The sequence below is a fragment of the Rhinolophus hipposideros genome, assembly GCF_964194185.1.
Source record: "Rhinolophus hipposideros genome assembly, chromosome: 24".
In the NCBI taxonomy this organism is placed as follows: domain Eukaryota; kingdom Metazoa; phylum Chordata; class Mammalia; order Chiroptera; family Rhinolophidae; genus Rhinolophus; species Rhinolophus hipposideros.
This window is the reverse complement of record NC_138070.1, coordinates 5,947,082-6,071,761: the sequence shown is the minus strand read 5'-3', so window position 1 is coordinate 6,071,761 and position 124,680 is coordinate 5,947,082. Positions and strand designations below refer to the sequence as shown.

At 38.8% G+C, this 124,680-nt stretch overlaps 6 protein-coding genes across 13 annotated transcripts; 4 read left to right on the top strand and 2 right to left on the bottom strand.

Moving 5' to 3' along the window:
* Positions 1 to 16,952: 16,952 nt before the first annotated feature.
* Positions 16,953 to 52,120, top strand: PPTC7 (protein phosphatase targeting COQ7). The gene is made up of 6 exons (XM_081036806.1): positions 16,953 to 17,652; positions 36,861 to 37,040; positions 41,797 to 41,995; positions 45,437 to 45,560; positions 47,124 to 47,253; positions 48,323 to 52,120. The coding sequence occupies exons 1-6, from the start codon at positions 17,424 to 17,426 to the stop codon at positions 48,379 to 48,381; spliced, it is 921 nt and encodes a 306-aa protein (XP_080892932.1). The 5' UTR covers positions 16,953 to 17,423; the 3' UTR covers positions 48,382 to 52,120.
* A 1,307-nt stretch (positions 52,121 to 53,427) lies between these two features.
* RAD9B (RAD9 checkpoint clamp component B) lies at positions 53,428 to 76,576 on the bottom strand. 2 transcript variants are annotated; one of them, XM_081036805.1, is made up of 10 exons: positions 74,058 to 74,122; positions 73,088 to 73,237; positions 72,775 to 72,889; positions 69,311 to 69,410; positions 65,468 to 65,574; positions 58,980 to 59,086; positions 58,832 to 58,896; positions 58,174 to 58,296; positions 56,911 to 57,148; positions 53,428 to 54,140 (listed from the first exon to the last, which is right to left on the bottom strand). In XM_081036805.1, the coding sequence occupies exons 2-10, from the start codon at positions 73,142 to 73,144 to the stop codon at positions 54,012 to 54,014; spliced, it is 1,041 nt and encodes a 346-aa protein (XP_080892931.1). In that variant the 5' UTR covers positions 73,145 to 73,237; positions 74,058 to 74,122; the 3' UTR covers positions 53,428 to 54,011. The 2 variants fall into 2 exon arrangements, with proteins under 2 accessions (XP_080892931.1, XP_080892930.1); XM_081036804.1 differs by lacking the exon at positions 53,428 to 54,140 and adding an exon at positions 76,113 to 76,576 and having other exon boundaries at positions 56,498 to 57,148; positions 74,058 to 74,128.
* A 1,686-nt stretch (positions 76,577 to 78,262) lies between these two features.
* VPS29 (VPS29 retromer complex component) lies at positions 78,263 to 83,467 on the top strand (the record flags this gene model as incomplete). The annotated part of the gene is given in 6 exon segments (XM_081036815.1): positions 78,263 to 78,273; positions 78,275 to 78,315; positions 78,318 to 78,334; positions 80,551 to 80,742; positions 82,495 to 82,730; positions 82,973 to 83,467. Coding segments are annotated over 6 exon segments (615 nt in total). The 3' UTR covers positions 83,091 to 83,467.
* Positions 83,468 to 83,615: 148 nt separating this feature from the next.
* Positions 83,616 to 91,780, bottom strand: FAM216A (family with sequence similarity 216 member A). 4 transcript variants are annotated; one of them, XM_081036812.1, is made up of 7 exons: positions 91,532 to 91,780; positions 90,130 to 90,164; positions 87,611 to 87,732; positions 86,456 to 86,585; positions 86,137 to 86,374; positions 85,540 to 85,622; positions 83,616 to 84,372 (listed from the first exon to the last, which is right to left on the bottom strand). In XM_081036812.1, the coding sequence occupies exons 1-7, from the start codon at positions 91,621 to 91,623 to the stop codon at positions 84,251 to 84,253; spliced, it is 822 nt and encodes a 273-aa protein (XP_080892938.1). In that variant the 5' UTR covers positions 91,624 to 91,780; the 3' UTR covers positions 83,616 to 84,250. The 4 variants fall into 4 exon arrangements, with proteins under 4 accessions (XP_080892938.1, XP_080892939.1, XP_080892937.1 ...); XM_081036813.1 differs by having other exon boundaries at positions 86,191 to 86,374; positions 90,124 to 90,164; positions 91,532 to 91,691; XM_081036811.1 differs by having other exon boundaries at positions 90,124 to 90,164; positions 91,532 to 91,675.
* Positions 91,255 to 102,917, top strand: GPN3 (GPN-loop GTPase 3). Of its 4 annotated transcripts, none has more exons than XM_081036810.1 (9): positions 91,283 to 91,356; positions 94,737 to 94,845; positions 97,461 to 97,516; positions 98,965 to 99,132; positions 100,081 to 100,205; positions 100,756 to 100,871; positions 101,020 to 101,116; positions 101,622 to 101,750; positions 102,330 to 102,917. In XM_081036810.1, the coding sequence occupies exons 3-9, from the start codon at positions 97,486 to 97,488 to the stop codon at positions 102,387 to 102,389; spliced, it is 726 nt and encodes a 241-aa protein (XP_080892936.1). In that variant the 5' UTR covers positions 91,283 to 91,356; positions 94,737 to 94,845; positions 97,461 to 97,485; the 3' UTR covers positions 102,390 to 102,917. The 4 variants fall into 4 exon arrangements, with proteins under 4 accessions (XP_080892934.1, XP_080892936.1, XP_080892933.1 ...); XM_081036809.1 differs by lacking the exon at positions 91,283 to 91,356 and adding an exon at positions 92,276 to 92,407; XM_081036808.1 differs by lacking the exon at positions 97,461 to 97,516 and having other exon boundaries at positions 91,255 to 91,356.
* A 1,307-nt stretch (positions 102,918 to 104,224) lies between these two features.
* ARPC3 (actin related protein 2/3 complex subunit 3) lies at positions 104,225 to 114,097 on the top strand. The gene is made up of 7 exons (XM_081036803.1): positions 104,225 to 104,331; positions 106,627 to 106,726; positions 108,997 to 109,073; positions 110,543 to 110,611; positions 111,414 to 111,540; positions 111,895 to 111,989; positions 112,463 to 114,097. Exons 1-7 carry the CDS (start codon positions 104,326 to 104,328, stop codon positions 112,523 to 112,525), a joined length of 537 nt encoding a protein of 178 aa, XP_080892929.1. The 5' UTR covers positions 104,225 to 104,325; the 3' UTR covers positions 112,526 to 114,097.
* The last annotated feature ends 10,583 nt before the right edge of the window (positions 114,098 to 124,680 follow it).

Genomic DNA, 124,680 nt, shown 5'->3' with positions numbered 1-124,680 from the left:
AAATAAGGTCTTTTGAAGGAGCACAGAGATGACATCACCATCCTTGAATTTTCTCTGTCCCACACTGTCAACACTTGCTTTGCCTTTTTTGCTTTATCTCGCAGCAGGTCGCCAGATAACTTCTGCTCATTGTGTTGTGATAAAGGGGACAAATGAACACTTAACTTTTTTACAGTCAAAAAACCTGGACAAAAATTAAGTGGAATGACTTATAAGTATTAAAAGGAAAAAAATCAAAGCAAATCTGTAACTCTACAAAATGACTTGAAGACTCCAAGACTTAGGGGAGCCCCTCCATTCCAAACTGACTTATGTACAGAGGTACTCCAGCCCAGGATGTTTGCAATACCTTTGATGCTTAATATCCTTATAATTCAGAAGTAAATGTCAGAATACTTAAACATCGCATGGTATTTATTTAAGAAACGCATTTATCAGTTTAGAGGAATGCCCAAACGGTATATATATCTAGTTTATTGAATTTATATAGCAAAGCTAAATCATCGAAGGGACATCTTTAGTACTTTTCTGTGGCATCCCAAAGTGTATAAAAATATAATTGAATCAAATGTGTAATACTGATATTTCCATTTTTTCTACAAAGGATTGCTTTAACGTGTGACTGAAATTCTGGACTACTTTTAATAACTGATGTAATGTTTACCTTTAAAAAAACAACAACTATATTTTCCAGACTTTCATCCCATAACTCTAAATCCAGCACTATTGTTTTTTAAAAACTTGTTTACTTCTAGATACTTTCTTTTCTATTCCTTAATATCTGTAATATCTGTGATATTAAGGAATATCTGTCCTATTTTCTGTTTTGAAATCTTAGGCTGTTAGATTAAATTTTGATAAAGTGCCCCTCGGCTCTAACATTTTCATCTTTATGCTTTATGGTTTAGGAAATAATCTCACCACCCCGTTTGTCCACTCTCAGATACTTGGTAGATGGCCCAAACGTAATTTTATGACAGCTTAGAAAATCGAAATGAGGGTTGTATCACCTCAGATCCATTTTGCATACCTTGGGAACGCTGAAAACTTTTCATTTCACAGGTGACCCATTTCTGCCAGACTTTTTCCATCTTTCAACCCAGATGATCCTTTCTCCCTTCCTTCTCCCCTTGGTAGATTCCTTTATTAGGATGGAAGGACACAAGGAAAGGCTAAGATTTCCATATTTTGTCCAAATCTGCAACATTTAGGTTGTGGGTAAATGTTTGTGATTAAAAATGTCCATCTGTTTCCCCTAGATTATTGGCATTCTCAATTCCTCATAGTCTGTGCCAACATTGGGAGGAATCAGGACAATTCAGCTTTTTGGAATTTTGTACTTGGAAGCTGCCGCATATGAGGAGGCTGAAAACAAACCAAAGACAGAAGTACTAGCGAAGCAGAAAAATAGCTAAAGCTGACTTTACAAGGCAGGGTTAACCAATCGGTCTTGGTCTTTCCTGTGGTTTGGGATGAATTGGTTATTATTATTATTATTATTATTATTAGCACTAGAGTCATGGTTTCTAAGCTGTCTAAAATTAGGTATCCGGGGGGAGGGGAGTTCACAGTATGAGGGATATAAATGATGAACGTCTAAGTATTACCTTGTTTTGTACACCTGATACTAATAAATAAATAAATTAATTTAAAAATAAATAAATAAAATAAAATAAAATTAGGTATCCAGTTTTTCCTATGATTAAATGTATCTATCCATCTTTATTCATCTGAGCCAAATATTTTATGAATAAGGAGGCAGGATCATCAAGCTTTATAAAGGGGTTGCTTAGAGCTACAGGGAAGTCCAGCCTGTGTAAGGACAAAGGATTGACTCTACTGTTTTGATTGAAGTGAGCAGTCTAGTAATTGATTTCTAGATCAGCACCCAGAAGAAAACAATCCTCAACTTCTCTCCTCCTCCCATTCCCCATGTGCTTAGTCAACCACCAGTGCTATTCTTGCTCTTCAGATGTTGTCTGAAACATGAGGGCAAGAAGGTCTATTGAGCAGACTTCAGTATCTTGAAAGGTTTCATATGTACAAGTTTGACCTTTTCTGAAAATGAAGTTATAGACATACACTGATAGGAATGAAATAAGAATTCCTTGTTTATCAGACAACTTTAAACTTGTGTCCTATTAGACCATACTGCAGTTTGAATAAACTAGTTAGCTTTTTAAGAATCATTATTGTTTTTATTATTTTCAAATTGAAACATTTCAATCACAATGAAAGGTACAAAAAAGAACACTGTACACTGGACCAAGACCATGCAGATTAGAATTTTTGTCATATTTACCCCACTTTTCTTTTTAGTTTTATTGAGGGATAACATATACAGTATAAATTTTTGTGTACAGTTTCTGATATCCAGGTTTTTCTCATGCATCAATGTACAGTTTTTTTTGGTGTACAGTTTTATGAGTTTTAACAAACACATACAGTCATGTGATCCCAACCACAATTAAGGCATAGAGCAATATTACCACTCCCAAAAGTTCCCTCATGCCCCTTAATAGTCCCTCCAGGCATCCCAGCCCTTGAGGACACTGATCTATTTTCTCTCCCTATGGTTTTCCCTTTTCCAGAGTGTCACATCAATGGAAGCATAGAGTATGCAGCCTTTTGAGCCTGACTTCTTTCACTTAGCCTAATGCCTTTGAGATTCATCCATCTTGCATGTATGAGTATCAACAATCCATTCCTTTGATGATGATGATGATTGTAAAAAAAACATAATATTAAATTTGCCGTCTTAATCGTTTTTCAAGTGTACAATTCAGTACTGCTAAGTGTTTTCACATTGTTGTGCAACAGATGTCTAAAACTTTTTCATCTTACAACACTGAAACTCTGTAGCCACTAAACACTAATTCCACCTTCACCTTCCCCCCAGCCCTTGGTAACCACCTTTCTACTTTCTATTTCTTTAATTTTGACTACTTTAGCTACTTTATATGAGTGGAATCATACAATACTTGTCCTTTTGTGACTGGCTAGTTACACTTAGCATAATGTCCTCAAGAGTCATCCAGGTGGTAGCAGGTGACAGGATTTTCTTATTTAAGGCCACATGATACTCCATTGTATGTATATATCACATTTTCTTTATCCTTTCATCCGTGGATAGACATTTGGGTGGCTTCCACCTCTTAGCTATTGTGAATAATGCTGCTATGTACATGGGTGTGCAAATATCTCTTTGAAACCCTGCTTTGAATTCCTTTGGACATATACCAGAAGTGGGATTGCTGGATCAAATGTAATTTATTTAAAATTTTTTTAGGAATCTCCATACTGTTTTCCATAATGGCTGCGCTATTTTACATTCCCACCAACAATGTACAAGAGTTCCAACTTTTCCACATCCAACATTTGCGATTTTCTCTTCTTTCGATAGTAGCACCCTGACAGGTGTGAGGTAATATCTCACTGTAGTTTTGATTTGCGTTTCCCTAATGATTAGTGATGTAGAGCATCTTTTCTTGTGCTTATTGGCCATTTGTATGTCGTCTTTGGAGAACTGTCTATTCAAGTCCTTTGCCAATTTTTTAATCAGCATTTTGTTGTTGCTGAGTTGTAGGAGCTCCTTATAGATTCTGGATATTAATCCCTTATCAGATATATGATTTGCAGTCATTTTCTCCTATTCCACAGGTTGCCTTTTCACTGTTGAATGTTTCTTTTGATACACAGAAGTTTTTTAGTTTGATATAGTCCCATTTGTCTATTTTTCCTTTTGTTTCCTTGCTTTTGGTGTCATAGTCAAGAAATCATTACTAAATCCAATGTTCAAGCTTTTCTCTGATGTTTTCTTCTAGGAATGTAATAGTTTTAGGCCTTGCATTTAGGTATTTAATCCATTTTCTTCTAGGAATGTAACAGTTTTAGGCCTTGCATTTAGGTATTTAATCCATTTGAGTTAATTTTTGTATATAGTGTCAAGTAAAGGTCTAACTTCATTCTTTTGCTTGTGGATATCCAGTTTTCAACCATTTGTTCAAGAGATTGTCCTTTCCTCATTGTGTATTCTTGGCACCCGTGTTAAAAATCAGTTGGCCGTATATGCAAGAGTTTATTTCAATCCACTCCTTTTTATTGCTGACAAGTTTTCCATAATGGATATGTGACAATTTCTTCTTTCCCAGTTGAAGTAATTTGAGATTTTCCAGTTTTTGGCAATTACATATAAGACAATTTTTAAACATTCACATAAAGGTTTTGTGTGAACATGCATTTTCATTTCTCTTGGGTACATACCTAGGAGTGAGATTTCTGAGTTGTGTGGTGGGTGGATGTTTAATTTTACAAGAAACTGCCCAACTTTTTCCAAGGTGACTGTACATTTTGCATTCCCACCAAGAATGTATGATTTCCAGTTGTTCCTCATGCTTATGAAAACTGAACTATGTTCAGTTTTGTTTTCATTTTCATTTTTAGCTATTCTAATAAGTGTGTTGGTATCTCATTGTGGGTTTATTAGTTGGCTTTTAATAAATTTAATCATCTTGTAATAGCATATTTACCTTGCATTTTAACTTTGGGATGCCTAAAGCATTTGTTAAATGAAGAAATGAATTCTTCATTTTTCTGTAGACAAAGAGCCTCAAAAAAAAATGGAAGTGAGCTCACCTCTTGGTACCACCAAGAGCCCCTGCTCTGCCCCCCCCCACTTCTATTTCTGTTTCTGTGTCGTAAACATGTTTTCATCATTGTCCTCAGGACCTGAAGGTCGTTCCGCTTTCATTCACCCCTTCCTGGCAGCCTGTTAGTAAATTCTTCTTGTGGCCTGAACCTGCTTCATTTGCCCTGTCATGAGGTCAGGCATTTCTGCTACAGCTTGTTTCAAAGCATATACCTTTGGTTAAACCCAAATATGTTAGAAAGAGTGTGGAGACCAGAGAAAAGCAAATACAAGATTAAGGATAAGCCTATGTCAAAAGTATACAACCTCACATTGCTGAAGCATGTTTTCCGTGCCCAAAATAAGAACCGTCTGACAAGAACGCTAGTAGTTATGAAGACAATGAAAAATTGGAATGTCTTGAAAACTTCAGTTATTGTGGTCATAGTCATGAAAACTTTGGGTGGAACAAACCCTAATTCCAAGACCCCAGAATCTCTGATTTATATTACTGTCAATGTATTATGGGAGAGGGGGGAAAGATGGCCTAATGAGAAAAGATGAAGTTTATCTAGGTCTGTTTGGACAAAGACTCAAATTGATACCTGTTTTTTTATGGAGGTCATTTGTGAATTCCTTAAAACAAATAATGAAAGTCCCTCCAATCTGAATTCAGCCACAGGTTCTCCCTCAGAGGGTAGCTGCTTACTATAATGGGATAATAAAACATCAGTCATATTTTAACTTTTGTTCCCTCCCCATGTGAATCAGCCTAAAAGTTTCTTCTTCAAATGTTCTCTGCAAAACATAAGAAGCTGGTAATTGTAACAGTTTTGGCAAAGAGGAAGTAAGGAAGGAGAGTGACTCTTCACTCTATTGTGTATACATTGCTTTTCAAATAAAAACTACTTTTTAAATTTAATAACCACAACAATAAAACACATTTAAAAAACATATGTTCCCTCTTTTAATCATATCATTCCTAAGGTCCATTAGGGGAAGCACTTGGAAAATAGAGCAAAATTCCTTCCCTCTTGCCAGCCTTGCCTAACATCTACTGCTTAAACTAGACTTGAAAGCAAATTATAAAATTTATGAACATTTTTCAAGTCTAAAAAAAAATTAGACTCCAGCAAATACTAAAAAAAATTGGACTCCAGCAGTCTTCTATGGTTGTACTATAAGAAGTGTTTACTTTGAGGAATTAGTGAAAATACATCTCACTGTTCTTAAAAATTTTTTTTAAGGGATGGCACAGAGTGGGAGACCAGTTGGCTGCCAAGATAACTTCTGTTTGGTCACTTGTCACCATGATTTGGAGGCTGGCCCTCAGTTTTAACATTTCAGAAACAATCTTTCCAGATCAGCCCAAGATTACTGGGTCACCAAGGAGGCAGACTTGCATAAATTTTGGAGCAAGATCAATGTGGGTAATCCAGTTCCATCTCTTAGTAGCAAGTTACCTAATCTCTCTGATAAAATCCATCATGCTGATATTTCCAATTAAACTAAAAACTACAGGGGTTTTACTTAACTACATTGATCTTACATATGTATTTCTTTTCTCCCGCACCATAAAGCTTGCTTCTCAACAACTCCAACATAAATTTATTTTGTGCTTTGTGCTAAAATGCACACTTAGCATAGTGCTGAGTCTCCGAATAACATTACTAATACTGTCACCAAACACATGATTATTAAAAAAAACAGGTCCAGATATTTTCTAGCTGCATACTTTCATTTAATCCCTCAGTTTTTAGCATGTTACCTCACCTCCATCCTTTTCTCTAACTGCTATCTCTGAACCTAGAGCTTCTCTGTTTCAAGGCCTCCAAGAAATAAACATCTGATCTTCTGAGGGGGTTGCAGCAAGGAGTACAGGAGGGGAAACTGGGTTTCACAGTTCCTAGTACATACATTAAATTAACCTGTTTTCAGGCCCACCTCTCACCCCAGGTACGTGGGACCTTTGATTCCTGAGCCTTTCTGGGCTTCAGCAGCTCCAACTGGCTTGCTCCTCACTGGCATCTCCTTCTGCAAGATCAAATGTTTCTCCACTCAAAAAATAAAAAGAAAAAGAAAACAAAAAAGAATAAAAAGCAAAAAAGAAAAAAAATGTTTCTCTACTCAGTTAAATCATCCATCCGTCCACTTTCTATCTTCCAAAACAGATTTGACATCTCTCTTGAGCAGTCATCTTCTCTCCCGTTCTCTGTGGACTTAGACCTTTTGGATTCCTTTTCTATCATTTTAGCAGTGTTTCAGGAGACAACAGTGATAACTGCATGTGTTCCATCTACCATGATTCTGTATGTGTCATGTAAACATCTTCTGTATCAAGCATAGATAGGGTAGTATAGTGACATGATTAAAAGCACACATTCTGGAGCCACGGTGGTGAGAATCAAACCCCTAGTTCTGGCATTTGCTAGCTGTGTAAGTTCAGGCATGATTTCTGTGCTCAGAGTCTTGATTTATAAAATGGGGATAATAGGGGTATCTATCACAAAATTTGTGTGTGTGTGTGTGTGTGTGTGTGTGTGTGGCATAGTGCTGGGCACTTATTAAGCATCCCAAAAGCTAAAAAGTGTTATCAAAGAACGGGTTCAGGGTTCCTTAATTGCAAAGGACAAAATGATGTTGATTAATTATGCTTAAAACTAAAGGAGAACATTCTCCTGTCATCGTGCCCTGATGTTAACTGTATTTCTGAATCTTGCAGTTTCACTTTTTCCCTGGAGGTGGCACCCTTCATCACCAAAAACTTCCTCGAGCGGCTGACCCTAAGGGGGAAAACCTTCTATCTTTATTTATTCTCTCATTAGCTCTAGCCTCACTCAACAAATATTTACTGAGCACCTACTGTCTGCCAAGGGTCAGGGTAACACATGCCGTCATTGCTTTCTCAGAACTGACTAGTTTGCAACAGCTCTGGAACTGAGTTCAGAGCTGAGAGAACCCCTCCTCACCTCCAAATAAGACCTTCCATGTGCAGGTACTTGAATGAGGCACAAGCCCTACCTAACTGGAATCCTTACTCAGAAACAGAGTATGCCCTCTTGAGCAAAAATGATGCTGTAAAGGACATTAGTTAATACCAATAATTTTTCAGGCCTGCTTGCACTTAAAGGCTTTGGTAAGCGCCACCCTCAGAGAAAAGTGTTGGGAGTCTAAGGGACATTGAGATAGTCACCAACACAGAAAGGAGGTGTTGGAGTCAGTGGACAGAAGGATTTAGGAATTATAGGCCAGAGATAACTCTCAAAATGTCCCCCCAATTTTTAAGCCAAACATCTCCTTTAGAAAAAATATTACTTAAACTTTGGAAATAGGACCAAAAGAGGGCAGCAGAGTTCTTTCTATGTCATCTAGGGCATACTTTAACAAGCCCACCCAAGGATTAATTTTATAGCAGGAGTAGACAAACTTTTTCTGTAAAGGTCCGGTTAGTAAATATTTTAGGCTTTCAGGTTATATGTTCTCTGTCAACTACTCAACTCTGTCATCTTAGTCCTCTCATTGTAGAGCAAAAGCAGCCTTACACAATATGTAAACATACGGGTGTGGCTGTGTGTAATAAAATTATTACAAACAAACGCAAGCAGCAGGGCCAGATTTGGCCCACTGGCTATATGTGTAGGCCACGGGATGTATTAGGTTGGTGTAAAAGTAATTGCAGTTTTTGCAATTATTTTTAACCTTTAAACCGCAATTACTTTTGCACCAACCTAATATCTTTGTTTGCCTAGCTGTTTACTGTTGATTAAAGGCTTAGGTTTCTGCCTGGTAGAGTTTCAAATTATTTCTCTTGTACAAAAAAAGAACCCAGAAGCTTACAGCTTTTAATACTCTTTGAAGATTAACTAGTTTTATATCTAGGTTTCCTACGTCCTCAAATATCTACTTCCTCAAAATGCTCTCTGAATCAGCTTTACCGTCTTACTGTTTCCTCTTTGACAAGTTGAATAAATTTTTGACATGTGTTTATTCTCTATTTGAATGAGTCATGTTTTAACTTTTGACATTGCTTGTTATACTTTTGTTGTTCCCTAGTAATTAGCAGTAAAATCAGTTAACTAAGAGCCTTGTATTGTCATGGAGGGTAGCAAAGAAAGAAGGAACTTAGGAACAGCATTTCACTGTGTTGTCTAACTCAGAGTAGAGAAGCCCCTGTGTGGGGGACAGAGCTTTTGTGCCTTTGGCAAGGAATAAAAAAAGCCCATATAATTTCCCCCCAAATTCCCTTCCCCTCAGCGCAAATAAAGCATAATTCTTATATTTCCAAAAATGGACTATGTGAGGAATCATTCTATTCCAATTTCTCCATATCCTTAGTAATATTTGTTACTTTATTTTTTTTATTATTTTGTAGTGACCATAATAATGTGTGTGAGGTGATATCTTTTGTGATTTTGATTTGCGTTTCCCTAATGATTAGTGATGTCGAGCATCTTTTTTGTGCTTATTGGCCATTTGTATCTCTTTTTTGGAGAAATGTCTATTCAAGTTCTTTACCCCTTTTTTTTAATCCTTTTGTTGTTGTTATTGTTGTTAAGTTGTAGGAGTTCTTTATATATTCTGGATATTAAACCCTTATGAAATATATCATTTGCATATATTTTCTCCTAGTCCCTGGGTTGGTTGCCTTTTCACTCTGTTGATTGTGTTCTTTGAAGTTTTAAATTTTGATGTAGTCCAATTTATCTATTTTTTTTTGTTGCCTGTACTTTTAGTCAGATCCAAGAAATCACTGCCAAATCCAATGTCATGAAGCTTTCCCCCCATTTTGTTTCCTAAGAATTTTAAAATTTTAGCTCTCATGTGTAGGTTTTTGATCCATTTTGAGGAACTTTTAACTTTTTATGTAATCAAACTGATCAAAATTTTCCTTACCAATTAATGCATTTCATATATTATTGAAGCCATCATTTCTTATCCCAATTCTTTGTTTTCTTTTGAAAGTTTTAAAGATTTGCTTTCAACCCCTGAAGCTTACTCTTTTTTTTTTTTTTTTTTAATTTAAGCTTACTCTTTTATGTGGGGTGAGTTAGGGATTTAATTAAATTTTTTCCAGAGGGATAACCTGTGTCCTCACACCATTTAAAAATATCTTCTTCCCCCTAATCTGAAATATCACCTCCACTTCTTCTCAAGTTTTCATATATACATGAGTCTCTTCTCCCTGTTAATATCTGCCTACATATATGCCTACAAATGAGCCTTCCAAAACTCATTTCCCTTTCATATCTGTCTGGTCTGTTTACTAAGATCACAGTTCTAGCTCTTAAAAATCTGTCTTCATCCAGTTTAGTCAGTCAGCCAGTCTTTTTGAATTTGTCTTTTACTTTTCCACTGGTTCTGTTCTGGTCGCGTGACAGAAGCATATTTTGAAAAACAACCTCATTTCCCCTTCATTTCCTGAGCAAACCTGTTTCCCAGAAACAAAGTCTTCTTGGCATATCTTCATTAACTGCCTTCTTTTGTGTTTTCATTAGCTTTCTCTACCTCAACCCACAAACAGACATATCTCCTATATAATAAAAGCCCTGCCTTTTCCAATTGGTTTCATTAATAAAATATACCCCTATTCTACGGGCAAGATCAGAGTCTGGATTCCGCAAATCCAAAGCCATGATCAAGGCTTATACAATTAATGAATCAGAGCCCATCTGGGATCTCAGTAGTCAGGTGAGCCTGACCAGCATGTGACAAGCCAAAAGGAGTAGAGAGATCAGCCCCCCCATAAGTCTTGTGCATGGTCCTGAGTGAAGCTCAGAACCACCTGCAGAAGAACAGATTTGGGGCTCCTAACTTTGTGGCATCCGCCCACAACCTGTGTTCGCACTATAAAAAAGCTACAATCTCACAAACAAGAGCTCTGCCAAATATGTATGATTTAGTTGCCTTTCTTGTGTCAAGTCCAGCCTAAAGCTTTGCTGAAAGACGTGTTGTGAGGAGCGAAAACCTTCTGTCCACCAGAGCTGAAATGTTGGTAAGCTTAAAGCTCTACAGTCTTTAAGGTAAGCGTCCCCGGGACAGAAAGATTTTTTCCCCAATCACCTAACTCCTGCTCCAGCTGTCTGCTGAGGTCAAAACTGCTCACACGGGTTAGGTCGAGGCCTGCCCCAGAGGCCCTTGTACTCAGGCCTCTGCCAGTTAAAATCCTGCTGCATAACTGGAGGTGTCCCAAGCTGCCCAGGTCAAGAATCCACTTGACTCCCAATTACCTTTAAGCCCAGAGCCCTGACTGCCTCAGAAACTTGATCTCCATGGGTTATTTTAGCCCCAAATGTCAGCCCTCATGCCCGCCTCTCAAAGTTTTCCGAAGACAAAATGAACGTGTTGGGGGTTTGTGGGGTGATAATTAATTACACCCTTCTTGGCTTTTCTAAGTTCTAAATCCACTGAGAAGTAGATGCATGAATCAGGCAGCCAGAGGTCAAAAGTATCAACTATTGATGAGGCCGATAGGAGAACATGGCTTCATCGTGCAGTCCTCTGTGGATCACGTTGATTCACCCCCGTCACAGGCTGGGGCACTGCGAGCCTGCTCCAGAGGAACAGGCTCCTCATCGTGGAGGAGGAAACAGGTGTAGCCAAAGGTCAGGCCACAGCAAGAAAGAAAGAAGAGAAAGGGGCTGGGCAACGTGCTCAGCATCTTTTCCCAAACCCACCGAATTACTCCTCATCTCATAAAAGAGGTCAGAAGTTTTCCTTCAGTAGTTTTTCTACTAAAGAGTGAAAGTTCCTGCTCTTCTATGTAAATAAGCAGAAGATAAGTTCCCTGCTAACAGCTGCCTTTGGTTTGGGGTCTTCTTCTTGACTCAATAATTGTAGCCAAGGTACCTAGATCACAAGATGTGTTTGTCAGGATTCACTGCATGGCAAGCCAAACTCAAAGCAACTCAAGCAAAACAGGGAATTAATATGAGTTCGGGGACTGATCCTTCTTCAGGTAAAGCTGGATTCAGGGCTTTGATCAATGTCACGAGGCCTGTTTCTTACCATCTCTAGGCTCTGCTTCTCTCTGCTTTCTCTGCCTTCATTCTCAGCCTGGCGCTTCCCAAGAGGTGGCATAGATGGCTGCCATAAGCTGCTCCAAGCTTGCATTCTACCGAATTAAAAACTCGAATGAGAATTTCTCCTTAATATTATCAGAAAAATCCCATAATGGAGTTTCACATGCCTAGCTTGGGTCATGTGCCTTCTCTCTGGACTAATTACTGTCGCCAAGAGAATGCAATGCTCTGATTAATCAGACCTGGGTTATGTGTTCACCTCTGGTCCAGTTCCACTCAATCTGCATGAGCCAACGGGGTGTTGGCTTATTTATTCCTCCAAAGAAAAATCAAAATACTATTATCAGAGAATGGGGGAGGTGGATTCTAGGTGGGAAAACATGACCATCACACATGATGCAAAGCAAGATGAGTTCAATGGAAAGAATAGCTTATCCAACACAAGACATAGTCATACCAGACACCAAAATAAATAATATTACAAAGAAAAAAAAAGAATAGCTTATGGCCAGTTCCTTCAAAGGGGCTTTGCAGGACAGGCACCTAGTTTCTGAATACCTCTCCAGTTCAGCCCAGCTCCACCCACTAACTTCCTATGGAATGAATATTTTACTTGCCCCCTTTCCTGAGCTGTGAAAATAAGTTACTTGTTCTATGTGATCTCTACGTTTCTTTTATTTGATAGCATTCACTTATTGGGTATTTATTTAGCACCTAATATTTACCAGGCATTGTCTAGACACTTGAGATAAAGTAGTGAATCAAATAGACAAAAATCCCCTACTCTTGTGGAACTCACATTTTAGTTAGGGAGGAACCAAACAATAAACAAAGTAAGTCCTATGTGCTATGAAGAAAAACGCAGACGAGACTCTTGGGTGGTTGTGTGTTTAAATAGGTGGTCAGAGCAGATGATACAGGTAAAGCACATGGTAAGTGTTCAATTTATGGTATCTGTTGTTCTCACTCTCATTAGTATTATTATTATTGCTATTATTTTATTTGTTATTATTATTATTACTGGCATATTAAAAGCACTTGGTGGCCTTTCCCTTGGTGTCTCCAGCATTAAGTATCCTCTGCAATAGGTCCTAAACTATTTTTTTAATTAACATTTTTGCTGCGACATTTGTCTATAGTTGAATGATATTTCCATGGCTCTGATTGAAGCATTCGACTTTACCCCATGAGCCTAGTGTTGTTCTATTAATAGAAAGGAAGTTTAGGAAAGCAGATGTGCATTTTTCTATATTTTTGTGTTTTTCTTTTCTTTTTTTAAATTAAAGTTTATTGGGTGACAATTGTTAGTAAAGTTACATAGATTTCAGGTGTACAATTCTGTAATACATCATCTATATCTCACATTATGTGTTCACCACCCAGAATCAGTTCTCCTTCCATCACCATACATTTGACCCCGTTTACCCTCTTCTAGAACCGCCCTCCCGTGTTTTCCAAGACTGAATAACAATAGGAAATTTTTATACTTTAAAGTAATCATTTATTTTAATAAAATGTATCACCTTAACTGTATTTATTTAAAAATATAAATACTGTAATTATTTTCTCTGGATTTTTGACAGTTGGGGAACAAAGTTGAAATCAACGCAGTGAAAAGGTTAACACGTAATTCACATACCACAACATTCTCCTTTCTAAAGTTTATAGTTCAGTGTTTTTTAGTATATTTATAAGGTTGTATAACATCATCACTAATTCCAGAACATTTTCAGCATCCCAAAAAGAAACCTCACACCCATTAGAAACCACTTCCCATTCCCTCTTTCCCCGCAGCCTCTGGAAATCTTACTAATCTGCTCTCTGTCTCTATGAGTTTGCCTATTCTGGACATTTTATATAAATAGCATCATACACTATGTAGTCTTCTGGGACTGGTTTCTTTAATGTAGCATCATGTTTTCAAGGTTCATCCATGTTGAGGCATGTATCTATCAATATTTCATTCCTTTTTATGACCTAATAATTCCTAAACTATTTTCCTAGCCCCGTTTCTCATGAGTCCCCATTCAAACCATAAGGTTGAGTGGCACTACTTGTTCTTTTCCAATCACACTCTGCATTCATTGAGTTTCCATTTCTTCCTCTTGGAGTGGCTATACCCCCTCCTCAGACCTCTGTCTGTCCATTCAGGCTTCTCACAAATGCCACATCTTCGTGAGACGCCTTGTGTTCTCTGGCCCTAGTGGGTCCCACTCTCCTCCCCACACTTCTCCTTTATTTCAACCTATGGTGCTTATTTTCTCTATACAATTACTTAATTTTAACCCTCCTACTACACTGCGATGGTCACCAACTGTTTTTTTGGTGGGTCTTTTTTTTTTTTTATCATTAGCCAAAAGCCTCGGACATAACAAATGCTCACCAAATATTTATTCACTTTCATGACATTGGCTCTAAAATGGGAGTGCTTTTGTCCCTTAGGGTAACTACGTTTGGCAATATCTGGAGACATTATTGGTGGTTCCATCTAAGAGATGAGGCGTGCTGTTGGAATCTAGTGGGTAAGCCCAGGGATGCTGCCAAACCCTTTCCAATGCACAGGACAGCCCCCACAACAAGGAATTATCCAGCCCCGACAAGGAATTAATAGTGCCAAAGTTGAGAAAACTTGCCATAAACGCATTAGTGCTCTGTTTGAATAAGTTAGCAAAAAGAAATCAGTTGAGATCAGTGAATCAGTCTGGCAGAAAACCTCACTAGGGAATTCTTGCCTTTCTTTTCTTTTTTTGGAGCTGGGGTGACTGCAGTGCAAAGCTCTTTCCTAATGCCACAGAGGTGCCCTTGGAGCACAGATGGTATTTTCACCACTTGTTCGCCTCTGAGAGTGACAACTGACCTCTCAGGAATCCTTGAAGTGCTAAGAATGTAACTCTGTTAAGGAAGAAAACTAGTAGGGCTATTCAAGTCTAGTAAAATGTCAAGAGTGAATTGTGCTCCTGGAGGAGGGCAGGGAAAGGTTTTTGTTTTGTTTTGTTTTTTCAAACTACCATCTCCTGGCTTCCCCGCAATGGTGAAACTTTTCAGAGCTGGCTCTGGAATAAATGATTCAAGGGAACCTGAGGCCCTATCTCCTCTCCTTTCCAAAAAGTGCAAAGGAGCTTTGAGAAAGGATTCTGTTCACATTGTGCTTCAGTGAGCAACCCATTTGCAGGAAACTCAAGGCACCCATATCATTTAACTGTGAAAACAGCAGACCCATCAGAGCAGATGTTACCCACTTCTGAGTTACATCTTATGTTCCTGCTCATCTCATCCAACCAGTTCTCGTGAGTGACACAGACATTTGTAATACATACCCTGAAAATGAAAGGCAGGGGCAGTCTGAAGGAGTTTGACGAGACAAGGAATAGGGGCTGACATGCTATTTTAAAAAGTTTGTCCTTGGGGTAGAATTACCTGACAGCCTGGCTGGGATTTGGTAGTGGTGTGTGTGCTTGAAAGAACAACCTTTAGCACAGCTGGCTTAGACATAAATGCCAAGTAGAGGATCTGTGAGGCTCCACCCCTTCTTCTGGGTGCTCTCCAATCTTTGTGGGCCATAAAAAATAGCAAGGTGTGACTGCATGCTTGGGATCGCTATATCTTTTATCCAGTAAATGAACTTTTTTTGGTCTACATATTTGACAAATTGCCACTCACTATGTTTATTCAGTCCAATTTTGATGAAAACCCATAAAGACAGAAACATACAGAGTGCTTAGCACACTGTGAACCACAAAAATGTTTAATGATACAGTAATTAGGATAATGGAATAATGTGCTTTGAGTGGATGGATGGCAGGACTTTAGATGTATTAAGAAAGGTATAAAAAAAGAATCATTTATTTAAAGCATGAGATGGGAATTCCCAGAGAAACTACAGTTCTGTCAAAAGTGAACTGGAAAAGGACCAGTGCTTTTGGGTGATACATATTTATGTTTCAATAAAACTAAAAATTATTCCAAATTTTATCACTTGCCTCAAATCTCAGTTTTCTCTTATTTGTGAACCCCATTGAATTATTCCTTTATTCAGCAAACATTTTAATATTATTTATAGCTCCAATTCAATTTTTCCTTCTTTTCTTCAACAAATATTTACAAACTCCTCTACTGTGTGCCAGGCATTGCATTAGATTCTAATAATACAATGGCAAATGATCCTTGCTCTTGGGGAATTTAGGAGCTAGTGAAATATTCATGCATTCTTTCATTCATTCACTATTTATTTACTGTGTGCCCATATGTTCTGGAGCAAACAAAGAGCACAGGACCTGCAGATAACGGAATTACATTCTAGTGGGTAAAAGGAAGAGCAAGAGCAAAGGCCCAGAGGCATCTGTGAGCATGGCTAGAGCCCAGTTAGTGACGGGGACATGATACCAAATGGTGTCAAGACATATGTAAACTCTAGGTTATATACAGCACCACCAGGCATGGCATGTAATCTGAATGTACATTAATACACACCTATAAACATATCACACACATTTGGTGAGCTAATTTTCCCATTAGATTACAAGCTCCCCATTAAATTTAGTTATTATTCAACCTAAATAATTTCAGAAGAAGGAGGCTTATAATAATCAAAATCTGGATGTCTTTGTAATATCTTTTTAGGGGTGGGCTGAGAGCTTTAAAAAATAGTGGGGGAGCTCTTTTTCTTGCCAAGAGCTGTCCTTTTGACCAGAAGAGGTGGCAGCTGTTGGAAGGAGAGAGGAAAAGGTGTAATCTTTGTGAATCTTTGGTACTGCATGACTCTCTGGGCACCCAAGCCAGCAGCTGGGAGACCTGCTTAGTCAGGTGGATTCTCAAGAAAATTAAGATTTGGAGCAAAGAAATTTGGGGCCTGGAATTTTTTATTCTCAGTTTTGCAGAATCATCTACGAAGTCTGAAATACTTCTGTATGACATATCTGCAGTGATCTGTGCCAGTATCTCCATTACTACCCTTTCTTCACCTCCCAGTCTAATAGGGACATATAAGTTTTTCGAATTTTCCTAAATATTGTGCAAAAAAGTTCTTCTTTCCTGATTGCTGCCCCTAAACCCTTCCAATACATAAATTCTGGAGGTGTCACTAGATTTGTGTACTTCAGTTTCTTAATATATACATTACAGAATAATATTACATGACCTGACCCTAGTTGCTTTCAGGTTTTACTTAAAGGATGGTAGCATTATTTAAAACAACAGCCTTTAAAAGGTATGGTTAAAACGGGAGAAAACTTTCAAACAGCTAACCTTAATTTTCAGTAACTTAAGTCCCGCGTCTGGGGAATCCTCTGACGTCCAGGATGCTAGGTAGTGAAGAAGAAACTACAACTCCCAGGAAACATCGCGCTCACTCTCTCTCCGCAAGCTCGACCTCGGAGACTGACTGCAAGGGGCACCGAGCCCGAGGGGCGGGGCTTTGAGATTAGGCGCGAGCAGTGGGCGTGACCGAAGGCGTGGCCACGAAGGGGGCGGTGCTGCCGGCGCCGCCCGGAACACGCTAGTGGAGCGGAAGATGGCGGCGGCAGCGGTAGCTGCAGCCGGGACCCTAACCGGGCTGAAGCGGAGGAGCCGTCGGCTTTGACCTCGCTCTGGCTCCGGTGCGCGCAGCGGAGCGTGTGCGAGGCCCCGCGCGTCGGGCAGGGGCGGCGGCGGCGAGTGCACGCCGCCCTGAGGAGCGCCCCGGCGGCGGCGCTGCTGCGGCTGAGGAGAGAGCCGGCTCCGGGCCTCCGCGTCCTCCTGCTCTCCGGGCCCCCCGCCTCCTCGGGGGGGCGGCGGCGGCGATGTTCTCGGTCCTCTCGTACGGGCGGCTGGTGGCCCGCGCCGTGCTCGGCGGCCTTTCGCAGACCGACCCCAGGGCCGGCGGCGGCGGCGGCGGCGGCGGCGACTACGGGCTGGTGACGGCCGGCTGCGGCTTCGGCAAGGACTTCCGTAAGGGCCTCCTCAAGAAGGGTGCGTGTTATGGGGACGACGCGTGTTTCGTGGCCCGGCACCGCTCCGCGGATGTCCTCGGTGAGTCCCGGCCTGGTCCCCCCACCCCAGCCCTGCATCCGCTTCCCGGGGACTCCCCGGCTCCGGGCTTCCCCCTTTCTCCGGGCAGGGAGTGGAGTCCGAGAGCCCGTAGTAGCTCGCAAGTAGGGAGCGCTTACTATGTCCCAGGCGTCGTGCCAAGCGCTCCGAGGTGTGTTTTCCGCTTGACCAACCCCCGTTTTAGAGAAGAGGAAACTGAGGCGCAGAGAGGTTGAACCACGTGCTCAAGGTCACACCACCTGAGAATGTGACCAGTTTGTTTGAGTTCAGAGCCGCACTCTTAGTCACTGGGTTGTACCAGCCCCGGACAACCTCGTCCCTTCCCCCAGGCGACACCTGCAGGCTCCTGACCCCCTCTTGCGCCCTCCCTCCCCCTTCCCCTGCGTGTCCCGGGAATCCCTGCTTTTTTGCGTGCTCCGGTCGCCACAACCCGGCCACGGACTGCGGGATCCGGAGCAGACAGACCAGACGCATTCTTTCGCCGCCTCGATTGTGACCATCCTTTTCCCGAGTCTCAGTCTCGCAGTGGGGGCTGGTGACCTGCTGAAAAAACACTCGCAGTGCATTATCCCAAACTGATCTTGCCCACTGGAGGTCACCTGGGATGGAAGAGTCTCCTTGACCCAAAACAGAATGGTCAAACCCTCTTCTAGACTGCAGCCTAGAAAGCCTTGAGAATTGGTTAAAGCCATTCAGGCCACAGGTGCTTCTGAAGGCCTGTTCCGGTGAACACCTTTGGGGGTGGGAGACTACAGATGAGAGCTTGTAGAAAGGGGTCAATATAGTTCAGAAACTTGACCATAATGTACGTCTCTGGAGACAATGTATAGGCCATAGAATCGTATGCCATTAAATCTCTCTTAATAAATAAAGCGCTTTGAAATTGAAGGACATGCTGTCATTGAACTTGGGTTCAAATATTACTTTGGTTTCACTCCTCAGATGAGATTGAGTTTTTGATTACTTTAAATTTCATGTGCTGAAGCAAAGTTTGGCATCGGAACAAATGGTCTTGTAACTTTTTATGACAATGATCGGTTTTTAATTTGACCTCAGAATAACTGCATATTATTTTTGCTTCTACTACATGTAGTGTTTATGAACATGGAACTAAAAAGATTGTTCTCTGTATAATTTATGAATGATCCCATTACCTGAGTTGAAAAAGTCATTTAATGTTTAGGCAACACTCTTGATGTTAACTTTAAAAGAGAGAGAAAGCGACACAGACTCCTGAGAAGGTTGGGGAGCTTGCAGATTGAAATCCTACAAAACCACTCTGAAGTCAGTTTGACCCTGACTCAGAATCTTTTTTAAAAGGCTGTCAGTGGCTGTCTTTTCCCATTACATTTAGAAGCACTTCACTCAATGAGCTTGTGACCTGTGCTGCTTTTTCAAATACCAGTCATAGTGCAACAGGATAGAAGATAATGAGCCACTAAGGTTCCCCCCTTATAAATCTCCTGTGTGCTGGCTTTTATGAAAGATTTGTGAAATTTTAGTCAAACCCATTCTGAAAACAGTATAAATATACCATCCTGGGAGAAACCTGGCCTAGTTTGGTGCTCAGCTTTGTCACTAGCTCTGTGATCTGTGGTTTTAGGCAGGAGCCTCTCGGCTCCTTTTCCTTATCTAGACTAGAGAATTAAGGGATTGGACTCTCCGACCCTCGAGGACTTCTTCTGACTATCAGCTCATGTTTTTTGTTTTGTTTTGAAATGACAACACCTTTGTTATTTTGTACCTGAAATAACAGGCATTGCTTCCTGTCTGATTCATATGGGCACCTCCAGTAGATTTCTTTTGTTTTATATGACTCTAAACCAGTGGTTCTTAACTTTTCCTGGTTCACAGTCAGAATTTTTGACTGCCCAAGGGCTCATTCCAGGACTTCACTGACCTCATGAAGCCCATCCACGTACGATCTAGAGGTCCATGCATGGGTACCAGATTAAGAACCACAGCTCTGTGCCCCTGCTGAAAGGAATGCTGCCAGGCATAACCAGACAGATGGTTGCTTATGTGACCTAGGGATAGTCATATTTGGCAAAGAGCTGTTGAGAGAGAGAGAGAGAGAGAGAGAGAGAGAGAGAGAGAGAGAGAGAGAGAGAGAGAGAGAGAGAGAGAAGAGGTACATCAGGGGAAGACAGGTTCTCTCTAGGACTGTCCTATTTTGTAGGAGCTCTTCCGGAAATGTACCCTGGGAGCCACCTGAAACAACTTCTGAGTTGGCCTCATTTGATCTTTGGCTTCCACAAACCAGTACCTATGATGGTGACTTGTGCTTGATTGACACCATCCCATCATAGGTCTGGTTATCTCTTGCTGTGAAAGAGTTGGAGTCTCAGCGAATCTTTAATATTGCTTTTTACTCTGGAAGTTGGAGTTGTAAACTGATGTATTAAAAGTTACGTTGAATTTAATAATGTTACATTGACCCTCAGTGCTTTGCACCTTCTAATTCTGTGGATAATTTGTTTTCTTTGGATTGATACTTGATTGCTTCTAGTATCAGTGGAACTCACTGTAGTCATCTAGGACTACTTGACTGGCATGAAAGCTGCTTATTTATTTTTTCTATTAGAGAGAGAAAGCTGTTTTATTTCTTTAATTAAGAATTGATCTGTCCTATTAGTCATGCAGTGACTAAAAGTACTCGATGCTTTACAGCACTTTCGTAGCGTCCCATTGGATTTCTTGTAGGAAAAACCAACTATGATGGGTGTGGTGAGACATAGAAACCACTCCTATCCCCTGGAAAACTGGCCAAGGTGCTTTCTCTTTATTAGGTCCAACCCGAGTAAACCAGTAACAGTAGAAGCTTTGTGCACTTATCTTTGTCCTTCTTCCCTGTGGCTAGTAGTTCTCCTTATTACTGTATATGGTATGTATGCCTAAGTACACAAAAAATATGAGAGCTGCTTAGTGTGTAATTGCTTGGCCTCCCACAGCCCTAAGCTGCTTAACAATAGACTCAAAGCCTGTTGAGAGTTGTAAGACTTAGTAACCTTGGAGTCCATGCTTTCATTTTGCTGAGAAAACAGTGGCCTACAGAGGGGCAAATGCCTTTACTCAGGTTATTCTGCTGGTCGTTAATGGCAGAACCAGGACTCGCACGATGACGACTCCCGTTCCAGCCCTCCTTCCGTTACAAGACTGGTTTTCTTGACAAGATAGGTGAATTCAAAACCAGTCTGTCTTCTGGAACTGTTTGACCTTCTAATGCTTTTCCTGCTTAAGGGTGTATGTGTGTGTATGTATATTTACAACTTCTTATTCATCCTGTGACTCATAATTAAAATGCAACAAAAGTTCCTGCATACTAAACCACAGTTCAGTGAAACCACTTCTTTAAAGAATGGCAGCATGGTCTATGCCATGTAAATTCTGACCTCTGGATGGTGAGTTATAAAGCAATTCTTACAAAACTGTGGGTGTTTATTTAAGCTTGATTTAACTTGAAACCTTAAACAATTTCATATTCTGGCCTTTGGATCTGATTTTGATAGTGGCCAAGTGTTTTTATGAGTAATGCCAGTCTTAAAAGTAGTAATTTTAGGTATAAAGATTATGCAAACAATGTAAAGATCAAAATGTTATTTAGGAAGTAAACAGATGAGGTAGAATTTGATGTTTTTCTGATAGCCATGATAATTTTTATGTGTTTGGTAGAACCTCTATATCTGACGGTGAGTTGTCCTTTTAACAAAGTAGTCACCTTGGGAGAGTGTGTATGGGCACTAATTTCAGCTCTTCCAGAAGTCCTCTTTGGAATTTCCCTCAGCTGGATTTCAAGCTGTGTCAGGAAATCAGCCTTACTATTATGTAGTCATAGTTTTTGGAAAGTCAAAATTCAACCTGATCTACCTGTTGATAGCAGACTGACCCTGATTGAATTTTTAAAAATTAAGATACATAATTCACCTGCTATACATTCACCTTTCAAAGTAAAAAATTCAGTGGCATTTAATGCGTTCACAGGGTTGTGCAGTCACCATCACTAGCTAGTTCCAGAACATATTCATTGCCCCAAACGAAGCCCCCTACCCATTAGCAGTCACTCCCCCTGTCTCCCTTTCCTCAACCCCTGGCAACAGAAAGTAGATTCTGACTCCATAGATTTGCCTCTTTTGGACATTTCATATAAATGGTATCATGTAATATGTAATCTTTTGTGTTTGGCTTTTTTCACTTAGCGTATTTTCAAAATTCACCCACATTATAGTATGTATCAGTTCTTCGTTCCTTTTCATGGCTGAATAATGTTCCATTGTATGGATAGACCACATTTTGTTTGTTCATCTGTTAGTGGACACTGGGTTGTTTCCACTTTGTGGCTGTTGTGGATAGTATTGCTGTGACATATTCATGTACAGGCTTTTGTATGAACATACATTTTCCATTCTTTGGGGTATGTACCTACAAATGGAATTGTTGGATCATATTGTAACTGTAAGTTTATGAGGAATATAGTTGTTTTTTTTAACATATTTCATATAGTTCTAATAGAATTATTTTATCCAAGAGAAAATATTTTTAAAGTGGAAGTAGTCATATAAGTTCTAAGATCAACAGTGCCTTAAATATGCCTAATTTCATAATAATCTGTGTGCTTTCAAGAGAAAATGAATGTTGAAGTGTGAGAGCTAAGGGTTTAGTTAAAAGAGCCTTCTAGAATTCATAGATTCAGCAAGGTTTAAGAAGCCACTAACCAAAAAAAAAACAAAACAGGTCACTGATTAGTTGCTGTCTGTCTTTTCTGAGTGTTCTTTCAGTCTGTAATAAATAAGATTAAGGGGTTGATTGATAGAGGAATTTCTCTTGTGTTTTAAACTCCCTGATGTTTTTCACATTTTGCTATATAGATATATTGTACTTTTCATAGGTTTTTATAAGGCACATGATTTTCACAATCATTTCCTCATTTGTTAAACTGTCAGAACTACTTTTCCTTTGTCCACAGTCTTTAACCTAGAGATTCTGTAGTTTAAATTTTCCTAAATTCTAGCTTCTCTCTCAATTTTGTTAATATCCTTCAGGAATTCTAGGTGAATCTTTTTTGTAGAGCAAGTAATTGAATTTTTAAATTTTTTTTAAAGTAATTGAATTTTAAAAACATGACTTTTTATACTTTTTAGAAAATGCATTTTTCTAAAACGTTGATAAATTATAGCAGAGGGTAGGAAGCAGATGTTAGCTGGTTGTGGTGGAGGTTTTGGGTGGGGGTGCAGGGGCCTGGATGGGAGGAGACTGTTCCCTGAACTTTAGCACTGGCTCCTTGAAACTGGGCACAATATAACCTGAATGGTTGCATCAGTATCCAAGCGGAGTTTGTACCCCTGTGTGACTCAGAAAGCGCTGTGCCAGGTCAGAGTATCTGACCTACAACCGTGCCCTTTGAATAGACGCTCATGTCAAATTCAAGCTAAATGTCAAATTCATCTTATGAAAGTTCCCCGTGCTTTTCAGGGAGGCCTCACCTCTAGGGCCTTGGGTTCAGAATTTTCAGGAAAATGATTTGGAAAAGTACGTTAAGAATATTTTCTTTCCACAGAAATTTGACGTTTTAAACCAGAAGTTGTAGCCAGTTAAAAAACGGTGTGCCTTTAAAAGTTAGTGTCAGCTTTTTGTCTCAATTTAAGAAGTGGTGCCCTGGATCCTTTTTTATGTCTTTAATAATAAAATTTAGTGATCTGTCTTGTTTGGGAGTTGTTAAATATTTTAAAAATCTGATCATTTTCTATTTCTCTGAGATCTAAAACCGTTTATTTCCTATTATTAAACAATTCACAGAATTGCGTCGTAAATCAAGATTTCTTGCAAAAGCTGACCCACTGCAGAGGGCTTTGGGCTCATAACACACACTTTTTCATTTAAACTTGAATTGGCAAGTGGCACAGCTCTTCCAATTTAGTTTAAATTTTTAAAAAAGAGAAGATGCTAAATGCTTTGGAATAAGATCCCAAACAGGATTTTGTGTCGATTGGCGTTTGGGGGACAAATGCTTTTCCTTAAAAGAGTGAAAGTACTTCACTCTTGTTTCTCCTAAGCATTTATTCAATATCTGACGCAAAATACGGTTCACCTTACCAGTGCATTATATAGTACTTTAGATTATATGACACGTTTTTATGTTTTACCTTATTTAATCTTTTAACTACGAGATTACTGCTCTTATTTCCACTTACTCTGCATTATTTTCTCATCTATAAAAGTGGACTTGTCAATAAGGTCGATATAGCTATTACCATAGCTGGGACTTGAACCTAAGTGTCCTGCTTGCATGTCTCCTATTTGTAAATAAATGGTTTTGTGCATATAAAAGTAACACACATTCAAAAAAGCACTGTACAAAATACCTATAACTCATAAGTCAGCTCTAGTCAGTGTAGTTTCCTCCATCCTTTGTATATGTACAATTGTTCTATACATTTTAGTAAATAGAATTGGGTTAATATGTGTATTGGTGTATAATGTTATTTTTATGTAATGTAAGTTGAGTTTATTTCCTTACTGATAAGTGTATCTGCTTCATATTCCACTGCATGTGTAGTCCATAATTATCTCATTAGTCCTCTATTTTCAGTTATTTAGATTATTTCCAATTTTTGTTACAAGTAACAATAGGGTGAATGTCTTTGCATCTGAATATTTCCTTAGGATAAATTCCTTGAAGGCCCCTGATACGAACATTAGCTGTAGGTCCCTCCAGAAAGATACTAATTTATACTTTTGCAGTTGCTATGCAGTTCCTCTCATTAATAAGCTCATTGTTGATTTTGAGTCTGTCACATTTAATAATTTATAAATTTACCAGGTTCTTAAATAGTCGTTTTGAGATGAATAAATTTGTAGCTGGTGAATAGTTCTAGAATTGATTGAATTGTTGGTATGAACCCCAAGGACTACAAAATGACTGCAAAAACTTTGCCAGAGACTACAAAAGTGACTTACTACAAAGAGTGCTTTCTGTGGAAGGACCCAGTACTGTTTTGACTCAGGCCAATTCCAACACATTTTTGCACTGATTCTTCTTTTACTCATTAATAGACTATTTTGAAAAGAAAGGGAATTTCTTTCTTTTTGTAGTGCTCTGACTACATTTTGATCTTTTAAGGAGGCCATCATCCAGCTTTTTCCCTTTTTAACTTAATCAGTATTAGTTTGTGCTATCATTTGAGGTAGATGCAAAAGATTAGTTGTGCTGAGTGAAACAAACAAAAAGTGCTTCTGTTTTCACATCGTTTGGATAAGAAAATAGAATTGAGCTATTTGTATAAGAGCTAGAAAACTGTTCACGGCCTCTAGGTTGACCACTAATTGTTACAAATGGTCATCAGTGTTTCTCTGACATGAGAAAGTCTAAACAAGGATGTCTTATGTGTGCGTTGTTTGAAAAAATCCACTTCTCTTGGTTCTTTAGCGGCAACTTTGATCTTACTGTTTTTCTTGTTCATGTACTCTGAATTCACTGAACAATCAATGGTCTTTGGATAACAAGGTTAGTCTGTTTTTTTGGACTACATTCTACGCGTACATATTAATTTATTTACAGATCATTTGAATTCATTGCAGTCAATTAATACTAATCTTTAACTTTTATCAGAATTTCAAATTGAAAAATGGTTGACCTGATTTTGTTACAGGCTTGAAGTAGAAAAACTTTTACATTTTAGTCAGTTGGTTAAAACAGGCTCCATTTTCTTGCAGTGTCTTAGAATCCCAGAATCTTAGAAAAAGGAACTCTTGAGAGAATCTGTCCTCCTGCCTCTTATTTCACAGATGAGAAAGCTAAAGTTTAGAGAAGTGTTTCTGCCAGTGTCCTACAGCCAGTTAGTGGCAGAGAAAGCTGGGAGTGGTGTCATCCCCAGACCGCCTTTCAGGGCTCTTTCCTTTAAGTCTTCTTTTAACATCTGTGAGGGGAGCACCTTGTAGCCAGCTCCTACCCGGGGCACAGTACCTTGTGCAACTGTAATGATGAGATAATGAATGAGCCATTCTCTTTTTGAAGTTCTCAGATGACAGTTGATATATCAGAGTGTCGGTATTATAACTTTTCAGTACCGTCAACTGAATTCATTGTTTATTGGTTGTTTCCTGTTAGTTCCTCACAGGTGCTGTGGAGAAAACCATGAACAAAACAGATTTCCGTTCTGCAGTTCCAGCCCTGAAGGCTGGTGGGGAAGGCACATATACACAGGAACGGAATGAAAGAATACATACACATTAGGTGTTGTGGACGCATGGAGTCAGGCCTCGGGAGATGAGTAAACTGAGGCAAGTGAGGAGAAGAATGGTAAGGTTCTCTAGATTGAGGGATCAGCAAACATACAGAAGAAGATTCTCCAACCTACAGCTGTTTATGGCTAGAGAGTAGTTTGGGCTGGTGAGGTGGGGGTGGGAGGTCAGTTGAGAATTGATATTAAAAGATAGGTTGGGACCAGATTGTTCAAGGTTACAGTTGCCATGTTAAGGAGTTGGATGTTGTTTTGTTTTTGTGTTTTGGTAGGAAGCTATAGATGCTTTTGCTTTTGTTGTTTTGGATTTGGTTTGATTGTTTTGAAGAGGCAGCACCTTCAGATGTACACAATTCAAAAGGTATTCTAAAGGGTGCACGGGGAAGTCTCCCTCTCACCCTAGTCTCCTAGCTGCAAATTTCTTCTCCGAAGAGGAACCAGTGTTATCAGTTTCTTATTTATCTTTCTAGAGAATGTTTTCGTGTGTGTGTGTGTGTGTGTGTGTGTGTGTGTGTGTGTGTGAGGAAGTGTACATAGATGGAAGGTATTTTACTAGAAGAGCAACACGGACATAGCAATCTTATTAAAAAAAATGATTGGTGGTGTAATGGGAGAAGAGGAGGCAGAAGACCAGCTAGGAAGCTACTGAAATAGTCTGAGCTAGAAAGGGCTTTAACTAGGGTAGTGCAAAGTACCGTGTTTCCCCGAAAATAAGACCTAGCCGGCCCATGAGCTCTAATGCGTCTTTTGGAGCAAAAATTAATATAAGACCCGGTCTTATTTTACTATAATAGTAAAATACTACTTATAGTAAAATAAGACCGGGTATGATATATAATACCCAATCTTATCTAACATAATGTAATACAAGATCAGGTCTTATTTTACTATAAGACCCGGTCTTATCTAACATAATATAAGACCTGCTCTTACATTAATTTTTGCTCCAAAAGACGCATTAGAGCTGACTGTCCGGCTAAGTCTTATTTTCGGGGAGATGGGATAGTTGGGCGGCTGACATTGCAGACTTAGAATCAGCAGGACCAAGACGGTGAAAGAGAAAGGAATTCAAGTTGATTTTGAGGTTTTTGCATCGGAAAGCTTCTTTAAAGTTTCTGGCCTTGAAGTGTGGGTGGGTTTGACTACCATTCATCAGATTAGGAAATGCAAGAGAAGGATCAAGTTTGGGAAGGAAAAAGGGAATTGCTTGGTGCAAGAGGCATTTCAGAGGCAGTCACCTGGCCGATGGAATTCTTGCATCCAGCTGGCCTTTACTAAGTCCTGAGTGCTCCGGCAGGGGTTCTCCTAAGAATTACCAGTGCAGTTTGGCTTTTATACTTTGCTAGAAGGCCCAGGCCCACTCTGGGCATACTGACTCAGCAGATGGGGTTTGGGGTCCCCAGGTAAGGCCAGCGCTCGAGGATGGAAGGAAAAGTGTGAAAGAGACTCAGCCCTGAAGGAGGGCAATACAGGAAGGGAGAAAGACAGCCAAGTCATGATAGAGGTGTTGCAATTACAGTGACCGAAGGAAATGGCTGGGCCCATTTACGTATCACTAGTTATAAGAAAGATTTCCCTGTTAAATTAAGAAATTTCTGAGTCAGAACCATGGCACATAGTAGTAGGCAGCAGGCACTTAAGAGATATTTGTTAAATAAGGTTACTTCATAGTCACTTCTGAAAAAAGAAAACTAATTCATTCCTCAAAGTGCAGGTGAATTGTTTTATCCTTGTGTGTTTTTTGGAGATAAGTATGTTCCTTAGTGCTTGAAAATGTTACTGTTAAATTTTTAATGGAATATTAAATGGTGGTGGATGTGTGACGGGGAAAGGTGAATGGACCACTCATCTTTTATACATTATCTGTGAGTGGGAATTGTCTTTTGGTTGTGACCACAGACCAGTGTTTGTAGAGCTTGCCACCTACAAACACTGATCAGAGACTTTTCTGATTGCTACAGGCTAGACTGGTCTATATGCTGTTATTTGGTCTTTTGCAGAGACGCATAACTCATTTATTACATACTGGCTGTGAGCTGAGCACTGGGGCCAGGCACTGTTAACACACTATTCCAGTTCTCACACCAACCCTGTGATGTCCATGATATTATTCCCATGTGTGGGTGAAAATACTAAGGCTTAGAGAGCTCCCCAAGGACACTTAGTCGTGGAGCTAGAATTTGAACCCAGATCTGACGGCATAACCTGTCCCTACCCTTGCCCAGTGTGAATACACTGTCTTTCAAGTCAGAAGTGATCATTTAAAACTTTGTTTTATTGAGGTGATCTTTGCTGAGTCTGAATACTACTTCGTTTGTAGCTATTCTTAGGCTAATAGTTGAACAAAGCCCCTTAATTAAAGCAAATGAAGGCCTCCTCCAGCCTTGTTGAACTAGTTAGTCAGTGGGCCCCACGGACTTTGGTGGCCTGAGGCCAACCCTGTCCTTCTGGGCACCTCCTAAAAGCCTTAACTCCTGCAGTGTGTTGTTTGGGCGGATTGTTAGTGAGAAGTTCTGGCGGAGGTGTAATAGGCATATACCTGGAGGTCAAGTTTCTCTGCTCTTAGGGCTCTAACCTCATCTTTATTACTTGTACTTTATCCATATTAGTCAGAGTTGTAGGGAACTGCCCCACATGCCTGTCTCTGCAACCTCCTCCCCCACAACTCATGTTTCTATCCTTCAACACTCCCATCAGACTCTTCTCTTTTCCATGAATAATTTTCTGATTCTTTCAGCTAGATGTAATCTGATCTTTCTTGCTTTTGTTTTTATTGGTGCATACTTATTCTGTTTTATTATAACCATTTATGTTGAACTTCTCCAAACCTCTCTCCCCCACCACAATCACTACCTCTTGATTTTTAAGTTCCTGTGGGCAGGCAATCTTTTATTATATGTAAATCTCTTTAGTTGCCTTTCACCACAGTGTCTTACACATAGGAAATGTTCAATGAAATGTGTTGAATAACTTTAGCATTGAATGTAAGTATAAAATTTAGTTCTAACTGGATTCATATAAGTAACTTTTGTCATCCATCCCATACAGGTAATATAGTTATTACCAAAAAAATGGGAAAGTGTGGAAAATAAAAAGAGGACAAAAATTACTTGTCCTGTCATTCAAAGATCATTACTTAATTAAACAACATGTAGGGAAAACTATAATTAGTGTTCAGAAATTGAGTGACAGTTCTCCACTTGGCAGGCTTAGTCAAAGGAATTATGTTCTCATAAAAATAAAAAAAAAAGAAAGAAAGAAAAGAGTGTTTGAGCCAGGGCTACCTGTGACTGTTAACCTCTCCCAGAGGGTGGTATTTTAGTAAAGGTCAGCTCTTATTTTTATTAGAGGGGTGAAGAAAGCAGGGGGTAAATAGTATCCCCTTTGAGGTTAGGTCAAGGATATACAGCTTAATTGTCATAAATATTAAGTTAGCCTTTAAGACCAGAATTCTAGATCTAATCTTATAAACAGAAGGAAAAATTTTCTCTTAGCCTAAAGGGCCTATACAAATAGGCACATCAGATTAAGATAGCTGGACTTTTACTTTCTGTTACTTTCTGATTTAAATGTTAAATTATTTGGTGTTATGTAACATTTCCTAATATCTAGAAACCCACGGAAGCCTCAGCTCTACTAGAAGCCCTTAATAATGTAACACGCTAAGGGCTCTGCCTCTACTGTTCCTAACATACATGTGATCCCCAGATGGTTTGTCTGTTGCTTCCTCCTGTCCAAAAAGCATAGCTAAGAGCATTTAGCATTTGAGGAAGATACTGTTGCAGCTCTGAAAGGAGTGAAGTGACCTTTTCTGTGACTTCACCTTCAACTCTGTGTGGCAAGAAGGCAGTAATTCATACCCAACTCTGTGTACCCAAGGTCCTCAAGCCACACTTGAGCCAAAACATCATTCCATGTTAAGTATTTGGTGTTTAAACAGAAGAGCTAAGTAAGAGGAAGAACATTTTTATTTTTAAAAGGTTGACTTTGAGTTTCTTTGCCTTCACACTGTCGTTTCGTAATCCTCTTTTCAGGACTTTTCACTGCTTTTTAAGACAAAGCAACTGCCCAGAATAATCTGGAAATTACCATCTCTAGTTAATGAAGTATTCTGGACAATAGGTATGAGTGTGTATATGTATGCATGTGCATTTTAACTTGATTAATTATTAAATACATATTTACTAAGCTAGAAAGGAATAGCTGTTTTGTTTGGAATTCTAAAACAAAATGGACTGTTTAGCAGAATTTGAGTTTTGCTTGTAGGTTGTTTTTTCACATACTTTATCACAGGTTTGAATCTCTTCCTTTCCATCCTTTCAGTTTCATTGTCTCAGCTTTTAAGTTAGCTGTTCTGCTTAGAGATCTTGAGTTCTTGACGTTCGTAGACTTGGTCTCTGGAGAATGAGAAGATGCAGGTTTCATTGTGATTAATGCAGAGTGGTTGCTTTGGGGAAACTTCTTGCAAAGAGAATATGTCACTTGCTTGTTACAGCAGGAGGAACATCATAATTTATATAATTTCATCTCTAGAGAACTGAAAGGACTGTTAGTCAAAGCAAATTGTACTTTTCTGAATAACTCAACTATTGAATATATTTTTTCAGTAATCCTGCTTTTTGTTCCCTTTGGGATAATTATATGAAGATACATTTCATAGTCCTGAATCACAGGGGAGTGTTCTTAATGCCCAAATGTGATCTGTTCCGTTTGATAGAAATTGAATTTATACTCTGATCTTATTCTCTAGTTATAATGCTTCATGTTGTGATAACTCTAGACAAATAAGGTTGGCTTTGGGAACACTAGATTGTAATAGTATTTGAAGAAGAGTCTCGGCATCTGAAAAGAAGCCGGCTGTAGCACTGCAATAAATACTGCCTAACCAGCTGCTTCATTAGATGAACACTGCCTGCAGAAAATGTAAAACCACATACCCTTATCCCTCTGAGTCCAGAGGGTCTCCTGCTACTTTTATTATTCAACTCTTATGATCCAGCCAGTTTCTTACTCAATTTCTCCTCTGGAGTTTCAGTTCACTATCAAGTACCCATCCTACTAGATAGGAGATGTTTCAGTGATGGAAAAACAATCCCTGTAGAACTGTCTTGCTTCATGAGAGAGTGAGACTCGATGCGAGATCATTAAAGATGCAAGGAATTCAAATACACTGATGGAAAGAGAACTGACTCTGGGTGGTGAACACACAATGTGGTATATACATGATGTATTACAGAATTGTACACCTGAAATCTATGTAACTTTACTAACAGTTGTCACCCCAATAAACTTTAATTGAAAAGGAAAAAAATAGATGCAAGGAACAAAACTGGTATTTTTGGGTAGAACTTAATATTTTAAATTATGCCTAAGCCTATTTTTGGATAAAATAAAATTGCCAATTTTTCTTCACTGGTGCTTAAAGTTGAAATTCTTTGGGCATCACTTTCTTCTGGAAAATGTCTGCTTTATAACTAATTGCATGTCACTCTGAAGAGGGTTTAAGAAGAATGGGAACCTCATGCTGATGGCTGACAATGGGTGACAGTGTTGGGGAGATTCAGGTTGACGTTGGTGGCTTATAAGGTTCAAAGTCTTTAAGGAGAGCCTTTTGCAACTACACAGTTAGGTGGCCAGACGCAATTGGAAAGATAGGGTTTTGAACCTTCCACAATTTTAGCTTAGTTGCCAAACATTTTTTCCTTGAACTTTTGGCTTAGAACAAAGCTATTAAGTAAAATTCTGAGTTTAATAAAAAATTGAGTAATTTTTTAAAGTACAGCAAAATATTATTTTTATGTGGTTGTAACTTAAGGCAAAAACAAAAATGTGTTAATTAGAAAAATAAAAATTGGCTGTTACTGTAAGAATTTTCTTGTCAACTATAAAAATAAATTTTAAAACAATAAATACATTTTTTTAATGTTCTTCATGTAAAAAGGTGTTTAAATGATGGGAAACACTGAAATTCTTTCTCTTAACTCTTCACTTTAGAAAAGCAATCTGTGGAAAATTTAAAATATTATGTAAAAATCTTAAGTGTTTTCTAGTTACTTCCCTCTTCATAAAACTGACCTTTCTACATAAATGGTACAACTAAAGGAATCTTTTGTGCCCTATATTCTCCTCTCAGCCTTCAGATATGTAACCATTATCTTAATCTAATAATAGTTTTAATTAGATTTTGGGTCAAAGGAAACACTTAAGCTGGACTGTGCTAACAGAATGTTATTAATGGAGATATAAGATGATTACAGTGAATTAAAGGAAATAGCTTCTATGTTCAGGGCACTCTTTAATCTTGGCATTCAAAGCCTTTCCAGTTACTAGCCCACCTTTTCAGCTGCACCTCTTTTCACCTCTACAGAAATTATATCATTCTGACAAACTGGATTACTTGTCCATTAAAAAATCTTAATCAGTTATCATATCTGTGATTGTAATTTGATGCCTAGAGTAAGATGCAGCTCTCAAATGAGCTATTTGGCCAGAAATTCTCATTCCTAAGATAAGATCTCCTCTTAACTCCTTGAATTTACTACTCTATACTCTCCCTGAACATCTCATCCAATTCTGATCTTTATCAGAGATCTGGCTCTGATTGCCTTCCCAGCTGCAGACGCACAATTCCTGGCTTCATACAGAACATTTCCTCAAAAATGCCCTGCTGGCACCTGAAACTTAGCACACTGGAGACGGAATTAAGTCTCTTCTGAAGGCATTTCCACCCCCTTCCCAAAGGGGGCGTCATCTAATCTATACTCATTCCTGAACTTTAGAAAACTATTTGCTATACAATCTATTGATAACAGAGCCCAGGTGTCTTTGTATTTCCAGTGATTTTCTATTCTACTTTTCTCAGTACGTCTAACCAAAAATCTTGCAGCTGACTCCTGACCTATTACCTCTCCCAACTCATTCTCTCCGCTGCTGTCAGGATTATTTTTCTAAAATATAGACTGGAAGTAATATATTACTTCTACCCAGAAACCTTGACCTTTTATTGTCCATAACAGTGCTGCCCAGTAGAAATATACTGTAAGCTACATGTGTAATCTTAAATTTTCTAGTAGCTACATTTAAAAAAACTAAAATTAAACAGATGCAGTTAATTTTAATTAATATATTTATTTAACCTAATAGATCTAAAATATTTCAACATGTCCAGTATAAATTATTACTAAGATATTTTACAATTTTTTTTGGTACTATGGTTTTGGAGTCCAGAGTGTATTTTACATTTAACAGCGCATCTCAATCCAAACTTAACCACATTTCAAATTCAGTGGTCACGTGTGGCTAGTGGTTCCTATATTGAACAGTGGGGGTCTATAGCATAAAGCTTCAAGTTCTTGGTCTGCAATTCTGGGCCTTCCACAATGTCAGCTCCCACCCTGAGTATTGCAATGTTTCCCCCCTCACCCAAGCCCCAGCTGCACCTACTTGTCTGCCATTCTTTTCTTTTCATTACTCTTCCCTGTCTGTGGAAAGCCGACTTACTTTCCAGGGCCTAATCTGAATGCTACTTCCTGAGAGAAGGCTTGCTCCATTCTCACAGTGCCCCATAAGCATTAACCACTTGCTCTTGACCCTTCTGTAGCAGCAGTTACGGGAGCTGGGAGCCATTTGTCTAGTTCCTTGTGGTGGTGAGTATCTGGTGCCCACTGGAAAGCGAGTTTCTCAGAGGCAGGACTTAACCTCTCTCAGCCCTCTGTTTTCTAGTGTTTGTTGTGGCCTCCGTTTGCTCTTAGGGATATTCTTACCTTTGCTGTTGTCTTGGTATCTTAAGCAATCTCTCCTTGGACGTTGTTTTCTTTACCTCTAAATGAAATGTCCCTTTGTATCGGGATTAATTCCCCTGATTAAAAGGTGTTCTTTCTTTTTGTGGATTGAAGCTTTTGCCTATACAAGAGAGGGAGGAAGTATTCATTTCCTTGTAGAAATAACTGCCTAATTAGTGAATTAAACTAGGTTTCTTTCAAATGTACATGTAGTAGGTTATTCTGGTTGCAGCCTGATTTTAATTCCAAATATGACTCTTTATGTTATATAACTTGTTCTTTGTAAGTAAATTATACACACACACACACACACACACACACACACACAAAGGCTTTTTCCCACCAGTTTTACTGAAAATTTTATGTTTTTTTAAATCTCTTTTTCCCCTAAAGAGACAGTGGAGTTTTGCTTGAGTTCTTTTTCCCTTGTAGAAAGCAAACTGGTGCCTGAAAGGTTGCGCTCTATTCTGGGTGAAATCTGATTAATGTTGAAGGGTTGTGTCAGGTCAAACTCTATAACCTGCTGACAGATTATTTAGTGAGTGCCAGGATCAACTCTCAACATTATTGCAGATTTTAATGGTTTTCTCATGAAAACCATTTGTAGATGAAACCGGTTTGTGTTTAAAGTTAATTGTGGCTCTTAGGTCAGAGACTTGTTAAGAAGAAATTCTTTCCTCGAGCATGCAGTAGTTTGCAAAGAATGAATGATTCATCAGATGGAGTTGTGAGGATTATAATTGCATTCTGTGTTTTAACACAAATTGTTGGCATCTTAAATCGTAGCAAAATCTTACCCCTAGTTAAATAAGAATTCCTCAAGAGAAGTTCCTATTAAATAAACTCTTTTAAATTCTCTTATGAATTTCCAGATATTGTCACAACTGCTTGAAAAACACAGAAAAAAAGTAATACTTCTTCCTGGTAGGGTAGACCTCGTCATCCTTGATGCTTCTCTTTCTCTTACTATTGCTGCCTCTCCCCTCATTCACTTCACCTGTAAGTCCTTTTGGTTCACAGGATCCTGAACTTCTGTACTCTTAACTGCACTGCCGCCAGTCACGACTGAGCTGAGACAGACTCCTGACTCATCCCTTCTCTCCACTCTTGCTCTCTACACAGCAGACAGAATGATCTTTTTTTTTATTATCACTATTACTATTTAAACTTTGTATAATGGAAAATTTCAAATATATATCAGAGTAGAAAGGTAAGTGTACCTCTCTTTGAACTTCAATTATCCATTCATGGCCAATCTTGTATCATCTCCCCCCAAAGGTGGGAAAAGTTGCTGCCCCAATAGTGATAAGTTATTTGTCACCCTCTTTACGTCTTCCAGTCCTTTTTCCTCTTATTTTTTTCAGGTTGTTTCATTGTTTGATAAATGCCATTATCAGAAAAATAGTTTCATGTGTCCATTTCACATTAAGCCATTTTTTTCAGGGATGCATATACTCTTACTTTTGTACCAAATAATGTTTAAAATGTGTGAAAGTTGAATGTGCAAAAGATGTAAATGTGTATGTGGGGAGGATGTTTCTTGCTCAGAAAGCCTTAAAAATTATAAAATTCCTAATTAACATTTTTCTTATAAAAGCAATACACTCATAAAAATAAAATTCAAACAGTACAGAACAATATGAAATAAAAAGCTAAAATCTTCCATTTATTCACTGACCACTTTCAGTCCCTTATTTCCAAAACAACTATTAATACTTCTTATAGATCCTTCCAGAAAACCTTAATAGGGCCAGCCCATGGCTCAGGTGGTTGGAGCGCAGTGCTCCTAACTCTGAGGTCACCTGTTCGATTCCCGCCTGAGCCAGTGAATTGCGCCCTCTACAGCTAAGATTGTGAACAACGGCTCTCAGTAGAGCTGGGCTGCCATGGGCTACCATGTGCTGCCAGAAGTGGCCGGTGGCCAGCGTGAGTGGCTGTGGGCTACTGTGTGCTGCCATGAGTTGTTTAGAGCACAGTGCTCTTAATAAGGTTGCCGGTTCGATCCCCACATGGGCCACTGAGCTGCGCTCTCCACAACTAGATTGAAACAACTACTTAACGGGTCCTGGAAAAACATACTTAAGTAAATAAAAAGTTTAAAAACCTTAATAATGCATATATCTGACTTTTTTTCTCTCAGTTTGTTTGAATTTAGTAGACAGAAATTGGTTTTAATGTTGAACAACTAGCTTGGTGTTTTGCAAAGGGGTTGAATAGGAGATGGTATGACGTCGACTTTGAAAGTCTTACTGACTTTCTTGAACACTGGTTTCCTCTGGGTAAAGGAGTCTTACACAGACTGAACTCATCAGTAGCTCTATGGATCCATGGAATTCTCTCTATATAGCAGTGCAGTTCAATAGAAACATATATGAGTAACACATGTCATTTTGAACTTCCTAATATTTACATTAATTAAAAACAAAGAGGTGAAATGAATTTTAATAATGTATTTGGCACATTATATCCCAAATATTATCTCAACATATAATCAGTGTAAAAATTAATGAGATATTTTACTTTTTTTTCTCATGCCAAGTTTTCCAAATCCAGTGTGTATTTTATACTTACAGCACATCTCAATTTGGATCAGCTTCATTTCAAGTGCTAAGTAGCCAGCCACATGTGGTAGTGGCTGTTGTATTGGAAAGCATAGCTTGTATAGGATAGTGGTTGTCTCTGAGGGAGGAGAAAAGGGAATGGGCTAGAGTCTTAATTTTGTTCTTCATTTTAGTTATTGACTGATATTTAAAGTTGAAAGTTTCCTACTTTTGTTATTAATGATTTCAAGCTCTGGCTCAGTTGTGTTATCACTAGCATCAACACTAAAAAAACCCATTTTTAATTTTTTAAAAAATACAACAAACTGGAATAACACAAATACTTCTATACAAAGATGGAAGTCCTGCTGAAATTGAACTATTGACTGGTGGGCAATGCCACCCTGTGGTAGCTCATGTTTATTCATCAACATATGAAAGATCAAATTCTAAGTGGAGAATGTGGCTTACGAGTATTAGTGTATAATATATTAAACTTGAACACTTGATGAATTTCAGGGTAAGTATGTGTACACCAGTATGTAATAAAATTAACTGTCAGGAGGAATGAGGTAAGAGTTCCTAGAGGTTGGTAAGAACATCCTTTAAATGTAATTTTTTTTTTTTTTTAGGGGTTGCAGATGGTGTAGGAGGATGGAGAGACTATGGAGTTGATCCGTCTCAGTTCTCAGGGACTTTAATGCGGACATGTGAACGGTTAGTAAAAGAAGGACGATTTGTCCCGAGTAATCCCATTGGAATCCTCACCACAAGCTACTGTGAGTTGCTGCAAAATAAAGTACCTTTGCTTGGTAAGTAGATATGTTCCATGTTTTCTTCTCTAAAGAAGTCCAGGAGATGGTTAACAACAAAACCAAGGAAATACTTTACCAGCCCTTTTTTCTGAGGCTCTTCCTGTTAACCAGAGTTTGATAGAGAAGCTGTGGGCTAACCAAAATACTTACTACTGCTGGGAGGGAATGTGAATAGTAACAAACACTTTGGAAAACAATTGGGGATTACAGAGTAAAGTTAAACATGAACAGGTAGCATGCCCCAGCAGTTCCACCTCTAGGTCTGTACCCATCTGTGTAACAAGAGTAGGTACAATGTTCATAGTTGCATTGTTGATAATAGCAGAAAACTGGGAACAACCTACAAGTCCATTTCTAGTAGAAAAATGACTTTTGAAAAGGAAGGATATAAAGCTGCTTACAGTCGTCAAGAACATGTTGTTGAGGGAAAAGAGGACATTGCAGAATACTACCTAACAATCTAATTCCATATATTTCAAGTTCAGGAACATAAAAAAGGTAAAACTGTGTTATTTAGGGATTCTAAAATTTGAGAAAAGCAAAGCAAGTGGTTGTATAACTCAGGATAGTGGTTCTTTCTAAGGGAAGGAGAAAGGGATGGTACCTGGCTTGTAAACTTCAGTTGATTACCTCTGGGTTGTTTAGGTTGCACCCCAGATTACTAGCAGTTAGCTGATGAGGCGGTGCAGTAGCATGGAACAAAGTAGATCCCTGTCAATCTTGTATTAGAAAGGGTATAAATACCTAGTGTTTATCTGGTATGCTAATGGAGCATCCTTTGCCCAAACGGCTACATTTGTTTGTTAAATGGTTTCCTGGGAACTTACCCAACAAGTCACCCAGCCTTCTAAGCAGACTTTCAGAAAGGATGTTATTAAGTTTCTGCTAATTGCCAGCATCTTTCTGGTTACTAGAAGGCCTCCCTCCCAGTCACCATCCACATTTAAAATCAGCCTCTGTTCAGTGTTAATGAAGAGCTCCACACTGTAAATGTTTGCCTTCAATTTAAATCTTTTGTGAGAAGGGGTTCTTTTCATCATGCTGCGATCTTCTGTCTTCTCCATGCTGTGATTAACCTGTTTGTTTTCTTTCTAACTGAAGGCAAATCTGTATTGAGGTTTCAATATACTGCTTTGTCTTAATCTGCTATTTTGGACATGAAGTCTGGAGCCTGCACAGTGAAACATCCAAGATTCTAACACCTGTCAACTTGCCATATGACTTTGGGCAAACCACTTAACCTCTGACCGCCTTGCTTCATATGTCAATTGGAGACCTTTTTTTGTGAAAAGAAATGACTTAAAGCTTCATGCAGTAATCCGAAACATGTTGTTGAAGGAAAAGAGGACATTGCAGAATACCATCTAATAGTCCGATATTTAACAGAAGCCTGCAGACACAGATTCCAGGGGCCTGACTCTTGTGTGTTCCTTGAAGCCTCTTCCGACCCCTTCTCCCCCCAGGCTTTCACTGTGACTTGCAATAACCAGTTACAGAACAGCAACTATCTAAAAGCTTAGTTTTTGCTAAATTTTTTCCTCATCCCTACTTCCCTTCCTATTTATCCTCATATAACTGGGAGATCTTAATAAAATAAGTTTAAGGACATGTTAAGGTTTTCTTACATTGAATATTATACTTTTTTCTCCTGAAAGACATGTTGAAGTAATCCTTCGTTACCGTATTTGACACATAGTACTTCTGTCACATAATCTACACATCTCTATGCTATTTGTAACTAAACATCTTTTGGCAAAGACAGGCTGCTGAGGTTTATTGAACCTCAGATATAATTGCAAATAATTAACTTTACAAGATTGGGTAATCCTTTTTTTTTAATCCAGCAATTGCTAAAAAGCCTATAACATTTCCAATATAAAGGGCAAACTGATAGTAATAACCGCTTATTTCCTGAGACTTCTTAGCTGCTTTTAGATCTAGGTTGGCATCATGGGCTGTTAACATCTATTTCCTCAGAAACCCTTATGTGGATTTAGGTCTAATCAAGCCAACATATCTTAAGAATTCGAGGGGTCACTTCTAATAAGGTATTCCTTTCTCTCTTTGCTACACAAAGTCGTAGTCTTCTACAAAATAAAAGACCAGTGATGAAAATATTTCCATTGTAGCACGAGGGATTTGTCTGGACTAGTCAGTCATCTGAACATCCGACGTTGTTGTTCTCCTAGTACCTCTTTTCTTCTTTTTTGCCTGCTTGTTCCTCTCCAAACACCTAAGAATGAGCTCTTCTCCCATTTGTGGGCTGTCAGGGCCTGAGCCACTTGCACACGTCAGTAATTTGAAGAGGTAGAGGAGGATGAATCAAAGCCCAGATGATTCTTTAAGGCCAGACTTGCTTTTGTTGGTGCTGCTTTGCATATTAAAGCATCTGAGGACCATTTTGATCCTAACTCAGCTGGTTACTGCCACAAGGGTAGCAAAATGATAGCCTGGGTTTGTCAGTAATAATGAGTCAATGAGTCCTTACTGCAGCAGAAAATTCAAGGCTGTGCTACTTATCTGTCATTTTTCGTTCTCAGATGTATCCCATCAGCTTTCAGACCTTTTATGTGATGATGATTCTGTTGATGATAATGATTCAAGTTTTTGTGTATTGAATTAGGAAGGAAGGGTAATTGGTGATCTTAGCTCTAATATAAGCTATGGAGTATACTGTACCTGTATTTTTCTTTTATGTTTAATGATAGGGACAGGGTAGTTTATTTAGTATCAGTGTGTTCGGTTAGTACCCCTGTATAAACTGTAGATAACAAGGAAACAGAATTTCTGAACATTACAATGAGACAAATGCTTAAGTGTTTTTAAATTATTGTTACACATTTTCATTTAGGAAAAACTAATAACAAAAATTAAATTACCCATAATCCCACTAAGAAAACTATTAACATTTTAGTTATTGTGTTCCCTGATACTTTGCTATGTATGTGTGTGCATAGAATAGTGATGGTAAAAGGAGTTGAATCCGTTGTGTGCTCACAACAGCCCCATGAGGTAGTCTGGTAGGTACTTTTAGTCATCATGTGTTAGGAAGAAACTGAGGCCTAGAGGGAAGAAGTGCTTACTGGCAATCAGACATCTAGAAAATGATGGAGCACTGGGATATAGCACAGCTTGTTCCACAGCCTGTTTATTTTGTTTTATTTTGCTTTTTAACTGTCATCTTAACAGTTTAGCCTTTGCCTACTATTGCTTTTTAAAAATTTTTAAATTTCACTCTTTTTGATGTACACTTTTTAAGTTTATCATTTTTTAAGGAAACTTGAATACTAGCTTGTAGTCTACTTGTTTCACTGAAGTTATCTTTCCTTTTCGAATATATTTCTCTAACAATTTTAGTGGCTGTCAAAAAGCTAACACTTAATATGTATTATAAGTGCTTGACATGATTTAACTAATTTTATCCTCACAAAAAACTCTGTAAGGTAGTTACTGTTATCCCTATTTTTATAGATGTGGAAACTGAGGCACAGAGAGGTTAAGTAATTTGCCCCGGACCACACAGCGAGTAAGTGGCAGGGCCAGCATTCATACACAGGCAGGCTGACTTAAGAGGATACTCTTTAAGTGTTATGTGATAGTGTCTAGCCTGCCATTGCACGGATGCACTGTAATTTATTTAATCAATCCCTTAATTTTAGATGTTGAGGTTATTTCCATTTCTTCCTGATCTTTAACGGTGTTTTGTGTACTTAAGTCTTATTTGCATCTCTAGTTATTTTCTTAGAATAAATTCTCACTGGTGGAATTGCTAGATCAAAGCCTATGCACCTTTTTCAGGGCTCTATTGCCCTTTAGAAAGGTTTAGTTTTCCTTTCTCACCACCATGGAATGAGAGTGACATGTTCACTACACTTTTGACAACACTGCATCGTCTGCTTTGAATTCTTGTTAAGCTTATAGGCAAAATGGGGAGTAGTGCGATGATCATTTCTCATCTATTTCTTGGTGAACTGCTTATTTTTCTATTTTGCCATTTTTCTGTAGGCATAGGTTTAAATTTTAGTAGCTGAAAGTGATCTTACTAATTGTACTAACAGTTTGGTCTGGGCAAGGTCATATGAGCTGTGTGCTGCAAAGATTACCCAGAAGCTTTTTGCTCTCTGCTTGGAATGTGGTCTCTTCCATCTGAGCGTTAGTAGTCTCTGTAAAGTGAACAGGTTGATTCTATAAGCAACCTAGGAAAATTGGTCTTGTTATTTCACAGTGAGTCAGTCCCCAATAAAAGTTATTCATGACCTCAACAGATGGAAATCTGGTAAAAATTGTAATTGTGTGCCCTGTCTTAAATGTTAGTGAATTTTGTGGAGAAGGCTTCCTGCCAGTGACTAATGAGAAATGTCAAGGAAACGTAAAATTCTCATTCTGGCATTTAAGTATTAAAACTTAATGTCTCAACAACATGCTTTGGAACATTTGGCATAGATTAATAGCACTATTGAAACAAATTCATGTGGTTAAATACCAGCCGTTTTTATTGTTTTCTGTCTGCAAATGGAAGATTTCAGATTGTCAGTGGCCCACTTACTACGTATACTAAAAATCCCTTTTTCTTTCCCTGCCATTTGGACTCTGGTCAGATTATTATTGACATCTGTTGGGGATATGGAGCATAACTAAGCAAAGGAGGTTCAAATTACGGGATGTTGCTCTTTGTGGGGGGTAATTTGATAAAAATGTGTATACAAAGGCAGTCTGGTAAGAGAAATTAAACGGAGATCGTTTTTGTTTTTAGGTAGCAGTACTGCCTGCATTGTGGTGCTGGACAGAACAAGCCACCGCTTACACACAGCCAACCTGGGCGATTCAGGCTTTCTAGTTGTCAGGGGTGGCGAAGTTGTGCACCGGTCAGATGAGCAGCAGCATTACTTCAACACTCCATTCCAGCTCTCAATTGCACCACCCGAGGCCGAGGGAGTCGTCTTGAGTGACAGGTAATCTCCCTTCTGAGCCATTTAGTGTGAACGGAACATGGCTCACTCATAGGTTCGCCCCCATCCCCCTTAACCACAGTGGACACAGGCAATTTCTGTTCTCGTGTGAGAAAAGAAGGCACGTTGAGAATGTTCTCGTTGGGAGCTTTTAGTTTGACTTCAAAAGTTATTTTGCTTGAACTTGATACTGCAGCCAAATGGAATTCTGATAAACATGCAATAATTTGACAAGACTGTGAAAATACTATTTCAGGCTTATAGAATATCAGTTTTTCATATCAAGACCACGTGGTACATATGGTTGTATTTGTTAAATTGTGTGGGAGAGATGAGTCATTTTTCATACATGTCATTGCCTGTACAAGATTTTGCACACATTATTAGGGAAGCATGCGAACAGACGTCTGCTTTATCAGAATAACTTCCTGATTCTCAGGGCCTTTTAGTATATACATCAGATAGAAATTGCAGTCCATATAGCACCTGTGAGAGCCAAGTTAAGTTGCAGGAAATGGAATCAGAAGTGGTCTTGGGTATGTTTTGTGATGATGCTGTTTGAGGCGTTTGTCTCTTTTCCGTCTGACACCTTGTTTCAGTTCATTTTTAAGTTGTCAGGAAAACTTTCCAAGATCATTAGTACTTTTTTGAATCAACATTTACAGTTTATCTTTACTAAGATCAGAGTACAGAATAAGGCTAATACAGTCTCAGATTTCACTGCCTGTAACAACCTTATAGGACCTGGCACAAGCATTGCTGGCTATTCATAAATGTTGTTAAATGAGTAACAAAACTTTTATAAGAATAGAAGCATTCTGGCTAGTGCCTATAGTTCTTATGAAGCCAGATCTTAAGTCCTTAACCAAGATAGAATGACAATTACTGCCATCTTTTAAACTAGAATGAGCATATAACATGATTAGGTATTCAGTATTGCCCATCTGAAGGTCTGTTGTTGACTCCTAGAGAGAGAGGGAAGCATTTTTTGCTTTCAGATTAAGGCAGATTACTATAATTGGAAGACTATTTGATTATGGGCTCTTTTTCAGTTGACTGTAATATACATTAATATTTGCCATATTGGAGTGGGGAGGACTGAGAACTCCAGTGCCTTGGCAGATATCAAGCTCACCTAACAGTTTCTGGAGAACAGTGTTTTAATTTCTTTATTTGATTCTTCTCATTTTGGTTTCTGAGTGCCAGAGCAGCCCTGCCGTATCTCACGCTATCTTTGGGACAGTCTAGTTAGGGCAGCACTCACCCTGGCCTGCCAGCGAGGTGGAGGTTGCTTCCCCTGGAACCCTGAAACAGCTTGCTAGCATGTGATTTCAGCTCGTGTTTCAGTGCAGTCAAAAGTTTCCAGCAGCACAGTATGTTCAATCAAAATGGGCAAAATTGCAGCTGGCGGAACACCAAGCTCATGGGTGGGAGTGTTGGGAGAAGGGGACAAACTGTCCAATGGTAGTGAGTCTTTCGCAGGCAGAATAGCAAAGGACACTCCTGAGAAAGAAAAACCTCAGCATAAAATAGAGCTTTGGTGCCAACCTGGTCATGAATCTAAGCTTCTAGAATCTGATTAGCCTCCAACGACTGAGCAAATGTGAAGTGTCTTATAGTGTTTCTCTTAATTCCACAGAAGAAATCAACCTGGTTTCCACCAGTTTTACAGACTTTTTTTTTCTTCCTGTTGTATGTTACTTCCTTAGCTATCAGTCGATCTTATCTATAAGATACTATTTTAACCTTAATTTATAGGTTTTTCCTTTAGTAGCTGTTTTTACAAAATATTTATTGTATAAGTATATAAGTAAAAGTTAGTTTGTTTCTTGCCAGAGCCCATCACAGAACTTTTAGATGTGCCACTTCTTTCCTTAGTCAAGAGAAGATGAACCAGAAAAGTGCACTTTGTGTAAATCCCCAGAAGGCATGGGCAGGCTGTTTTTTTGTTTTCTCTTCACAAATTTTACAATATGTTGCTTGCACGGGTTTTAGGATTTTTCTGTCAAGCTTAGGGTGCTTTGATTCTGGCCCCTCCCTTCCGATCAGTGTATGATTTTTTTTTTCTCCTGGCTCTTATTCCTTAATTGCAGGTTAAGGCATATTATCAGGTATCTCACCTTTCCCTCACCTTGGAGGCCTGGAAGCAGTGTATCTGGCCTTTAAAAGTGACTTAGAATTAGCCTCTGGGGTGTGGGTGGGAGGGGTGTTAACTCTGAATATATGATCTTTTCTCTTATCCCCACCTGGGTTTTTTCCCTTTCTTTACGTCTTTCTTCAGGTGTCATCAGAGGAAAAAATCTCCCATCTGTCTTTTTAAAAGTTTTATACAAAAAGATGTAGTGAGGGGTGGCTGGTTAGCTCAGTTGGTTAGAGTGTGGTGCTAATAACACCAAGGTTGCCGGTTCAATCCCCGCATGGGCCACTGTGAGCTGCGCCCTCCTTTAAAAAAAAAAAAGGTGTAGTGAGAACTCTACCTCTTATCCCTGCCCCCAGCCACACGTTCTCTCCTCAGAGGCAGCCACTGTTATCTGTTTCTTTGAATCCTTTCAGATTTATTCTCTGCATATAAAAACATCCACATCTATGGATCTCCCATGGGTATCTCTCTCTCTCTCTCTGTCTTGTGCATGCGCACACACACAGTCTCTACCTTTCTCCCTTCGTTAACAATATATTACAGAGTTGTGTCCCCACACCCCAGTTTGGAGGGTTGGTTACTTTTTCTTCATTCATTTAGTCATTCAACAGACATTTCTTGAAGAACTGCTGTGTGCCAGGCACACTAATAAATAAATACCTATGCACGATGAGCACTTTGTAAGCCCTGGGAGACAGACAGACCTTACTCTGCCAGAGTTAGTATTATTTAGTAATACTAACATCATATTACTAGTATTATACTGGTAATTACTAGTACTATAATAATAAATGTCATTGCAGGTATTTCCTATGAATGCATTCTTACAGGATTTGCATGCTCTCCTCCCCAGTGCTCGGTCAGTTGTTCCACTATAATACAGCTTCCTGAGAGCCAGATTCAAGCCTGCAGGGAAATTGAGGGGTGGAAAATGAATACGAGAGGATGGAATGTGGCTCTAAAGAATTAGGAAATAAAGACTCATTTCCACTAGGATTTTAGAGGCATGTTAGTATCTGACTCACAAAAGAACACTCCCTCTTTTTAACCACATATGACAAATCCTCAAACTATTTTACTTGGTAGTTTCAGTTAAGCTTTTGAAATACATATATCAGTTTTTAGTTTTTAATTTTTTTCAAGGTTAGGAATTTCATAATGACTGGTTTTTATTATTGACTCAGTTATTATAAATAAATTTTTCTTAAAGCCTCATTACATTATAACATAGTGCCTGCTGGAAATTTTGAATGGTATCTCTAAAAGGCTTTCTTAATTTTGCCCCTACCCTGTCCTTGTCATAGCCCGGATGCTGCTGATAGCACGTCTTTTGATGTCCAGTTAGGAGACATTATCCTGACAGCAACAGATGGACTCTTTGACAACATGCCTGATTATATGATCCTTCAGGAGCTAAAAAAGTTAAAGGTAATTCACTTAAAGGTTGACACTTGGAAGCAGTGGCCCTCTCTGGGCAGCTGAGTTTTCTTAATTCAGTTGCTTTATCTCTTTTTGTAGTTCTGGAAAGGACTATTTTTGTGAGTATAGGAATATAATAATAGTTCTAATCTTTCAAGTAATTGTAAACGGAAATATTCACAACTGGAAAACTTGAGGGGAAAAGGCTTATCACCCAAGTTTTTAGTAGTTAGGTAAAGGTAGGAAAAATCCAGATGAAGAATTTTCTTATTTGTATTTTTTATTATATTTTAATGGTATTTAATGGTCTTGGCTCCTGGTTGTCCTTTTCTCCTTTTATTCTCATAACAAACCCAGCAGGTGTTGAGGCTGGGAAAGATAGGAAATCATCATACCAGAGCCAGCTAAGGAAGGCCTTGTGTGAGCTGAGCTATCACCAGTAACTAAATAGTTCAGACTTGACTCATACAGAGAGTGGAAGGAAGTGAAAAGAAGTCTTTCCATATTCTACTGACTTTGTAAAAAATACTAACTCTGGGAAAAGTTAGCCTTTTCTCATGTTTTTACCACTAACCAGTATAACTTGAAGTAAGTTTCTGAACTTTTTCAGCACTACTTTCCTCACTTGTAAAATGGGGATACAGAAGACCCTGTTTTATAGGGTGGTGGTGAGGATGAACTAAGACCACCAAGCCTCTGTGGGGTTCAGTGAAAGCCAGATGTTGGCACGTGCTGGCACTGTACTCTGTAGGTGATAGTGTGGAAGCAGAAGTGACACTTTGCCCTGCCCTCTGGAGCTTACATCCTAGTGGAGGAATGCAGATAATACAGAGAAAGAATCTGCTACAATGTCGGCGGTAAATAAGAAGAAAAATAAGCAGGGTGAAGGGGTAGAGAATAGAGAGAGCTGCTGTTTTAGAAAGACTGGTCAGGGAAGGCCTCTGATGGAGGTAACATTGAAGCAGAGGCCTATTATTATTCATACTGAAACTATTCTGAGTCTTAGAGCTCAAATTGACCTTGTGTCCCATCCCCATTTTACAGATGAGGAAGTTGAAGCAGCAAGGGTAATGCAATGGCTCAAGATAATACAGCCAGGCAATCTTTCATTGCGATACAAAATGCTAACATGTTTTTCAGTAGGGTAACTGGCAGCTCTTACTTAGAGAGCAATCTGCGGTTGGCCAGGGGTGCATTCGTAAGCAAGGAAACTATCATCCCTGAAGTACTGTCAAAATTCACCTTTTCAGTCTCATCCCATTTTAGTAAAAATACCTTAAGAATTTCAAATGGGGAAAAAAAAGCAAAAGTGAAAATCTAAACTTCAGGGCCCAAGGCAAAAGACTTTCTTGGTGACATCTCGTGCAGGCTGCACTGGTTGTCTCATTCATTTTAGTCAACGTGTAATGAATGGTTTAACGTCTTCTTGAACTGGAATAAAACTTAAATGGTGGAAACTATGGTTAGATAAATGTTACTGTCTTAAAAAGTGATATTTGTAAGAAGTTTACTTGAATACAGAAATCATGTGGGGCATTATGGTAAAAATAACTCCCTCATGCTTCATCTTAGAATTCAAATTATGAGAGTATACAACAGACAGCAAGAAGCATTGCTGAGCAAGCTCATGAGCTGGCCTATGACCCAAATTATATGTCACCCTTCGCACAGTTTGCATGTGACAACGGATTGAATGTGAGAGGTAAGCATTCTTTCAGAAAGTCCTACGGACTAATTGGGGACATAGTAAGACGGAAACATTCTGGGCTGTGGGGTGAGGTACACTAGAGCTCTGGGTGCTCGGTGGAAGACTACGGAGGTGTCCTCTCCCAGTGGTGAGCCAGTGGCTTGGAGCAAGGACAGCAGGCCTGAACACTGGAGGGAAAGAGCAAGTGCGTGTCATCATGGCTTCCCCACAGAGGATGCCCTTCAGCGGTGAACTTCATTGGCTATACAGGCAGGCGGGACCTGAAGCCCTTTACCGCCACCGCTGCACTGCTGGGACCTGCGCCCAGAGGGCCTGAGCCCTGCCTGGAGGGACTGGACATTCCCAGCAGGGTAACATTCTGCCCTTCACGGGTCTGACATTTCACTTCTGCCTTCCTCTGGCTTTGTGGGACTCAGTGACAGTATTGCTCTGCCAAACTGCCACAGCAGGTTTTGAAGAGGGAAGCAGTGTTAAACTGTTCTTGCTTGAAGAGTCCTTCTGTCTACTGAAGGATATGTAACTTTGGGAGCAGGCCAGTAGCTCAGTCTTAGAGCTGGGACGACATGTTGGTGTTAGCATACCAGAACTACTAGACTTGGTCAGTTTCTTGCTGATACAATATTATGACATGTAAAGCATTTCTTAGCCCTCCAGGAAATATTAAAATAGAAAAAAGCACATACCATTGCTGTTTGGCAGAATACAGGACTATTCCTAGTTTCAAAACTGGCTATGTTTGTCCAAATTAGGGTTGTGGACAGAAGCATATAACTTTCTCTTCAGGCAGAATTTATCTTAACCAGATTTCCTCTTTACTGTAATTGCTATAAACAGAGAATATGGTGGCCATTTTAACAGAGCTCCTGTTGTAAAGGAGCAGGAAAGGCTTTTTTAAAGCTTGTTAAATTGCATGTAAATTTCTTGGTGTTTTTTTATTTCTCTGTCAAATTTTGTTTTCTTTTCTCCACTAGAGTATATTGACAAACCATACCTGCCTGAATTGCAAGCATTTGCTTGACTTTTCCTTTTAAGATACATGAATACATTGTCATTTTTCTTTTAGGTGGAAAGCCAGACGATATCACTGTCCTTCTTTCAATAGTGGCTGAGTATACAGACTGACTCGCCGAGGTGTCAACTCCTGCCTTTCTTTCATCATCCCAAATTCTCCTCTGCCGTGTGTGCTGATCCTGCTGGCAGGACCACATTTCTTTGCCACTTATCTCAATGGCTGGTGATGTAAGCCTTTTGCCTGTCTTTGAGACCCCGTTGAGATCTTTGTTGAAAACCACTACTGTCGTTCACTAGCCCATATCTGCCAGCAAGTTTGAAGAGAATCAAGATTTGAAGATTGGCTTTTACTTCTCATTGTCCTCTCTATGTTGGGATGGAGGGTTTCAAAGCCAAAATGGCTATTTTCAGAAATGGTTGAAGTATTGAAGAAAATGAGTAATGTTGGTAAAGTGAATTCAAAATTACAGTGTGTAAAAGGGATTTTAAAACTCTTAACACAAATTGTATGTTATGATACATCTGCTAGAGACATGAATTACTCATGGAACGAAGTGTTACACTTGTACTCTACAGTCTCTGTTATGATTGGGTGTGGCTTTATGTTTTCATTATAAACTCCTATTTTTCAGGGGTTTATAATTCTGTAAAACATTGCTCTGGATTATGAAATCTTGATCCCAAGAGCTTTTTTATTACAAATTGAAAGAAAAATTCAATTTAGTTCTATGGGTGCAAATGTTTCATGGTTTTTAAAAGATGCTTAATTGTGACCTGTGATCAGAGTTTTGGCAGTTTATTGATTAGTCCAAATCACGAGTGGCCTGATCTGCAGGAGGGGTGCAGGCGGCTCTTTACGCAAATTTTTTAATGGAAATATTGCTCAACATAAAACTCCTCACAGCCTAAACATGTAATGTTATGAATGGAATTCCTCCTGGTGGTCTGCTGTGATGACCATGTGGGAGCTCGGGCCCGAGGCCTAGTGGGTTGAGAACGGACAGCTGTTACTTTGAATTTTGTTGGCTTCTGGTGGTCATGCTACTCCCAGTGTCACCTCAGACCTTGTATTCGTAGCCTTGCTTTTTGTAGAGCATGCAAGAAATTCAGGGAGGCCGTGTGGAAAGAGCACCGTGGGCAGTGGCAGCAAGACAAGAGTCCACGAGGAAAACGCCTAGTGACAAGCTGACATTTCGCATTTGCCCTGCACAGAAATTTAGGGGTTTCTGAATCAAGCTTAATGTTTACAGTTTCCGAATAGCCATCTTGCAGTGTATCGTTTCCTTATAAAACTACCCCGCAGTCAGTTTTCCCATTATCTGCAAGCTCAAACTTATTTTTAAGGTTTGTGTACAAGTCGACTGCTGTAAAGATATATATTTTTGGGTCAGTTTTTTTTTCCTTCATTAACTTGGTGGTAGAAAAATATATATACTTAGCAATCTTTAAATTAAAGCCATGTTTTATATATAAGTCAGGTAACATTGGTGTATAGACGAGAATGCAATTAAACCTGATGAGTCTACTTGAGGAGAAGATAGAAAGTCTCTTTCTCTAAAGGAGATACTTACTCCCTGGTTTATTGCATTAAAACTTATGTTTGAGGTTACCTCAACTTGTTTTAAAAGATTTTGTTTTGTGAATTTGTACTGTATATTTGGGTAACTGTCAAGCTTTTGTTTTATTTAAAATTGTTTAACATGTACCATGTACATGTCATTACTATATTTCAATGCATCATGCTTGTAACAGGCATTTCATTTATAATAAGAATGAGTTATTCATTTGTAAGCCGTTCAGTAATTTATCTACTATTCCTAAATTGGCATAATGTTAGATATCTATTTTGAATCACCTTTAATTACATGTCAGAATGCCTTAACTACCCTAACTTGACAAAATAGAATTCTTTGGTAAAGGAGATGGGGAGTGGGCGGGGGTAGAGGGAGACTATTTAATAATGAGAACCCATCATGCTGTGATAAAACATGGAAGCGTGAGTGGCAAGTGACGGGGTATTTATTTTGCACAAACTATTTGCAGACTCTGTGTATTTTAAAAAAGGAAGGTTGCATCCAGAAGGATTTTGTTGGAAGGAGTACATTTATACTTGGGCTGATGGTGTTAGTTCTTTTATTGGGTTTTTAATTATTTCTGGTCAGAGGTATGTAGCCTTATGATCTGGATATATTTTGCATTAATTTTTCCAATGCCTACATTTGATTCCTGATAGAGCAGTGCTAGTTAAGTCACTGGCTTTTCTCTGCTCTCATTTAACCCATCAGACACAATCTTTGTGATGCTTTGTTGGTGGTGTTTTACATAGCTCATTTAATCAACTTACCTTTTTTGGAAATGATTGTTAGAAATCGACAATGTATTTGTACCAGTGACGTTGAAATTCGTGAGACAAGAATTGAGTTTCACAGTTGAACTGACTTTGGCCTGTAGATTAATGACAAAACATTTTGTTTTCTTTTTTCCCTGTCCTTTTTATGTTACGCACTTAATTTTATGACCGCCAGTGGTCAGCTGGAGTGCTGCTTATCAAGTAACTCTCCTTCCACTCTTAGTAGTCAGAGACTGTGTTGGACCCATGCTGGAATTTTCCAGGTCACAGGACCCAAATATCTGAGATATACCAATTGGTGGGTCTGACTCTGAACTTGATGTGTGTGTTAATTGTGTTTTAAATCAAGCACTATAACACAGCAACATACACATTTGCCGCATGTAATGGACTTTTATAACAAAAGAGAATTTGGATTTCTAATTTACAAATTATCCCTCCCTGGATGCACCAAAGACCAGTAAAGTTTATAGCTTTTCCATCTATATTTATAAAGCAATACTGTATTATAAAAATCAATATTTTTATCACATGCTTGAAATTTTTTTGTTCTGTTTTAAAATGTGCACTCTAAACATATCAGAACCTTATTTCTTCCTGTGAACTTAAGCTGCCTGCGCACAAAAAAAAAAAAAAAATTTACTGAACGGATATGCAGTGGATTCATAGGCTCTTAAAAACTGAAAGAAGAAATGAAGGGGGAAAACAAGTTATTTGTCCTGAATTACTGTACTAGCTTGATATGGTTGATGGGTACTAAATCATAAAAGAATCCATTCCAGGTGTGCATGTCTGGGGGTTGGGCTGTGTCTAGATTATTAGAAACTAGATTTCAAGCTTTGCATGATGGGAGTGTGTCCTCTCCTATCAGCTACATTTGTTCTGGATAGAACAGTAGCCTTCAGTACCACCTTCTGTACCACCAACCTACCACATCAAGTAACAAGGCAGGAATTGTGGGAATTTACTGAGTCAGTTTTGTGTGTTTTGGAGATTGTAAACAAGATTGACTAGAACTGTAAATGTTTGTACTTTCGAATAAGTTCTTGGTTCCTTGTCATCTTATACCAGCTATCTTTGGTAGAAGCTACAGCATCCAATTTCCCTGAAAACGATCACATTTTTGCATATAACAAATTTTACAATATCAAAAACAAAATCGGCTTATAAAACTGAAAATATGAAGCAAAAAGCATTTAGATTTTATTCATAAAAAAATTCTTTGTAAAATTGAACTTCTCAACTAAAAATTGACAGTGTCCATATGAAAATTTTAACTGTTGGCAGGTAGTTTGTGGCAAAGATGGCTAAATAATGAAGCAAATTTGAATTTGTGTATACTAATGAGCTGCTTTTTTCTGTTGAGACTATCATTATTTGTCTTACCCAAGAGGCAATGACCTGAATTGGATGTCTGAAATATAACTTATGCAGGAATAGTTCTGTAAATACATTTAAATAAACTGTAAAGATATTTAATAAATATAGTATTTATACTAATCTCTGCTCTCCTTTTAATTTTGAATAGTGACTAAATCAGACACCAGCCCTTGACACAGTTTGTTGGTCTCTCTCGTCCTCATTTCCAAGCCTCTTAGTCTAGCATTGACTCTGTACTTTGTAGCTGTTATTTTCTGTCTTCTCGTAGTTTATCTGCCTGGGCTCTTTTTCACTTGTTGGTTTACTACATCAGTTTAGCTTTCTCAAAAATTCATCAAAATGGACTGATAATTGAATGTAAAATATAGATGGTTTCCTAGCTAAGAAGCCTTTTTGCATCTTCCAAATGGTGTGGAGTGAAGCACCAAAAAATCTGGTATCATTTAAACTGAGCTTTCTGTATCCAAATTCTAAAATCCCAATTAAACACAGTTTAACAATGTAACTATCTTTTACAAGCTGATGCTGCATCCAGGCTATTACTGATGATATGCCTTCACTGCCTAACAGCACCCCCTGCCCACATCGATGAGTGAACCAGAAACTCATCCCCTGCAAGGAGACCTACAGTTACTCTAACACATAAATGTGTTCTGTGTAGTCATCTGCATTTGTTAGAAATATGTGAAATTCAGTGTTAATCATCAGTGTAAACATAAGATACGAAAATCTTTAGCCTACATGTGAAAGGACTTCTTGAAATTATGTGGGCATTTCTGGTTTCCACAAAAAGCTTGGTGAAAGCCCATTTTCATTGACTGAGGAACGTTTTGGGATGAACTTGAGTTTTTATTAGGTTATTGTGGGCAGCTCTGACTCATAACGGAGCTCGGAGCTCGCTACAAAAGCCAAAGTCATTGTGCTTTTAGAAGTCTGTTCACAGTTCTAAAGTTTACTGATCCCTTCCACCACCGTTGTTCATGAATTCCTCATAAAATCTAAAGGACAATTGCTCCCAGTTAACTTTTCCTTGGGAATTGATTGTTTCACAAAGATTTAACAATAAGATGTTATAAAAGTCTAGTTTGTCAGGTTATAATTGACTATAAACAGGTTTGGGAGAGGGAGAGGCAGGCATCATAAAACATTACATAACAGTGGTTTTGTGCCAGAGTTTTTAGTCTGTGCAGGTAGCAAGCTAATTCTTAAAGGGGAAAAGAACAGACATCTTCCATCTCAGTCCACTCAAAACCCAGGCTCCTGGCAGTGGAGATCACTGCTCTATGTCAGATAATACAGAAATGATTTTTTGGCATCACTTTCATTAAATTATTTTTTTCACCACTGTAGAAAATCACATCTGAAAAATTAGAATAATTTTAAGGGTATCAAAATTTTACAATACATACAAAAAGACTGCAAAGTGTGAAGGAGGTAGCTATATATTTTTATTGACCTTTTTTCCCAGGGGTTAATTTTACTTAAAATCTTAACAAAATATAAAAAACAATGGACCAAAAAAAAAAAAATCATGGCATTACATGAGAAGAGATTGCATAACTTTTTACTATATCTGAAGGCACCAAAACTCAAATGTTTGTAATCAAATACAAAAGATACCTGACTACTGGTAGCAAGACTCTATAAGCAATAGTGTTCACTCCAAATGGCTGCTGAAGTTTACACACCTTTACACAACTGGCAGAGAAAATGCTAAAAGCTCCAGTGTGAACGGGTATTGAACTGAAGAATTCTCATGAGCCTTTTTCCTGCACGGAAAACTCTTCTGCCTCCCAAATAGCGTAACGGATGTAAAGCAAATGACATACCCGTGACAAGCAGGTTTTCCTAGATGTGGTTGTTGTACAAGATGATTAGAAAAGCAGAAGCCTGTCCTCCGTTTCAAGGAAGTCCAACACAATACAGACTAAGTGTGAAAACGTATTTGAGGTGTGAGTGAGCCAGCAGATGGGCAAGGGCGGGGCGGGGGGTGCAACTCAGCCATCAAGTGTTAAAATGTGGAATAACTGCCATTATTCATGTCCTCTTCACTGTCACTTGCTGTTGCCAGACTGTCAAAAGGGTTGTCGAAGTGTTCTCGCGGGTCAGAAGAAAGTGCTCCAAAGAACATGCAAGCAAACTGGAGGGAAAAAAGTAACTACTGTTTATTCAGAGTAAAAGTTCTCATTAAATGCGCCAGCTAACAGCCCTTTTTCAGACACTTGGCCAATGTGGTCTCCCCAACCTTGACGGTGATGGCGCAGGGAACACCTGAACCTTCATGACCCACCCAGTACTTCCTAAAACAAAAGCCTTTCCTGACTTCACAGGCACACCGCTTGGGGTCAGTCATCTGCTTCTGACTCACTGGCTAAGCCATTAAAACACACCAGGCTTGTAGGAGATGGAGGCACAGGAGATTCTGCAGGCAGTTCTGCTTGTCATCCATGTTCCCTTTCCACCTGCTGCCACAAGTGGCCCTCCCTCCCTGTCTCTGCCTCACAGCCCCTCCCACGCGTCCCCTCCACTGGATAGGAATATCAGCAATGTAAAATAATGTCCCTCATCTTTAAAATATATAAAAAGCCCCATCTATTCCTCCCTCCAACTATGGCTCTGCTGTAGAGGTTGTCTACGCTTGCTGTTTCCATTTTCTCATTCTATTCTCAGTCCCATCTAAAAAAGCTCCTGACCCCGCTACTTCACGGATACTGTTTTTATTATGGTCACCAAAAATTGCCGCATCCTTCAGCCAATGACCATTTTCAGTCTTCATCCCACTTGACACTTTGTTCTCTCGTACCTTCCTCGTGCTACACTCCTGGTCGCTCTTAGGCTTTTCAGCTGGCTTGCCCTCTTCCACCCAGCCTTCCAATCAGGGTTTCTTAACCCTAGTGCTACTGACATTTGGGGCGTTGGGTATCTTTGTTGTGGTGTCTGTCCTGTTCATTGGAGAATGAGCAATAATATCCCTGGCCTCTAACCACTAAATGCCAGCCACCCTTCCCAAATTGTGACATCCAAAATTGCCTTCAGACATTATCCGATGTCCTCTGGGGGGCATAACTGCCTCTATTTAAGAACCACTGCTTTAAATAGAGAGTCCTCTGTAACGGCTCCCTAGAATTCATTTACACCTTGGTTGAAATTACCATCTATATGCCAAGGAGTCTCAAAGTTAGAATTTGAACTTCAATCCATATATCCTAGTACCAATTTGATTTCTGCAACTTAACATACCCAAAAGTGAATTCATGATCTTAAGTGAACATTGAACCTGTTTCTCCAAAGCTGTTATCCTTGATACCTCCTTTGCCCTTAACCCTCACAATCAATCCATCACCAAGTCCTGCTACTTTTACCTCTTCAGTTAGCTGTCTACTTTGGCTACTGCTCTCCATCTCCAAGGAATCATCATTTCTCAGATGCTACAGCTGCACTTCCATTCTTGCCTCACCGCACCCCATTCATACAGTAGTTGCAGCTGACGTTATCTTTCTTTCTTAACTTTTATTTATTTTAAGTGTGTTTTTCCAGGACCCATCAGCTCCAAGTCAAGTAGTCACCCCACTCTAGTTGTGGAGGGCGCAGCTCACAGTGGCCCATGTGGGGATCAAACTGGCAACCTTGTTAAGAGCACCGTGCTCTAACCAACTGAGCTAACCGGCCACCTCTGAAATTATCTTTTAAGAATTCAGCTCTGTCAGGCCTCCTGTTAAAACCCTTCAAATACTTTATAGTCATTACATGGCTTGCAGGACTCTTCTGGCATCATCTGGCACTCATCAATTGCTCTAGCTTCTCCCTGTGCCATTGTTTCTGCCTGGCTATCTGTTCTAAGCACACCTGCCAGCCTCGGTTCCTTAAAACCACCGTGCTCCCTCCATCATAGAGCCTTTGTACATGACACATCCACTCAACTCCCACCGCTGTCCAAGTTTACTGTCCTAAAAGGTCTTTAATATGGCATAGGATAGTGACTTCTACAAATATTAGTTGTCTTTTCAAATTTCTAATTCTAACTAACAAACTCATCTATCTAAATAATATTGATAGCAAAACAGGCTTGAATAAAACAATGTAAATGTAAAATTGGGACTATCATTTGAGATACTTACATTTCTAATAAATTATTTTTATTGTCAGTAGATTTCATAAAGTTTAACATTATAGCATTCTGTGAAGCTTACCCACCTAGTACAATATCAGTAATGTTAACCGGAACTCCACTATGAAGGAATCTGTTTGTTGGGATAAAATTTACATGGTACTACTAGGAATAAAGGATATTCCAACTAGATTTGAAAAGTAAAATTAGAAGGACAGTTATTTTAGAAATCACTATGACTTTAGCATATTATTTGTATTCAAACGTAAGTATGCTATAAGCAATCATACTTTATTCTTTAAAACAAATGATGCAAATCTCCACCTGAATATATTTTTTAGAAATTACTCAATGATCAATTGAACCATTTAAAAATATTTTTTATTTCTCAATTACAGTTGACATTCAATATTATATTAGTTCTAGGTGTACAGCATAGCGGTTACACACTCATATAGCTTACGGTGGGATCCCCCCAGTAAGTCTAGTCCCCACCTGGCACCAGGTACAGTTATTACATTACTGACAATATTCCTTTGCTGTACTTTATGTCCCGTGACTGTTTTTAACTGCCAATTTGTACTTCTTAATCCCTGGCAAAGGGATTTTTGTATTGATATTCTATAAATCAGTCTTTTCTCCATCTCAGACTGGCTTCACCGCTCCCCTATCAGGAAGTAAGAAAATTAATTTTCAGGATATTGGGTATTGGGGACAGGCTGGAGCAGGGAGATGACAAAAGGAGACAGATGATGAGAATTCTTGACTAAGATATGGTCGTGTCTCAACGTCTTTCTTTTACCTTCCTGTGATACGGAGACTCTGGCACTTCCTCTGTGTCGCTGACACTGCTTTCTGGTACTTCAGTAATGTCTCTGTTCACTCTTTTCACTGTAGGGCTGCCACAGTTTTCCAGTGTGGAGATGTCTGTGAGAGTCTCATTGGGATAAAGCCTTTTGCGTGCTGCTGTTCCTGAGATATACTCCGTGACCTTGCTGTTTTTTTCACCAGCCTTTGAATTTGAACACACCACATCTGACCTGAGGTATTAATAAGGATTAAATGAATGAACTGGTTACTTTGAAATATATATTTTTATATAACTAATTGGGCAATATGGGATGACAATAATAACACTAGTTTAGGGAATATACTGAAATAACATGGAACTAATTGTTTTGAAAGTTAAGATTTACATATATGATTATTTAGAAATTTCTCTCAACAGATTTGAATTTTTCAGTAAAGCAACCCAGTGTGCATGAGACAATCTTATCGTATGGTAACAGGGCCAAGTTAGAAAAAAATCAAATAAATTACTTTACATCTGTATGATAAAATTTTATGCAGTCATTAAAAATCACGTTTCTGAGCCATAATCAGTGGTATTGGAACATGTTCACAATATAATATTTTGTGGGCAAAAAACAGGATACAACACTCCAGATGCTATATGACCCTGATCTTGTTTTAAAATACAAGTATATGCAAAATAAAAAGTCTGAAAGAAAACACAGTAAGCCAGATGCTAACAGTGGCTGTCTCCAGGGACAATTGTGGGTGATGCTGATTTCCTTCTTTGGCCTTTTCTGTGCTTTCCAAATTTCCCATAGTAACTTCGCTACTTTTACAGTTGAAGCACTCCCACCACCATCAAAAGAAAGTTATTAAGAGAACAAAACTAAACAGAAAGGAAAACAATGGCTGACCCTATGTCTGAAAGAGTTCTAGGAAGTGAATACAGACTTTCCTGTGAACCTTACCACTATATCACTCCTAAAAAAGCAACCATTACAAATGGCAATGAGTTTTGCTAATAACAAAGATAAAGCAGATGGTCCTGTTAAATTCTGATCGGAAGAGAAAAAGCAAATATAGTGCAAGATTGGTGATGTTTCTGTTACACTTAGGTCTTACTATACAGAGCTCTTCCTGATTCAGTCAAAACTTCTGATCTAATGTTTTACTCCTCGGTTGTTTCCTCAGTGAATGCCACTGAATTATTTCACAGTAAGATTGCAATGGCTTTCTCCCAACCAATAAAGACATGAGAACATGGCCTTACCTTTTTCGTCTTTGTGAAAGGCACAGTGATTGTGGAGAAGATCCTCTACTTGGCTCATCAGCTAATGTAGCCAAAATAAAGTTAGCTTCCAACAACATGTCATCAATACTTAATGCTATAGGCCTAAAAAAGGCAAAATCAGAGCAAACATCACACTCATTTTCTGATGGGCATCCGGGAGACTTAGAAAGTGATGCTTAGTTCGGGAGTAAAAAGAAGTAAAAGTAGAAGTCTTTTTTGTCTTTTCACAAATTAACAGTCCTGAGAGCTGAAAGGGCCCTTAGAAATCATCAGATCCAATTTCATAAAATACATCTATCCTAACCCAATCCTAACCCAAATTTTAGTTCCGAAATATGTAAAGTGTCATAGTTTCATAGATTTAACTTGTTTAAGCCATGCATAATTTTCTAATTAGGCAATTTATTCAGCACCATGTCAAATGTTTTCACTCTGTAGAAGCATGTATCTTTCCCAATCAAGTTACCAATTTAAAAAAGCCATGTTATGGCATCTTTCAAAATTTTAGTTTGAAAAATATTGCTAATAAAGTTACAGAATTCTGAGGTGTGAATTAATTTCAAAGTGATCCAAAGGGTTTTATTAATACATAACAAAAGAAAAAGAAATAAACTCAGAAAAGTTTCTAAGGACCTACTTCCCAGGAATATCAAAATGAATTGATATAGGAGCACGTATAGCTTCTGAAAATGTCAGCATTCCCTGAAAGAAAAAGAAGAAAAAACATGAGATCTTTATTAAAAACTACTAGTGAAATGTTTAATTTGATTAAAAGTTTAGTTTACCTTTAATTCTTTGAAGCAAAATGTTATTTCAGTGTCAACTCCTATTTGAAAGAAGTCAAACTCATCTGGGCCCACAAACATCTCACTGTATACAGAATTGGTCAAATCTGTTCGATATTGTAGGTAAATAAAGAATAAAATTAGTTCCAGAGGTATTTGTTAAATTTGAACAAAAGTATAACCTAAGTGGGAGGTGAAAATTAGTCACAAATTCTTTGACATTCCTGCATTGAGAGGTGGGGTCCATGTCTGTGTCCCCTCTCCTAGAATCTGTGCGCGGGCTCTCAGACTGCTCTGACAGGAGGACACGGGGAAGTGACCTGGTGCTGGTTTCTGGGCCCAGGCCTTAGGAGCCTGGCAAGTCCCCACTGCCTGGCTCCTCTAGCCACTTCCTCTATCCTGCAACACCTGTACTTGGCACTCAGCCACTGTGCTTTCTTCATGCCACATGAAGTCCAAGTTAATGAAGTGGCCCCACATGTGTGCCGGCATTCTGGTTAACACTCCAGCTGAGCTCTCAGCAGCAATTACTGGCCATATCAGTGTGCCATCTGATTCCAGACCCAGCCACAAACTGCCACGCATGACAAGACCCCAAGAGGTAACTGCCCAGCTGAACCCCATCAACCCACAAAACCATGAGAGAAGAAGAAATTCTTTTAAGCCCCTATATTTTGGAAGGGCTTGTTATAAGCATTTAAATAACCAGAATACCATAAAAAACGAGTGTATTCTAAAGGGAACTATTTATGAATATAGTTTACATATAAAAATTATATTTTATTTCATTATATCCCATCTTATTTCAAAAAATATTAACAGAAAAGGGATTAACAGATAACATGTATCATACTAAATTAGAAAATGTGGCTTAAAAGTGAATTTTAAAATCTTTTAATTGAGATATAATTCACATACCATAACGTTCACCATTTTAAAATGTACAATTCAGTGGTTTTTAGTATGTTTATAATGTGCAACCATCACCACTATCTAATTCCAGAACATTATGACCATCTCAAAAAGAAACCCTACTCCCATTACCAATCAGTCCCCATTCCCCCTCCTTCCAGCCCCTAGAAACCACTAACCTACTCTCTGTCTCTGGATGTACCTATTTCGGATATTTCATATAAATGGGATCATAAACTATATAGCCTTTTAGGTCTGGCTTCTTTTACTTAATATGTTTTCCAGGCTGTGTCAGTGCTTCATTCCCTTTTATTGCTGAATAATATTCCATGGTAGGGATAAACCATAATTTGTATACCCAATTACGAGCTAATGACTTTGGGGTAGTTCCCTGTGGCTGTTAGGACTGATGCTGCTATGAATGAGGCGGAAGCCACTTTTATTAAAGAGATCAGAGCAACACGACAGAAAAAACTGGGTACCTTGATGATCATGGAGTAACCATGGCAACCACTATTTTGTGTTTTCTGTCACTCACAGCTGAAGATAATCCTAAGTGATACATACTCTACAATTTTTTTAGTTTAGATTTTGTATTTTATGTTTCCTTAAACACAGGTAAATCATATCTTATATGTCTTCTATTCAAGAAGAGATTATTGGATTTGAACTTTTCTCAACAACTGCTGTCATAATGAACACTTACGTTTGGAACTTTACATGTACATTCCAAGATAATCAAATATACAGACATTATACTTTATTCCTTTATTACACATTCTTTTATGATTTATGATTTAAAAATGAATGACGCACCAAAAGCACACGTGACAAAAGAAAAAAGATAAATTGGACTTCATCAAAATCAAAAATTTTGTGCTTCAAAGGATGCCATCAACAAAGTAAAAAAGACAACCTAAGAATGGGAGAAAATATTTGAAATTATATACATGATAAGAGGCTAATATTCAGAACAATAAAAAGATAAATAGCCCAACTGAAAAATAAGCAAGGGATTTGAACAGACATTTCTCCAAAGAAGATATCCAAATAACCAAGAAGCACACAAAAAGATGCACCACGTGTTAGTGATTTGGGAAATGAAACATAAAAACTACGATAATACAACATTTCACACCCACTAGGATGGCTATAATCCAAAAGAGAGACAGTAACAGTATTGGTGAGGGTGTGGAGAAATCAGAATCCTCCTACACTGCTGGTGGGAATGTAAAAGGTGCAGCCGCCTTGGAAAACAGTCTGGCAGTTTTTCAAAAACACTCAACATAGAGTTACTGTACAATTCATCAATTCCACTCCCAGGTACCTACCCAAGATGAAAACACGTCCACACAAAAACTGTACATTAATGTCATAGCAGCATTATTCATAAAAGCCATAAAGTGAAACCAAATGCCCATCAAATGATGAATAAATAAAATGTGGCATATCCATACAATGGATTATTACTTAGCAGTAAAAAGAAATGTAGTACTGATACATATCACTACATGGAACAACCTCGAAAAGGTGATGCCAAGTGGAGGAAGCCAGACACAAAAAGCCGTGTTAAATAATTCCATATATATGAAATGTCCCAGAATAGACCATCCATAGAGACAAAGTAGATTAGTGGTTGCCTTGGGCTGGGGTGGGGGTGGGGGTGGTTAGAGGAAATGCGCAATGACCACTAATGGGTATGATTAAATGTGCTAGAATTGTGATAATGATCACACAACTCTGAATATACTGAAATATCACTAAATTGCACACTTTTAATTGATAAATTGTATGGTGAGATATATCTCAATAAAGCTGTTTTTAAAAAAGAATGATGAATATGGAGGGGACGATATTAGGTCTCCCAAACCCCATCCAACTTCCCCCTACACCACCTTGTCCTCCCACACACAATATCTGTTTACTACTACTTTCAAATACCTTTGTTCAAAAACTAAATTCAATGTGATAATTACAATAAATTATACATTCTTGTTGAACTCCCCATTTAGGACCTGCTATAAGTTCACTTCATGTAAATCAAACTATGTTAAACACCAGAGTTCTTATCTAAATTGATCTAAGAATAAAATTTCTAATGGGAATGATATAAACATAATTTTGAATCATTTTGTTTGCTTTTTCATTCATGTCTCTAATAGCTTAAATATCACTCATTATCTTTAACAAAACCTTGGAACACAAGGATCTTGAATGATAATTATATCCAAGGTGGGGGCTATTTTGGAAATCCAGCTTTATTTTCAAACCCTTCAGCTAAGCAAATTTTTATTTTAAAAGCCCGCCTCATTCTCATATCAGTGTCTGTTTGCTCTAGCTATCAACAAGTCTTCAATATTTCCTTACAATTATGGACAGATTTACATTAAATTTATTATTTATTCCTAGGTATTTAAACTTCTTTGTTGCTATTGTAAATGGGTTTTCTCCCATTATGTTCTTTAACTGGATATTCTGTATATATTCTGAAAACTGTTTTCTGCATCTTTCATATCCTGCTACCTAACTGAATTATTTTATTATTTAGTTAGTTGTGTGGTTTTTAAAAAGATTTTATTGGGGAAGGGGAACAGGACTTTATTGGGGAACAGTGTGTACTCCCAGGACTTTTTTCCAAGTCAAGTTGTTGTCCTTTCAGTCTTAGTTGTGGAGGGCGCAGCTCAACTCCAGGTCCAGTTGCCAGTAGCTAGTTGCAGGGGGCAGAGCCCACCATCCCTTGCGAGACTCGAGGAATTGAACTGGCAACCTTGTGGCTGAGAGCCCACTGGCCCATGTGGGAATCGAACCGGCAGCCTTTGGAGTTAGGAGCATGGAGCTCTAACCGCCTGAGCCAGCGGGCCGGCCCTTGAGTTAGTTTTTATCATTGATTCTCTCGAGTTTCCAGGTATACTATACTATCATGTCATTTGCAAATAGAGATGGTTGTACTTTTATTTTAGTGCCTCTAATTGACTTCTCTTATATAACTCCATTAACTAATAACTCTGGTACAGTGTTAAGTAGTGGAGGAGATAGTAGGTATCCTTGGCTTGTTTCTAATCTTAGTGGAAATTAGTGTTTTCCAATTAAGAAAGATGCTGGCTTTGGTGTATGTAAAAAATGTATGTATTTTCATTTTAAGAAAGTGTCCTTCAATTTTTTTTACTAACAATTGTCACCCCAATAAACTTTAATAAAAAAAAGTGTTCATCAATTCATATATTTTTTAGTGTTTTATATCGAGAATGAATATTACAATTTTTCTAAGGCTCTCTCAGCATCTGTGCAAATAATCATATAAATTTTTTCCTTAAATCTATTGATACAGTATTTTATGTTACTGGATTTTCTAATATTGAACCAACATTGCATTTCTGGAATAAATCCCACATGATCATGGTGCATAATTTCCTTAATGAAGTGTTGGGTTTTGTTTCTATTATTTTATTCAATTTTTAGGTACATTTTTAAAAGGAAAATATGATCATACTGTGCATACCATTTCATAATCTGTTGAATAACATATCCTATTTTTCATCAAAAAGTACATTTTTGTAATTATTGGTGTGTGTTGGTGTTTTGTGTTTTCCACTACAAAATTAACTTCAATAAATATCTTTGATATACACTCTCAGAGAAAAAGGAATGTATACACACACACACAAAAGATAACTTTTAATAGCTTCATAGTATTTCATTACTTTCACTCAACCAATCTCTGTTGTTAGATCTGAAGTACAGAAGGAGGTATTAAACGTGCTTGTCTCTGGATAGCGGGGTTTCCGGTGACTTTTTTATTAGTGCTGTTTTGTGGTTTTTATTTTCTTCAATGAACATGAATTATGTAAGTATGAAAACAAAGGATAAACGGTATATATATTTTTTAAAGGACCAAACCTTCATCTCAAACAAGAAGACTCATGTCACCCCTGGGGTACTAGCATAGAGTAAGTTCAATAACAAAATTAAACAATGGGGTCCCCAGTCAACCATAGCTACTCATTAGAAAGCTGATCATGAGGGACAGTATCTGCTGGTTATTAAACGGCCATCTTTATTCAGAGATGGCATTATGGAACATAAAACAGACCCTTTCACTAGCCAAGCACATATTTTTCAGAGCACGCATTCCTGAGTGCCAAAAATAAAAATGGATGAGACTTGGAGAAGAATTAATAATAGCACAGTGGTAATGAGCCTGAGCCCTGGAGCCTGACTGTCTGAACTCAGACCATAATCCACCACTTACTGTGTGACACCAAGCAAGTCACTTAGTTTCTCTGTGCTTCGTATTCTTCATATGAAAAATAGGAATCATTACAGTACCTACATCATCGAGATGCTATGAAGACCAAATGAATTCAGAAACGTACACCATTTGGAACAGAACCTGGCACAAACTAAACACTGCAAAAGTCATCTGACCCATCTTAAGCCCTGGTTCTACTGGTTTTTCACTTTAAAATAAAACAGTTCCTCCCTTTGTATTCTTTCTTTACTGCTATCACCAAAAAAAATTATCCAAGGTCAAAGAGTCTCAAACAACTTGTGCCAAAAAGAGCCAAGCAAATTTTCTGGATACCAAAACTGATTTAATAGAGCCTTAGTTTCTCCATTCCATCTAGATAACTCTTGGAAGAGCTGACTTAAGAAGTATTCACATTTTCTGTCCTATGTATTTGCCATCTGGAATATCTAACATTTCTAATTCAAATTTCCTTTTTCTTCTTATGCAGTCAAGATCATCTCAATTGGATTGCTGGCCACTTAATTTTTCTTTATTCTAAACACAAAGTATGATGAAGGATGAGAAATAGACCTTAAAATTTTAACTGAAAAAAAGTTTTTCTCAGTAACCATTTTCCTAATTTAAAAATAACCAGAATTTCAAAGCCAAGTATTTTCATTACTGATTGTGTTAAATTCCTGGATCTCTTAAAAATTTTAGGGGCCGGCCCGGTGGCTCAGGCGGTTAGAGCTCCATGCTTCTAACTCTGAAGGCTGTGGGTTCGATTCCCACATGGGCCACTGGGCTCCCAACCACAAGGTTGCCAGTTCAATTCCTCGAGTCCTGCAAGGGATGGTGGGCAGCGCCCCCTGCAACTTAAATTGGTCAGGGCACCTTGAGCTGAGCTGCTACTGAGCTCCCAGATGGCTCAGTTGGTTGGAGCGTGTCCTCTCAACCACAAGGTTGCCCGGGTTGACTCCCGCAAGGGATGGTGGGCTGTGCCCCCTGAAACTAGCAATGGCAACTCGACCTGGAGCTGAGCTGTGCCCTCCACAACTAAGACTTGAAAGGACAACAAATTAAAGCTGAATGGCACCCTCCACAACTAAGATTGAAGGGACAGCAACTTGACTTGGAAAGAAGTTCTGGAAGTACACACTGTTCCCCAATAAAGTCCTGTTCCCCTTCCCCAATAAAAATCTTTAAAAAAAATTAATGATCTTTCTACGTCTTACTGCTCTTTAGACAAAAATAAATATTATGCCACTAATATTTACTGTTCGGTTAGTAATCAGGAAAGCCAGGAAATAATATTCCATCAAAGCACCATGACAGATCAAATCCTTACCCATTGATTCCTCATTAGAACTCTTAATGCAAACATTCAGGGGAGTAACAGCAAGAGTAATTTCCTCTTGATTCGATGTAAAAAGAACAATGGCCTCAGCAAGCACTCTATAAAATGCAATGAAAATATTACATTATTTGAAAAACAAACAGAAACAAACAGCTTTCTAATGGGACTCAAATCTTTCATCTGGAAATAAGTTAGTTGGCCTGGATTTCAAAAAATTTATCTGAAAGACCTTATCTTCTTTTTTCTATATGAGCTGAGATAGTTTTAGTATATTTTAAAATTGTGACTTCACTTAAAGGCCAGGAGAATAGTACAATATGTCCTTGGTAAAACATGTGAAAGCTGCAGGATACATCAAATACTAGAATAAAATGTCTTTAATTCTGTTTTTGTATAATAAATATACATTTTTAGGAAATGGCCTGGGATCCGACTCCTAAGGGAGATAGTAGGAAACAGACCTGTTCTAATGGGAAAGGGGTAAACAGTGCTTACAAGCAGCCTGCTGCCTCTATTCTCTCTCACGTTGTTACTTGTCCTGGATTATTACCTATTATTTTCAAGGTTGTCTTGACATCCCAAATGCCCTTTCATCCTGTGCCCCCTTTTGAAAACAGCTTTATTGAAGTATGATTCACATATGACACAACTCACAGATTTCAAGTTGTTTGATGTGTATTTCCCTAATGACTAATGATGTTGAACATCTTTTCAGGTGCTTGTTGGGCATTTGTACATCTTCTTCGGCAAAATGTCTATTGAAATCCTTGGCCTGTTTTTTAGGTAGGTTATTTGTCTTTTTATTATTGAAGTATAAGTTCTGAGCTACTTTAGAAATTGAGGTATTGTTAGATAAAAATGAGATTCTTAGAATTTATGTAATGTTGGTGTTATCTTGATGCTAGACATTAGCTCAGCAGTGTTTCTTGATGCCAATCCATCTGGGAATTTTTCCAGCGGTAAGGGAGAGGTGTTGTACAAGATACCAAATAACCTGATACAAAAAATGACAATGTGAACGTGCAATTCAATAAAAAAGAAAAATACAAATTGTTAATAAATATATGAAAAGATGCCCAAATGCCCTAGTAATAAAATCAACACAAAAATAAAGAACATCTAATAACATTTTCTACCTACAATGTTGGCAAAATTTTTAAAGATTGATCATATCCTTTACTTGGAAGAATTCTCCTACACTTTTGGTGGGAATGTAAATTGGTACACTTTTCAGAGAGCAATTTGATAGTCAGTACTTATGCAAATTTAAAATTTGTGTAAGCCTTTGAGTCATCAGTTTCATTTCTATGACTCTATTTGTGTTAGGCAGCCTAGGAGATGGCCTCCAATGATCTCCATTTCCTTGTATTCATGCCCTTATATAATCCCCTCCCCTTGTGTGTGCGGCTGGATTTATAGATTGATTCACTTCTAACAAAGAGAAAATGGCAGAAGTGATGAGATGGCAATTCTGAGATTAGGTTATAAAAACACTATGACTTCCATCTTGGGGGTTTCCCTGTGTCTGTCCGTCTATCTCTCTCTGATTACCAACTGCCATGTTGTGAGGATATTCAGACAGTCTACAGAGAGGAACTGAGGTCTACCAGCAACCACATGAGTGAACTTGGAAGTGGATGTTCTGAGGCTTCTCAAGAGCCATGTCAATGAGCATGGAAGTGACTCCCCCAAGCCTTCAGACGAGGCCGCAGTCCTGGCTGACAGCTTAACTTCAATCTCTCAACCTCCGAGATCTTGATCCAGAAGCACCCAGCTAAGCTGCACTTATTACTATGAAGTACTAAATGTCTGGTTTTTAAGGCTCTATGTTTTGGGGAAATTTGCTCCACAGCAACAGATATCCTATGTTGCTATGCAACACTATCCTATGCAACACTATCCTATGTACTACTAGCAGCATTGTTTCTGGTAGCAAAACGTTGAAAACAACCTACTTTTTCACCAACACAGTCATCCCCCTTATCCAAGGTTTCACTTTCCTTGGTTTTAGTCACCCCCAGTCAACTGTAGTCCGAAAATATTAATTGGAAAATTCCAGAAGTCATTCATAAGTTTTAAGTTGCCTGCCATTCTGAGTAGTGTGATGAAATCTCATGCCATACTGTACTATCCTGCCTGGGCCGGAATCCTCCCTGTATTCAGCCTCTCCACACAGTGTATGCTACCCGCCTGTTAGTCACTTAGTAGCCATCTCGGTTATTAGATCACGTTGTGTTATTGTAGTGCTGTGTTCAAGTCACCCTTATTTTACTTAATAATGGCCCCAAAGCACGAGAGTAGTGATGCTGCAAATTCAGATATGCAGAGAGAAACCATAACGCGCTTCCTTTAAGGGAGAAGGTGAAAACTCTCCTTGACTTACTACAGACAGAAAAAAAATCATATGCTGAGGTTGCTAAGATCTATAAAGAACAAATCTATCTGTGAAATTATAAAGAAGGAAAAGAAATTCGTGCTAGTCTTACTGTCGTACCTCAAAATGCAAAAGTTATGGTCACAATGTGTGTTAAGTGCTTAATTAAGATGGCATTAAATTTGTGGGTGGAAGACATGAACAGAAAACATGTTCTGACTGATGGCAATATAATGCACCAGAAAGCTTTGACCCTGTACAAAGACTTAAGAGGGGGCCCCTGAAATAAGTGACCACATTCACCTAACTTTTATTACAGTGTATTGTTATTATTGTTCTATTTTATTTATTATTAGTTATTGTTAATCTGTTACTGTGACTAGTTTATAAATTAAACTTTATCATACGTATAGGAAAAAACATAGTGTATGTAGGATTTTGTACTATCTGCGGTTTCAGGCATCCACTGGGGTCCTGGAACGTAACCCCCCTGGATAAAGGGGGGCTATTGTAGGGTAATGGGTAAGTAAATTACCATTCAGTCATACAATGAAAAATTATGCAAGCATTAAAAAAGAATAAGATTGATTTAAGTGAACTGACATAGAAACTAAAAAAGCAAATTGTCAAACAATAGTAATAGTGGGATATTTTCTTTGAAAAAACTGTGTATTTGTCTAGTATGTGACATGAATTTGGGGGGGAGAAAGAGAGAAAAAGAAACCGATAACCATAACTATAGGGAGAGAGAGAGTTACAGAGATTGGCTATAAATTTAACAAATATAGCTATGAATAGAAGAAAAGCTAGAATGATATACAGCAAATTATTAATATATGTTACCTCTGCCAAGTGGGATATATGGAGCCAGTAGGGGAGAAAGACTGTCATTTGTTAATCTTGGCTCTCTTCTATAAATTTTAGATGTATTTCAAGGAGCACTGTATTTCTTTTGTAATTTAAAAAACAAGGATAAAATATCTTTTGGCTACAAAGTAATTGATGTTTAATGCTACAGCTTAACTGAAAAATTGAGTACACTTTAACTGACAAGTAGCCTTACTCATTCTCTAGAGAAAAAATGGAAACATTTAGGGATAAAATCAGTTGACATCAAAAATGCTAAAATTTCCTCATGCTGTGCTTTTAAGACTCAGACAGAAGGCACCATATAAATGCAAAATGTTATAATGTATTTTTCTCTTGATATCACTTTATGTAGAAATCCACTGATGGAATATATTTAGAACTTTCTTGGTCACTAAATTATTATTGCTACCATTAGGTAGTTATTATCTATTATCTTTCACATGGTTTCCTCCTGATGCTGTAAAGTGATTTCTCCATGTCCAGTGTTAGCTTTTAAAAAAACTGATTTAAAAGCTCTAGCACATTAATTCTTTACGCAGTGACCATACTATATTCAGGAAAAGAGAAATAAACAACAGAGAACTCATTACCTTGGTTGAATCATGAGTGTATTACTACACGTATTCTTTTCAAAAATAACTTGCAAAGGCTGACTTTCTTGAAAGCACACATTGTGAGTCCTTTTAATACCTTAAAAAGAATAAAGCAATCTGTTAATAATTTTAAGTTAAAATAATAAAATTAAAGTAATATTTAATATCTAGCAGGTGCACATAGCGTAGAGATGCTCTATTCCTTAACGAATGTGTTTATCGCCCCCTAGTGGACACCACGCAACATGTTAGACCCTCTAACCAACTAGGCAATAGAGTTCCCACATTGTTTTAAAATAGAGGTAATTTCCTAAGGTGTGTATAAAGTGGTGATTGCCCACTACAGATCAGATATCTATGATTCTCTTTCATTATCTGTCAGCCAGGACTGATATTTCTGGATGGGACCTTTGGAATATAACGTTGAACATGTGGCCTGTGAATTCTTTTCCTCTGAGAGGAGGAGAGGAGTGTGTAGCAGGAATGGCTGAGGCCCTATGTGCCAGGAGCTGCGACATACATTTTGCATCCTCTGATCCTGACTATCCGTTTGGGGTAGATGCTTACTCTCAGAAGAGGAAACTAGAGCTCGGTAAGGCTAAATGACCTTTCAAAGCTATGCTGTTTTAACTAGTAGGTCCTCGAAAAATATCATTTCATTCCAAGTCATTTCATTATAACGCTGATGAGATGCCATAGGAAGTCACATCTTGTTTATATCCGTTGGCCTGTGGCGAAACTGGTTTTGCTATACACCGTTTCGTCATACCCCTTTTCGCCTATCAATGACGTTACGTGGGGAGTCACTGGATAGCTAGAATTTGAATCTAAGTTTGAATATAGAGCCCTTGTAATAAATCTAGGGAAACTATAACTTTCCACAGATAATGTTGCAGAGCGAATCAGAAGGTCTCACTACAAACACCATTTCTCAACTTATTTTTTTACTGACGTATTTACAGCAACATTTATTACTTTCATAAATATTTGCTGAGCACCTACCACGTACAAGCCTCTATCAGTTAGCTTTTGCTGGATAACAAACCCCTCCAAAATGCAGTGGCTCAAAATAAACATTTGTTATGTCTCACAATTCAGCTGAGTAGCTCTGGTTTAGGCTGGCTTAGCTGTGGCTGGATCATCTGGGAATGCCTTCCTGTCTGGGGCCTCAGCGGGGACAACTGGGATGGCCGAGGCCTCTCATCACATGGTCTCTAATCTTTCAGGCGGCTGGCTACACGTGCTGTGCTTATTGTCATGCTGATGAGAAGGGTCTTAGCTTAACAGTAGAAGCTAACAGGTCTCTTGAGGCCTAGGCTTGGAACTCACACAACATCACGTCTGGTGATTCTATGGATATCAAAGCAAGTCCAGGGCCAGCCAAGATTTAAACTGGGGAAATAGATTCCAGCTTTTAAAGGGAGGGGCTGCAAATAATTTATGAAGTGTTTTGTTTTGTTTTGTTTTGGTTTGGCTTGTTGTTGTTTTTTTTCGTAATCTACCACACAAGGACTATTGTAGGAGCTATGAACTGGCAAAGAAGAAATCAGACAAAAATCTCTATCCTCACAGAGCTTATGGACTAGTAAGGGGAGACAGACAGTAAGAACACAAGTGAAACAACTGGCATGGCCCATAGTGGTAAGTGCCACAGCACAAGAGGGAAGCAGAAAGGGCACTAGGGAGTGCCAGTGGTGGTAGGCAGCAACATTAAATAAGGAGGTCAAGGAAGACTTCACGTAAACGACACCATGGAGCAAAGGCCTGGAGGGCGTGAAAGAGGAAGCCATATGCTCTCTGGATAAGCAGCTCTGGGGGGTGGGGAGGACAGGGACACCACTCCTGAGGAGGAGGCCCTCTTGGGGCTTCCGAATCATGGCCACTGTCGGCCACTGTAAGGTCTTTGGCTCCGGGTAAAATGGGGAGCTTCTGGAGAGCTTTGCGCACTGGAGTGATGTAATCTGCTGTTATAGGGAGACACAAAGATCAAAAGTTGGCATATCTTACCTCTTTTAAAAAATATTTTCAAGTTACTTTTGCAGAGACAGGTAATAGATGCACATGGTATGAAATTTGAAAGATACCAGACAGCAGACATTAATTTCACTTCATCCTCACAACCCTGGAACGTGAGGGTAGTTAGGATTATCACCATTTTAGAGAAAAGAAAGTGAAGGTCAGAGAGCTTATGTACTGTCACAAAACTAATAAGAAGTAGGGAAGAATCCACACTCAAATCTGTGCGATGTCAAGGCTTGCTGTGCTTTTAATCATGCTCTTTACATGATTCTGCTATTATACAAGCTAAAGTTCAAAGAAGGGAAAAAATAGTATTCAATCATTAATATTTCAAAGGGGAAAAATCAAGGAATATAATTGTGAGCTGCAATAAAAATATTAGGATAAATACAAGGCAAAATTAAAAAATAAAAAATAAATTATAACACTAAGATAACCTCCCAGAAGACCATTCCACTACAGGAAAATATTTGGACCACTATCACAAGTATAAGATTTTCTAAAGCATACAATTCTACCTGCTAACTTCAAATAAAATAGCAGAATCATAACAAATAAAACTAGAGCTAACACTTAGAAAATGTGCCAGGCATTCTTTTAAACACTTTAGAACTATAACTTTCTATAACTCACAAAAACCCTAGGAGGCCGGTACCAACATTATCCCCAACTTACATATTGGGAAACTGAGGCACCAAAATGTGAAATCATTTGCCCAAGGTCTCAGCAAGGAAGGGGCAGAGCAGGATTTCAGCCCAGGACTTGTGGCCTCGAGTCCGTGCTGTTAAGCACCATGCTATAGATATTTAAGCATGTAGAAGTCCTATGAGTACAACATTAGAGTATCAACCACGCAAGGCTCGGAGGCAGGAAACTGCTCTACAGCTTGGTGTGGCAGAGAGAATGAAGGTTTTGGCTCCTACTATTGTCTATTGTGCAGTTGGACTCAGATCCAGGCTCTGTGATGTACTAGTTCTGTGACCCTGGGCCAGTTACCACGCTTCTTTCAGGCCCAGATATAATCCTGTCTGCCTCCTAGAGAACTTTCAACACAGGTGGGCATTATTCTTTTCTGTTCTTACCAAAGAATGCTGTTACCAAGGCACTCTTACAGAAAACCATCAAGCAGCCAGTTAATTTTAGAACAACCAATTGTTTGAATTCAAATAGACATTAAAAAAAATTGGTTTGTATGCAGGCAAATGTTGTGCAACTGACAAGTAAAAAAAAAAGAAAATAATTAATACCAATCATCTTACAATACTTTTACAGAGACAAGTAAGATAATATTTTTCAAGTACGTACAACTGCTCTACCACAAAACCACATACATTCTAAGCAATAATGCAATGGAAACTTTTGACATGCAGTCTGAATATTCTAAGCGTAAAAAATATTGACAAAAAACTCAACACCATTAAACTAGTTTTAATTATACCTACCGTGTCTGCAGAAGAATTGAAAAATTACTTTGCACTTATCAGATCTGGTGAATATTTTGCACTTTTCTACATTTCTTTCAAGGGAATTCAGACATCTAAAGATGGGCAGAATTGACTGTAATACAAATACATATAGAACTTATTTAATATAGTTGTTTGGTAAGTTAAAAAACTAACAAGAGTATGCATATTCATAAATGAATAATTTGTCCTGCATTGCACTTAAACCAAGTATTAAGTACAGAGCAGATTTATGTCCTATATACTGAATATTTCTACAATATAAGAGAAAAGCAGGGCCACTTATATATACCTTTATTCCCAATTTGCAATTTAAATTTGATATTCTGTTATTATCATTCATTTCCATTGAGGTTGACCATTGATAATGTTGGAAAAACAAAGGAGAGAAGAGGACACATCCATATGCTGACCGACAAGAATTCACAGATCTTAAAGCAAGCTGGAAAAATAAAATAATAGCTATTTAGGAGAAAAAAAGTTTCTTTAAATGATTAAAACTTTTCTATTTTGTTTAACATCACAATTAAATGTGTTCAAATAAGACTATGGGATGTTAACTGTATTATATGGATACATTATTCATATGAATTATAATACATATTCTATGCACTGCATTATACAGTGTGCATTGAATTTGCATATGTCTACACATGTGTACATATCTATACTGACTAATTATAGGTATTAAATCTAAAATCTTGGATGTTGAATTTGTAAAATTGTAAATGCCTACAGGGGCCTTAATTTTAATGCACAAAGTGGCAGAAGGCAATATCAAAGTGAGTAAGAATGATCGCAGCAAGATGGCGATCTCTTGCCTTGTCTAAGGAGAGAAACCTTTAGTCAGTGTCAGCCAACTACTTTCACTTGGGATTGCAGCACCCAAACTGTCAGATCTCCTGAGTTTTCAAGAGAAGCAGGAAATTCAGATTTTTATGTGGACTTTCCCAACTTTTAAGTGTTAGAAAATTATGTCAATTTTTTTCAAAAAACACAGTGCAGTCCCCACAAAACACTTCTGCAAGCCGTATCTAGCCTCTTGACCACCAGTTTGTGACTTCTGGTTTAAATCAATTGTGTTTATCTGCATGATTTTTAAATTTACTATACTCTAAGTGTATTCAGATATGTAAATAAAGATGAACAGTGAAAGGAATAATTACAATTTCTGGATTTCCTAGTTAATAGTCAATCTGGACTGGGATCTTTCAACTTCTTCTGCCTTAATAGATGGTCTATTAGTTAACTTCCTTACTTACACCTTTTTCAGATGGGTCTAGCCACAGCTCGTCATTAATTCGTGATAGAGCTTGCACTGCTTTCCCAAAAACTATGGAAAAAAAGAAAGGTGATGTTTACATTCTTTCTCTCAAACAGTAAAAACAAATCATAGGCCTACTTCAGCATTCACAGGACTCAAAATTCATAAAAATGGTGTTTTATAGACTAATGCTACAAATTGCTTCAAGAAATACAGTATAATACCCTTGGCAAAATGCCAGGTTCATAGTAAGAGCTCATATTTCACAGAACCAGTATGTAAAATGATAAAATGCAACAATGTTTGTTTGCAGTGTTGCATGGAGCTACTGTGGTAAGTTGATTTCTTTATTAATGCATGTAAAAACTTGGTATCCCCTAACTTTCCCCAACTCCCTCCCTCGCAAAAAAGTGTAAAAAGAGCATGGGGAGGATAGTTTGAAGGGTTTTAATAACTTGACAGGTGGCAAAGTTAAAACAAGTCATGAAAGAGAAATCAGAGGCACTCCAGATGCATCTCTGATGTTCGAGGGTGGCATGAAAGATGCCAAATCTTCCCACCAAACACAGTTAGATGCCCTTTGAGAAAGAGCTGCCAGGGCTGGATGAAATATTGGTCTGATCTGGTGTGGCACTGCTCATGTTCTTATGAGTTAGGAATTAGTGAAAAAAATCTGGCAAATAGGTATGGAATATCATGCTGCAATAAAAATGGATGGCCATATCAATCCATGGAAAAATAGAAAAAAGAAAAAGTAATTCCAGAACATAAAATCAGATTATAATGCTTAAGAATCAGAAGTGTGTGTGTCCAGTGTGTGTGTCTCAAACTGAAAAAGATAAGATGACCAGAAAAAGAAAAAAAAATGATAAAGAGGCATTTGTCCCTTTTTAACACTTCCTATTCACCATTTTTCTTGGAACTGCCTAATGCAAACCTTGCATTCATTCATCCAATGAATATTTACTGAGCACCTACTATGCTCCAAATACAACCCAAGGCAATAGGGGAATAGAGATGAACTAGACAAGTTTCTGCTCTCATAGTGCTTAGGATTCAGGAAGAAAAGCAAAATTAAACAGTCGTACAAATAATTGCTCATCAAGAATTGAGGTATCCACTGCAAAAGAGAACTTCCTAGAACTCTGAGAACATGCCATAGTAGGGGGACTTCTGCTCCCTTTCTTGTTCGTTAATACTGTTCCACAGATGTTTTCAATACGGGAAGCCAGCCGCACCACAAGATGGCTTTCAGGGACGGTTTTCAGGTGACAGTTTGTAGGGAACCACTGGTTTTCTAAATACAGACTTTCTGGAGTAATTTACATGTTTACGTACCACTTACAACCAATCATCATGCCTGTACCTTCCCATTTAATATTGAGCTGTTTGCATGTATTTCCATTTCGTTCCTACAACCAACCCTATAACAAAGATGCTGTTTCCCATCTTACAGATGAGGAAACTGAACCCCGAAGTGATTCTATGGCTTGTCCCAGGTCATACATTTACAAATGGTAAAAAAACAGGTTTATGTTTTTCCCAAGGCCCTAAAATAACTGCCCAAGCATTTTTCCCCCCAGCTTTTCCCGACGCAGTATCACCCAGCTTTGAGGCCCACACTCCCAATCTCTGTTCCGATAGGTAAAATAAATTTCATGGACATTTATGAAAATAAATATTACGTATAAATCAAAGCACACTGGCCTTCGCCCTCCCCTCAGAAGCTAACAGTACTCTGGGTGGATGGGGGCTGGCTGTGGCCAGACTTTGGGTCCGCAGCCCTAATGTATAAAGGCAAAGAGGACGAAAAAAGACGACAGTGGAGACGCCCCCATGAACTTTTGGCTTTCCCTTTTCTCCATAGGAAAGGAAGAAAGGCCGTTCCACCTTTAACCTGACTGCCGTTCATCTCGCACTTCAGCATGGCTGCAAGCCCTAACAAGCCAGGTCGCGAAGCGCGCCTCAGCTCGACGGCCCCAAGTGCCCGGATGTTGCCCACGCTTTTAGAAGCTTCGAGATTTCACTCTTCCCCCTCCCTCTCCACTCTAACCCCGAGAGCAGCTTCGCTTTACGGCGGGGAAGGGCCTGTGCGGGCCTCCGTACGGTGGTCTCCTGTCGACCTCGTTTTTCATTGGTTGTGAGTGAAGTGGGCGGGTCGCCGAAGAGTCTGAGGAAGAGGGCGGTGGCGGCGGCTGTGGTGACTGAGCGGAACCCAGTGACAGGATGGTGAGAATGGCAGCTGCGGCGACCGAGGCCCGGCTCTCGGGCCGGGTGCTGCGTCGTAAGGAGCCGCTGGGAGTCTCTGGGCGAGGGCTTAGGCGATCCCGAAGGCCTGGGCGGACGCGGCCCAGGCCCGGGCCTGGGGAAGGCCCAAGGGGAGGACAAGGGAGCGGCCACTTCTGGGTGCAGCCGGCCCTGGCCTTGCACCCCCGCTCCGGGGGCCTGAGGACGTCCGAGGGGGAAAGGGCCCCTGTCAGCTGCCAGTTCTGTCACGAGACTCGCACGCCCGAGCCTGAAAAGGCCTCGGGGCCTGTGATTCGAGCGTCCCCGAGAAAGGGGCACTGTTCCCTTCCGTTTTCAGACGTTTCCCTACTTCTTCCCCGCTAACAGCACCTCCCACAGGTTGGGGTGTACCGGTTCCCCCCCCCCATGGGGGAAAGCTGGCTTCTGGGATGCACAGCGGAAAGTAGCAAGCAGAATCCTTTCCCCGTTTTAGTCTGCCATCTAGGGAAAGGAAATATAAACGATCCTTTTTCACCCCTGAAATTCCGTGCAGCTGCCATTGCAGTGTGGTAGCGTGCTCTCAGAGGACTGCATTTGGCTCTTCGAGTTGCTGGAACTACTTGTTTACTTAGGGTGCTGCGACTCTTCGGAGTGAACCCCTTGAAATTGTTTGGAACATTTTAAGAATATGTACTTTTTTGGGTAAAGGGCCAGTGTTGGTGCCAAGGGGTAGTTTGGGGTACTTCAGTCGTTCACCAGACCGCCCCAGCCTGCGCCAAGGTCGGCCCTTCACCCTCACCCCCAATAGGTGGCTGCGCCTGAGACCAATTTTCAATGGTGGTCTTGAGCCCCTAAAAAGTTAGCGCTTAAGACCTGTTTTCAGGGGTGTCCTTGATCCTCTAAAAAGTTAAGAACAGTTTCAAAAAGAGCTCTGACTATCTTGATGAGGTTTAACTGTAAAAGAACTTTTCTTTCTGGTGGACATCCATTGCGTTTTTAAGATTATCACGATTCTGTGACAAACTATAGCCTTTGAGGTGGCTTATAGATGTGACAAAGATTTATGGTATGTGCTTCTTTATATAAGGTAAAAGGCATTAATCCCAGTTTTGATTTTTGCTTCTGAACGGGCTCCAGTTCAGAGTAATTCCTTCTACAGTAATTTTTGCAGTCATCCCTGGGAGAAGGTGAAATTTCCTGACATGTTTCTGAAGGTTTTTTTTGAGAGGTGGACACTTTTTTAGGGTAGTTGTAGTGCAACATCATTTTTCACGTCAAATTGAAAGAACTGGGCAAAATTTAGCATTAGCCGATTCTTTTATGATTAGAAGCATTTTGCATGGCAAAGGAGACTAAAAAAGTTCGACACTCAGTAATATTCAGAGTCAATAGGCAACAAATTCAGGTGTGGGGACGATCCAGTTTTATATGGAGGAATGTATTTGGTGTTATCATCCTTACTTGGTGACCTCATCACTTGATAATGTATTCATAGTACTGTTAGATCTTCTATACAAAATAATGTCCTAGTTGCAGCATAGTTTTACAGCTAGAATTTTGAACATAAGGTAATTAAAATCTTGAGGGATATACTTGAGGGATAATTGGGCCTTAAGAATCCAGAAAAAATGTTAGCTTTCATTTAAGCTATTACTGATGAATTTTCCAAATTATCTTATAAAATTCTAAACAGAACAGTAAACAAAAAGGATGAAAGTCAATGTGGAGAATAAGATTAGGAAAAGTAGAAAAAAATTGACAAGGCAAATTTTTAAAAAGTGTGTGTGCGTGTGTGTATGTGTCGTGTTTAAAAATACAGCAAATGGTTCTTTTGGTATTTTGAGCAAAGCTGATTTTTAACATTTTCTTTCATAACACTCAGAAATCATTAACAATTGTTTGCAAATTCATTTGATATGAGTTTTTTTGTTCTTTTTTTGGTTTGTTTCTTTTCGTTGCTTTCTTTTAACATCGGTCATGTTTCACCCTTTTTTTTTTCATTCCCCTGTCTGCAATCAACTTCTTCATTCCACTAAGGCTGGGCACAGAGTAAGTTTCTTCTCTTAGCTCCTCCTAACAATGGTGGTTGGGTGTCTACTACTGGGATTTTCACCCTTTTACAGTCTATGCAATAGGAACTAACCAAATTCCTATGCTTTGATTGGGTTGATATTCTTTATTTGAATTTAACAAGACTGCCATTTCCAGGATCTTTTCTGTCTGAATTTAACCTAAACTGTCAAAGTGTGGAATTTGGGCAAGAATGCTCCTCAAAGTATGACATTTGTTATGTGACACTATTTCCCCTATAACTTTGTCACCTGCAGGATGTCACCTGTAAGGATTTTTACTAACTTGAAATAGATTCTGTGTGGTCATTCATACAGTTATATTTTTAGACTGCTGATAATCTGGGTACACTTGGCATAATCCACAGTCCGTTATAGAATTTAGGTCGTCAATCATCATAAAGTATCGTGTCTTGCTAATGTTCTTTCTAGCTCATTCAGATTGAACCGCTCATTCATTATTAGTTCCGAACATTTTCAACCTGTTATAGACATGTATCCTTTTATGAGTTTGAGGTTATTCTTTTTGTTAATATAGAAATCTCTTGTTTAACTTGTTCTCAAATACCAGCTTTCCCACATTAGCTATGTACTTCAATCCATATCTGAAGGGATCCCCCTCTAAAGATGAAGATTGTTCTATCTCCAGGTACTTTTGTATTGATCACCAATGAGGGTGGAAACTTCCTGGTGGTTTTTAGTTTTACAGATGTTTTGTCCACTAAAATCTAGATTGAAACAACTAATATAAGGGATTGAGCAAATACCAGCGTATTCTATAAAGAAGAAACTTATTTAACAATTTGTTTTTAACAGTTTGTTTTAAAGTATGCTTATTTTGTAACCTTGTGTTACTTCACTCTACATCCTGATAACAGATCCTTTCCTTTGTAATCGTTTGGATATTTGTTGCAAGATGAATCAAGATTGTTTTAGTAATAATTTTAATTTCACACATTGTGTTTTTGATTAACTTCAATTTACAAAGTCTGTGGTGGCAAAACTATTTTCTGTTTTATCCTATTTTAGATATTTAATGCTTTGATAAAAAGGAATAGTCATGCCTTCTTTAAAACAGGTAAAGGGCATGTACATTTATGGATGGGACATCTGTGGTAAAACGTGCTGTCATTGAATGAAGGTGCTTATACTAATCAACATGAAATTGATTGTTGTCCTTATTTTTAAATAAATTTTTGACAATATTCTGTTAAAGATTGAATTAAATAACTCTTATATGTAAAATATTGAAATTTTAGAATTAAAATTTTACAGGATTGAGGTTTTTTTATGTTTTTATATCTAAATGCAAAATTTATTTTTGTCATCTGAGACTGACTGTTGCAACTCTAAACCACCTTCTGCTAAATTCACCACTTATTTGGCTGATCTCTTCTTTTAATGCTCTAAATGTACATGAAAGATTGTGAAAATGTTATTTTAATTTGGGGAATTAAACTAAGTATACATAGGCAATTTAATCTACACAATGAAAATATGACAGTGAGGATTTCTAATAATGAAGGAAAGAGAAGGTAAAGATTATAATTCAAAAGTAGACATTTGCCCTATTGAAACTTTTTGAAACTTAGGCTGTTTTTATTCATCTGTGATGTGTAGCTGATAGTTTTAAGTAGCAAATATTGTGAATTTTGGCTACTATTCCTCCAAATAGTTGTCAGTCTAATAAACATAAATTATAGAATTAACATTTTTTTAATCTATCTTTACATTTTTGACAATTCTCTTTATTAATGTTCTGGGAATCAGTACATGAGGTTTTTACCTTTATAACTGCAGAAATATGAATTACCGTATCAGTCTCCAAAAATGCCAAATTCCATAAGACCCAGTAATATGTTTTTCATTTTGCAATTTTTTTATTCAGTGTAATTGATAGGTCCCTAAATGAATCACTCTTAGAAAGCTTGATTTTATTCTTGGTAAATAGAATGATCTGTATTGTGTATGCATACCTGTTTGTGACCAAAATAAGACTGATTTAGAGCAGAGTATGTTACCATATGTCTGTTTGTCTAAATGGTTTGTGTCAAGAAACGGTATGAATAACTTCCGCTCTTTTGTGTTTTGGAATCTCTGATTAGTTTCATTTAAAGGGGGAGTTAATTGGAGAAGTGTATCTTGTTTTGACATCATGTTTAACATGACACCTTGTCTCACCTTGACACTTTAAAGTTGGTGTTGGTATTAGGAGACCTGCACATCCCACACCGGTGCAACAGTTTGCCAGCTAAATTCAAAAAACTGCTGGTGCCGGGAAAGATTCAGCACATTCTCTGTACTGGAAATCTTTGCACCAAAGAGAGTTATGACTATCTCAAGACTCTGGCCGGTGATGTTCATATTGTGAGAGGAGACTTCGATGAGGTGATGTATTTCTCTTTCCTTCCCGACATTTCCTTTTCTTGATTCTTACATATAGTTTTTTATCCTTTAGATCAGGCTTAACTGTTAAGGTCTTTTTATTTTTACCTCCAAATATAAAATTACTACTCATACCCCTTCCTGTTAAAATCACTGATTTTTAGACTGCTCAAAACACATATTAAGCACTTGTTCTAACTAACTTGATATGGAGTATAAGTGGTTTGTCACTATTTTCTGTAAGACTGTCATTTTGTTTAGAAAGTTTGTTAGGAACTTCTTCCACCACCACCTCTACTAGCCTGTTCCAAGCACCATATCACTTTCCTATATTCCAACTTCCTGATTCTACCCTTCCTCCCTCCACAGTTTGTTCTCCATGTAGCAACCAGAGTGATCCTTTTTAGGTGAAGATCACATCACCACTCTGCTGAAAACCCTGCCATGGCTCTCCGTCTCAAGGATTAACTAACTATGAAGGGACATGAGGAAGTTTTGAGGAGGCGATAGAACTGTTCTGTATCTTGATTGTGGCAGGGCTTACATGACTGTATGCATTTGTCAAAATCCCTTCAATTGTACACTGAAAAGGATCATTTTACCGATGTAAATTATACCTCAATAAACCTGACTTTAAAAAAGGAAAAAGTGAGTTAGAAGCTCTGGAGTTGCAACTTCGCGCAGTAGTTATTAATGAGATTTTAGGCAAATTACATCCTCTTTTTGGCCTTAGTTTCCTTCTACGTAAATATGATTGGAATCGATGATTTTTAAGCCCCCTGCGCGTGCTAATATTGTGTGATTTAGCAGGATAAATCTGATTCTGGTATGAAAAATTTATGTTGTATCTCTGGGAATATAAGCTTTTCCATAAATTATGTAACTTCATTGGTGCTTTTTAATGGTTCTTTTATACCAAACTGAATGAGCATAGTGTCTTTGTTTTTTAAGTGGATTTTAAAAAGAGTTTGGATAAACTGGAGATGGCATAGAGATAAAAGATGGGGATGAGAAAGGAATGGGCAAACTTCTTGTCAATAATTAGAATATAGGTCTGATTTGTTAAAAACATTAGGGGTTCTGTTTGTGTTATACTAAAGACAGTTTCCGTAGCAAGATTTAAAATTTTTTGCTTCTAATTTGCTAAATTCACAGACCCTGGAGCCAACTACCAGAGTTTGGGTCTTGGCTTACCCACTTACTAAAGTTTAACGTTGGGCAGGTTATTGTAACCTCTCTGTGCCTCAGTTTCATCATCCATAAAATGGAAGTCATAATAGAACCTACCTCTTAGGATTGTTTGTAAGTATTAGATAGGTTGATATTTATAAAGCCCTTAGAATAGTGCCTGGCTCATACTAAGTATTATGTAAGTGTTAACTATCATTATTATTGTAAGCCATCTGTATAGCTATTAAAGCCTGGGGTATTATTTAAACACACCCTAGATTACAAGTCACATGCCTGAAATTCTTAGGTAGAGGAAACTCACAAATTTGGGGGAATAACTATTTTCTACAGCATGCCCAAAGAATCCATATTCTATAAAAATAAACACAATAAAGGGATGGCATGATAAATTCTACTTATGTTTTGAGCATAGTTCCAACCTTAGAGACTGAGAAGAAATCAAATATGTAATAAATGTGTTGCTTGTGGAGCACATCCATATGAGATCAAATATTTAAGCAGATTATTTTTTAAACATCAGTATCTCTAAAACATATTTTTTCTTATGTCTCTCTCTTATTTTAGAATCTGAATTATCCAGAACAGAAAGTTGTGACTGTTGGGCAATTCAAAATTGGTTTGATCCATGGACATCAAGTTATTCCATGGGGAGATATGGCCAGCTTAGCCCTGTTGCAGAGGCAGTTTGATGTGGACATTCTTATCTCGGGACACACACACAAATTTGAAGCATTTGAGCATGAAAATAAATTCTACATTAACCCAGGTTCTGCCACTGGAGCATATAATGCCTTGGAAACGTGAGTAGCATGCAATTTGGAATTTGGGGGCTTTATAAATTTAATAATTGCACATGTGACACTTCATAAAAGAGAAATGCAACCATTTAAATAATTATAGCCTTTTGGCCATCTTCTTTTGGTGATTATTCTTTTTAATATTTAACAACCAGATTTCTCCTTGAATCCAAATTATCATCTTAAATTTATAGTGCTACAGCTTTTTAATACAAAACACTGACATTATTTATATTTTCTTCTAGAAATATTATTCCTTCATTTGTATTGATGGATATCCAGGCTTCTACAGTTGTCACTTATGTGTATCAGCTAATTGGAGATGACGTGAAAGTAGAACGAATCGAATACAAAAAATCTTAAAGCCAGGCCTGTCTTGATTTTTCTGTTGGTTTTTTGTTTTTTAATTCCCCTGTTCAAATCAAGTAATTAAACATTTAAGAGCCACAAAATTGTATCACTTTTATAATATTTTGCAGTAAAATATATCATCTTCTGTTAATACAGTGGTTCAAGGCTTCTTGTAAACTATAAGAATTTATTGAGTTTAAGTATATGATTTCTATGAAAAAATGTCCACCGCACAGTAAATGGTCACATGTTAAGAAAAATTTATCCTTGTAAATATCTTCAAAGTTGATATTTGGAACTTTATTACAAAAGTAGTGCATGAGGAGAAAGAATCTGGACTTTCTTGTATACATTTTTCTCCAGTAATAAACAGTTGCCTTTCATTTATACTTTTTTGATAAACTGTGTTTAATTTTTAAAAATCATAAAAACGAGAGACCAAATGAAACTGTGGACAAGTGCTAAAGTGATGAGATAGAGATGACCTTTCAGAGCTGTCTCACTTCTTACAGCATTCTGGGTCATACATTGGACTCGGATTTCATTTTCTAAATAATATGCCATGTGGAAGGGAAGTACCCTAGAGGGAATATATAATGTCAAGAATCCTCTCATTAGTACAACTTCTCCCAACTTAATGTAGTTTGAGAGGCCAGATGTTCGTGTGGTCATTTTCATAATGGGGGAAAATTGATATTTCCATTCTTAAGTTGTATTTTCAAGCAGCAAATATTTGTTAAGCACCTTCTTTGCAAGCTAGGGTGTTATCTCTATCAAATGCGATTCTGTAGTAGGATATTTCAGAGTTTTCCTCAGCCCAATCAAGAAAATAATTGTTGGATATTCTAATGTTGCTGTTTTAGGACTTACTCTTAACAGAGAAAGAAGTATACAATGTGTTTGTCAGATTTAAAGAAAGATAATTCAATTTTAAGTGACAAGAAAGTTTTAATTTTATCTAGCTAGAAATAAAAGCATATGTTATACACAGACTGTACCACACAGTTATCATACATCAAACCAATTACATTGTTGTAAAAGTTTCTAAACAAACCAAAATTGCTTAATGACTTGATGGTGACTAACAATACTCTCCTAAATGTGGAGAGAGGACACATCCACAACCCTCTCCCCCGACCTTTGGCACATCGTCAATACACAAGACAAGACTGTCAGGTTAACATTAGGTGTTCCTCTCCCCGTTCTTCAATTGACATTGATTGCATACACTTATTTAGTAAATCTTCTTCCTTTTTTTCTTCACTCATGTATGATTCAAAATCATTTGTAGAAACTGAAGACAAAAACAAAAAAAGAGTTTATAATGTCTGTTTTGGAAATAAAGTTGTATTTCATCCTGAAACTTGAGATTTGTATATAAGAACAACCTTCAAAATAACATGCCTTATTAATAAACCTTGAGCAAAAACAGATTGCCTGCAATTCTCAAAACTTAACTCCCCTTTTCCCCATGTCTCTTACTTTTTAAAATAAGATACCCAATACTATATTCTAGCCAAGTTACTGTATAGCAAATTCTCTATTAAGTCCTATTTTCCCTTTGCTTTTTAAAATCTTTTAGTTAGAGGAAAGTTAGAGCTTCAGCCTTCTCCGTCTTTAAGTTCCTTCTCATCCCTTTTGTCTTGGGGGCCACAGGGACCTTTCCTGTGGTTTCCTCCAGTATTCTTTTTGGAACCAGACTTTCCTTCTCCCCTGGCATTTTCCTCACTTCTTGGATAGGCATAGTATAGTATTTACAGCAGAGCTGAGTGGTGCTGTCACACAGCAACGTGATATGGGTTCAGAAAGCCTAACTTTCCTACTTCCTATCCACTTCCCTATTCACTGTGGTAGTAACTAGCAAATTACTGAATTTCCACTTTATCAATTTTGAGGACTACTGCTGAGCATTCAGTCTTTCTTCGTCTGCCTTTTTCATTTTGTGGTATTCTGTAATTGTGGCAGAAGGATCTTTTATCTTGATCCTTCCCAAGTCTGGATTTTTCTAAGTTGCTCTGTAAAATTTTAATATCACCTGGTTGGCTTGCTTCCACTGGTTTGTTGAATATTAAAATGGTATCAGTGATACAGCCCTTTGTAAACTTTGAAGCTATATAAAACATGTCCATCCAAAAATGGCACTATCTCATAAAAGAAGTGCTACGGCTTTGAAAAAGTCATGTTTTTGTGAATCGGTTCTGACATTCATCCTCTGTTAAGTCTCTGACCTTGATATTATAAATATCTTTATTTAGAATTAGAAATACCTTGAATCTTACTCCCCTGAGCAGTGTATTCTTTTAAATGAAAGCAGAAACTATATTTCATGTTTACTTTTATTTGGAGCAATAAAAGCAAATCACATTCTAAATTATTATTTCATCTGTAATAGAAACTATTGGATTTAATATTTTTTAAGCATAAGATCTTTAAAAATTCATACTTTTAAAATTTCATTTACCTGATTGCATGAACACTCTGCCTGGTTTTCTAAAAATCTTCAGCGACTTACATCGTGTTTTAGACACATATCCAGGTTTTAAACTATAAGAAATAGAAGCATCTTAATTGGAACCAGCAAAGTGAACAGCTGCCTAATGCATGTGGAAGATCATACAGGTTCGCTTTACTAAACTGCCCATATCACCAAAGAGACCCTTTTAGCCCCTGAATTCTCCTGTGACTAACTAACCCTGAAATGCAAAGCTAACTACTGTGCAGGTTGAATAATTAGGCTTCTTATCTTTTTTCCCCCTCTTTTTTTGTTTATAGTATTCCCCTATGCAGAAGCAACCATATGTTTCTCCTTTTGGAAGTGTTTGTATAATTTTGAATTTGAGTGGGAATCACTGAAAAGGGCAGTCTTCCATATCTCTCGCTGATCAAGAAATGTTTACAATCCCACAAAATCAGTTCTAAAAGAAGTGGCACCTCCCAGTTAGCTCGCTCAGTAGCGAGACCGTTAGATAACATCCTTTTGTGCTTTTTGTCTAACCCTATTCTGAACTTAGCAAAGTGAACATATTAGGGAACACAAGCTTTCATATCAGTTAGCTACCTTTCAAATAAAATTGGGGTACATTTTCCTCCTTTTAAACAATAAGAAACAGACCCTTCTTTGTTTCTCACTGGTCGCCAAAGGGAACGCTGTATAATCATTTCAGGGACAGCAGCAGCCATGACCTTAGAAAGCCCTGAGTCGTCTCTCTCCTGTTGGTGTCTCCATGTAGTGCAGGGGTGATGGTGCTTCTGGAAGTAACGAGAACTGAGGTGGCTCCTGTGATGAGTGAGGACACCTGTCACACAAATCACCCCCGTTAGAAGACCCTCTCATTTCCTGTGACAACTTCTGAAAAACTAGTGGGAGGTGCACCTGCCTGGCTTTGGAGAGCTGCGCTCGACCATGTGCATATACTGCCTCTTCATTAATGTCCTCAGATAGTTTGCATTGTAGATCTTAGCAATGCTGCACAGATAACGCTTCTGGCCTGTGGTGAAGTCTGGATGCTGAAAGAGAGAGCCAGGTTTATAGGCTTTGATCTGAAAGGATGAATGTTCAGCAGAGTTGTGCCATCTGTACGTTTTACTTAAGCAAATCCAACTGTGTCAGTTTGGCCAAAAAGAAAGAAATGGCCGTTTAAACAGTACAAGTGACTCTGCTTGCCATTTCCACTCAAGTGGGTCAGATGCCCAATGAGGTTTGAGAACCACAGCCCTAGAAGAATAAGGAAAATATGAACCTGCTGTTATGTCAGTGAGTCTTCATTCCATGCCTCAGTGAGTGTGGGCGTCTCGCCTTCTACGTAACATGGTACCTAAAAGCAACCCAATTACTTAGTTTAACTAAAGAAACAGTCTTTTCTAGCACCAGACTGAGGGATAGCCTGTGGGTCTCTGATAGAAGCAATTTTGACAAAGATTTTCACTGTACTTGATTTTAGAAGTTTTAACACTCACCTGAAATGCAAGACTCCACTATATATCTACGTATATATACACACACAGGATTTACTGAACTGGATAGGTAATAAATCCAGAGAAAATTCAGATTGTTGGCCAGAAACACTTACCAGTTTGCACAAATCTTTGTAACCCTAACTTGTGTTGCTCTGGAGAAGATATTCTGGCAGCTATGATCTTTACAGATCAACAGTTGTAAAAGGCTTACTATCAGTTTCTTTATTTGCTTGCTTCTAATTTTGTAGTCCTTGAGCAAAATCTTTATGAGGTTGGGTTTCCATCTCTAGAATGGAACTTTCCTCAAGCATCTTTGTGTATGGAGCATTGAGCTTCCTGCATAAAGGTACATCAGATCTGAAGTATCATAAAGCCCTGAAAGAACTCTTATAAGAAATCTATTAATGACAAAATTCTTGCATTCATTCAAGAGTTTACCCAGCAGATATTTATGGACTCCTCTTTGTCTTCCGCAGTGCCTTACCCTCTAAGTAGCTTATTTTCAATAAAAAGTTCACCTCTGGATACAAAGAGTATTGGTATTTAAATAAAGCACTGGCAGGTAGTTAGCATACCTTTAGAAAGGACGTATCTGTCATTGATTTAGGGATGTGAATTGTTTGAATTTGAGGAGTTTTCCATAACTCTTGCAGCTTGGCTATGTGTGAGTTCACTTTGTGTCCATCTTTGATTCCATCTATAAGCAAGGACATTATTATGTGAATTTCATGAGAAAGATCAGTTCAACAAATTACTTAGTAAGATCTATGTAGTTACATGTGTCTGATTATCCTGGAGTGGTAGCATGAGTCAGACTTAAATTTGAAGAGACTAAATGATATGCCATTTTAGAGCATACAAATTCTAAAATATTTATAAATATTTACTCTATCATTACATATGGACTACATTATTTTGAACTCAGCTGAGATGCAAACTCATACTTTTTTTTTAGTTTACTGTACTGAACAGGAGTATACATATAGGATCTGTACTTTAAAGATTTACAACAAAATTTTATCATTCATTAGACTTTAGCATGTAGTTTAAAAATTATATTTTGTATTAGACTCAAGATAGAGTCACACAGATTTAATGCCCTTAATAAGGCAGTGTTAAAATGAAGGGCTTAGCAGAAATTTATTAAAACTATTTTTACATAATTTAAGTTCTCTCAGTGTTTTAAATACTGATGTGGGTAGATTAAAAGAATAGTCTTTTGGTAAAAATGAAAGTTGAGATCTATTCCCAGAAGAATGGAAACTAATTTTCAATTTCATACATAGTGATACCAATAATTTAGAGTATAAACTTTAGTAGCACTTTGGGGAAAAACCATATCTGGCAAGATTTAATTAGGAAATAATTCTTTGTAACACTTCCCATCTCCCCACACACGCCCTCCCTCCAGACAACCACTTATGTGCTATCACTGTAAATTAGCTTGCATTCTCTTGAGTTTGATATAAATGGAAACCAATAGATTTTGTTTTTGTCTGGCTTTTTTACTCAGCATAATTTGAAATTCATCCATTCCTTTTTATTGTTGGGTTATATTCCATTGTATGTATGTATATACCACAATTTGCTTATACTGCAGTCTCTCTTCATGGACATTTGGGTTGTTTCCAGTTTGGGGCTGTTACAAACAAAGCTGGCAGAACAGATTTTAAGTTAAAAGTTTGTATTTCGTAAAGTGAATCAAATAAGCACAGTTTTGTTTCAGTATTATTGATAACAAAGCCCACTATAAGTTTACATATTACACTTTAAATTCAGTTATTTCTTTAGGATTTAGGCAAATCAGATAATTCAGATAAGAGTTATATTTACATACCGAAGGACTAACTAGTTTGCAGCAAATAGAAAATCACCTGGAAATTATGTTATTATGACCCTTAAATCATAATTTGGAATCTGTAATAATAAAATGAGTATCAATTTAACATTTAAAAAGTTTATTTAAAAAAATTGTTTTAAGTCAGAAATGTGGGCTAATTATCTAAGAATCTCTCTGTTGAGTCCCTGCTAATCTACATTTCTGAGGTGCATATTATAGCCTGAACTAAAATTTAATTTTTGAAAAGCTCGATAGCATTTCTTTACAGAAAATGAAACATTTAAAAATAATAGCTAAACTCAACAACAAACAACCCACTTGAAATATGGGCAAAGGACTTGAAGAGACTTTGGATGTCTCCAAAGAAGATATACAAATGGCCAATAAGGGCATGAAAAGATGCTCACTGTCACTAATCATTAGGGAGACGCAAATCAAAATCACAGGGAGATACCACTTCCTACTCATAGGATTATGATCAAGAAAACAACCCCAGTGTTAGCTGGGATGTCTAGAAATTGGAACCCTGTGCATTGCTAGTGGTAATGTCACGTGGTGCAGCTGCTATGGCAGTTCCTCAAAAAATTAAGAGTAGAATTGCCATATGATTCAGCAATTCCATTTAAAAACCACAATATTTATGTATACGTATTTATATATATATACATATACATGTGTATATATATATACACACACACATACATACACACACACACTCAGACATGTGCATGTGTCCTTTTCATAGGTAATTGTAAGGACTAAATTTTCCAAGGAAATGTAAAGTGAATCCAGGTTTATATATCATTGAATTGAAATTGCTTCCCTGGGAAAAAAAGTGTGTGAGAGGCCTTTCGGGGCCCGCCTTACTCGCTTAACTCCAGCAGCTCTATCCTTTACTTGGAGGGAGAGGAAAATAGCTCTAAGAAGTTGTTCTTTGAAGTTGTTCAATTTAGAAGTTTTTCCTTCAATCTGTGAATAAATCCCACTCTGTGCTCTGTGCTTACAACCAACATCGGTTATAAACAGTTTTCAGATTCACTGTTATTTTGAAGTACTCTTTTTAAAATGCTTGATGTAAGATATCTTAATGGGAGACAAAGAAGCCTATTTGTTCTTTGAAAAATCTTACAGACTAAGTTCACCAAGGATGCCAATAAAGTCTATTTTAAAAACTCCATTGTATGAATAGTTACAGCAGAATTGGCTTCTCTGAACCATGTTACTTATAGGTATATCTGCTCTACTCACCAGTACCTGTGGAATTCTGGTAATAAGAATGTCCAGCTGATCTGTTGGGGGGAAAAAAGGATGTAAATAATATGTAATAATTGACAGTTTTATAAGCATTAAAGTATTTTAAATGAAAAAGGACGATATTGCATATGCTTTTTACTTTTCATGTTTCCGTCAGACAGAATATCTTGCAAATTTTCTCCTGTAATTCTGGTTATATTCTACTGGTTCCAGACATTTTCAAAGTGAGTTGTCTGGGATTTTTACCTTACCAGACAAGATTCACTGTAAGCCAGATTTGGTCTTACTTTTATAGCCTCCTAATCTAATGCCTACATTGAGTTCAATAAAGTAGTTTGGGCTTCTGTGCTATCCATAATATTTTCTTGTTCTTTTTATTTTTAATAAAGTAATTTGGCTATGGAAAAGACTGTTTTGTTCTTTATTGTATATAATTAAGGTGAACTGGAACTAAGTTGGTTTGGAATGTTTCTAATTTTGGACAAGTTCTTTTCTCAAATTAAGACTAAACACCCTTCCTTCCCTGTCTTTCAATTTATTCAATGAACAAGAGTTCACTGATCTCCTGATATACTAGGATCCAGCACTTCACTAAGCACTTTGATGAACAGAAAAGAAACACAAAACCTCATCCCATCTTTAAAAAGTCTTCAATCCACCAGACATTAAAAAAGAAAGAAAGAAAGAAAAGAAAAAGGTGGTCATGGGTGCAGCAGTAGCCATATAACTGTGCGCTGAATTGCAGTGGAACACCGGCACCTCTCCTTTTTTAGGGAATAACGGATGAAAAGGTACTGCCTCCAGCAGTGATTTCAACAACTAATTCTCTTTAACATTCAGGAAATAATAGTAAAAACCTGCTCAAAACAAACGGATTTCTGTGTGAAGAAAATGTCAGGACCAAGGTGCCTTTAATATTCATAGTCTGTTTTACTGGCGATTATGAATCCCCATTTGACATAAAGTCGCCAATGTCACACACAGGGAACTAATTCATTGACTTGGAAGCCCTCGATTGAGCCAGGGGACTGTTCCCTCAGTCTCCCCCTCTCATCCAGCCCCTCTTATGTAGCGATCCCTTGGCCAGACGCAATTTTTTCAGCAGGTTTTGCAGCGCCCCCTCGGGACAGAAAGATGCGCGCAGGCGGCTGTCGCAGTCATCGCGTGCAGTCATCGCGTGCAGTCATTGCACCAAATCCTCCTCCTCAGAGGCCCTTCCCCTAAACAGTGAGTCGGTTTCTAGTCCCATCCCGGCCAAAACAGAGGGTTCTCCCGCCTTTCAGTTCCGTGCACCGCGAACCTGTCCATCGGAGCAGCCAGCTCCCAACCCCTCTTCTACAGGGAGCTCACGACCCGGGGGCGGTCGCCATCTCCCTAACCCCTCAGGGCCCCGCAGCCTCACCCGCCGCCGCCGCCCTCGGTCCTGGCCACTGCAGGCGGCTCTGTGGAAGAGCCGCACTCCGTCCAGTCGGACATCGGACCCTGGCGGGGCATTTCGTCCCGGGTGCCTGGACCGCGCGAGCTGTGTGCGGGAAAAGCTTTCGCCACCTCCCCTCCCCGGTCAGCACGCGTGCGTCAGGCCGGGTGATATTGAGGGTGAAGAGGCGGACGCCGGATTCTAGCACCCTCCGAGGCGCTGCGGACACTGCCCGAATAGCTTCGGGAGAGCGGGGAGGGCAGATCCACGATCCTGGAGTTAGACTAGGGGAGGGGCGGGAGTTCTTTAGCTGAGGGCGCGTTTTGCACCTTGGCATTTTTTGTGGAATGGATGTGTCACGGAAACGAAATACACATGCCCTCCAAAACAGGAGGTGACTTCCACCTCTGTATTCCAGACCCTCAGCAAATTACAAATCTTGAGGGTCACCACATAGGTCAAACATCAGTACGCAAACCAAGGACCCAAGCACCCGGCGCATGAGTGTTATCCGTTATCACCAAGGCAACCAGGCTTCGCCAGTCGCCCTTCCGCGGATTTCCGCCAACTTCGTCTTTGCACGCGCAAACAACCTCCCTCCTTCCCGGGCTTTTCTCAGGACTCATTTCACACGGGATTGGCCTGCGGGGCGTTCCGTAGTGGGAGGTGTAGCAGAACAGGGGACGCAAACGGAATTTGGATTGTGATTGGTTCGCACGTCGTGTTCCCGGAACTCCGTGGGCATCGCGCGTAGCAGTGAGACTCTGGATAGTTAGTGTGCGGCTGGCGGCGGGGGGAACCCTGGGGTCCGCCATGCCTCGGTATGCGCAGCTGGTCATGGGCCCCGCAGGAAGCGGGAAGGTGAGGACTTGGCGGCAGAAGGAGGGACAAATCGCAATTGATGGGAGGCCGGGAGGTTCGGCAACGTGTGTATATTGTGGACGCTGAGACTCGGGGCAGCTCGCTTCTGCCGTCTGGGGCTTCAGGGTCTTTTGTGTTGGGGTATAATGATAGTTGCTGCTATTTATTGTATGTTTATACCCCAGATAATGCGCTGAACGCCTCATTTATTTTCCACAACAACCCTGTGAGATAAGTCCTACTATTCCCATTTTACAAATAAGGGAACACAAAAAGGTTAACTTTCTGCCCAGGATCTGATCACACAGCTAGTAAGTGGCGGCGCGAATTTAAATCCGCGTTTATCTAACTCCAGAATCCGGCCCTGTCTTGCCCCCACGAGGTTAAAGTGGGATCTCGTTAATCACTGTTTCTCGGAGCTTAAAACGTGGGATTCTGGTATTTGAGGCGATTTTAGGAGGTACAAGGTCCTGACGTCATGAACGTTGATTGAATTATATATTGAGCCAGTTGCTCCCTTTTCAATTCTTTCAGTTTGCCCTGAAGTGAAACTGTCAGTTTGATGCTAGTGTATCTTCAACACTTATTTAAAATCCCCAGGTCTTTCCAGGGAGAAAGTTTAGACTCCGAGCTTTTGACAGGCAATTATATTTAGTTAGAATGAAAAGAGTTGTGAAGTTGTGTTTAATTTTATAGTTACCTTCATGTTATAAATATAACTGGTTTTCTGTTTACAATAAGTATATGATTTTTTCTTGTAAACAAATATTAAGGGAAGGGGAGAATATTAGGGGGCATTCAAATATGGTAGAAATAGTGAAAATATTGGTCAAATAACAGGAGTATAGGAAACACTCGAGTCTGTGGAGGTGTTGTGTGGCTTTAGTCATTTTTTAAAATTTTTATTGGGGAATATTGGGGAACAGTGTGTTTTTTCAGGACCCATCAGCTCCAAGTCAAGTCGTTTGCAATCTAGTTGTGGAGGGCGCAGCTCACTGGTCCATGGGGGAATGCCACTGGTGAAGTTGGTGTTATGAGCACTGCACTCTAACCAACAGAGCCAACCAGCCACTCGTGGCTTTAGTCTTTAAATGAACACGTTGTTCCCAGGCTTGCCCTAATCTCAGTGCAGGAGACATACATGTGACTGATATGGCCCAGTGTGTATGTGCAAAGTCACTTATGGGGTGATTCTAGACTGCTTTTCAGACTGATGGTGTTAAAAAGCATCTTTCTACAAAATTTTGAAGCCTACTATCAAATACTCATTGAGCCTGTTCCTTGTGTCCAGCACTGTTCTGGGCTCTGAAGATTGTGTTATTGAACAAAACACACACACACACACACACACACAATCTCTGGCCTTGTGGAATTCATATTTAAACATTAAGTCAGTCAGTTAGAGGTAATTACCAAGCATTTCTTATGTGCCAAGTATTGTGCTAGTCCATGGGCCTGTAAAACTGAATACGACACATCCCTGCCTTTACATAGAGGGTGGGAGAGGTGGACAAGTACCGTGTTTCCCTGAAAATAACACCTAACTGGACTGTGAGCTCTACTGCATCTTTTGGAGCAAAAATTAATAGAAGATCCAGTCTTATTTTACTATAATATAAGACCGGGTCTTATATAATGTAATGTAATAATATAATATAACATGATACCAGGTCTTGTATTAATTTTTGCTCCAAAAGATGCATTAGAGTTGATGGTCTGGCTAGGTCTTACTTTCAGGGAAACAGGGAAGCGTAGGGATTTTAACATCGTGTGGTAACTCATAGCTGACCTCCATGCTGTTATTGACCTCAATGTTCCTCATCTTGGAATGCTCTTCCCCTGGCTTGGCAAGTACTTTCTTATCCCTCGGCTCACACATCCCCTCCTCAGAGATGTCGTCTCTGATCACCCTGACTACAGCTTTGCTTGGACTCTACAAGTCTTTGTGGATACACCTTGTGTTTCGTGCTGCACTATGTCATCGGAAATCTTCCCTTTAAATTCCTCTTGTTGCACGTTAGAGCAGTAAAGGAGCCTTAGTGATTGTGAAGTTCATCCTAGTTAGAGATGAGAAAATTGAGGGGCAGCGTGGAAAAGCAGCTTCCCCAAAGTTACCCAGGAGTCACAGCCAGGTTGAATCTACAGTCCAATCCGGTGTCTTGGCTCCCAACCCGGTGCCTTTTCTGTTTTCAGTCAGCGTCTTGGCCCATGAAGGCATAGTTTTATCCTTAGTAGACCCTGCCCAGGGGCTGTAGAGTGTCCTTCTGGGGTGTAGGGGGTAGACCTACGCTGCTGTTGCTCTGACCCCTGGTGCCTTGGGACATTACAGAGCACCTACTGTGCCACCATGGTCCAGCACTGTGAAGCCCTGCACCGGTCTGTGCAAGTTGTGAACCTGGATCCTGCAGCGGAACACTTCAACTACTCCGTGATGGCTGGTGAGTCCTGGGCAGAGCCCGCTCCTCAGGAAAAATAAGGGGGTGAGGAGGCAGTGAGTGTGGGCTGCTCAGCACAGAAGCCGAACAGTTAATTATTACAGTCTGGTTCCCTGGCTTCATGGTGACCAGCATGAGGCGGAATGTCATTGTCATTTGCTGACATCCACTGCTTTTGATGTGTGTGACACTATCCTTTCTGGGTCTCTGATATACGAAAGAAAAGTGAGTAGATGCCTCCCTCCCCATCCTCCCCTTCTGTCCCTTTCATGCTTAGTGCTGCTGTGCTGAATCTGGTTTATTGTTGATTGCAGTATAAATGAGCAGCCTAAGTATTTTGGTTTTTACTTATTTTAATTCATTCAAGTGTCTGTGGAAAACCTACTTTATGCCAGATCCCAGGGTTGCAGCAGAGAACAAGACAGATACTATCGCTGCCTTCGTGCACCTTTTGCTGGGGGAGACCAGCAATAAGCAAAATGATAAATGTGTTGCAGATTGTAGAAGGACAGCGAACAGGCTCATGGGAGGGAATGACAGGGAGGTTGCTTTAGGTAGTGCAGTCAGCGACGGCATCATGGGGTAGTTGGGCCCAGACCTGAAGATGTAATGTGCTCACCAGGCTGGGGAAAGGCTTTTCAAGATGAGGAAACATCAAGGTTAATAAACAGCCTGGAGATGGGAAAGGGTTTGGTATGTTCCAGAAAAAGCAGATATTGGTAGCTGGAGCGTATAAGTGAAAGAAATAAGTGGGTAGAAGCTAGAAGAACATGAGAAGTTTGGGTTTTATCCTGTTTTCTTAGTCTGTTCTGGATGCTATAATAAAATGCCACAGACTGGGTGGCTTATAAACAACAGAAACGTATTTCTCACAGTGCTGGAGGCTGGAAGTCCAAGATCAGGCTGCCAGCATGGTCAGGTTCTGGGGAAGGGCCAGTTTGACACGTATGTTGCAGGCTGCCAACTTCTCCTTGTGTCCTCACATGGAAGGGGGTGAGGGGTCTCTCTGGGGCCTCTTTTATAGCAGCCCTCATGACCTAATTACCTCCCAAAGGCCCCAGCTCCCAGTATCATTACCTTGGGCATTAGGATTTGGGCATGAATCTTGGGGAGGACACAGTCAATCTATAGCACGTGCCAACAGTGGAATGCCATTAGAGGGTTTTAAGATGGGGAGAGGATTGGCATCTTTTTTATGTTTTTAAAGCTAGCTGGCTCTTGGATGAAAAATGGATTCTGGAGGGTTAAGAGTAGAAACAGGGACCAGCGCTGAGGCTATTGTAGTTATCTAGGTGGCTGGGACTAGGGCAGTCGTGGTGGAGACGTAAAGAAGCAGGCAGATTTAGTATATACTATCTTTCAAGTTGAATTAGCAGCTTTCTGTGAGAGATTGAAGAAGAAGGGTGTAGGAAAAGGAGGAATCAAGGCTGACTCTTAGGTTTCTGGATGGAGCTGCTGAGTGCATGATACTCACTTAGGAAGAAGACAAGTTGGTTTGTTTGGGATGGTTTTCTTCACACTTACGAAGTTTGAGATGTCTGATAGATAATAAAAGGCAATATCAAGGAGCCAATTGGATATAATAGTATGGGATTCAGGGATGAGGTCTGGCCTAGAGACATGAATTTGAGGGTCAGCAGCATATCCATAGAATATAAAGCTATAGGACTGGGTGAGAACATGTTAGGAGCTAGGAGGGTTGGAGAAAAGGACCAAGAACAAGCCTTGAAGTCATCTGATCTTCAGAGGTTGGATAGAGGAAGTGGAGTCAATAAGGTAGCGGAAAACTCAGGAAAATGTTAACGTCACAAAAGCCAGGAGGAGAGAATGTTTCAAGAAAGAGCTGGTGGTGGTTGGTTATGTCAGACACAGCTGGGAAGTTGCGGAAGATGAGGACTGGAGCAGTGGCTGTTCGATTCCACGAGTGGAGATGTTGGTGAATTCGGTGGAGCAGGGAATGAATGAAAGTCAGGTTGGAGTGGTCTGAAGAGTGAACTGAAGGGGATGCAGTGTAGGCTTGGAGAGGAGAGGACGTGCTGAGGACGTTTGGCTGTGAAAGAAGCGGAGAAGTGGGATGGTAACTGGAGGAGGTGGGAGGGTGAAGGGAGGCTTTATTTTAAGATTTGAGATGGTAATGGGAATGGACTTATGTACTGAAGACAGCAATCCAGCAGAAAGAGAGAAACTGTAGATTCCAGAGAGTAGGCGTGAGAAAGGAGAGGGGGTCCTGAACAAGAGGAGGGTTTTGCCTTTGCTTCTTCCTTTCTAACAGGAGGGAAGGCAGGGCGGGAGGCACCATGGGGTATTACTGGTGGAAACATGGGAAACTCTCTTTGGTTAGTTTCTGATTTCTATTGACCTGTGTGGGGATCAGCTGAGAGTGGCTGGAAGTGTGTGTGGGTGGGGTGCGGAGGCAGGTGAGAGAGGAGGGGCTGTGAAATAGTCATCTTCCTTGAAAAAAAGGCATTACTTTGCAAAAGGAGGATTTATTAGACAGAATCAGGGAGCCTCTCATGAAACCTAAGAATAAGACTTTGTGAGAGACTAGAACCCAAAACATGAAAAGTAATGGGAACCGAGGCCAACTTTCTGTCTGTCTCTCTTTCTCTCTCTTACAGACCAGCTTTCTCTGCTTCAGGATGTATGTGGCCCAACAAGGTCCCTCCAACCCCAGGTTCATGTCACTTCCTGGTCCAAGTGTCTTACTGACTAGTGTCTTTGCGTCATCCTCTTATTTTTTAATTTTTTATTTTTTAAAGGTATTTTCTTTTTTTAAAATACATTTTTTTGGGGAATATTGGGGCACAGTGTGTTTCTCCAGGGCCCATCAGCCCCAAGTCGTTGTCCTTCAATCTAGTTGTGGAGGGCGCAGCTCAGCTCCAGGTCCAGTTGCCATTTTCAATCTTTAGTTGCAGGGGGCACAGCCCACTATCCCATGCGGGAATTGAACCGGCAACCTTGTTGAGCTCGCGCTCTAACCAACTGGGCCATCTGGCCACCCTCTGGGAGCTCAGCAGCAGCTCGTTGTCTTCAGTCTAGTTATGGAGGACGCAGCTCACTGGCCCATGTGGGAATCAAACTGGCAACCCTGTCGTTGTGGGAATCGAACTGGCAACTCTGTCGTTCAGAGCTCTTGCTCTAACCAACTGAGCCACCCGGCTGGCCCTGCATAATTCTTTTAGAAAACCAATTTTGCTGTCCCAGCTTGGGTCAGATGTTATCCCTGGGAAAGTGCATAGGAAGATGTTATCCATATACATGTGCCTATGAGTAAAGCACTGTTTCCTCTGAACAGAAATCGTAGGTTTGAACACAAAAACAACAACCTACCATAGAAAGTTGTAAATACCGATTTCCAAAAATTAGTAATAGAGGAGTGCCATGCATATACCAGAATTTTTTAAGCCCCTGCTGTAGGTGATTTAGCTATGTTATCTCATAGAGTCCTCATCCTGCTACCCCAGGAAATATGATTTGCTCCCCATCTTAGAAATAAGGAAAGTGAGGCACAAAGAGGTTAAGTAACTTCCCAGGGGTCATCATGTTAAGAAACAGTAATTGGTTTTCTTGGTTTGGTTTGGTTTTACTGGTTTTGGAATAGGTAGTGTATATTCACATGGTTCAAAATGCAAAAGATACAAGAGAGTCAGTGTCTGCCTCCCACCTCTGTGTCCCAGCAATCAGCTGGGCTCCGCCCCCCCGGGAGGCAGCCAGTGTTGCCAGTTTCTGAGGGATCTTTCCATAGAGTCTATGCATACAAAATCAGATATGAATATTATTATGTATATATCCTGAATATCCTGTATATATCTTCCTTTTTTTTTTAAACACAAATGATGGCATTCTTACACAGAGTTCTGCACCTTGCAGTTTTCAAATACAATATACCTGTGAGAATGTATCATAATCAAGTGCTTACAGAGTTTCTTCCTTTGATAGCTACGTCGGAGTCCATTGTCTGGCCGTACAATAATTTATTTAATTAGTTCCTGCAGACACTGCTATGTGACGAACCACATACACATACGTGTGAGTTTTTATGTAATTGTTAATTATCACCAGTGAGGATAACCATTTCCAAGTGGACCCTCTTATACTCTGGGCCCTGTCTGTCCTTCTCAGACATACGGGAACTGATTGAGGTGGATGACGTAATGGAGGACGGTTCTCTGCGGTTCGGTCCCAATGGAGGATTGGTATTTTGCATGGAGTACTTTGCGAATAACTTTGACTGGCTGGAGAACTGTCTTGGTCATGTCGAGGATGACTACATTCTTTTTGACTGTCCAGGTAAGTCAGCGATTTGAATGTGTCGTTTTCCTTGAAGTCATGCTAGGTCTGTCCTCAGTGGGAGAAAACAGAGTGAGCATTAGTAGCTCTAAACCATACGTGCTGCAGGAAGGTACTTATTCGTTGGCTCACATTCCTTTACTGAGTATACCAAGTGCTTAACTTTATGCTCTAGGGAGACCACAGAGAGCCAGGCAGCCATGGTCTCATGGTCTCTGCCCTTGTGGAGCCCCCAATCAAGTGGGAATGCTAGACAGTGTAAACAGAGCTCACCCAACTGACTACTTTATATTCACTTGGGACAGGCCCCGCCCCACAGGAGTGGTACAGACCATCACATAGCAGGGAGGTTAGGGGAGGCTTCTGATCCAGTGGCCTGTAAGCTGGGCCAGAGGGTGAAGGTGAGGGACACCGTGGTCCAAGCAGAGGGCACAGCAAGCTGCAGGCCTTGAGGCAGGAAAAGAACGAGGTGGGTTTGAGGCACCAAAAAGGCCTGTGTGGCTGGAGCACAGTAGACAAAGAGAAATGTCATGAAGTGAGGCTGGTCAGGGACAGATAATCGCACATAGCTTCTTATGCCAAATTGTGAATTTTAGACTTGAGCTTAACCTAGCTTTGATCATTTGTGTCTCTCACTTTTTTCCCCTTACACACACTCACAGAGAAGTGCAGACATCATAAGTGTACAGCTTGATGAATATTCCCAAACTGCCCACACCTTTGTGCATTTTTTGCTTTTGATCAGCAAAAATTAAAGTGTGAAGAACCTCATGGTTTTGTGATTGCTTTGAGAGGCTTTAAGACCCCTTAAAAATTGAATATGTTACTACCAGGGGTTGACTTCCCTTGTTTTTTTTAACCGTCGTCTTATGGGAAAAATTTTTTCCTGTAATTTGATAATTTATCGTATTTCCTGATAGTAATAGTCTCGTAATGTTCTTCACATAGGTCAGATTGAGTTGTACACGCACCTGCCCGTGATGAAACAGCTGGTCCAGCAGCTAGAACAGTGGGAGTTCCGAGTCTGTGGAGTTTTTCTGGTTGACTCTCAGTTTATGGTGGAGTCCTTCAAGGTTTGATGATAAATCTGTTGTTGATTTTTCCATTATGGATACAAGCAGATGATAGTCTCCTTTAATCGTTGTGTGATTCTGAACATTTCACAAACTATACTCCAGGATGATTTAGTATCCCTTATTATTAAATTATTATGATAATGTATTTTTAATTCATGTGATAAATTATGATATATAGATTTGGGGGAATTAGAAAAATGAGGCAGGTATAAGTATTTTTAGTTTTCTGAGGACCTTTTGTCTCGTTTATGAACTATCTAAAACTGTATTTCTCATTTAATAGCTCTTAAGGAATTTTCACTGGAAAGGTTAAAAATATAGTCTGAAATGAGATTTGTGATCACTGTAGATTAACTCTACATCTTCCTTATTCTCACCTTTGGAAACCAAGGGTCAACCATCTGATGAGTGGACTGTCTTATGTTTAGGATTAGCGTGTCTTTGACTTTTCTTCCAGGGAGGAGCAGAAACCTCTCTTTTATACAGAGACCCGGGAACTTTGTGGGCACCAGTTGATTCATCTTCCCTTTCCTGTTTCCTCCTTCAGTTTATTTCTGGCATCTTGGCAGCCCTGAGCGCTATGATCTCTCTAGAAATTCCACAGGTTAACATCATGACAAAAATGGATCTGCTGAGTAAGAAAGCGAAAAAAGAAATTGAGAAGTGAGTTCATGTCTCCCATTGTCATCAGATCTCAATTGCAGAGATGAATCTTCTAAACTTTGTTTACATGTGACGTCTGTCAGTCTATAAAATCAAATTTCCTGATTTATTCTTCCTTTAATTCGTCATTTCTTTCTCACTTTTAAAGGTTTCTAGATCCAGACATGTATTCTTTATTAGACGATTCTACAAGTGACTTAAGAAGCAAAAAATTCAAAAAATTGACTAAAGCTATATGTGGACTGGTAAGCTTTTTAAGTTGTTGTTGTTGTTTTTCAATGCCCTGGTTAGTAGGTGTTTACTGGTTTCTAGTCAGTGGCCACCATTATGGAAAGCATGATCCAACCCAATTTCCTTGCAAAGGGGAGGTGGTGGTGAGAGGCTGTGGGATGGCCAGTCAGCAGTTTAATTTAGAAGCAGTTATTGGCAGTAGCCAAAAACTTAACTGACATGTCTATTATTCCAAGCCATATTGGGAGTTCAGAACTGCCTTTTTGAAATTTCCAGTGGTTGTTGAATTCAGATAAATGCTTTTTAAATAGTGTCTAGTTAAGTAATAAGTTGAGTGTTCTAAGTAGGTCCAAGGTCAGAAAAACATTGATTTGCTGTCATTCTGTCACTGTCTATCTCTACCCCCTTACACACAAATTTAATCAAGAGTATAAATGGTTCTAAAACGCAAATATAAGTTGAAAATTAAGTATTTTGCACAATTTCTGAAGGACCTTTTCTGAAATCCCCAATTTGTAGATTGACGACTACAGCATGGTTCGATTTTTGCCATACGATCAGTCAGATGAAGAAAGCATGAATATTGTATTACAGCATATTGATTTTGCCATTCAGTATGGAGAAGACTTGGAATTTAAAGAACCAAAGGTAATTTCTGGTTTAGGGTGTTTATTGGCTTTTGGTAGAAATGTTTGTTGGCACTCACTGGCCTCCTATATAACCCCAGGAACTCAATTTTTGTCTCAGTGGCAGCAATAACCTGGGCTTTTCTGGGTGATCTCTGAAACTGACACCTGAGCTCAACGAGCAGTATCACTTTTACTCTACTTTTTTTTGAGGCAATGTTACTGAGTTATGTTTCTTTATACTCAGAGCTTGGGGTATATGCAAAGAGGAAGTAAATTTCAATTGAAGTTGGGCTGCCCTCACGTGTCAGTGGAAAGACTATTAATGGTTATTGACAGTAGGGCACAACTTAGTTGAGAATCGGCGTGAGTAAACTCATGTAAAAAATGCTCCTAATGAGAGATAAGCACTTATTACCACATATCTGGAAATAGTCTATCAGGCATGCCTTTTGTTACTATTAACTATTACCTGTGAGTAACATCTGGAGTGGTGCTGGGTGTTTTCTCCTTACAGAGCATTACCTGAAAAATATATGAACATATACTAGGTCTGAGGGGAAATGAATGTATTTTCTATTTTGTGTTTCCTTTGTGTCAGGAACATGAAGATGAGTCTTCTAGGTTTGATGAATATTTTCAAGAACACCAGAATGAATAAAGAGTTTACTAAAAAGTAATTATGTATGTGAAGAGCTTGTGGCTGAAACATCAGAACATGCTTCTCAAAGGATGCACTATAAGAAAGCTACTTAATTTTAATGAAAAAAATAATACTTGGCTGTTTATCAGCAGCATGCTTGAATCAGGTTCTTAGTTATTCTTGAAACTGCTGCTGTTTAAAGTGGAGTCTTGTACTAATATTTTTACAGCACAATTTAGATTTTTAAAAGTTGAAATTGAAATGACTGCACATAGATTTGCATATGATATAAATCAGCACCTGTGGTACAATTAAGATCTGTAAACAGTTTGATTTTTGTTATTTTTGAAACTTTTTGGAGGGACTGGAATTGTTTTAACAAAATATACATATATGTGTCTAAAAGAAAAAATGTGGAAAAATATAGATAAGGCTGTTGTTTATCTGTATCTTCCAGTTTTGCTACATTGAAAATGTATTATTTGTATAATTAAAAAATGAAAAGTAACTATGTTTTAAGATAAATATGTATATAAATAAAAGAAATAGCACTGGCCTTTCATTACAGTCTTGTTCTCCAGTCAGAAATTGAAATACTCAGCCAGGGCAAATTTTTGAAAGAGTAAATTTCCCCAAGTAGGGGAGCCTGACATGGTTCTTCCGACAAATTTACCAGTGGGTGCCAGGCACTGGGAAGCATGCAGGGCAGACAAAACCTTACTCTCATGGAGTTGACATGTTGGGCCCTTGCGACTAACCATAAACAAGGAAGCCTCTGATAAGGAATAGGAAGAAAACTAATGAAATGGAGAGTGACTAACAGCCTACTTTGGGCTCATTGTCAAGGCTCTTCCTAAAAGGTGCTGTTTGGCCAGAGGCCTAAATGAGAAATCCATTATGGGAACATGGGGCAAAGTATTCCAGTCTGAGGGACTGAGAGAAGGAATGGCCCCAAGCAGCAGTGAACTTGGCTTTTAACATGAGTTGCTTTCCAGTAATAGGTTAAAAATTCCTGAGTCTTTAGTTTTACAGGCATGTAAGTTCTAAGCACTTTGCATGCAATTCATTTCATCTTCACGAAACTGAGATAAGTACTGTTATCTCCATTTTTCAGATGAGGAAACTGAGACACAGGTTAATTAACTTGCCCAAAATTACACAGCCAATAAATGTTGGACTTGGGATTCAAACTCAGTCAGTTTCTCATCCATCACACAGAATTACAGTACAGAATAATGCACAATTCCCTCTCACTGTGCTGTCCCCATTTTTAAAACCAGTGGTTTGGTCATACCCCTGAAAAACCAGTTATCCACTACAAACGAAGCTCAGAATGAAAAAGGCTTCAGGGAACTAATACGTGAAATATCGCTGTAAACCGCAAAAGCAGTTGAAGAGAATGACATTTTTGAAATGACAACAACAAAAAAGTTGGGTTCATTCATTCACTGAACAAGTATGCTTACCGTGTACCATCACTGTTTTAGACACGGGGGACACAGCAGTGAGCAAAACGGACAATCACTGCCTTTTTGTTCACATGGATGGGGAGATCGCGGGAAATAAACACCGAAAGTAAACTAAAGGAAAGAATCATAAGATTCTTTTAAAAGGGGAAAAAAGGGAAAGAAGGACGAGGCAGGGAGTCCAGTGGGGTTGAATTTAAAATAGTATGACTGGGAATGCTTCACTGAAAAGGGGCTCTTTGAAGAAACAAAGGCGAGCACAGATTTGTAAACCCCAAACACACTACCCACTCCACGTCTCACGCCCCCTGACCCCCTTCGGATCTGCGCAGTCGCAGCGGCCAGACAGCAAGGCCGGAAGCGCGGGTCCTCCCGCACCGCCCCTTCCGGCTCACTTCCGCCTACCCCGCCCTTGCTGCCAGGCCGGAAGCCCAGCGCTCTAACCGGTTCCTGCTCATCATCTGGGTTGAACCTCGGGGGTCGCCAAGATGCCGGTAAGGGGCCCGAGTCAGGGGTGTGGACAGACGGCGAGAACTGGGGAGAGCGGCGACAAATCGTGCGTGAGCTGAGAGAAGTGGGCCAAGCTGGGCAGAGAGGGAGCGGGGGACAGAACGGGAGAGGGTAGGGGGCCAGTTCTTGCAGGACTGGGGCGGCCTGATAGTGTCGGCCAGCGGCGGCGGGGGCGCGGCAGAGTGGGCGTGCAGAGGAGGTTGCTTCAGCCCTTCCGGCCCCTTCTCTCCAATCCCAATCCTGTCTTTGCCCCTTCTGCAAGCCCCCAACTCCGGCAGTGTCCCCAAAACGTCAACAGAGCCGCGAGGGCTTCGCTTTTTATTTTTCATTTTTCAAGTCCAGGGTCTGGCTTCTCCTTTTTTTCTGAAGACCCACTTCCTCCGTCCCAGGGGGTGGGTCCCTTCCGCTGCTTGTCATTGTCAGACCCCACTTCCCTGTTGAGCCGGCATTGGCGGCCACCAGAGCCAACTCGAGGTCTGCGCCGGGTTTCCAAATGTTTCTATTTTCTTGTGCATCAAAGTAGGAGAAAAATTGGTGGTGTAGTTTCTCTTCATTTCTGGCAGCCAGTCTGTGAGGTAGTTTATCGCCCTTACAGCCTCCATTTTGCAGATTAGGAAAAAAGAGGTTCAACAACATGTGATTATTCAGACATTACTGAGCACGGACTGCATTCTAAGCACTGTTACAACAGTGAATAAAGCCAACAAATCCCTGCTGTTAAGGAGTTTACATTTTAATGGGGAAGCAGACAAACATGTAAATAAAATAAAGGAGATCGTTTCTAATAATGACATGCTATGAAGGAAATAGATGGATAACAAGACAGTAGCTGGTGACGGGGAGGGTGGAGGCTGCTTTAGATGAAGCATACGTGTGATAAAAAGAAGCAAGCCATCGTTATAGATTTTGTGAAGCATATAGTTACCATTTGACTCTGGATATGTGCCAGGCAGGCCCTGAGCTACACACGTTATATAAATTATCCCATTTAATCCTTACAGTGAGCTTATCAGGTAGATATATTATTGTTGTCTCATTTTGCAGAGGAGGGAGGAAACTGAGGCTCAGAGAAGTTAAGTAATTTCCCTAAGGTTGCACACTAGTGGCTTTGATAAAGTCCAATTTTAAACCCGGATGCTAAAGCCTTTTGCTCATTCCATTTGCACATAGAGCACCCTGGACTTCCCCTTTGTTACTTATTTAATATCTGTCTTCTCTGTTAGCCAAAAGTTCTTTAAGAATGGAGACGGTACTGGTCTTGTATACCATTATATCACCGTGCCTTACACTCAGAAGGTGCTTAGTAATCATTTGGTGACTGACTGAATGAATATATGAATGGGGCCCATGTCTTCTTTAAAAAGTTAGACATCTTATAAAAGGCAGAACGAGGTCTCATACACAAATTGCTCTCACAAATATGACTTTTTCCCCCTCATCCTTTAATTCACACCTACCCATTGAAAGCAGTATATGTCTTCATTTTGCAAATTTGGAAACCGGCTAAGAGAAGAAAAGTGTTATCTCGATCAAAGACATAAAGCCAGGAAATGGCAGCGCTGAAAAGCCAGTGCTTGGGCTCTGGCTTAACAACAGCTGGGGGATGGGTACCCCTGATCTATATAGTGTTTGCCTATTTCTGTGATGTAAATACTCCCATCAGTTATCAGTGTGATGCCACTGAACATGGAATTGAAAGAGATGCACAGTAGTACCATGTTATGTAGTGTTTCCACCCTAAAGATACAAAAGACATTAATAACTTTAAGCTCACAGGCAACAGTATTTTTTAATAGGAAGTAATGAATTTTGAGTATTTTTAAATATAATTTATTGCAAATTTATATAATTTTATTTTTAATAACAGCTGTGTTCAACAACCAGCTTGGCTCAAAAATTCCTAGTAATTTAACAGTTGGTTTTCTTTTTTTCTTTTCCCCTTCTTTTTTTTTTTTTAATTTATCGGGGTGACAATTGTTAGTGAAATGACATAGATTTCAGGTGTACAATTCTGTATTACATCATCTATAAATCCCGTCATGTGTTCACCACCCAGAGTCAGTTCTCCTTCCATCACCATATATTTGATCCCCCTCGTTGGTTTTCATGAGCTAGTAAGAGCCAGCTCCAGCACACAGCTGCCACCATCCCTTCTCCCGCTTCCTCTAGTTAATCTGGGGTGGGTTACTCTTTTTTTCCCCCTTCGGAGGAAAATACTTCTCTGCCCTGCTGACGTTTGCTCTCTTTCTGTTTCTGTATTACCTGGCGTGCCAATATAGGCTTACCACTCTTCTCTCATGGACCCCGACACCAAGCTGATTGGAAACATGGCACTGTTGCCTATCAGAAGTCAGTTCAAAGGACCTGCCCCTAGAGAGAGTAAGTCAAACCCCCTTTCTGTTATTTTCAGATTTTGGTATGAAACATCTAACAACCCTCTGACATCAAATCAGGGAAATTCTTAACTCAGGCCTCTGTTTCACATTGCTCCTGTGTTTTCTGTTTGCTTGGTGATATCGCTTTCTAGGCCTTTCAAGATCATGGGTATATGTTGTATCTAATAGGAAACTGTGTTATTGCTGCTGATTTCTCCAGGACATTTTGTTGAGGAGAAAGAAAATGTGCTTAATTTTCTAGTTTTCTGTCGTGACTGTCAGTTCTTACAAACTAATGCTGCTACTTGTAAAGAATGCCATGTCCCTATCCCTTATCTGTCATTAAGCTGGAAAAAAAAACACAAAACAAAACATATTTTAACCTCTTCCCCATCTAAATCTACTTTATCGATTTTTCAGGATCTCCATTTTTAGCAATACCTCGATCTTAAATCTGAAGCGTCCTATATAACATTACTCATTTCTTCTCTTGCTTTTCTGAATTAATGTACTTCTGCTTTCTTTCTTGGTACTCCTTTTTAAACCATTTTTTACTATTCAGAAAGCCCCATTCTTTTCAGACCTTGAGACTCTTCTGACACATTCTGAGATATTCTGCCAACAGTGTAATTTGTATTATATTAGACATGGTTTCCCTACATCCAGAAAGGGTCTACACTGAATTCCATTCATGGTTTCCAAGACCATGGTTTTAATTACCAATTTTGTACTGACGCCATCTCCATCCCTCTGCTAGACTATTTGACTTGACCTCGTTTTAATTTAATTTTGTTTTCAACACCAGTTGAAAGCTCAGTAAACTTAATAAATTTGGTGAGTCACCACAGCCTGTACTTGATTCTGAGATGAAGAAAAAGGAACAGATGGAAAAGAACAGACCAAAAAGAAGAAAAATAATGTAAAACAATTACGGTGCAAAGAAAAATAAGAATCAATGTTGGCCCAGATTCCTTGAAAAGAACCATTTTCAGAGCGTTACCAAACACCATTTAGTATATCAGAAGATGTGAATGACCAAGGATGGAGTAAATCTAATTGCTACCTTTGAGGGCAAATGGAACCTCAAGAAACCAGATCTTCATGATTTCAGCAGACAAGGAATGACCTGTTACTCTTCTCCAGGGACTGGATTAGAACTGAATTGGAATTATGGAGGAATGTAAACCTGTGTTGTGAGCTAAATAACTGTTAGCATTAGTTCAGTTATTTACACCAACAAATTTCTTCTGAACACCTTTTATGTGCTAAACTTTCTTTTAGGTTCTGAACCCTGTTAACTTCCCCACCAAATACACACCTATGGTGACATTTAAAAGAACTAGCTGGTTTTTGTAAACACTATCAAATCCTTTGAAGAAGTTTCCTTTTTGCACATAAGAAAACAGATTGCAATGAACACAAGTCTAGAGTTCAAATTCCGTTTAAATTCTTTAGCGGGGGAATGAGGAGGAATACAGATAACTGAATTGCAGAGTATTAAAACCTCAGGATTACTTTGCCTTTCTGCTGTGTGAGAAGGATAGCAGTCATGGACAAGAAATATAAATAGCTGTCTCTGCATTGCTGAAACCAGCTGCCGGATACCAAGACCCTGGGATTGTGACCTTTTAAAATAAAAAAGGAAAACGAAAAATTGCCAGAGAAATTGTATAATGAGATCTATCTCTGTCACAGTAGTATTTCTGGATTTTCTCAGTCTCTAGCCACCAAGAACAGCTTGTACAAATATATTTGAAGTCATGGTTTTTATAAACAGAAAGATGTGTATGTGAACCCCAATGGATTCCTAAATGACAATTGAGTTTTTCCCCCTGAAACTACAGCATGTAAATTCAAGTAAAATTGTATCAAATACTTTTAAAATCAGTTTGTTGAAGTTAGTCTATATCTCAGTCTCTTTTTATAAATGCATTGAGAGATGTCTTAGAATGATGCTCACCAAATGGTAATAGTAGTTATTTCTCAGTAGTGAGATTAGGTGACGATTTAAAATTTGGAGGATATGGGTATCTATTAATTTTTCTAATGAGCATGTATCACTTTTATAAAAATAAAGCTATAAAAATAAACCATGTACATGTTTTTCGAAATTGTTTCAGAAGAGTTTGTATTTCAGTAGCCTCATTTTATTTTATTCAACTCTAAAACTCTTGACCATTGAGCTTGGATATTTTTTTCTTTATAGTTTTTTTAGATACTATGTTTTGCATTAAAGTAATGTTCTCTGCCTTCCTCCCCTTGGGTCCTGCTTAGCAAAAGATACAGATATTGTGGATGAAGCTATCTATTACTTCAAGGCCAATGTCTTCTTCAAAAACTATGAAATTAAGGTAAAGTACAGAGCTTTTAATATTTAATGTAGTTTTTTTGATGGTGATAATATCTAGCTGGCAGTCAGGGTTGCTCTGAGGAGTAAATAAAATGAGATTGTATGATTTTAAAAATCCCAAACAGTGCCTAATGTTAGATTCTGTATGAGAAACTCTTAGTTTTTCATTTTCCCTCCAAAATCTACACTGGGGTTGGCAAACACAGCCAGAGGGCCAAATCTGGCCGGCTGCCTCTTTTTGTAAATAAAGTTTTATTGGAACATAGTCACACACATTTGTTTATATATCGTCTGTGGTTGCTTTCACACCACAACAGCTGAGTTGAGTAGTGATAAAGACTTTATAGCCTGCAGAGCCTGAAATATTTACTATCTGAATGAAATATTCTTCATTCAGCGTTAATTAAGCACCTACTATGTGCCTGTCCAAAACTAAAAGTCCTACATGCTATGTTATTTTTTATATAGTCTGTGTCCTGGACCTGAGATGGAGAAATAAAGAAACTTCAGTGACCCCAACCCACCCCTCAACCACCCTTTCATCCCTTCTGCTCTTAGCCCTTGTGAGGAATGAGATCAAGGGGAAGGTAGAAGTGGGGTGGCAGAGAAGGAGAGGGAAAAAATGCAGAACGTTTTTTAGCTCCTGCTATTGAGCAAGTTACAAGAAATGTTAATGTATTTTCTGGATAATATTCTAGAATATGGAACTTCAGCTCCTTGCCAAACTTTGGCCTTTTGGAATCAACAGGGTGTGAAATCTTTATTTGTAGATTCTTGATCTACAAATTGTAGTCTAAACCTTCTGTGATCTTAGCTGTGTTTTCTGTAAGTGTTGTGTTTGTAATAGATGTGAATAAATATAATTCTGCCACATTGCATTCTCTCTTGAATATCATATGATCATAAAAATAAGGAAATGTGTAGTTTGGTTTCTTTTAAACTATAAATCTGAAAAATTTGACCTGAACTACACACCACATTTGATCAACATCCATTCGTTTCTTCAGATTTTCCTTTTTTGGTTATTTCAAGAGTTGGGCTTATGGACCTCTTCAGAAACAAGTCACTTGTGAAGTAATTGCTTCCTCTTTTATAGCCATGAATGTTTCTGTTCTCAGCAGAAATCCTGATGTGAAAGGCTTTTTAAAAATTAGCCGACCATATGGTGCACCTCAGGTTTTCCCAGCAGCTTTGTGAACTCTCCTTCCTGCACAGTGAAGGTCTCTTGGCACAGCACCTCGGGAACCCAGCGTCAAGGGTGGCCGAGGAAGACGGGAGCAGTCATGCAGCTCAGGGCAGACAGAAACCGGGCTTGAGAAGACGCATTTTGAGAATAGGAATGTTTGATGCTATAGTAACTTTTGCATTTTTCAGTTGATAGTCAAAAGGCAAAGATTGAATTCATTTATTGCACATAATTGTTATGTTTTGATCAGGACTGTTTTTTAAGTTTTGTTTTCCCTCCTGTAGAATGAAGCTGATAGGACTTTGATATATATAACTCTCTACATTTCTGAGTGTCTAAAGAAACTCCAAAAGGTAATTAAACTTGGATAATCATCTATCAGGAAAACAAATTACTAGTAGGTATTTGGACTTGATGAGACTTTAAGGAAAAGTAGGAAATATTTCTTCTGACTTAGAGCATGGACATAAGAGGAAAATAAATCTGAAGGTAGACCTCTAAACTTACAGTGTAGTTGACAAATCAGAAGATAATGCTTTGTGTGTATTTTCCCAAGACAAATCTTGAGCAAAAAATTTCTTTCAAGTCTTTGGCTCAGGGGTTCTTAACTTGGGAGTCCAAGGATAGAATTCAGGGGTCCATGAACTTGAGTGGGAAAAAGATCACATTTTTCTTTTCACTAACCTCTAACTGAAACTTAACATTTACTCCCTTTATTAATGTAGACAATAGCCCACAGTAGTATTAGCAATACCTGTGATTTTTTTCTCCAACAGAAATCACAGCATATTCAGATTACATTTAAAGTTGAAGATTTTTGCAATTCTATTTATACTCATTACTACTTCAGAATTTAGTTATTAGGGCCACTCCAGAATCTTGTTATTTAGCACATGTATGACTATATATAAATTAGTTTTTTTAATATTATAATTATTGTATTTCACTATAATTGGTTTCTTTTGTAATTCTGTGTATTTTATTCATTTAAAGCATTATTCTGAGAAGGGGTCCCCAGGCTTCACCAGATTGCAAAAAGTCACCAAAAACATTAATCCCAGCTATAGCTACTTAGACTAAAAATTGCAAATTGGATATTATTATCCTTTTCCGTGTAAAATATGTGTGTGTATATAATTTTTGGTGTTTTTTTAGTGCAATTCCAAAAGCCAAGGCGAGAAAGAAATGTATACGTTGGGAATCACTAATTTTCCCATCCCTGGAGAGCCTGGTTTTCCACTTAACGCAATTTATGCCAAACCTGCAAATAAACAGGAAGATGGTAAGTACAGGGTCTCTGTCTCTGTATGGCACAGATTTTCTCCATTTGGCTTTTTACCCCCCTCCTTTTCTGGCTTTGATTGGTATACAATTGAAAGTGGAATCTTTAGCAAGTACATTATCTTGCTAGTCACTCTCACAAAAGATTCTTGGCAACAAGTATGACATGTAAAGAATCTTTTGGATCAAAATGAATATAGTTATAAAACCGTTGGGACTGTCATTTCTTTTTTTTATCCTGTTTGAGTGTACAGAAATATACTGCCAAGGTCAGCGTCCAGATCAGCAACCAGCACATTTGCAATACATTCTCAAATACAATTTTTTTTATTGTTCTACTTGCTCCTTCTTTTAGAAGTGATGAGGGCCTATTTACAGCAGCTAAGGCAAGAGACTGGGCTGAGACTGTGTGAGAAAGTTTTTGACCCTCAGAATGATAAACCCAGCAAGGTAAGACCCTCTTCTTTGCCTGTTGAATAGCTAAATCACCTTTATCCTGTTGCCCCCATTAAACACAGGAAGGTTTTTCATTACAAGAATACTTTGTTTCCACATTGCAGTGTTGCTAAACTTTGAGTATGTGCCTTCTTGTAAGTAGCAGTTTACTGAATCACAGTGAATAATGATTGCATATAATAAATTATGGTTGGTTGTTCTTATGTTGGGGCATTGTAAACCCTATAGAACAGATTTTCTGTGTGTGATATCTTGAATGTATTATATCTATTTTGTTGTCGGAATTTTGAGTGATCTGTAAGTCACTCAAAAAAAATTTTTTTTACATGTGTTTTCAAGGAGTTGGTAACATAAGGGCTGCCAGACGAATTTTAAATTTTGTTATTAAATAAGTTCATATTCTGACCTTACCTTGAACTTGCACTGTGATTTGCCACTGTTCATTCTCTTTTGTCCCCTCTTGTTAGTGGTGGACTTGCTTTGTGAAGAGACAATTCATGAACAAGAGTCTTTCAGGACCTGGACAGTAAAGGGAGCCTGGGCAGACGCTGTTTCCGCAGCCATGGGCAGCATTTTACAGCAAGACGTACACAGTTCTTTGCCTTTATTTCATAAAGTTTTATACAGAAGAGAGAAGAGAGCATGTCTTTATTTGAAAAGCTCTTTATCAAGAATTTGGGTGGGGGGGAGAATGAGTTCTCGAAGGGTGATTTGAAGTGTTCTGCAGTAGTAAGCAGTGCTTAATAAGTAAGAATAAAGAAATTTCTAACATTTCATGTCAGGAAAACTTGATTGCTTATCTTTGACACTTAAAATTTTTTGTGAGATAGTATTCACCCTTTTAAAGTGTATATAATTCAGTAGTTTTTATTATATATGCAAAGTTATGCAACCATCGCCACTAATTCCAGAACATTTTCACCACCCTAAAAAGATGTACCTGTACTCTTTAGCGGCCACCCCCATTCCTCTCCAACCCCCTCCTCCAAGTCCCTGGCAACCACTGATCTACTTTCTATCTATGGATTTGCCCATTCTGGGAATTTCACAGAAGTGGGATCATATAACATGTGGCCTTTGTGTCTGTTTTCTTTCACTTAGCATCATGTTTTCAAGGTTCATTCATGTTATAACTTTGTTCCTTTACTGTGGTAAAATACACATGCTATTTACTACTTTAACCATTTTTAAGTGTACAGTTCACTGACATTAATATGCAACCATCACCATTGTTTATTTCCAAAACTTTTTCATTAACCCAGATGGAAACTCTGACCATTAAACTCCTACTAATTGTAACCCCCCAATTCCTGGTAACCTCTAATCTGCTTTCGGTCTCTAAATTTGTCTATTCCTAACACCTCATCTAGTGGAATCAAACAATATTTGTCTTTTTGTGTCTGGTTTCTTTTTTTTTTTAAGGCGGGCACAGCTCACAGTAGCCCATGTGAAGATCGAACTGGCAACCTGGGTGTTATTAGCACCATGCTCTAACCAACTGAGCTAACAGGCCACCCTGTGTCTGGTTTCTTTCACTTAGCATAATGTCTTCAAGTGTAATCCATGTTGTAGCATGTGTCAGTATTTCATTCCTTTTTATGTCCGAATACTGTTCCATTGTATGGATAGATCACATTCTATTTATCCATCAGTCTATGGACAGCTGGGTGGTTCTACATTTTGGCTATTATGAAAATGTTGCCAAGAATATTGGCGTACAAATTTTTGTGTGGACATGTTTGCATTTCTCTTGGTTACATATCTACAGGTGGAATTGCTGAGTCACATGGTAACTGTTTAACTGAAGAACTGCCAGACTTTTTTCCATAGTGCCTGTGAGGGTTGTAATTTCTCCACATCCTTTTCAACATTTGTTGTTCATCGCCATCCTAGAAGGTTTGAAGCAGTGCCTCATTGTAGTGTTTCTATTTCCCTAATCACTAATGATGAGCATCTTCTCATGTGGATAGTGCCCAGTTTATCATCTTTGGAGAATATTATTCAAATCCTTTGCCCATTTTTTACTTGAATTATTTTTGTTGTTGTCGTTGAGTTGTAAGAGTTCTTTATATATATTCTGAATACTAAACCCTTTTCAGATATATGATTTGCAAAAATTTTCTCCCATTCTGGTTTTTCGCTTTCTTGATAATATCCTTTGATGCACAGAAGTTTTTAATTTTGGTGAAATCCCATTTGTCTTTTTTTGGTCAGTTGTGCTTTTGGTGTCATATCTAAGAAACCGTTGCCTAATCCAAAATGTTGACTTATGCCTATTTTCTAAGCATTTTATGCATTTAGCTCCATTTTGAGTTAGTTTTTATATATGAAGTGGGGTAGGAGTACAACTTTATTCTTTTGCATGTGACTTACCCATTTGTCCCAGCACCATTTGTTGAAAAGACTGTTCTTTCCGTTGTGAAGTGTCATGGCTTCCTTGTCAAAAATCAATTGACCGTAAATATATGGGCTTATTTCTGGACTCTATATTATCTGTCCTTATGTGACATTTACTGTATATTTGGCCAGTTTTTAGCATCTCAGAGGTTTTCATTATTTGGCTGACATAAGTAGCTATTATGTGAGTTCTTCCAAAAATGGAAGAGACCACGTATTCCCTGATAGGTTAGGATTATAAATTAGATACTTCAGGAAATGCCTCTCAAGTCCTTTGGACATAAAAGTCACTATACTGCAACCTCTTTCACTCCTTGACGTGTTTAGCGGTTTTTTCGGGATCAATGTTGAGATTGTATTTAGCCACAAGCACAGAAAACCTAATTGAGAGTGCGTTGAAGGTATTGTTTTTCTTTTGAGTTTGAAAGAAGTCCCTGAATGTTCAGGGCAGCCGTTTCAGGATGTCTTCAGGGACCCCTAATAGGCTCCTCCTATCTTCCTGCTTCCCCCTCCTTGGCGTGTGGTTCTCATCCTTGTAGTCTCCAGATGCTCCCGTATCTGTGGGCTTGGCAGACAGAAGAGGGGAGGGCACGAGGGCCCAAGGGGCACACCGCTGAGTGCCACCTGACACGCCCTTCCCAGAAATCGTGCCCAGAGATTTGGACTTGCGTCCCCTTGGCCTTTAGCTACAAGGCAGTCTGGAAAGAGGAAAAATTTAACTGAGCATGTTGTGACCTTGATTATTTATGTTGCGCTACTAGGGACAAAGGGAAAGCTGTATAGGAACAGAACAAAGTTTAAAATTGTATTAAAACTGGAGCTTTATGCTGATACTTGGTCAATCAGAGTATTTCCATTTAGGCTTTATGGATTAATATATAATGTTAATGTATGAATTCAGTTCTCTTGAGTACTTGTTTATTTAAGATCTGAATTACGGGTTAAGTAAGTCCCACCTCACACATACCCAAGAGAATGGGTATGTCAAAGCATACTCCATAGATACATAAACGGACAGTCTTGAAACCAAAAGAGTATTTGAGTTGACTTTTTGGTTTATAATTTAAATTCTTACCTAAAATCAAATTCTGGGTGTTCAGATCTGAACTTCTGTTACAGACTCAAGAGATATGTCAGAAAGGAAGAAAGAAAGCTACAGTGATTCATTTCAAAATTGAAGGTTTGTTTCTAATGAACGGGTTGGGGTTTTTTTTTTTGGATGGTGGAGCCTTGGTTATAGGAACCAACTGACTGTGGTGCCTGTTCCACGAGAGCCAGCAGGGGGAGCCAGACAATAAGCCAAAAGCCTGGCTTCTAAAACATTTCCCGTTGGTGCTGTATAATGTAGGTGTTCGCTTTGCTTTTTAATATACCTGAGAGAACACTTTCCAAAGGATTTAGAATAAATTACACAAGCAGTATGGCCTAATGGATTTAAAAGTATAGCTGTAATGAAAACAATGCTGCTATTAAAAGAAGATTGTTACAAGGTACGACTTTTTAGGGAAGGGCAATTTAGTAATAATTAGAAGACTTGTTTTGTGTTGGTTTTTTTCTTCGTCTTTTTAAAATTGTATCACATTGTAAAATGTTCATTCTTTTTGATCCAGCATCTCCACTTCATTGTTGAATGATGAAACACACACACACGTACACACCCCTCTGGAAATAATTCAGTCATTTTTTTAAATAGAGAATTGGACAAATAAGTTATGGGACATCCATAAAATGAAATATGCAGCCATTAAAACAAGGGGCTCTATCCTGTCATGGAAAGATGACTTACTAAAAAAAAGTTGACAGTATTTTAGTATTATTCCATCCTTATTTATTTAATTGTATGTACTCCGGGACAAACTATGGGAACACATAAATCAACTTGTTAACAGTAATTATCTTAGGGTGGAAACATTTACAAAGACTTATACGTTCTAAGTTATACATACTATAATTCAGTAAGACGTGTGTTACCTTAATAACCAGGGCGGGAAAAACTTTTTAAAAAGATTGATAGAAAATCAAATTTTAGAAAAAAAGGTCATTAGCCAAAAACAGGCTGGGGACAACAGTCACCTTGTTCTTTTTCTTACGCATCCTGTTTACATTTATCATTTTAATATGCCACTAATTACTGTCGTGTGTAGAAAGATCACAGTCCATGGAAATACTCAAAACAAGATTTATGAGAATTGTTTTACTCTGCATTTTCCTTTTCTCCAAAATTGTTAGTACTGAAGACCTTAATAAAAAATTTGGAGCCGTGTCCAGAAAGGGCTGTACTACTGTGACACCAAACGCCATTTGGTTTGTTTCCGCCTTCATTTTGTTTATAGAAATTGGGAAGACCATTCCATTAGGAGAGTGTAAGTTTAGGGCCACATCTGTTCTGTGTTGATTTTGAGATAAATCATTAGTCATGATTTTCCACTTTGTTTTAACACTGCAGCTCCGATTTGCAGGTGTTCTGGCAGTGTGCTAAACACATCACATTTTTAATCCTATTTAACCCTTGTCAGAACCTTTGGGGCAGATGTAAGTATTATCCCCTTTTCCAAGTGAAGAAGCTGAGGCCTACAGAAATTAAATAATAACGATATAAAATATAATTAACATAGCTCACTTGGAAGCTGGCAGAAATGGCAATGAATGCTAAGTCTTTCTGAATTCAGGGCTGGCCCTGTTAACCATTCTGAGATGGCTCCTTTGCTACATTACCATTTTTAGTAACACATTCTACAAGATCAGGAAAGTGCTGGTTCCTCGTGCTCTGCCAGTTGAAAGGATGTACAAGAAGTGTAAATGTGAACTCTGCTGTCCAGGACCTTAACCATCTGACGAGAAATGTGTGCATCGAGATAGAAACACTGACGAGGGACATGATTGTCCAGCGCTGTAGAAAGAGCAGGCTGTAATTGCTGGGGTCAGTTGGAGAAGATTTCGTGAAGATGGCACTCAACACTAACTGAGCTCATCAGAACAAGTCAGCCAGACTGGACAGACTAGATGAGAAGGGGTAGACTTGTCCAGCTACGTTCCATAATCAAGCCTGGCAGGAAGGAAACCTCAGGGCAGAGAAGATGATTGGGGAGAGAGAAGTTGCCCTTGCAGGAGGTAATGACCCATATGCTTGCGAGCCGGGGTCGGGCTTACTTATCCCTTTAATCTGTATTATGTGAGTAGTCCAAAGGACATGACGTGTTCTCCACACTGGGGCACTATTCTGCCTTTTTTTTTTTTCTCAATCTTTCCAGAATTTATTTTTTTAAGGAGGGCGCAGCTCACAGTGGCCCATGCGGGGGTTGAACCGACAACCTTGGTGTTACTAGCACCATGCTCTAACCAACTGAGCTAACCGGCCACCCCACTCTTCTGCTTTTACACACCACAAGAACCAAGTGCCTGGGCAACCACTTTCCTGCCCTTTTTACTTCTCAAGGCATCCCATAGTTGCTGCACTTGACTCTCAAGTGCTTTTTCTAAAAAATCCAGTTTTATTGAGACATAATGCACATAACACATAGTTCACCCATTTAAAGTGTACAATTCAATGGTTTTTAGCATATTAACATTACTAATTTTTATGTATAACAAAATTTTCCATTTTAAGTGTAAAGTTGAGTGGCATTAATTACATTCAAAATGTGGGACCGTCACCATTATCTAATTCCAAGACTTTTTCAGAAACTGCCCATTAAACAATATCTCCCCATTCCCTTTCCCCCTAGCCCCTGGTAACCTCTCATCTACTTTGTGTCTCTGGATTTGCCTACTTTAGATATTTTATATGAGGGGGATCATATAATCATTTGTCCTTTTGTGAGTAGCTCCTTTCACTTAGTTTAATGTTTTCGGGTTCCACCCATGTTGTAACATGTGTCAGAGAACTTCATCCCTTTGATGGTTGAAAAATATTCCATTGTGTGGCTAGACCACATTTTGTTTATCCCTTCATCTGTTGGCAGGTTGTTGCTACCATTTGGCCATAGTAAATATGCTATAATGCACCTTGATGTACAAGTATCTGTTCCCGTTCCTGCTTTTCACATGGCTTTAAAAATATATATATATCATTTGCCATTTTATCACAAGTCCCCTTAAGACTTCCCCCTGAATCATTATGTTTGTCTTATATTTCTATTTAAGTTTTTTTTTTTATGTGGTAGTGAGCCATGTATCATTGGAGCCCCAATGCCTGGGTCTGTGTGGTGCATACAGTAGGCACGCAAATATATATTGAATGAATGAAGATTTTGAGAGCCAAGACAGAGTGCTTCTCAAAAAGTCAATAGTAAATGTTCATTGAGTTACTACATTTAAATTTTCAAGCAGAGGGGCAAGAGGATAAAATCAGAATTTTTGTAAGATTGTGTTAGTTACAATGTACCAGATGTAGAGGATATGGAGCTTAATTAGTGGTCCCAATGTAAGGGCTTTGTGGGTGTCACTGTGAATGTAAAAAGGAGAGAAGTTGAGAAACATTCTGAAAGATTCCACTGCATTAAATTTAGTAGCTGAAAGTCAGGTTTTTGAGGTTTTGAATCTGGTTGACTTGGAGAACAGCAAAGCCTTTGATGGAAACAGGTTGGGTGACAATATAATTTGTCATCCAAATTCTTGAGCATAAAAGACTTACGCTCTGATTAATTGTTCTGGGACAGCAGGCATAAGCTGGGATTGTCTCAAGCAAACTTCTGGAAATAGATGGTCAGGCTTGGATCCTTTGGAAGGGGAGTAGGAGATGAGCTTAATTCTGGAGCACACTGAGTTTGAGGGGGCAGCTGATGGCCTGTCTGATACCCAGCAGACAAATAGAAATACACGTGAAAGCTCAGGAATAGAAACAGGCTTGAGAGACAATAGGTTCTGGTGGAAGTATAGAATCTGATCCCTGAGACAAATAGAAGTTAGGAATCAGGAAGAAGGAAGGAACCAGCAAAGAATCAGTCTGAGAGGTTAATCAGAGTAAGAGGCAGATCAGTAAAACATGAGTCATGGAGAGGAGTTTCTTAGAGGGGATTGTTAGTAGTAGTAAAATCTCCAGAAAAAAAACTTTATTTTATGGCAGTTGAACGCTGACTGGGGCAGGCCCTCTTGGTTTTGCATTTGTGTGTGAAAGAATTAGTTGCCCTAGCCTTACTTGTCTGACTATAAACAAAATGCCAAGCTGGACATCTTAGAACTCCAGGATACGTTGCCTTGCCTACCACGTTTACTGAAAAAGAGGGAAAATCATTTGGAAAGATGGCCGCATTTATTCCCTCCAGTTGTTCAGGCAGATACTTTGTCCTGAAGTTCCTTTTCCACTGAAAGGAAGGCTCTCACTGCCAGGAGACACTTAAGGGATGTTAAGTAATGTTTCCCTTAGAGTAATTTATAAGTGTTGTGTTTTTTCCCCTTGTACAAAAGACAGATCTAAGAAAAATGTCTAATGCAGCTGGGAAAGATTTTCATTCTTAGGAGGCTGCTGGACGTTTAGAAATGAACTTAAGTGGAGCAGAACATTTACATTTATAAATTGTTCCTCTAATGTATCTGATTCAACGCTCCACGGTATCCACGTCATTCTGCATCTGTTAAGTGGCTTACCTAAAGGTTCACGGCCAGCGGTGTAGCTGTGTCTGGTCATGTCAATTATGGGCCTCAGTTTCCTCACCCATAAAATGAAGAATGAAAGTGAGATAACCTCTAACGTCCCCTCCAGTTCCAAAATTATCATTTTAGAAGATGATTCCACGAGAAAGAGAACTGCCCTCCCGGATATGTCTCTTATGTGTCCCAGGTCAGTTTAATACTAGACATGTCCTTCGAGTAACATTAAAATCAGTCAGATCTGACTTACATTAGGTTAATGGAACTTTATCATGGAATCCATTCTACTTTGGGGTAATTGATGTTAAAGAGGACTGTAAAAATCTTTCCAGATGTGGTGGGTTCTCCTTAGCCCCTTTATTTTTTCTCTATAAATATTTTGCTGTGTGCATTCTTTGTGTGGGTTTATCAATCTCACAAGTCTGTTTTAGCACTATTTCTTTATAGAGATTATCAACTTTTCCCCTGCCATGTAGACAGTGATGTATTCTCCTTCAATCCCATCAGCATATAAACATATTTCTCCCATCTTAAGAAAAAGAAAAAAAAAAAAACCTCTGTCCACCTGATAGCACCCATTTCCTCCTTCCCTGCACAACAGGGCTTTTCAACCTTGACATCTTGATGTTTTGTACTTGATATTTAAATTTACAATTTAAAAAAATAATAATAACAATAAATTTACAATTTTAAATTTCCACTTCACTTTATTGTGCAGGTCTGTCCTGTGCATTACAGGATGTTTAGCAGCATCCCTTGTTTCTACTCCTAGATGCCAGTAGCAAAGCAAGCCCCACCCCAGTCTCCAGACATTGCCAAATGTCTCCTGGGGGCAGAGTCACCCCCAATTGAGAACCACTGCTCTGCAGCAAAACTCCTCAAAAGAATGATCTATCTGTACTGTTGTGCACTAGTCTCCCCCCATCCTCTCTTCACTGCCCCACCAAAAATGCTCTTGTCAAGGTCACCAATGACTGTCATGGTGCTAATCCAGTGGCCATTTCTCATCTTATTTGACCTCTTGCCATATATATATGCATATATATATATATATACATACATACATATATATACACACATATATATACACACGTGTGTATATATATTCATATATACATATATATATACACACACATATATGTATATATATAATTGATTATTCCCACCTTCTTGGAACCATATTCTTCATTTGTCTTCCAGAACCCCACTGTCTTACTTTTCTTCCCACCTCACTGGCTGTTCCTTCTCAGTCTCTTTTGCTGGTTTCTCTTCTCTCTGACCTCTTAATAGTGGGATGCTCTAGGGCTGACTGTGTGTCCACACCTAGAGAGCCAATTATTACATCCCAAGGTATTTTGTCTAACTGTTGTTTTGTTACAGTTGGCAGCTTGCAGTTGTCCATGGTAAGAGTATTTATACACCATGGAAATTGGCAAACACTACAAATCATGGCTTCCCCCTTACCAGTTGTTAAACGTTTACCTGTTCATCAACTACCCCAGTCCTCAAAACTCACTTAACTACACTCACCCTCTTGGTGATCTTATCCAGTCTCATGGGTTTAAACACCATCTCATTCTTCAAGAATTAAATTACAAGGGAAAAAAGGAAAGGGAGGAAGGACCTATATTTTTAAGAGACAAAATCAACCAATTGCAAGAATGGACCTTGTTTGGATCCAGATTCAAAGAAACCAACAGTAAAATATACACAAACAATTACTAGACATGACTAGATATTTGATGAGATAAAGAATTATTGTTGTTAGATGTGGTCATGGTACTGTCCTTTTGTTTAACAAGGAGTCTTTCTCTTTCAGAGAATACTGAAATATTCATGAATAAAATTAAATAATGTTGGAATTTGCTTCAAAATAATTTGAAGGGTAAGGAGGAAGGTGGGGGCGCTCTGTGAAACAGGATTGGTCATGAATAGATAATTGTTGAAGTTGGCTAATGGTTTATGGGGACTCAATATACCAATACCTCTATTTTTTAATATATTTGAAATTGTTCTTATAAAGTTTTTTTTTAATGCCATCTGAATGCCGATAACTCCCAAATTCATACCTTCCTTCTAGACGTCTCTGAATTCCAGACTCAAATACCTAGCTAGTCTCCCCAGCATCTCCATTAGATTAAGATAAGTATCCAAACCTTGGAGCATTACACTCCAAGATGCTTGTCCCCCAGTCTTCCCCACTTCAGGAATGCAAAGAAGCATCCCACCTACTCTTGTGAGACGGGTTTACACAGAGATGAGAAAATTTAACAATCACAGATTTAAATATGGTGGATAGATGTACAAGGCATGAGGTCATTAGTTATCAAATGAATTGTCCAAACTGTAATTCCCATTCAGAGGATCGAGGGATTAGAGGAGAGAGGAATCCCTTTTTAGAAAGTATGGCAATTTCAACTAAAAATGTCTCTTGAGTCTATGAATGTTGGTTTATTCCAGGACTGGAGGATATGTGACTTTGCAATAGGATGTCAATCCAGATATGAACCTGACTGTATTTTACACTTACACTGCAGTGTAGAGAAGGTAAATTGGTGACTGTCATAAGGTTTATAGGTGTGTTTATTAATTGTTTCATTGAGGTATAATTTACATAAAATAAAAATACCCATTTTAAGTGTATAATTCAATTATTTCTTAGTAAATTTACAGAGTTGTGCAGCAATCATCACAGTCCAGTTTTAGAAAATTTCCATCAACTCCCAAAAGATCCCTCCTGCTCAACCGCAGTCACCTCCCAATTCCTACCTTCACCACCAAACAACCACAAATCTTTCTGTTGCTGTCGGTCTGTCTTTTCTGGATATTTAATATAAATGGAGTCAGAGATTATATGATTCTTTTTCTGTCTGGTTTCTTTGACCTAGCATGATTTTATTTTTAGCACAGCACAATATTTTTGAAATTCACCCGTGTTATCAGCAGTTCATTTTTTTGCCGAATAGGTTACACTGTACAGATATACCACATTTGGTTTATATAGTTATCAGTTGGTCAACATTTGAATTGTTTCCACTTTTTGGCTATTATTAAATGTGATTTTAACTATGAAATATTTCAAATGGAGAGAAAAGTATAACAAGCATTTATAGTATTCACTGTGTGCCAGACATTGTTCTAAGTGTGTTAGATACAGTGGTGTATCTGGTGTGTTTGACACCCAGAACAGGTCAGTTTTTACACACACACCCCTCTTTCTTTCTTCACTTTTTTTTTTTTAGCAGTTTTTTTTTTAGCAGTTTTTCTTTTTTTTAGCAGTTTTCCACTCTACTGAGTGGAAAGTAGAGTTCCCAAATACCCAATTGCCCCTGCTGTGTCACAAATGCACAGCCTCCCTCGCTGTCAACATCCACCACCAGTGTGGTACATTTGTTACAGCTGATGAACCTACACTGACATATCATTACCAGCCAAAGTCCATAGCTTATGTTAGGTTTCCATGTTGTACGTTCTGTGAGTTTTGACAAACATAATGACATGTATCCACCATTCTATTATATAGTTTCACTTCCATAAAAATCCCCTGTGCTCCACTGATTCCTCCCTCCCCTCTAACCTCTGGCAACCACTGATCTTTTTATTGTCTCCAGTTTCATCTTTTCCAGAACGTCATACAGTTGGAATCATGCAGTATGTAGCCGTTTTAGACTTGCTTCGTTCACTTAGTAATGTGCATTTAAGTTTCTTCTGTCTTCATGGAACACCAAAGGCTGTGCTCCAACAACTGACAAAACTGTTTATAGTGCTAATTGAACATGAATACACAGAGAATGAATTTTGACAGTCATTGACAATGTTGCAGAATTTAAGGACCAAAACCAGAAACTGTGTATTATTCATTTTCTTGCTAATCCAATAGGTAGGATAAAAGTCTTTCTTAATACATTAATGTATTTAAAAAGTATTAATCCATTACCTTTTTGTACTGTAATAGTGGTTTTACTTTGCATTAAAAATTGTACTAGTATTATTATTTAGATGAAGTTTGATAAATATTTTCACGTCTGTTTCTTTTCTGGCCATTATTAGTCATTTCATTTCATGATCATTACTGAAAGCATTTTGTTTTCTAAATGAGAGGGGGTGGCCCAGAGAAGGAGAAGACAACCCACAGGCTGGGAGAAAATATTTGCAAAACACATATCTGATAAAGGACTATTATTAAACATACAAAGAACCCATAAAACTCAACAATAAGAATACAAACAACCTGACTGAAAAATCAGAAAAAGATATGAACAGATACCTCACCAAAGAAGATATACAGAAGGCAAATAAGCACATGAGAAGATACTCAACACCGTGTCACTGGGGAATTACAAATTAAAAAACACGTATTAGGATGGCTAAAACTCAACCTAGCCTGTATTCATTCTGAGCTAGTAAATCATTTCACAGGGTAGAAATATTCCCTTTTAGACCCCAGACGGCCGTGCAAACAAAGGCTGAATGAGTGCTGCCTCCAGCAGGTACAATACCTGACGGGAGGGGGCGTGGCGCCTTCAGCCTAGTGCGCAGGCGTGACTGTAAAAGCAGTTAGGACTGCCCCTGGCGCCTGATTAAAATATTCAAATACAACTATTGGGGCTTTCCCCCTACATACAACCTACTACGTTCTTTTATTATAAATGTTCATACATTTTTATTCCTGGGAGACACAAATTCCTCATACTCATTT

Excerpts from the sequence above, each read along its gene's own strand:
- PPTC7 (XM_081036806.1), top strand. The coding sequence starts at position 17,424 with ATGTTCTCGGTCCTCTCGTACGGGCGGCTGGTGGCCCGCGCCGTGCTC. Across the intron at positions 37,041-41,796 it reads AAATAAAGTACCTTTGCTTG|GTAGCAGTACTGCCTGCATT; the intron begins GTAAGTAGATAT and ends TTTTGTTTTTAG. Across the intron at positions 47,254-48,322 it reads CAACGGATTGAATGTGAGAG|GTGGAAAGCCAGACGATATC; the intron begins GTAAGCATTCTT and ends TTTTTCTTTTAG.
- RAD9B (XM_081036804.1), bottom strand. The coding sequence starts at position 76,194 with ATGAAAAACGAGGTCGACAGGAGACCACCGTACGGAGGCCCGCACAGG. Across the intron at positions 73,238-74,057 it reads TAGACCCATCTGAAAAAGGT|CTTGCTTTAAGATCTGTGAA; the intron begins GTAAGTAAGGAA and ends TTATTTTTCCAG. Across the intron at positions 65,575-69,310 it reads ACACTCATGATTCAACCAAG|AGTGCTTGCTGAGGCCATTG; the intron begins GTAATGAGTTCT and ends TGCATTTTATAG.
- FAM216A (XM_081036811.1), bottom strand. The coding sequence starts at position 91,623 with ATGCCCCGCCAGGGTCCGATGTCCGACTGGACGGAGTGCGGCTCTTCC. Across the intron at positions 90,165-91,531 it reads ACCGAGGGCGGCGGCGGCGG|ATCAGCTGGACATTCTTATT; the intron begins GTGAGGCTGCGG and ends TCCCCCCAACAG. Across the intron at positions 86,375-86,455 it reads GCGCAGCTCTCCAAAGCCAG|GTGTCCTCACTCATCACAGG; the intron begins GCAGGTGCACCT and ends TTTGTGTGACAG.
- GPN3 (XM_081036807.1), top strand. The coding sequence starts at position 92,360 with ATGCCTCGGTATGCGCAGCTGGTCATGGGCCCCGCAGGAAGCGGGAAG. Across the intron at positions 92,408-94,736 it reads GCCCCGCAGGAAGCGGGAAG|AGCACCTACTGTGCCACCAT; the intron begins GTGAGGACTTGG and ends GGGACATTACAG. Across the intron at positions 100,872-101,019 it reads GCGAAAAAAGAAATTGAGAA|GTTTCTAGATCCAGACATGT; the intron begins GTGAGTTCATGT and ends TCACTTTTAAAG.
- ARPC3 (XM_081036803.1), top strand. Across the intron at positions 106,727-108,996 it reads AGGACCTGCCCCTAGAGAGA|CAAAAGATACAGATATTGTG; the intron begins GTAAGTCAAACC and ends GGTCCTGCTTAG. Across the intron at positions 109,074-110,542 it reads TCAAAAACTATGAAATTAAG|AATGAAGCTGATAGGACTTT; the intron begins GTAAAGTACAGA and ends TCCCTCCTGTAG.